This window comes from Pseudophryne corroboree, chromosome 12, assembly GCF_028390025.1.
Source record: "Pseudophryne corroboree isolate aPseCor3 chromosome 12, aPseCor3.hap2, whole genome shotgun sequence".
Lineage (NCBI taxonomy): Eukaryota > Metazoa > Chordata > Amphibia > Anura > Myobatrachidae > Pseudophryne > Pseudophryne corroboree.
In genome coordinates, this window is record NC_086455.1 from 148,937,497 (window position 1) to 149,081,611 (window position 144,115).

Consider the following 144,115-nt stretch of genomic DNA (forward strand, 5'->3'; position numbering starts at 1 on the left):
AAAAACGGCACTTCTGCGCATGCGTATGCGGCGCAATGCGCACGTGCGACGTACTATTACAACGAACGATGTCATTTCTCACAGGGTCTAGTGAAGCTTTTCAGTCGCACTGCTGGCCGCAGAGTGATTGACATGAAGTGGGCGTTTCTGGGTGTCAACTGACCATTTTCAGGGAGTGTTCGAAAAAACACAGGCTTGGCTGGGCGAACGCAGGGCATGTTTGTGATGTCAAAACAGGAACTGAACAGTCTGAAGTCATCGCAAGCGCTGAGTAGGTATTGAGCTACTCTAAAACTGCACAAAAAAACTTTGCCGTCGCTCTGCGATCCTTTCGTTCGCACTTCTGCTAAGCTAAAATACACTCCCAGTGGGAGGCGGCATGGCGTTTGCATGGCTGCTAAAGACTGCTAGCGAGCGATCAACTCGGAATGGCCACCTAAATTACTAATCCTTAAAAAATGCAGATATGCATATTCCATACGGATTCAGAGACTTATGTAAATCTGAAATTTATGTAAATAGAGTATCTGCTGTTTGATGGTCTGCACATGTGTAGCTCTTGTCCTGCAACGTTAGTCACCATGCCCCAAAAGCCGCAGCATGATTGACATGCTATCGGCTTTTGGGGGCAGCAATAGGGAGCATTCCAAAAAATGGGCAATGTTAGCCCCGTTTTCAAGGTGTACCAAAGCCATTTGCTGCATGCTTGGATGCAGCCTCACTGGCCACATCAGAGTGATTTTGACAGACATACCGAATAATCCGAGGGTTACTCAGATATCCAATATTAAGGCAGAGGGCCCAATGCTGTTACTTTGGAAGCAGCTATTGGAACACAGAAGCCTGCAGTGGATGACTTTTTAATTAAGAACAAAGATGAAGCGTTGATGCCATTAGTGTCCACCTCTGAGTCAGCCCCTGTCTTTCCATCCAAATCCTCCCATTGGCCATTGAAAATATTGCATGCTCTTCTTCAGCATCCTATGTATGCGGACCCACCCCAGGCTCCCCAGATCCTGCAAAACCCACAAGGGCTACCAGGGGCATAGCCAGTACTTTGTGGGCCCCATAGCAACATTTTGAAGGGGCCCCTGTCCCACTGCTTCTAGAGAGACACTTCTCTGCAGCAATTGTTAATCTTATGTGGTGATGTGCACCGGACATTTTTCGGGTTTTGTGTTTTGGTTTTGGATTCGGTTCCGCGGCCGTGTTTTGGATTTGGACGCGTTTTGGCAAAACCTCCCTGAAATTTTTTTGTCGGATTCGGGTGTGTTTTGGGTTCGGGTGCTTTTTTTTACAAAAAACCCTCAAAAACAGCTTAAATCATAGAATTTGGGGGTAATTTTGATCCCATAGTATTATTAACCTCAATAACCATAATTTCCACTCATTTCCAGTCTATTCTGAACACCTCACACCTCACAATATTATTTTTTTTCCTAAAATTTGCACCGAGGTCGCTGGATGACTAAGCTAAGCGACCCAAGTGGCCGACACAAAAACCTGGCCCATCTAGGAGTGGCACTGCAGTGTCAGACAGGATGGCAGATTTACAAAATAGTCCCCAAACAGCACATGATGCAAAGAAAAAAAGAGGTGCACCAAGGTCGCTGGATGGCTAAGCTAAGCGACACAAGTGGCCGACACAAACACCTGGCCCATCTAGGAGTGGCACTGCAGTGTCAGCCAGGATGGCAGATTTAAAAAATAGTCCCCAAACTGCACATGATGCAAAGAAAAAAAGAGGTGCACCAAGGTCGCTGGATGGCTAAGCTAAGCGACACAAGTGGCCGACACAAACACCTGGCCCATCTCGGAGTGGCACTGCAGTGTCAGACAGGATGGCAGATTTAAAAAGTAGTCCCCAAACAGCACATGATGCAAAAAAAAAAAAAAAGAGGTGCAATGAGGTAGCGGTGTGACTAAGCTAAGCGACACAAGTGGCCGACACAAACACCTGGCCCATCTAGGAGTGGCACTGCAGTGTCAGACAGGATGGCAGATTTAAAAAATAGTCCCCAAACAGCACATGATGCAAAGAAAAAAAAGAGGTGCAATGAGGTAGCTGTGTGACTAAGCTAAGCGACCCAAGTGGCCGACACAAACACCTGGCCCATCTAGGAGTGGCACTGCAGTGTCAGACAGGATGGCAGATTTAAAAAATAGTCCCCAAACAGCACATGATGCAAAGAAAAAAAAAAGAGGTGCACCAAGGTCGCTGGATGGCTAAGCTAAGCGACACAAGTGGCCGACACAAACACCTGGCCCATCTAGGAGTGGCACTGCAGTTTTCTAGCGAGAGGATGAGTGCTTCCATTCTCATGTGAATCTGAACCACTAGCCATGAACATAGGCCAGGGCCTCAGCCGTTCCTTGCCACTCTGTGTCGTAAATGGCATATTGGCAAGTTTACGCTTCTCATCAGACGCTTTTCATTTTGATTTTTGGGTCATTTTACTGAACTTTTGTAGTATTCTTGACGACACAGAGGTAGAGTAGTGGACTACTGTACCGTACTGCTATATATTATATACTGGTGGTCAGAAAAATTATGCACTGTCCTCCTACTATATATACTGCGCACAAAAACTAAAATGCACCACAGGTATGGATGGATAGTATACTTGACGACACAGAGGTAGGTAGAGCAGTGGCCTACTGTACCGTACTGCTATATATTATATACTGGTGGTCAGAAAAATTATGCACTGTCCTCCTACTATATATACTGCGCACAACAACTAAAATGCACCACAGGTATGGATGGATAGTATACTTGACGACACAGAGGTAGGTAGAGCAGTGGCCTACTGTACCGTACTGCTATATATTATATACTGGTGGTCAGCAAAATTATGCACTGTCCTCCTACTATATATACTGCGCACAACAACTAAAATGCACCACAGGTATGGATGGATAGTATACTTGATGACACAGAGGTAGGTAGAGCAGTGGCCTACTGTACCGTACTGCTATATATTATATACTGGTGGTCAGCAAAATTATGCACTGTCCTCCTACTATATATACTGCGCACAACAACTAAAATGCACCACAGGTATGGATGGATAGTATACTTGATGACACAGAGGTAGGTAGAGCAGTGGCCTACTGTACCGTATTGCTATATATTATATACTGGTGGTCAGCAAAATTATGCACTGTCCTTCTACTATATATACTGCGCACAACAACTAAAATGCACCACAGGTATGGATGGATAGTATACTTGATGACACAGAGGTAGGTAGAGCAGTGGACTACTGTACTGTACTGATATAATACTGGTGGTCACTGGTCAGCAAAACTCTGCACTGTCCTCCTACTATATAATACTAATGGTCCCCAGTCCCCACAATAAAGCACACTGAGCACAGATATTTGCAGCATACTGAGCACAGATATGGAGCCTTTTTCAGGCAGAGAACGTAGATATTTTCAGCACAGTGAGCACAGATATTTGCAAGCACACTGAGCACAGATATTTGCAGCACACTGAGCACAGATATTTGCAGCACACTGAGCACAGATATTTGCAGCACACTGAACACAACTGAGAGAACGCTGCACGTCCTCTCCCTATCATCTTCAATGCACAAGTGAAAATGGCGGCGACGCGCGGCTCCTTATATAGAATACGAATCTCGCAAGAATCCGACAGCGGGATGACGACGTTCGGGCACGCTCGGGTTAACTGAGCAAGGCGGAAGGATCAGAGTCTGCCTCGTACCCGTGTAAAATGGGTGAAGTTCGGGGGGTTCGGATTCCGAGGAACCGAACCCGCTCATCACTAATCTTATGCCCTATAATAGTGCCCTAGTTCATTTTCTGAACCATAGTAAAGCCTTATTTAATGTTATGCCCAATAGTAGTGCCCTAGTTTCTTTTATGAATCGCAGTAGTGCTTAAGTTCACCCTATGTCATGTTTCAGAGCTGCCAGTACACATTATGCCACACAGTACCCCCAATTCACATTATGATATATCGTTTTCAGATTATATAAAATTAAGATGACCTCCAGTTCATTTTATACCACACAACCATGAGCAGGTCCAGGGGCATACCTAGATATATTGCAGACTTCAAGGAAAAGTTTGAAAGGACCCTTACGTACCACCCAATGGCGAAAAATCTTTATAACACATGTAACTGTGACAGGGAAGGTGGCCCCTCTCAGCTCTGGGCCTCAAAGCAGTTGCACTGCCTGCACCTATGATAACTATGTCCTTGAGTGCTACCCGTCTCCAGTATACCCCCACTACTTAGGTGCCCAAGCAACCTACTATACCCACAGTAAGTGGACATCCTGATGGTTCATTCTGCACCAGGTGCAATACAACACCCAGCACACACTGCTTGCTCCAGGCTGTTACTGTACTTGCCAGTGTTACTTCTATGCATTAATACATACATAACGACTGGTTGCTGCTGGTAACCTGTACCTGTTGTGATACCAATTAAACCTAGTACCCTGGTTAAGAATGCCTCTGTGTTGCCTAACAGTCATATTCACATCTTCTGTGCACACTATTGTGGCTGTCATCCCAAAAGCCCAATAGGCTACATTTATCAACACATCCTACACTTATTTTAAGACAAATATTTAGGCAAAATCAACAAGTTTGTGCATTTGTGTGGAATTGTGTGGAATTCGCCCGTGTTTCACAAATTGGTTAAAGTCTTTTTTTAGTAGTAGGGAATATTTTTCCTTTCAAAATATGAAATAATTAATTACTTTGTAGTTTTACTTATTTTAGCATATTACTTTATTTATAGATTTCATATAAGGTACTATCGCTACCTCCTTGCTATGGTGTATGCTATATGGGAAATCAACATGTCGACAGATATTCTACCAAATATCACGCTGGGTTTCAAATTATATGATACTTGCTACAATGAAGTTAGATCATTGATGGGGACATCATGGATTTTATCTGGGAAGAAACAGACAGTGCCAAATTTCAACTGTGACATGGAGGGCATACCGGCTGCTATAGTCGGTGACATGACTTCTAAGGCCTCAATACCAATGGGCAGAAGTCTTGGCCTGTACAGATTTCCACAGGTAAGTCACTACTACAGTAGCTCCTGCTGATTTAAGAGAGCACTAAAGGGGAGATGTATCAAACCTCAGTAATCAATCAGATCGTATTTATTTTGTAGAGTACTACAGTGGATAAATGATAGCTAGAAGTTCATTGTTTTTTGAATTGTAACATCTCCAGTTGTTGTTTTAGAAGGTTTGAAACAAAACTCCCCAAACTCTTCTGGTCAATGATAAATACAAAAAAGTGAAGTGCTTCTAAAGTCAAGTTTTTCAAACACTGCACATAATGGGGGTCATTCCGAGTTGTTCGCTCGTTATTTTTTTCTCGCAACGGAGCGATTAGTCGCTAATGCGCATGCGCAATGTCCGCAGTGCGACTGCGCCAAGTAAATTTGCTATGCAGTTAGGTATTTTACTCCCGGCATTACGAGGTTTTTTCTTCGTTCTGGTGTTCGTAATGTGATTGACAGGAAGTGGGTGTTTCTGGGCGGAAACAGGCCGTTTTATGGGAGTGTTTGAAAAAACGCTACCGTTTCTGGGAAAAACGCGGGAGTGGCTGGAGAAACGGAGGAGTGTCTGGGCGAACGCTCGGTGTGTTTGTGACGTCAAACCAAGAACGACAAGCACTGAACTGATCGCACTGGAAGAGTAAGTCTCGAGCTACTCAGAAACTGCACAGAGAAGTCTTTTCGCAATATTGCGAATCTTTCGTTCGCAATTTTGATAAGCTAAGATTCACTCCCAGTAGGCGGCGGCTTAGCGTGTGCAAAGCTGCTAAAAGCAGCTTGCGAGCGAACAACTCGGAATGACCCCCAATTTTCCTTAATTGTATTATATGTTCCATATTCACTACTAAATTACATACTTGCAGGGATGTCCAGGAGACTTCAAAAATGTGGAGGTTCTTTCAGAGCTATTAAGAGAGCAGGATTTCCTCTCAGATCCTGCATCACCAACCTGGTTTTGCCATGTAAATGATCGATGCTTAAATTATGGGCATTCTCACACAAACTACTGCACCTCCAGCTTCTTGTACCCTATAACCTGTAGTGCACATGGTTTTGCACAACTGCTAACAAATTTGCTGCTGCGATCAACTCTGAATTAAGCCCAATGTGACTGCATACTGGTGTACTTTGTGATGGCCAATGCAAAAAATAGTCACATGCTGAAAAGAATAGTACAACCTTACAGACTATTTTCAATAATTAGTTGGTAATAATATAGAGCAAATTACAGAAAATAGCCTAATCTTAATAGAATATTTCCATATACCTAATTAGTCCAAGTTGATACTAACTGTAATCATGTATTACTAGTGAGTGGTGTTATTCACACCACCATTTGTACAGTATGCTAAAGAATGTGCATGTCATTAACACACTGAAAAAAAAGGCATGCTTACACTACAGAACTGATTTGTTCCTATTGTTTTTGTTTGAACCTATTCTTAAGAATACTGTATCTGGTCTACTTGAGTGTCAAGAATTTTTCTCTAGAAAAATACTATCTGTAGGCGGTAAAAGGGTATGCGCAGGTCATAATGTCTCTCATGAATATGGTATAATGAACTGTAGGTATATTCATGAATTAGATGATGTCAATATAATGCAGACACAATTTTCATTTTATTTGTGTGGTACTGTATGTGCTATTGAAGTTATTGGAGTTGACAAATATTTTGAGGATGTTAAGATATAACTTGAGACTACAGAGTCTTCTTATCCATGCCCAATCAGTAACATTCTCAGGGAATTCATCTCCTATCATTTTGATGGTGTTTCCAGCGATTTCTTCAAAAATATGCACCAGTGGGTTTTTTTTCTGGGAAAAACACAAAATATATTGAATGGTCAGACACTATCTAAAACACAGTCACAGTGTCAGTCTTTGCAGTCTTCTGCACTTTTGCCAGTACCATATTGGTACTACTACAATCATTTAAAATACTTAGCTGACATGCACATGTCCATTTGACACCAACATAAACCTGTTCAGCCACAACTGGCAATGTGAGTAAGATGCATGCAACTCCGAATCCTGTAATTGCTTAAAGTTCTACTTTATTGGGTCAGACTCATGTGCAGTGTGAAAAATTGCAAGATCCATTTACAAAGCAGATGTGCATGCAACTCTGAATAAGACATATGGGGGGTCATTCAGACCTGATCGCTCGCTAGCTATTTTTTGCAGCACTGTGGTCAGATAGTCGCCGCCTATAGGGGAGTGTATATTTGCTTTGCAAGTGTGCGATCGCATGTGCAGCCGAGCACTACAAAAAAGTTTTGTGCAGTCTCTGAGTAGCTCTGAACTTACTCAGCCGCTGTGATCACTTCAGCCTGTTCTGGCCCAGAATTGACGTCAGACACCCGCCCTGCAAACGCTTGGATACACCTGCGTTTTTCCAACCACTCCCTGAAAAAGGGCAGTTGACACCCGCAAATGCCCTCTTCCTGTCAATCTCCTTGCGATCGGCTGTGCAAATGGATTCTTCATTAAATCCATCGCTCAGCAACGATCCGCTTTGTACCCGTATGACGCGCCTGTGCATTGCGGTGCATACGCATGCGCAGTTTGGGCCTGATCGCAGCGCAGCGAAAAAACTTAGCGTGTGATCAGGTCTGAATGACCCCCATGGGGCGGGATGTAATGGCATCCAAGTTCAGCGGCTGTGCGGGATGCCGGCCAAACTCAGACATTATTTTAAAGGGGCGATCACATACAAGGCAAAACCATGCCTTGTAAGTAATTACCCCTTTAAAAAAATGTATGCCTTCAACCGGCATCCCGCATGACCACAGAACTCAGGTGGCATTACATCTCGCCCATGAAATGTATCAAAATCGATCAAAATATCTAAAGAATGGAGATGTGGGCAGGTAGAGAAGATTGGTTGCTATGGGCAATTTCTTCACTTGTTCACTTCTCCACTCTTTATATATTTTAATACATTCACCTTATATTTTTTAATGTGAAATGATAATAGTTTATATTTTCATATGTTGTTTCTTCTTAATAGATAAGTTATGCAGCAGCACATCCAATCCTCAGTGACAAATTACAGTTCCCATCTTTCCTTAGAACCATACCTAATGATGACTATGAAATTGTGGAAATTGCAAATTTAGTGAGTCACTTTAATTGGACTTGGGTGGGGATCATAAGCTCTGATAATGAATTGGGAAGATCAGGTTCTCAATTACTTACCAAGGAAGTTGAAAGGCATGGAGGTTGCATTGCATTCCTTGAAATTCTACCTATATATAGCTCCATGGAGTCGGTTTTACAAATCATAGATGTTATCAAGAAATCAAAAGCCACAGCTATTGTTGTGTATTCCACCATGGAGAACCTTATTCCTCTAATGGAGGAGGCCTCATTTCACAATATTACCGATAAAGTATGGTTTGGCTGCGGCAGCTGGTCCATCTCTTCTGACTTTCCAAGAAGAGACATTTTGACCACTTTAAATGGCAGTCTAGGTCTCTCACCTCCAAGTGGAAAAATTCCTGGTTTTAAAGAATTTCTTTACAGCATCCACCCCTCTAAATATCCAGATGACATCTTAATGAAAACTTTTTGGCAAAATGCTTTTGGTTGTGTTTGGAAAACAGACAATGCTTATAATTATACATTCTCAAACACTTCTGAAGATCAAGTTCATTGGTGTACAGAGAAAGAGAGATTAGACAGTATTGATCCAAATGTATATAATGTGAACACATTTGTATACACATACAAAATTCACAATGCAGTTTTTGCCATTGCTCATGCTTTGCATGAAATGCATTCCTGTTTACCAGGCAAAGGACCCTTTCTCAATGGTACCTGTTCTGATATTTCTAGTTACCAACACTGGCAGGTACAGTATAACATGTAAATGTATGTCCGTTCTGGATGATGTTTTGTGTTGATGATAAAAGATGCCTCCTTGAAATTGAAAGTACTGCTTTTGGTACTGTATGATTAGATGTCAATACAAATTCTCATATAGAAATTTCAATACCAAAAACTTAATACAGTGCCCCTACAATATATACATACAAGTAACCAATCTCCATGGGAAAAATATGCGCATCTAGAATAAAGCAAAGAGAGGAGAAACTTCAATGGTGCAGGACTTCTAATGTTTTAATCAATATAAAACAAACATATCATAGCCAGCTAACTGTTAAGCACAATAGCTTCCATTTAATTATAGCTTGCTCAGTTTCAGTAAGAATTCCATACAGCAACAGCACTTACAGTAGTTCTTGCCATGAGATCAATGCGTTTCATCCTAAGATTTCATCAGGGCAGGTTGAAACATACAGTATGATAATGATTATTGATCAATCCACTAAACTAAATCTAAAGTGGTGCTCACATATTTAAACTAACCATAAAGACAGATTAGGTTTGTGCAGCATTATCCAATCATGTTTCTATTTGCTTCCTTAATAAAATACATGTTATTGTATTGCAGCAAGTTTGTTTTTCTTCAAATAAATAGCCTGCTACTGTACAGATTCCTTACTTCAATGTATCAATTTTAAATTATTTTCTCCTAATCAAAATATTGGAAGATGATAATATTGAAGCACTACTAACTGTCATTGTTCAATACTGATATCTCATTAAAAATACTCTAGCCAATTTTTTTTTTTTTGTCATACTGTATACTGTAACAGGCTGAGTGCCTAATTCAGACCTGATTGCTCCTCTGCGAATTTACAGAGGATTGTGATCGGATAGTTGTCGCCCAGACAGAGTGAAAATCTGACCCATGCACGTCTGCATATGCTGTGCAAAAAGCTTTGCAAATGCTGGTCAGCTGCAAATCCATTTGCAACTCACTCACCACTGATTGATTTTTCCAGTCTGTGCAGTCTGTGCGTAGCCCATGACTTACTCCTACAGTGTGAGAAAAAAAACCAGGCTGAGCGGGCCGGAGCTGACGTCACACACCCTCACTGAAAATGCTTGGGTATGCCTGCGTTATTACTGACACTCCCAGAAAACGTCCAGTTGCCACCCCCAAATGCCCGCATTCTGTCAATTAACTTGCAAATGCCTAGTAATCAATAATGATGCAGATTTCTTTTGCAGTATGGCCGCGCGTGCGCATTACAACCCAAACGCATGTGCAGTCGTTCAATAATCGTCCGACTTGCGATTTTGCACAACAGCGATCAGGTCTGAATTAGGCCCTGATATCTCCATGCACCTCTAATCAAAGGACACTTCAAAAACATGTACAGGTTTAGGGCGGGATGTACTATCCTTCGCCCCCGCGTTAAGTGCCGTTTTCTCTCCATTCACACTCACCGCTCCGCTGCCCGCTGCTTCCCCTTTAACTCTCCCGTCTGCTCTCTTATTTCCCTCTCCCTCCTCTTCACGGCCGCAGCCACGGAGTTCTCCTCTCGCTGGCGGTTGGCGCATGCACAAGGCTGGAAGCTGCAACTGCGGTGCAGGAAGCCTCCAGGATCCATTCAGAAAGGCTATGTGTGCATGCCCAGAAAAAAAAGTGAGTGGTGCGCATGCGCCAACCTTCAGGGAACTAGATTGAAAAAAGAACTCAGCTGCGCAATAAAATTGGAAACATGAACAAAAGCGGACGTATGCTGAGATAAATTATAAAGAAAATTTAATATGACAATAAAAGAAATTTCATACAATAAAACATATAGTCTGGACTTAAACCTTATAAGGAAAATAGTAAAATACCCTGTACTGGATATCAGATAAAACAAGCACTTGTGGTGTGAGCAGTAACAATATGCAACATTTGTATCCAACAAGTAGAAACAGTATCGTATTCTGGATATGAATGAATTGTTAGAATGTGGAGTAATTCATAAGTTTTAGGCTGGTAACTGCAGTCCCATAAATGTATTAATGGAGGTCCTTTATGTAGAAATGCTCCGATGTCAGATAAAGTCAAAATTACCTCTCCCGTGGGCTGGTTTCTAACCGAGCGTCCTCGGTTAGATTATCCTGTGTTGCCCACCACGTAGCTGTCACTGGGAGGGAGAGTGCAAAGCTTGCACTGGGCGGAGTCCTACACGGAGACGCTGCTGGAGGTATGAAGGAGCCGCTATCGAGACTGAGTTGCCAATGCTGTTCGTCAGGCCTCAATGTCAGCTGTGGCGTGCAGAGAATAATATGCCACTGCAGGGGCTGCAAGTCCAATATCGGTCTCTTAGTATAGATGAAAGTGCTTGTCATGCAAAATGCTTGTTAGGCAGAGTGTAAAAGTCCAGTAGGTAAAAAAGAATTGAAGAGTCCTAACCGGTTTCGTCACGCTCCACGTGACTTTCTCAAAGGTCAACCGTCAGGGAGAGCGCTGCGATAGTAGAACTCGGTGGCCGCGGCAGTGAAGTGGAGGGAGAGGGAAATAAGAAAGCAGACAGGGGAGTTAAGGGGAAGCAGCAGGCAGCGGAGCGGTGAGTGTGAACGGAGAGAAAACGGCACTTAACACGGGGGCGAAGGATAGTACATCCCGCCCTTAGTATGGTGTGATTAGCGGGTACCCCTGGGGAAACTCTCAAACTCATTTTTTAGACTCTTTTCCAAAGAGCTTTAGCATATTTGAGAAATCTAAATGTTCTGCTATGATAGCAATTTTATTTTTACCAGATTTACAAGGGGTATATATAAATCCACAAACTCACATGTGATATTTTTAAATGATTTAAAAAAAAATTTGCTTTTTTCAGCTACTTTATTACATAAAAAAAGTAAACTTCCTTAATACTGCAGGGGAAAAAGTATTCTTTGATAAGAATGGAGATATACCCCTTTACATGGATATCCTTAACTGGCAGCTCTATGATAATGGCAGCAATCAATATGTCCATATCGGCAGCTTTGATGCACGTGCCCCAAAAGGGCATGAACTACAGTTGGAAGAAGAAAAGATTGTCTGGAATAGACATAGTCATGTAAGTGTAATGTGGCTCATACTTCATGGGAGATTTGGGGCAATTCCCTGTTCTCCCACAATCTGGGTTGGGCTTGGTGAAATCCAACATGCTAAAAAATCACCAATTTGCCAATTCCGACCAAAAAACAGTCAGGATTGGTGAGTTGGGGAATTTCAACATTCTGGATTTCCGCAATTCCCACAATGGTTGGCTGACATTGATGTAGCATTTTTAATCACCGATCAGCGGTTTGGATTGGCTTATGCCTGGCCCATATTAGGAATTTGCTTATTAGATACACACATAGATTTTAATGGCTATTTTGTAATCAAACTTTGTTACATGGAAAATACAGTAAGGTATGATTCACAAGTATAGTATATGCTTAATAATGAATTCTTTGATAAGAACATGAAAATCTATCATCACATCTTTACTTGAGCAATTAAAATACTGTACAACTGCATCAGCTTTTATTTGAAGCCAGTTGTTTGTGCTCCCAATTATTTCAAACTGTTCTATAGAGTATACTGCGCATGTACACAAAGTATAAGTTAGAGAACATAGTAATCCTTTCATAGCATTAATAATCAGATATTAAAGTACAAAATAAGAAAGAAAACATTGTTTAATCAAACATTTCACAGCCAGAGGCGTAGCTAGGGTTTTCGGAGCCTAGGTCAAGATGGAAAATGGCGCCCCCCCCCAAAAAAAACAAAAAAAACCAAAACACACCAAAAGAAGCATGTGCGCGCGCCTAAGGCGCGTGCGACAAAAAATGGGCATGGCCACACACCAGAAGGGGTGTGGCCACGCACCAGAAGGGGTGTGGCCACTGAAAATAGCCCACAATGCCAGTTACATTGCCCCACAGTGCCAGGTACAATGCCCCACAGTGCCGGATATATGCCCCACAGTGCCAGATACATGCCCCACAGTGCCAGATATATTGCCCCACAGTGCCAGTTACATTGCCCCACAGTGCCAGTTACATTGCCCCACAGTGCCAGATACATTGCCCCACAGTGCCAGTTACATTGCCCCACAGTGCCAGTTACATTGCCCCACAGTGCCAGATACATGCCCCACTGTGCTAGTTACATGCCCCACTGTGCTCTCCCCCCCCCCCGGTCACTCACCGCTTGTGTTGATATGTGAGGGGAGGAGAGGGCAGCGCAGCACAGCACCTCTCCTTCCCCTCACCGCTCCAGGTCTCCGGCGTCTGTGTGGCGTCGGTTCATTAGCCAATCAGAGCTCGCGGACCGGCAGCCAATCAGGAGCCGGTCAGCAAGCTCTGATTGGCTAACGCCACCGGAGACTGGACACACGCAGCACTGCTGGCAGCACTGCTAGTGCTGGCAGCGGCGGTGAGGGGAGGGAGAGACGCTGCTCTCTCCTCCCCTCACATTTCGGTGTGACGGGGGCGAGTGGGGCATGATGCCCTGGCCGCCGGCGGTGCCCCCTCTCCTGGGCCTGCTAAGGCGCCCAGGGCACGTGCCCCACTCACCCTACCCTAGTTACGCCTCTGTTCACAGCACACAGATATAGTAGATATTTGCTCTAGTTCCTCATTAGTTATTCCAAACAGAGGTCTCAGGATATTGAATATAGTTTTCACTTTAAACATTTGTTTAGCTCTATTATAAATGTAATCAAAATTAAGATTACTTAACATTATATTTAAAGATACAATATATTTTTAGAGGATTCATGCTTTACCTCTACCTTCAAACAGTATAACTGTTGAAAGTGTAACTTAATTTTATATATACATCTCTTTGACAATCTTCTACACATTGGGGAGGATGGAGAGTTGGGCTCATACTAGCTTGTGCCTGGTTACAGATGGATAAGGAGGAAGGGTGAGGTAAGAACAATTACAGACCCACATAAGGATGCATGTCTGTCCCAGTACCACCAGCTGTATTGAATTATATCCAACATACTGTACATTCATCAGCTCCCTAGTTGTACTGGTTCTACATTATGTCTCCTTTACTTTTCCTACCCTATATGTTTCATCATGTTGACTTGCTTTCAGCCACCAATCTCAGTGTGCAGCAATCCTTGCCCAAAGGGCTTTAGAAGATCCACAGGTCAAGGGAAAAAGATCTGTTGTTTTGATTGTGTTCCATGCTCTGATGGAGACATCCTCAACCCAAACGGTATGGAACATTTGAATATTTTGTATTCAATTATCTTATTTACTATACATTTATTTCCTACAGTTTGTGTTATCTGTAATCCAAAACTACATTCTGCACTTCTTCATGTGAATTTTGAGTTAAAAAATTAGTAAGATAAAAAAAAGTTTGTATGTAAAGCAAAAAATGACTGTCATTCTTCACTTTGGCAAGCAAACCTAAATCACAAATCTGTTATGCTAAGGTCTCCCTTACAAGCCATCTTTCTGATTTGGGAGGGAGATTTAGCAAAGCTTAGAGAGAGATAAAGGGGGGAAAGTTAAAGTACCAACCGATCAGCTCCTGTAATTTTTCAAACTTAGCGCCCAGGTTGGATTGCAAAACGCAGTCCAACCGCAAAATTTATGAAAAAGATGCAGGCAAAATGGGGGTGGTGATCTCAAAATGGGGGGCGTGGCGTGGAGTGATTGCGGCAGCTGCGTGATGTCACACGCAGCTGCCGTGATCAGGAAGATGGCGGCGGCCTCCTGTGGGCGCAGCTAAATTGTGCCGGCAGGAGGCAACCCTAATTTCTGCTATCAAACAGAAAGTGCAATGCAATTGCAATTTCTGCTTTATAAAGGGGGGGGGGGGGGAGTGGTCAGAATCCTGGGTGGCCTTGTCCTGCGATGGGCAGCCCCCAGCATGTGATCTCATGGAATGCAAATTCTTCTACTTAGCAGAATTTGCAATACAACCTGAATTAGGTCCTTAGCCTGTTAATTGGCAGGAGCTGATTTGTTGGTACTCTATCTATCTCCACTTTAAGCTTTGATCAGTTTTACTCTTGGGAAATGCAAAAATATAGCTGTGCTGTAAGATTCCAGCAATCACTGCTGCCCTACAGGAGTTACCTGCGCAGGTCCAGCTGCTGATCTGGTATCTCAGACTGCTCCTAATGGTCAGTAGAGTCAGACTATTATAATCTCCTCTCTCCCTGCATATGCCGCCTCTGATTCCCACCAGCCACTGACTGTCTCTGACATTGTCCCTGAAGCTCATCAGTGCCCTCTCTATGTCTGAAGGGGATGAAGGGCCATAAAACAGGGGCTCATTAATTTCATTATGTGATGCCCTGTTATGTAATTCAAGTGAGGTACAATAACATTTAAAACAATGGCAGCCAATAGATCACATGATGCGAGTCAATATTGTGACTTGAGTTTTCACTGACATAGTTATGGAATTTTTGTTTTTGTTTTTAATTTTAAATAAATCTTCAAATGCATACACCTTTCATGCTTTATAAAATGTTTATTTTGTATTAAAATATAACTATTTTGGATGTGTCATGTCTCTGTACATTAGCAGTACTGTTTGTTGCTTAATGAGCACTATACAGTATAACCCAAATTAGCGTTTTTTCTAAATATTATTATAAAAACTAATTTGCAACGTAAAAAAATCTAAGAATTGTTTTATACTGTAACTTAACTTATTCTCAATTATTTTCAACTGTGCATTACATTTTGTTTTTAGATTTATTTATTTAGTCACTAATGTATAAAGTGCCTAGAAAAATCTCTTTATTTTTCAAAAGTTGAAATGCAGGGTATTTTGTGGGCATATTTAATTATCATGATAATTAATTCTTGAAGGTAGCCTTTAAATTATTCAGGAACCAGTTGCATTGCCAAGGTTTCATCTTGATTATTGGCTTTTCCAGCAAAATATATTTTTCCCATGTGTGTACATAAATGATCATTTCATTTAAAGAGTTCCATTTTTTTTGTACATTATACTAATAATCATTTTTGTACTTTCCTTAGATAGTGCAGAATGTCTAAGATGTCCAGAAGATCAGTGGCCAAACTCATCAAAAGAGAAATGTGTGCCAAAACCCATTCAGTTTCTTTCTTATGATGAGCTGTTGGGTTCATCCTTGACTTTCATCTCAATCATTTGCTGTGCTCTCACATTGTCTGTACTCTGTTTGTTTATTGTGAAACATAAAACACCCATAGTTAAAGCCAACAACAGAGAACTTAGTTATCTTCTTCTTGTCTCCATTATGTTTTGCTTCATGTGCTCCTTAGTATTCATTGGACAACCAAACATGTTAACCTGCATGTTACGCCAAGTGGTATTTGGAATTATTTTCTCCATTTGTCTGTCAGCAATACTAGCCAAGACTATCACAGTCATAATGGTTTTCAGTGCTCCAAATCCAGATAGTAAAATAAAAAGACTTGTTGGACTACGAATTCCTATATACATTGTTCCTTCATGTACATTGGTCCAGATAGTCTTGTGCCTATTATGGTTGTCTACATCTGCTCCTTTTGAAGAACTCAATATGGTGGCAGAGATTGGAACTATAATTATTGAATGTAATGAAGGGTCTAAAGTATTATTTGCCTGTGTTTTGGGCTACATGGGACTCTTGGCGTCTCTCAGCCTCCTTGTTGCATTTCTAGCCAGGAATCTCCCCGACACTTTCAATGAAGCCAAGTTTATCACTTTCAGCATGTTAGTGTTTGCTAGTGTCTGGATTACATTTATCCCAGCTTATCTAAGCACCAAAGGAAAACACATGGTCGCAGTGGAGATATTTGCCATCATATCTTCCAGTGCTGGGCTACTTGTTTGCATATTCTTTCCCAAATGTTACGTCATTTTATTGCAACCTGAAATGAACAATAAGAGAAATATAACTGGGAGAAAATAATCCAAAACTCATGAGAACTATTTAAATGCCAGATTTCCATAAAGCATGAAAATTAAAATAACAGCAAGTTTATTTAAGAATATGCCTCCGTTGAATACAATAATTAAAGAAAAGTAAAATTATTTTATAATTTCAGTGATTATTTTAATTTATTACATTTCTTTGCAGCCCTGATTTGCTTTTTTTTTTTTTTTTTTTTACTGTATTTCGCAATGCTTGTCTACACTATTCAGTAACTTCTGAATTTAGGTGGTTATTCAGGTTTGTTAGCAAACCAAAAAAGCACACTAATGGATAAAACCATTTTACACTGCAGGTGAGGCAGATGTAACATGTGCAGAGATATTTAGATTTCAGTGGGTTATATGTTTTCTGTGCATGGTAAATACTGGCTGCTTTATTTTATAAACTGCAGTATAGATTTCATATTGAAAGCACTCACCCAAATCTAATTCTCTCTGCACATGTTACATCTGCCCACCTGCAGTGCAATATTGTTTTGCCCGTTTGTGTGCTTTTTTGGTTTGCTAACTAAACTGAATAAGGCCCTTAAGTCCATTATGGAAATGTGAAATTTTGTTTGTGGAATAAATTGTTTTACTATACTGCTTGTTTAGTAATTTGTATTAACTTTTCATATAGATGAGAGCAACAATAAACTGTATCCCACTGTCTACCACCTAATCTATCAAGATCAAACACACACAGACCCCAAACCATGATATATGAAAGGTGGGGCTTAATATTATCTTTACTCAGTGGCAGGCGACACAAATGGCAGGTGACTCTTCAGAGACAGGACCGGAGTGCTCCACTTTATAACTACATGCAGCACTCATTAGTATAGGAGCTTGAACTGCGGCAGATAGTCTCTAGGATCAGTACAGCATCTCCAGGATCCCAGAGCGATGAAAACAGGGGTCAGTTGCATGGGGTATTTCAACCGCACTGGGAGTCACATAGCTCAGTGATGCCCATGCCTCCACTTTTCATTTTGTTTTTATCATTCTACCATTTAGATGATATTGTTCACCATTCTGCAGAAGTTAGTATATCATTCCATAGCCTGCTAATATCTTTGGAAGAGCCACAGTTTTCCAAAATCCCTTTTAATTACAATTGCACAGTTTTAACATCTCTACTGTAACTTAATTAGTCTCACATTACCACTAGCAGTAACAATAATAGTTTTATGGTCATCTAAGATATATGCTTTGCTGAGAAATCATAATAATGCTTACATTTCATAGTTAGTATGTTCTGTGGAAAGCAAGGTCGTAGCTATAAGTCTTGAAAACATGTTATTAGGTAGTTTGTCTTGTGTTTAGACTTCTCTTGAAGGACACAATGGAGGGGGGTAGCTAGAGGGGGTTTCTGGGAAGAGATGCATTTTGTTATACTTTGTGACGTATATCAGTTTTTCATGAATGTAACTTTTTGCTATATAATGTCATGCTGAATAAAGTAGCTTCAGTCTCATTTTGTGGACGTAACTGCATGTGTTATCTGCTTCCTGGGATTCCCAATCGATTGGTAAACAAACGGTATCGTTCAGGCAATTGAAGGGACTTGATAGAAGGAGGTTTATCCCCAACACTATCATTATGTGGTTCATATCAACCATTGACGAAGAGTATTTGGCAAAGTACTGTAACTTCTCTTTGTCAAAGGCAATGTTTGGTAGAAGATGTATGTTAGGGCCCTTGCTAGGAAGGGGAGAGAGTAGAGAAGGTTGGGCTGCTGCAGTGCAGTCAGCAGCCCAGGCTGGTAGATGATCCTATTAGACTCAGCAATTTCAGCCATCCCCCATCAGTGCCTGTAGCTGGGGGAGTGAAGGGAAGCCACAGTATCCCTGAGCCCCCTGAGACTAGGCTGCAGGAAGACTGTTTTTTAGGATCATTCACCTTATTTACACAGCTCGGCTGGCAGGAGTAGACCTGAGGTGGTTGCCGCGGTAAAAGAGGGGCCCAACAGGTGAGCTAAACCATGGCAGCTGCTGCAAGATTAGCTTCCAGCAGCTGCTAGCAGGGACATCTGATACAGTAACATCAGACACAGCCATGCCAAGTAAATCCCAGCCTGACATGGTTGACTCTCATGCAACTGTGCCAGACACATGGTAAACTAGCCTTTACAGTGAGCCCAGTCAGACTAATTAAGGACATCTTTGTGGAATATTTTTGTATATAGTTTAAACAACTTATTTTTACTATAATTTGTGATTTTTGTAATATCATCTTCTACTACAAGTAGACTAAGGGTGGGTACACATCAGGCCAATATCGGCTTGATTTGCCATATCGGATTGACAAATCGTGCATATCATCCTATGTGAACTCCCATGGGTCACATGTAACTTCTTCCATTTGGCAGTGCTGCACTTCCAACTGGACGATATTGCATGTGGCATTATGCATATTAATGAATGACAGAACAGTGATCATTCCGTTACTCAATAAATCTTCCTGGTGTGAACCAGCAATCCGGTATGGTCTGAAGTGAAGGGAAATTGCCCCAACCATCATCCTGATTGCCAGTTGTTCTAATGCTTAGCCAGCCTAAGAGAAGCAGAATGATCTATTCTGTTTTCATTCGATATGCTGTACATGTGCACTTGAGAGACAATTTTGAAAATAATCTGATCTTTCTTTCAAAGTATTTGTGCAACATTTGTATTGAATGCAGTTCAGAAATGGTATTACTCACAACCAGAGTAAATACTGTATATATTTTTACAATTGCATTATAGGGATGTAATATATATTTTATATATACATAAAGACAACAAATTCCAAAGTGCGCTAAAATATTGATGTTAATGAAGTGAGTGGAATATACCCAATTCAGAGATTCTATTCAGTGGTCTTCTTTAATTTGTCAGCATTTTTAGATCACCCGATCTGGGGCCTGTGAACATACCCTCTTAAAAAGGTGTGAGCGCTAAGGTGAATACTCATACAATTGTATGGTGAAAGAAATTTGATAAATCCCATGCGTTTCATCCAAATGGACTTCTTCAGGGGTAGGTATCTAGAAAATAGGTTTCTATTTACTTCATAACTCAAATGAGACTGCCGGATCAATATAAACAATTTTTTTTATATAAAATTGGCTTTATAAGCCTAAATTAAGGCTCCTTCTTGGTGCTGATAATAGGATGTTTACTTACACAACTGAAAAAATAAAACTGTGTAGATCCCAAATGGGATTAGGTATGCCAATGCATTGGCTTCACAGGCCCAGTTTCAATCGCACAAATGGATGGAAAACCTGCCCTCTCTTCTCACATACAACCCCAGTACCCTAATCCGGTTCTTCACAAAAACTTTCAGCAAAGCCAAAACAATATTCCTGGGGTTTTAAAACACACAGGTTACGTGCGATTGAAACTGGGCCTGTGAAGCTAATGCTTTCGCTATTACATAATCCCATTTGGGGTCTACACAGTTTTATTTTTGACTCCTTTAAGTAAACATATTATTATCAGCATCAAGCAGGAGCTAGAAGCGTATACACACTGAACGTTATCGTTCAACGATAACGTTCAGTGACGTCACCATCAGCATTCCTGAACATGCAGCTCAGCCCAACATTGACTGGTTGAGCTGTATGTTGGCTCAATATTGGTGATCGCTGAACGGTGTGCGGGAGCTCGCATCATTCATCAGTCACCAATATTACCCCCATACACATTGGACGATTTCAGCCTAAAAATAAACGATAATGACATTTATGTCATCATTTATTTTTAAGGCTGAAATCACATAGTGTAAGTCACAAGACTAATATACATTATGCTGTACTACATTTTCTATGCAGAGACACATTTACAGCTTGTTTGACACAGTGCTTCTATCAGCATAGTGGGCCTCATTCAGGCTGGATCGCAGTGTGCAATCCAACCGCAAAAAGATGAAAAAGATGCAGGCACTTGCGCAGCACCCGCCCTGCACCTGTATTTTCTGTGGGGGAGGGGGCCACAGAAAATACAATCACCTCTGCCTGTCAATCAGGCAGAGGTGGTCGTGGGGAGGGGGGGGGGGTTGGCAGCAATGCTTCATTCCCAGGGTGGAGATGGAGCATTGAGGGGGCAGTAACGGGGAAATGGTGGCCATGATGGGGCATGATTGTGTCGGCTGTGTGACGTCACATGCAGCCACTGCGATTGGAAACATGGCTAAGCTGCGCCAGCAGGAGGCAACCTTAATCTCTATTAACAAGTAGAAATTGTGATGCAATTGCAATTTCTGCTTTTTGAAGTGGGGGAGGCATGCTGGGAGGCCTTGTCCAGTGATGGGCAGCCCCCAGCATGCTAACAAAAGGATTGCAGATTTTGCAATCCTCTCTGAATTAGGCCCAATGTCAGTAATAAAGCCATATAATATATTTACTATCTATACTTACCATGCAGTTAGGACTTAGGACTAATCTACAGTACAGTATATGCAGTTTACGGGTTTGGATCTGCAGTTTAGGGGGCAGTGAAAGACATGTTTGATGATTTGCGCTTTACGAACTGCAACAAAAATTGGCATTAGAAAGTCTCATCTATACAGTATATTCTTTTATTTGTTGGTGTAAAGTAACCAGACAGATCTACTGCACAGGGTGATTCAAAAGTTGCAGTACACCCTTTTGTTTAAAAAACTGTGCAGGAAATGGGAAAACTGAATACTCCAGTAAGGTATGATGGGCTATCTTTTAGGGTATGTACCGAACATGGGTGCCATCTTGAAATCGACCATCCTGAATCTAAGTTAGTTTTTTTCAAATGGAAAGGTGGTTGTGTAACATGTCAAACAACATCAGAATTTGCTTAAAAGTTTATTGCTGCCAACAGATTTGAAATAGCAGTTATGGTTCAATAGTTAAAACCTGGCAGTGCTATGTGAAATTGGAGGTCTTTCTGGGTGCCGGTTGTTAAAATCTGCAGCTATGACATGGAAACTTTGTTCTCCAGGCATCAAAATGACCTCAATTCTCTTCTCTTTTGTCAAAGCCATCTTCAGTTAACTACAACAAAAAAAGTGTTGTAACTATTGAACCATAACTGCTATTTCAAATCTGTTGGCAGCAGTAAACTTTTCAGCAAATTCTGATGTTTGACATGTTGCAAGACCCCCTTTCCACTTTAAAAAACTAACTTAGATTCAAGATGTCCAATTTCAAGATGGCACCCATGTTTTGTACATACCCTAAAAGGTTCCGGAATGAATGGTCGACCATGTTATGGTCGACAGTCATTAGGTAGACCACTATTGGTTGACATTGGCATGGTCGACATGGGCAAATGGTCTATACATGAAAATGGTCGACACATGAAAGTTTGACACATGAAAAGATCAACATGAGTTTTTTAACTTTTTTTGGTGTTGTTTTCTGTGTAAAGTGACGGGGAACCCCAATTAGTGCACCGCTTCACTCGCCATGCTTCGATCAAGGTGCCTCGCTCCGCTACCACTGCGCTCGGCACAGGTTACCTTTCCCAATCATAGTCCACGTGGATCGCAAAGTATGGAAAAGTTCCACAAAATTTTTTTTTTTTTAAACTCATGCCGACCTTTTCATGTGTCGACCTTTCACACGTTGACCATTTCCATGTGTCGGCCATGTGTCCATGTCAATGTCGACCAATAGTGGTTGACCTAATGACTGTCAACCATATCATGGTTGACCATCCAAACGGATACCACCCTAAAAGATAGCCCACCTCACCCATACCTTACTGGAGTATTCAGTTTTCCCATTTCCTGCACAGTTTTTGAAACAAAAGGGTGTACTATGACTTTTGAATCACCCTGTATAATGTGCTAAAATGTCTGTGACTGACATGCACAGTAAGGGGCAGGTGGTTCCTCCTCCCTCTCCATGTGCCCTCTTCTCCTTCTGCTCTTTCCAATAGATAGACAGTTATGAGTTGCTGCAACTGCACAAAAGTCCAGTACATAGGGTTGTACATGAGGGCCACTCCACCAACACTGACTGAAACACCTGCCAAACAGAAACAGTAATAGACCTAAAATGGTTATGGATCAATGGGTCAACCTGGATGAGGTCGACAGCCAATAGGTCGACCACTATAGATCAACATGGACAAGGTCGAGATGGGAAAAAGGTTGACACAGTGAAAAGGTCAACATGAGACAGGACGACACATGAAAATGTCAACATTTTCTCCGTAACATGACCAATAACCCCAGTTAATGCACTGCGTCCTCACTCACTTCACTCACCAGGTCACTCACCAGGTTATTATTCCCAATTGTAGTCCACGTGGATGGTAACATATGAAAAAGCTACAAATAAAAAAATAAAATTGTACAAAACTCATGTCAACATTTTCATGTGTCGACCTGTCCCATGTCAACCATTTCACTGCATTGACCTCTTTCCCATGATGACCTTGTCCTTGTTAACCAATAGTGGATGATCTTTTGACTGTCAACCTACCATCCGGATAACCCTGAAATACCAGCAGTAGAATCTCCAGCACCTGTCCCAGAGACCACAGGTTCCTATGTCCCTTGTTGAATATTCTATGAAACCTCTGTATGAACAGAATCATCCTAAACTCCACAGTGCATCTCCACCAAAAATACTGCAGTCATATTGAAGTGCATAATGGTAGTACAGTCGCTTACATATTCAACAATATCTACTAGCACAGAGGCTTCAGGTGACTCTCTGGAGGTGCAATGTCCCACCAAGATATCTGGAATCAGTGGTACACTGCAGAAGGGTGTAGTATGGTATGCCGGCGGTCGGGCTCCCGGCGACCAGCATACTGGTGCTGGGAGCCCGACCGCCGGCATACCGACAGTGTGGCGAGTGCAAAGGAGCCCCTTGCGGGCTCGCCGCACTATGCGCGCTACGCTATTTTATTCTCCCTCCAGGGGGGTCGTGGACCCCCACGAGGGAGACTAAGTGTCGGTATGCCAGTTGTCAGGATTACAGCGCCGGTATACTGTGCGCCGGGATCCCAAGAGCCGGCATACTGAAGACCACCCCTGCAGAATGCAGTAGAAGCTGACATGCTATTTTACTTCACAAATGCCAGGATGAGCGGAGATCCATATATGGGCTAATCTGGGGTGGGGGGGGGGGGGGGAGAGAGAGAGAGAGAGAGAGAGAGAGAGAGAGAGAGAGAGAGAGAGAGAGAGAGAGAGAGAGAAAAGAAGGGATAGAAAAAATCAGCAGTGCTGAACAAAGGGAACAGCAAATGATGTTTAGCATAAAACAAATCAGTTTTATCTTATGCATCTAAATTAGAATAACTATCTGATAGATTAATATCATTGACAGTGGATATTGAACACTTTTTATATGCCTATCTTATCCCAACCTTTTTTATTGTACAGCTTTTGTTGTATACAGTAGGATACACGTAATGGTAAAGACATTGATCACTTTTAGCTTACCTGTATATTGTTGTCTCTCTGCTACCCAACTGTATTATTTATACCTGAGGAACAGAGATTTACAGGATGCATTTAAAAATATATTTAATCATTTCTTAGAGGATTGAGCATGATGCATTTAAAGCAGCTGATTGATGTAATATAACACATAGGAGCACTCCCTTTTGCTTTGAAGGCTTGGTAATTACAGATATCAGATGCAGTACCAACTGCTTTGCAATGGCAGTATCCAAAGATTATATTGCACCAGCTGACAATACCCTGTTGTCCTCAGGTGTAATTAGTGTCTCATTCATCTTTACAATCAAAATTAAAACTCTCAAATCAGACATAAAGCTTTAAATCCAGTTTCTGAGTGATATGAATGTCCACAATGGCTACGGTTTAAGTGTATGCATACTTCAAAGCAAAGGATGTAAGGGTTTACTTCTTAAGCATTTCCTATAAATTAATTTTCACTTAAGATAAATATTCATATACATAATATTACATTCCATATTGACATTTAAGAGCCTAGGCGTTTTTGTACTATGCCTTAGAGAGAGATAAAGTGGATGCAGATAAAGTGCCAGCCAATAAGCTCCTAAGTGCAATGTTATACTACTTTTAGACCAATATCGCAGGTCGCAGCCAGGAGCCTGACACGGGTGCTACCCGGCTGCGACCCGCGTCAGCCCCCTTTCCCACTGCAGTCACCAGCCCGGCATATTGCCGGGTTGGTGGCGTTGCCTGTGATGCGACAGGTGCAGCACTTGGAGATCACATGATCTCCAAGCGCTGCCCGCACATACACGGTGAATAGGAAGCCGGGTCGTGTGATCCGGCTCCCGTTTACACTGCACAGTTTGCCGGGTTCAACACGTGTTCAACCCTGCAAACTACCCGTGTTGGAATACCGGATCACTCGGCCTGGATTATTCCAACTCGGCCCTTTTACACCGAGCAGCAACACGGGTTATGCACACTTGTGTGCATTAGCCCGTGTTATATGCTGGCGGTGTTAAAGGGGTATTAAAGACTGTTTTAAAAATGACAGTTATTAGCTGGTTGGTTGGTACGTTAACTCTATCCACTTTATTTGTCTCCAAGGCTTTATCCCCTTAGTAATTTAAGACAATTTAAGTTCAACCATCTTAATATTCTTTGTTTCAGTTCAAAGTTTTTGTTTGTAGTCCAATATTGGATTATTATTATTATTATTATATTTTATTTATAAGGCACCACAAGTGGTTCACAGCATCGTACATACAGCACAGCTTATAACAATACAGGGTACACAGAACTTAACATTACAGTAATGTAGCCCATACACTAGTGAGATATCAGGTACAATCCTCCGATTTCGACCACATCTGTGAGAAAAATCGAAGGATTGTATGCACATTTTAGGTACCATGCAACGCGATGCGTGGGCACGCCTGTTAAATGTTGCGTCTCAAGATATTAAGTGCTGCACTTAATATTTATCGCATCGCAGTGCGATTGCATGTGTTTTTAAAACACATGCGATATATCGCACTGCGATGAGCGATCGGCACCCGCCGGGAGCGGCCAGAGGCTGCTCCCACTCGGCGGTGACGTGCCCATCACGTGATTTCCATGCAATCTATCGCATGGTAATCACTTTGGCAGTTCAGGTGCGATTTCATCGCACTTGAACTGTTGGTGCGATGGCCCGTGATGTCACGTCACAGGGCATCGCACAAGTGTATGTGCACCATTACTGTAAAACTAAAACAGAGCACAGGTAACAGCACCACAATTCTCAGTACACAATGCAGCTAAGATATAAGGAAGCAAAGGAATAATTTGCGAGCTAAGATATAAGGAAGCAAATGAATAATCTGAGATATACAGTAGGGGCAGGAAGCCTTTGTAAGAGATGAACATTTACAAGTGAGAGTAGATGTGGGTATAGGCTGTAGTTGAGTAGTAAAGAGCTGTAATTGAAGTGTGAGAGAAGAGGGCTGTGAGAACAGTTCACACTCAAATGTGATTACCTAATTTTGACCAAGGTCCAATTTTTTAATAAAAGATTTATTTCAACAAAAGTGCAATGCTTGTTCAGAAAAACCTATAATACAACTGGTTACTTAAAAAGTAGATAAACATACAAATACAATTTTATCATGGCATACAGTATAAGGTTCTTGGTTTGTGTGGTGACCCAATAAATGTATTATATCCTATTCCAATCTGACTTTATCTACAATAGGATACCAATAACCATTTGGTAGTTTCATTTGGAACCCTAGTTATGCAAGTCCTTCCATATCTTAGCTATCCTACAGTACAGTATGTACTATAAGCATTTTACAGAATAGTTCATGATATTCATGCTGAACAGCCATGTTTATATAACAATTATTATTTTAATAATGATTGGAAGGGTAATAAATGGAAGGGAGGTATGGAAAAAAATAAAGAGGAAAAGGGGACACAACTTGAACCAAATTAGCTTAAATGTATGAAGAAATGAATATACAGATGTGTCCTGCTACAACTTTGCTCCATACACCATGTAGTGGGTGTTGCTACAATAGTCCCGCCTTGCCATGCCGCTGCCTGGTATGCTAAGGGGGTCATTCATATGCAGCCACAAAAGCGGCCCACAGTGCAGTTTGCGCGGTCATACACATTGTTGCATCCCCGATGGATGCAACCGCAATGTGATTGACAGGAGAGACTGTTGCAGTGGCAGAGTTACAGCATTGTGGGGGAGGTGCCAGGAAAATGGGGGCGCGTTATGACCATTTTTGGGGTGGCTGCATGACGTATCATGCAGCCACCCCCAAAAAAATGGCTGCTAACCACCTGACAGTGCAGCCTGCCACGGGTCAACCTTAGATCCGCTGCATTCGCAGTTATATTGCGGATGCATCCGGATGTGGCCCCACACATGCTGGTGGCCTTGCCCTGTGCAGAGGACCTGGCCAGTGATTAGTGAGCAGGGCACCGTGGAGGACGACCTTGGCTGTCAAAACCTTGGCAAGGACCCCATGCTGGCTGTGAGAGGACAGCGCGGACCGGAGGCAGAGTACAGACCAAAGACCCTGACTGGATCAGAGAGGAGCATTTACTGTGGCTGAAGAGGAGAAGACCTCCGGATTACAGTGTACCCCTGTTCTTGGTGGTGCAACCTGGTACGGTGCTCAGCATCCCGGGTGGCGCCGAAGATCAGGGAGCCAGATTGGAGTTGGCAGAAGAGCCACAACTACAATAGTAGTGAGAACCTGGTACCTGTGCCTAGCCCTTCTGCTGCTCACTATACTCCAGCAAATCCCTTCTGCTGCAGTACTCTGCTCCACTGGTTTGAGCAAGGGGATAGGCTCCCCATTTTAGTGTAAAAACCACAAGGGTTAGGCTTCCCTCAGTGTTACTGCCCCTGCTATATATTCATAATAAGGGGTAGGCTCCCCTTCACTCGGTACCCTGTATAAGTTAAAAATCGGGGGTAGGCTCCCCTCATCTTGGGTGCCACTATATAGGAGGGTGGGCTCCTTTTTCTTTTTAGCTTCCCTGGTAGCAAAGATCATTCCAGGTTTAGTCACCCTGCTTACCCAGACGTGTTAAGTTACAGAGATAGGTTCCCTTGTGCCTCGTCTCTTCCCCTTTAAGTTATTATTTTATTTATTAGCAGTTTCTCATATAGCGCAGCATATTCTGTTGCGCTTTACAATTAGAACAACAATTAAAGAACAAAACTGGGCAAAGACATACAGACAGAGGTAGAAAGGCTCTACTCGCAAGCTTACAATCTATAGGGAAATAGGCATTGATACACAAGGATAGATGCTAATACACAAGGATAGATGCTACCTGTTGCATAATGGTCCACCAGATTGCTGGGTTCTTAATGGGTTGTATGATATGATCACCCAGCAATGTTGGAAGACAAATTGTGAGGTTATGTGGACTGTACAGAGATGATGTAACTGGATTGGGAAGCATTGAAGGTTATGTGGGTGGGTCTGGAATTTGATAGGCTTGTCTGAAGAGGTGAGTTTTCAGGGAAAGTTTAAAGGTTTGGAGACTAGAGGAGAGTCTTATTGTGCATGGGAGGGCATTACACAGAGTGGGTGAAGCCCGGGTAAAGTCCTGTAATTTTGAGTGGGAACAGGTAATACATGTGGATGAGAGACGCAGATCTTGTGCAGAGCGGAGAGGTCTGGTAGGGAGATATTTTGAGATGAGTGAGGAGATGTATGATGGTACAGTTTGGTTAATAGCCTTGTATGTAAGTAAAAGTATTTTATATTTAACACGGTAGAATACCGGTAACCAATGGAGGGACTGACAAAGCAGATCAGCAGACAAAGAACGTCTAGCGAGGAAGATTAGCCTCGAAGCTGCATTCTGAATGGATTGTAGTGTTGAGAGCATATGTTTGGGAAGACCAGTAAGGAGACTATTACAATAATCAATGCGGGAGATGATGAGTGCATGGATTAGAGTTTTTGCAGTGTCCTGTGTAAGATAAGGGCGTATTTTGGATATGTTTTTAAGGTGCATTTAACATGATTTAGAGACAGATTGAATGTGTGGAACAAAGGACCAGGGACGTGCAGTCAGGGGAGGCAGGGGAGGCAGTGCCTCCCCTGTCATTCATGATTACAATAATACACAGAAGATACTTATGACACAGATTCTGTGTCATAAATGTCTTCTTTATATTATTCTGATCATTTTATGACATTAAATTGGTTTGGGAGGCACTGATAGCAAGTGCCTCCCGTTTACAATGGTAACGGGGATAGAGTGGGTGGGTGGAGCCAAACACTGGGCTGTAAAAGCCCATTGAAAAAACCTGTGGAAGCGGCACATGTACATGTGCCTCGTTGACAGGGATCGGACAGCGGATCCAGGCTGTATCCGCTGGTCCAATCACTTATACGAGGCTCCCTCCCCCCTGACTGACTCTTGATGTTGAAGTGAACCTTCATGAAAGGAGCCGCCCGTACCCGGTGCTTTCCGTTGCCCTGTAGCTGGCTGCGGCAGGGAGGCTGGAGAGACAAGTGCGGCAGGAGCTAATCAGCGGCTGCAGCAGACCCGGAGGTAAGCCTGGAGCTTTCAGTGCATTGCTGGCAGCGCTGGGGAGGCCAAAGAGACAAGTGTGGCAGCAGATAACTAGCGGCGGACTCGGAGGCGGTGGTAAGGCCGGAGCTTGGAGCCAGCAATGCACTCCCAGCAACGGCCTTACCACCGCCTCCGGGTCCGCCGCCGCTGATTATCTGCTGCCACACTTGTCTCTCCGGCCTCCCTGGCGCTGCCAGCTACAGGGTAACCAGCGGCGTGTGGTGCTCTCCTTCTCCTTCTCCCAAGGAAGCAGCCTCAGTAGCTCCGGCGCCTGCTTCACTCTCCCGCTGGCTGCACTGCACACAGGACACGGTGAGAGGGGCTGGGGGGCAAAGTTGCAGTATTGTGGGGGCATTACTAGTGACTGGCACTACAGGGGGCGTCAAGTGTATCTGGCACTAATAGGGGAATTGTGCGTAACTGGCACTACACTACATGGGGAATTATGCGTAACTGACACTACAGTACAAGGGGAATTATGCGTAACTGACACTGCACTACAAGGGATAATTATGCGTAACTGACACTGCACTACAAGGGGAATTATGCATAACTGACACTGCACTACAAGGGGAATTATGCGTAACTGACACTGCACTACAAGGGGTAATTATGCGTAACTGACACTGCACTACAAGGGGAATTATGCGTAACTAACACTGCACTACAAGGGGTAATTATGCGTAACTAACACTGCACTACAAGGGGAATTATGCGTAACTGACACTGCACTACAAGGGGAATTATGCGTAACTGACACTGCACTACAAGGGGTAATTATGCGTAACTAACACTGCACTACAAGGGAAATTATGCGTAACTGACACTGCACTACAAGGGGTAATTATGCGTAACTGACACTGCACTATAGGGGTAATTATGCGTAACTGACACTGCACTACAAGGGGAATTATGCGTAACTGACACTGCACTACACAGGGAATTATGCGTAACTGACACTGCACTACAAGGGGAATAATGCGTAACTGGCACTACAAGGGGAATTATGCGTAACTGACACTACAAGGGAAATTATGAGTAACTGACACTACAGGGGTAATTATGCATAACTGGCACTACAAGGGTAATTATGCGTAACTGACACTACAAGGAGAATTATGCGTAACTGACACTACAAAGGGAATTATGCGTAACTGGCATTACAAGGGAAATTATGCGTAACTGGCACTACAAGGGGAATTATGCGTAACTGGCACTACAGGGGGCATTATGTGGTACTGGCAATACAGGAAGCACTACATGTAACTGGCACTGCAGTAGGTATTAAGTGTAACTGGCACTACAGGAGGCATTAAGTGTAGCGTACTACTGGAGGCATTAAGTGTAATTTGCTCTATAAGAGACATTAAGTGTAACTGGCACTACAGGAGGCATTATGTGTAATTGGCACTATACTGCGGCATTACATGTAACTTGCACTATATTTGGGGCATTACATGTATCTGGCACTATACTGGGATATTATGTCTAACTGGCATTATAATAAGGACATTACGTGTATCTAGCACTATACTGGGGCATTACGTGTATCTGGCACTGTACTGGGTCATTATGTGTAACTGGCACTATACTGGGGGCATTACATTTATCTGGCACTATACTGGGGCATTAGTTGTAAGGAGCACTACTATGGGCATTATGTGTAAGGATGCCAATTGTGTGTGTGTGTGGGGGGGTGATAATACGGTATATATATTTGTAATTTGATAACACAAGATATAGTTGCAAGGCCACGTCCACTTTCCTAAGCGCGAGTGCACATTGGGGAAAGGAAAGGGCACTTCAAAAGATCTCGCTCAGGTTACTAGTAGGCATGGAGCCAGCTCTGGCTGCTGTCTGGATACTTTGGGGTCTGTCCTGTAATCACAGTATATACACAATATACAGTACCAGCCCACCCCCCCATGTACTCTAATGTATCTGCTGTTCAGAAAAAGTGAGCTGAGGTTTGTATTCTTTTGCTGCTGGGGATGTACTGGAGAAGCCGGTGCCTCCCCAGCCGTTGACCTCACCGCACGTCACTGCAAAGGACAGGTCAGAGCCAAGGAGCCCTACATTCCCCGATAGTGTGATGTGTATTATTTAATGCTAAATGTGACAATGCAAATGTATGTTGCTCCATGCTAATGTGGTTAGGCTGATGTGACTCTCATGCTGATAGGTTATTGATGGAGATGTGCTCCTAAATGTTAAAATGTGTTAATGAAAATGTATGTTATTCAGTGTTAATGTGGATATGCTAAAGGAAATCTTATGATACACATACAGTAAGTTGCTAGTAAAAGTGTACGCCTAAATGCTAACATGTGATGTTGAAATGTATGCTATTCCATGTTAATGTGGTTATGCGAATGCAGATCTCCTGATGTTGATTGATTATTGCGAGACTTTTGACTAATTGCCTTATGCTAGGGTGTTATGTCACAGTGGATTGAAGTTACTGCCAGGGTGATGCAGTGGTGTGCTTATAGGGGGTCATTCCGAGTTGATCGAAAGCTGCATTTGGTCGCAGCGCAGCGATCAGGCTAAAAAATGGCACTTCTGCGCATGCATATGCGGCACAATGCACACGCGCGACGTACAGGCACAAAGATCGATGTCATTTTGCACAGGGTCTAGCAAAGCATTTCAGTCGCACTGGTGGCCGCAGAGTGATTGACATGAAGTGGGCGTTTCTGGGTGGCAACTGACTGTTTTCAGGGAGTGTTCGGAAAAACGCAGGCGTGCCAGAAAAAACGCAGGCATGGCTGGGCGAACGCTGGGCGGGTTTGTGATGTCAAAACAGGAACTGAAAAGTCTGAAGTGATCGCAAGCGCTGAGTAGGTTTTGAGCTACTTTGAAACTGCACAAAAAAAAAAAACTTTGAAGCCGCTGTGCGATACATTCGTTTGCACTTCTGCTAAGCTAAAATACACTCCCAGTAGGCGGCGGCATAGTGTTTGCACGGCTGCTAAAAACTGCTAGCGAGCGATCAACTCGGAATGACCACCATAGACACTTGATGGTATAGGGAGTACTGCTCCTGATTCATTATTTCTCCTGTCTGCTACCCTACTGCTACTGCTGTTTATCTGTGACTGGGTTTAAAAAGCAAAAGCCAACCTGTCACTATTTCACCTGTCTGCTACCCTACTGCTACTGCTGGTTATCTCCGACTAAGTTTATAAAGCAAAATCCAGCCTGTATCACTATTTCAGTTGTCTGCTACCCTACTGCTACTGCTGGTTATCTGTGACTGGGTTTATAAAGAAAAAGCCAACCTGTATCACTATTTCACCTGTCTGCTACTGCTGGTTATCTGTGACTGCGTTTATAAAGCCAAAGCCAGCCTGAGTCACTATTTCACCTGTCTGCTACTGCTGGTTATCTGTGACTTGGTTTAGAAAGCCAAAGCCAGCCTGTGTCACTATTTCACCTGTCTGCTACCCTACTGCTACTGCTGGTTATCTGTGACTGGGTTTATAAAGCAAAAGCCAGCCTGTATCACTATTTCACCTGTCTGCTACTGCTGGTCATCTGTGACTTGGTTTATAAAGCCAAAGCCAGCCTGTATCACTATTTCACCTGTCTGCTACCCTACTGCTACTTCTGGTTATCTGTGACTGGGTTTATAAAGCCAAAGCCAGCCTGTATCCAGGGCCGTAACTAGGGGGGTGGGGGGTGGCTAAGGGGGCATGCGCCCCAGTTGCAGGATTTGAGGGGGCGCAAAGGAGTTACAGAGGAGCAGGGTTTTTGTTTTTGTTTTTTACCGGCAGTGCAGTGCTGATCCAGTGAGACAGCAGAAAGCTCCTGGGGCAATTTCTCTGACCCACCTGTCTGCCCGCAGCTGGCTCTGACGCTGTGCAGGTGAACTCCAGTACCTGGGATCTCTCCTATGTCGGCTACTGTCTTAAACTCTCTTCTTTGCCATGCAGTGCTGCGACTAGCATACGGTGCATCCAGGGCCGGTTCTATGATTTCTGGCGCCCCGGGCAAAATATGGGGGCGTGGCTTCGATTGGGGGCGTGGTCAGCGCGCTGAAAGAAAAAATAAAAATAAATAAAAAGTATACTTAGCATCCCCGTTCCTGATCCAGACCCCCTCCGCCGGCGGCGCCGCTCTTCTCCTCTCCTCCTCTCTTCTGTTCTCTTCGATCTATGGGAGAGACGTTATTACGTCTCTCCCATAGAACAGCATAGACACTAGAGGTCAATTATGACCCCTAGTGTCTGTGCCACTATGCTGTGCGGTGCGCGATGACGTCATCGCGCATCGCACAGCAAAGATCCTCTAGACGAAGGGAAACTAGACCGTAGCGTCTAGTTTCCCTTCATGGAGAGGACCTTTGCTGTGCGGTGCGCGATGACGTCATCGCGCACCGCACAACTAAGGTCCTCTCCATGAAGGGAAACTAGACGCTACGCGTCTGGTTCCCTTCAAAGCGGGGGGGCACAGCAGGGCACTACGGGGGGCACAGTGGCGGATCTTGCCCTGGTGCGGCGCCCTCCGGATGGCGCCGGCGCCCTCCGGATGGCGCCGGCGCCCTCCGGAAGGCGGCGCCCCGGGCAAAAGTACCGCTTGCCCGTGGCAAGAACCGCCACTGGGTGCATCGTACAAGCTATAGAAGCGCACTGTGCTCCCAGTCAGCAGTATCAACCTCCGCTTTGCCTCCCAGATGGAGGGATTTGGTGTAGCTTAGAGGGGGGTGTAGTGCAGTGTTGTAGTGTACCATATAGGGCATGTAGTGTAGTCATGTATTGCAGTATATAGGGGCATGTAGTGCACTGATGTGGTGTCGCATATAAGGGGACGTAGTGTAGTGATGTAGTGTAGCATATAGGGGATGTAGTGCAGTGATGTAGTTCAGCGTGTAGGGGATGTGGTATAGTGATGTAGTGCAGTGGATAGGGGAATGTAGTGCGGTGATGAAGTGTTATGATATAATGCAATGTATGGGGACACACAGAGGAGCATGTAGTTGAACACGCTGGTGGGGCATGTGATGCATAGGGGATTTGAGGCACATAGGGTAATATTGTCCAATAGTATCTCAATCTGATTATTTTAGTATGACAGGGAAGGGGGGGGGGGGGCAAATTACTGCCTTGCCCCGGGTGATGAAAATCCTAGTTTCGGCCCTGCTGTATCACTATTTCACCTGTCTGCTACTGCTGGTTATCTGTGACGGGTTATAAAGCCAAAGCCAGCCTGTATCATTGTTTCACCTGTCTGCTGCTGCTGATTATCTGTGACTGATGGGTCTATTTATTAAGAAAATTAAAACTTAATTGCTACTTATCACTATAGATCACATCGCTTTGATGCAATATATATCTGTAATATGTAGCAATTCATGTATACTCACCTTTCTGACGATGCACTGCAGAATCCATGGGTCCAGTGATGAGGTCTTCTCTGGCGGTCCCCCTCTCTGATGCGGAGTCAGCTCGCAGGTCCCTCTGCACATGCGCCACCTGTTGACTCCCTGGCAGGCCACAGCTGCTGCTGGGAGGTCGGGGGCGGAGCCAGAAGACGAGCAGAGAGCAGGTAAGCCTTGAGCATCCCTGCCATCTCCGCACTGCATTTCAGGTTACGCCATCCTGAGATAGCGAACCTGAACTCCATGGACGAGCGGAAGGCAGAGCTTTCCGCTCTTTCATGAATTGCACTCACCATACAAAAGTATGGTGATGCGATTAAGGCACAGAGCGGGGGTGGTGCTGAAGAAGTCAGGGACTTCTCCATGGTAACCCGCTCTGTGAATTGCACTAGGAGGAGAAAATCCCTGTTTAATGCTAGATGAATAGACCCCTGAGTTTATAAAGCCAAATCCAGCCTGTGCACCTGTTTCAGTTTTACACCTGTCTGCTACCTACTGGAATTGCTACCGCTGGTAATCTGTGACTGTGTTACAAAGCCAAGGCCAGCCTGTGCACCTGGGGGGTCATTCCGAGTTGTTCGCTCGGTAAAAATCTTCGCATCGCAGCGATTTTCCCCTTAATGCGCATGCGCAATGTCCGCACTGCGACTGCGCCAAGTAAATTTGCTATGCACTTAGGAATTTTACTCACGGCATTTTCATCGTTCTGGCAATCGTAATGTGATTGACAGGAAATGGGTGTTACTGGGCGGAAACAGGCCGTTTTATGGGCGTGTGGGGAAAAAACGCTACCGTTTCCGGAAAAAACGCAGGAGTGGCTGGAGAAACGGAGGAGTGTCTGGGCGATCGCTGGGTGTGTTTGTGACGTCAAACCAGGAAAGAAACTGACTGAACTGATCGCAGATGCCGAGTAAGTCTGAAGCTACTCAGAAACTGCTACGAGGTGTGTAATCGCAATATTGCGAATACATCGTTCGCAATTTTAAGATGCTAAGATTCACTCCCAGTAGGCGGCGGCTTAGCATGAGCAAATCTGCTAAAATTCACTTGCGAGCGAACAACTCGGAATGACCCCCCTGATTCCGCTGATTTCCCTGGTATTGGGTTTTAGTATTCTACCATTATTGCTTACGGCAATTACATAGTTACTCTGGTGCTGTATCTTTTACAAAACTGTCCCTCATCTTAAACTGTCATGTATGGCTCTGTTGTACTCTTGAATTTTTTAGCCTTAACAAAATTCACTGAAAACAATAAAATTGAGATGGATTGCTTCAACGCATGGTTCTGTGTTTTCTAAAAAGGGGAAGTTAAATCGCTTGCCTTTCTGTCACGGTGTGCTTGCTGTAGTGATGCATCGAAAGAAAATCGGCATCTGCGAGAGTTCAAGCCCATCTCTGTACCTGGATATTACAACTGCAAAATGTTTCCGCTGTACTGTACCATATGCCATCTTGAAAGGAGTGTAAATGGTTAGGACATACATAATGATAATATTATTATTATTAATTATTATTATTATCATCTTTTTTTTATATGGCGCCACATGGTATTACTTAGTGAATATATATATACATAATTAAAATGTCATTTTTTCCCAAAATCCTATTAAATTAGGGGCCTCTAACCTATCAATAAAAATAATAAAATGAGGCAAGGGAGTTGGCTGTTAATGTTGTGCCTAGGGGCACCCACACCCCTAAGTCCAACCCTGGATCACAGTATTTTGTTTCCTACTGTATTATCATAATATTCTTTTATTTTTGTAGTGGTAGAAGAAAATGTGAAGCTGAATAGGGTCTTATTAAGATCTTCTTTAATTAAATACCAAAAATATTGGATAATGAGTCTGAGACTGTCTCCTGTGTAAATAGATACAATTTTCCCCTGTGTAAATATTTTCTTTGAACACATTATAATGAATGGGTATATAAGGTTATGTTATATTATAGTATATGACTCACACTGCCAAAGCTGAATCTGCAACAGAATCTGATTTTCTCATTGTTACTGAGGTATAAATAACAGATCCTGCACCTTAAAATAAAAACAATTTAACTATGGTTTTCTTACAGGACATTATGGACAAGGATATTTTTTTATTTGTACCAAATTACAAGAATAAACAATGCATTTGATTACAGAGTACATGCAATACTATACTATGTGAATGCACAGGACATATTTTCCTTAAGGATATACTTTTACACACAATCACTTCATTACTAATGTATAATGTAAGTAATTTCTTACTATGTGGACTGCTTGCTTGTGTTTGATGGGAAAGGCATTATTGTAAGATTTTCTGCTCCATAGAAATACAATATAATGTATTTGATTTTTACAGGCAGATGAATTAACATTTTGTTTTTTACTAAGATAATGTAAAACAGGGTGTTTTCACACCCTTTTCACATTATTTTAGTATAACCTGAATGTATAGCAATTGCTGCAAAAAACTGCTACAAACCCTTTAGTTTTCATTTTTTTTAGTAACCAGATTTCATTTCCCATACTTATACAGGTTGAGTATCCCTTATCCAAAATGCTTGGGACCAGAGGTATTTTGGATATCGGATTTTTCCGTATTTCGGAATAATTGCATACCATAATGAGATATCATGGTGATGGGACCTAAATATAAGCACAGAATGCATTTATGTTACATATACACCTTATATACACAGCCTGAAGGTCATTTAATACAATATTTTTTATAACTTTGTGTATTAAACAAAGTTTGTGTACATTGAGCCATCAAAAAACAAAGGTTTCACTATCTCACTCTCACTCAAAAAAGTCCGTATTTCGGAATATTCCATATTTCGGAATATTTGAATATGGGATACTCAACCTGTAATGGGAAATGTGATCTAGCGGTGAGCCCTGTGATAATAACGCTATCCTGAGATAGTGTAATCACAGGGCTCACTTTCTATGCAGGGACCCAGCCAGTGTGATCAGCTATGTGTGTCCAATTGACGCACAAGCTGATCTCTGTGAAAAAAAATCATACTTCCCAGACCCAGTTGCCGGTGATCTGTGCTTTGGTGAGAACAGCCGGTCATTGTGTCCTCCTGCACCGCTACATGCTCCCGGTGCAGTAAAGTGATGCTATGATGCGGCAGTTCACTTTACAGCACTGAGGATCAGAACAGTAAGAGATCCAAAGACCGGTAGCCCTCCGTTCATCGTTTCCTGGTCTGACGACTATGACCAGTGGTAGGGGAGTGTCGCGGTGTGGGAAGGTAGTCACGACAGGGGGGTAGACGCGGTGGCAGTGGTGGGGATGTTGGCAGAGGACCATGCACCACACATAGTCTGGGAATTTTTCACGAAAATACACCCTGATATGTCTGCGGAGTGGCATCGAAGGTACAGCTCTGTCCCTGCATGCAATTATTGATACATCTATGCAATGTAATAAATAATCTCATTGTAAATTGGGACGATTTTAATCACAACACATCCGCTTCCTCAGATGCAATGGTGATTATTCGGCCCATTAGATACTTATAGTTTATGTGTTTTTATAGCTAAAATACAGACTTTCAGCCAACATAAACAAGACACAGCTTTAACAACAGCTGAACTCCTTTAAAATAAATACTGAAGAAATCATAGGAAAAGTTGGTTTTTAAAGAAATCCATGTATGGGACTAACTAGTGCAAATTTATAAGCTAGTCATATACAATTTGAAAGTTATTTTTTCCAAATACAGTTCTGATTCGCAATAAGTTTTGAAGCAATCCAGAAGACAAAAAATGTATGTCAAATAGTCTGCTCTTTAGACATTTTTAAACATGTTTCTGTAACATATTTTCCACAATCTTATTATACAGTTCACAAGAAATAAAATGTAAAAAGGGAGCACAAATAGTACATAAATTAAATTTTATTTATTTATTGTATAATATTAAGAATATATAAAATGGATAATAACACTGATTTTCACCACCACAATGAATATAAAAACATATATTCTTAATATTATACAATAAATAGTTTTGTATTTTATATACTTATATATTTGCGCTACCTCTTTATATTTTATTGATTGTGAACAAATAGAGTATTGCAGAGTACTTTTTTTTGGAGTTGCATTTTAAAATCGAGTGTGACTTGACAGAAAAAAAACTTAACTCTTTACTAGAGTGCCTGATCTAATAATTATATTGTTAAGATAATTCTTAATTGTATACAGTTGTTACGTTAATGTGATTTACACATGAGGAATATGGTACACTACTTTCTAAAATTTTAAAACAGAGTAGGGGGAACAAGACCATAGAATAATTATATTATTTATTATGCTTTTCAGAATTTAGTCAGCCGATGAAGCGTACAGTAGGTTTGTATAAGCCCTACTGTACATCTCAGATTCTGCAAGAAATGTATCTATATGGGTTTAAATCTTTTACATTTATTTGCTTTGAAATTGTATATAACTATTTGAAAATAACTAATTTCATGCCTTAACATCAAATACCGTTTAAATACAATCTTTAGATATTTATAAAAAAAAAAATCTTTTTTTTATATATTAAATAAAATATTTTCAGATTTTAATCCATAATTAAAACATAATTGGATAAGCTTATATTAAGATGTAGTAAACCTAACTGATCAATACTACTTCACTATGAAATGTTTTTTACCCAGTAATAGTGACCATTATTATAAGTTAAGCAAATTATATTATTTTGCGTAATGCTATATAGTTGCTTTAAGCATTGTGTAGCAGATACAGTATAATGCAGAGCTGAGTATTTCCACAGTACGGAAATAAGCAACTTAATAAAATGTCAGTCCTTTACTTTTTTGAATTTGTGCATTTTTTTCTGTGGTCCTGTTAGGATAATAACATCTGTATGTAAGGATCTAACACAGTAATTCCAAGATTTGTCTGGAATTTAAAGTATGTTACTTAATAGAATGTACTCTGCATTAAAAGGTACATACAGCAACAAGTATTTAATATTTCTTCTTTACATACTAATTTTGAAACCTCACCATTTTTTCCCAGGTATCTTTTGTCTGAAAAATGTTGGAAACAAACAAAACTGTAGTGAAATATTTTATTCTGATGGCTTTTACTGATTTACAACAGTTTCAGAATTTACTTGTCTTTGTCTTTCTACTGACCTACATTACATGTATCATGGGGAACGGTGCTATCATTGTTCTTGTTAGAGTAAACACTTTTCTTCATTCTGCAATGTATTTCTTTATTTGTGTATTCTCTGTTTTAGAAATTATGTTTGTCTCGGTCACTGTCCCAAAACTTTTAGCCAATCTGATTGCAGGAAATGATATTATTTATTTCAATGAATGCATTACGCAAATGTACATCTTTGTTTCCTTGGGTGTAACTGAATGCTATCTTCTTGCAGTAATGGTCTTTGACCGATATCTGGCTATTAATAATCCTTTACACTACTCAGCTATAATGACACCTGTGTTTTGTACGGAGTTGGCTCTTTTACCATGGTTCATAGGGTTTTCTATTAATTTAATCCCAGTAATCATCACAGCACAGCTGGAATTCTGTGGTCCTAATGTGATTGACCACTTCTTCTGTGACTTTGCACCACTGCAGAGCTTGGCATGTTCTGATCCTTTCATTAGCAATGTATCCACAAGCGCAGCTGCAGTGTTCAATATTGTTGTGCCTTTTATTACAATTATAGGATTCTACATCCAAATAATATTGTCAGTTTCAAAGATAAAAAGTCAGGATGGGAAACAGAAAGCATTTTCCACATGTTCATCTCATCTCATTATTGCCGGTCTATTCTATGGCACAGCCGCCATTGTGTATGTAAAACCAAAGGGAAGCCATTATGACAAATATCTTTCTTTTATGTACACAGCATTCACCCCTATGATTAACCCTTTTATTTATACCTTTAGAAACAGGGATGTTAAGAAGGTTTTAAGAATTTCAATAAACCACCTTATAAAGCCAGTTTAATTGTAATATATGTTAAACATATACTAGATCAATTTTTCAAATTTCTTTACACAGTACTTTGGGGTCTGTTTAGTAAGCCTTGGATGGAGATAAAGTGGACAAAGATAAAGTACCAGCCAACCAGCTGCTGTCATTTTTCAAACACAGCCTGTGACATGGCAGTTAGGAACTGATTGGCTGGTACTTTATCTATCTCCACTTTATCACTTTCCGAGGCTTAGTACATCTTTGCGAGTTGTGCAGCACGGAAATAGTACTTTTATGTTGCTGCCACTTCCAGGCTCCAGACACCTGGAACCACATTTCTATTCAGGCTCCTAATACCGGCACCTGTACTACTTGATGCTGTGTGTGCATAGACACACACTGCTGCCACACCTCCTGGTTGGTATTGACTAAATCCCCACTGGTCACTGACCATTTACCAGGCCCCTGCTTTGGTAGCTGGAAGAGAGCAGAGCTTAGAGATGCTGGTGTCACTCAAGGACAAGCGTAGAACAGTACTGTGTTTGTCGAACTCCTGGTAGTCACAAGATGATGTCACTTGTCTTGATGCAAGATGTTTATTGCTCACAGTCCTAAAAAAGACCCTTCCCCTTTTACAAAGGGGATACAGCACACAAGACATGACAGCAGTTCCACACATCAAAATGTCAAAGAGTATGTATACCTAACCCAAAGCTCACAGGCTTTTTTATTCTCATCCAACACACAATACAGCCCTGTAGTCTTTACCCAATAAACTTAAGTGCATGCCTTGTGCACATGTAACATTGTTTCCTATGGACAGTGGGGAGTGGTCACTCCACTGTGCCTCTACCCACTCAGGGTGTTAGTCACGCCTTGGTGCCATCATGTCTAGAGTGAGGAAAAAAGTTCCATCCAAAAATACTTCAAGGAATCTACTCAGGGACCAATCCTGCACCTTTAGCTTGAATCCAAGCTTCGAAGATAGGCAGCTGGGGTCTCCAGTCAGAGTCTCCTGCTCACTGATGGAAGCTCTTTGCAGCTCCATGAAAACACTCAGCTGGCTGCCTTGTCTAGCTGTTACTTTGCTGTTCTATGCTACTTTATGGGGGAGGCTATGTAGGAAGGCATTCCGTTTACCTGGGAGAATGGCTGGGAGACCCTGCAGCACACAGAGCTCTGGATTCCCCCAGGGATACAAGTCAGTGCACTTTCATTTTAAATTACATCCATTTAAATAATTTGCAGGCACACAGTTTAAACATAAATACATTTAACATACATATCCTGTGCCTGGTAAAAAAGAAAAATACAACAAAGGTAATGAAGCTGTGCGCTCGGTGAGTGGTGGTGTATATGATTGTCAGCAGCGACTTGGAGAGGGAATGCCTGTGCCTGGTGCCCTGCTCTAAGCTTTTACACATACCCACAGGGGCTCTCCCTTAGTGCAGTGCAGAACACCAGGGGTTAAACACACTAGTTCTCCTCCCACAGTGCTTGGGATCCTGGGAGCTGGGTTTCCCTGTCCACAGCATGCCTCCAGACAGATCGGCAGTCCTGTAGTGCTCGGGCAGGCATCCTCTGGGCATACAGCCCTCCAATGCCTCCATTAGAGCAGGGTGCTCTCTTACATGTCCCAGTGTCTGCTCAGAGCTGGCTTTCCCAGTCCCCCACAGTCGATCCTGTGCACTCCAGGTACTCAGCGCACATACAGTATATGCAGTTCCACATTGCAGTGCCAGAAAGCTGGGAGGTAAGATCCCCAGCAGTCCGCACACCCAGCAGTGGCAGCCCCGTTACCTAACCGCAGCCTCCGGTGGTGATCAAGGGCAGCAGCACATCACACAACCCAGCATCACCACACTCAGAGAGTGAGGTCCTGGACCCACAGTTGCAGCTCTGTGCACCCTCATGGCCACTCTTCCCTGCAGTGGCTACCAACCCCCCAGTGTAGCACACCGTGGGTTTTCCCAGCACATCCCGCAACTGCCGGAGAGGGTCCGGTGCTGTGGCACATTAAAAATACATTTTAATATGGCACCTAACGCCTATTGTTATATTTAAAAATGGCACCACAGCACGGGGGTTAACCCCTTCAGTACCACTGCTGCCAATTTCCATGTGGGACGGGTGTCTCCGACCACATCCATGTTTTCCAGATTGAGACATGTTACATGTTTACATTTAACCATTTTAACATAATAACTATCGATTATCTGGTGTGAGTGTTTGCTTAGTGATTTCTGATATTCTGAATACAGATGTGTCCTCATACATCTTTGCACCGAACAGCCTCTCTTGGCACGCCATGTCCCATGACACTCTGCTAGCATCTGGTGTCATTTTTACCTGTTTTTCTTACAAATGCCAGTGTACTGATTAATTTGATATCCAAAACTTGTATATCTGTGTGCGACTGAGTCTCTGAATCAGTATACATAGTGCTACAATATAGCAATGGTGGCTTTTTTCCATGCCAAGTTCTTCATATGCAGACCCAGTCACACACAAATATACAAGTGTCGCATAGCACAATAAATCAGCAAAGTCTCCTGGTGCATTTTAGTCATATTATGTTGTGACTAAGATGCATTTTTGGGAAATAAGATGCCCATACCAGCAGAATTGCACGAGACCTGTAGCTCACTCGCATCTCCCTCTGCATGGTGTATTGAGTAAATGTAATAGATCCAAGTTGCTGGAGGTGCAGGACTTCGGGTGAGAATGCCTACATTTTTAAAGTGACAATAATTTACAAAGCTTTAAAAGTATGGGCATTCCCACCCAAAGTCCAGCAACTCAGACCCTATTACATTTCCCCATAGATGTAGATTACATTTTTTGCCCCTATTAATTTAGGTCTGCCACAATAACACTAGAAAAACGCAACTTTTGCTTTATATATATTTTGTAAAAGGTATACAAAGTTACATATTTAGATATAGTTAGAAAAATATAGGGGTCTATTCAATTGTAGTCGGAAAGACGGCAATTTCCGACTTTTTTAGGTTGAATCATGATTCAAACTATTCAATGGTCCTGCCATTTTTCTGACTTGTCTGCAATTCCGACTTGTCTGAAACCACGTGGATCGGTGGATTAGCTGCAATTCCATGTGTTTTGTCGGATTTGTGGCCAAATGCGTTCGGTTTTAGTCCTATTTTCGACAATGTCAATATGACTAAAAAAGTTGGATTATCATTGTCGAAAATGGGCAAAACCAGTCGGAATTGCCCGCATATTGAATACTGCATTGTCGGATCCGACATGCATTGAATAGACCCCATAAAGGGAATATAAAACATGTTTGAACATTTAAAACAAATCTTCACTCTTGCTTTACTTATTCTGTATTTATTATTTCTAAACAAATCAGTGCAGATGGCATAGCCACATAGAATACATTAGTTGAATGTATTGCAGGCAAACAATTCCGGTATAGCGTGGCATTTGCGGGTGCGTGCATATGCACAAGTCAGTATGCACAAAAGTGCTGTGCGAGTGCAGACAGAGGATACAGGATACTCCTGCTGCCATACACAGAGAGGAATGGTTAGTGACACTCTATGGAAATGGGTAGCGAGATGATACAGTATGTCCCCGCTATCCGTAGTTATTAGTTGGTTTCCACAGTGGCAATCGCGGGTGCACGCAGACCCGCAAGTAACATCAATTCAAAGGTTTGTGGGCGGTGACGCCACCCATGCTGACACTTGTTGGTGCCATGGCATGCTGCATCTTTAAACAAAAATGTACAAGGACACATCTGTAGGTCTAGTAATGAGCAAATATGTTGTGTTTTTTATAGTATCTTGTTTGAACTAGAGATTGGTAACACATTTTATAGTAGATGGAAAGGTCGATACAATTAACTGGAGATCTTTGTTTTTTATGTATACAGTCTTTGGGATCAGTACGTATTACCGCCGGACGGAATCCCGGCGGTCGGAATACCAACACCGGGATCCCGACCGGCACAATCCCGACAGGGAGGCAAGCGCAACGCAGCTCGTTGCGGGCTTGCTGCGCTCGCCATGCAGCAGGCACGGTGCCTCGCTGCGCTCGGCACACTAATTTATCCTCCCTCTATTAGTGTCGTGGACACCCACAGATGGAGAATATGTCGGGATTGTGCTGGTCAGGATCCCGGTGGCAGTATACCGACCACCGGGATTCCGTCTGGCGGGATCTTGACCGCATACCCAGTAGTTTGCATGATACGAACATTAAAGCATTATTGGCTGAATTATTATTTCCTCTGTATGTTTTTGTAATTATTAAATTAGGGGATTTATTGTGTCTTATTGTGACAGACCAAAACAAGTAGAAGTCACAACACTCACACTGCAGTAGGTAAACAAACTCACCTTTTTTCCCTTCTCGTTATATTTATTGTTTTCTGTAAGTTAGTTTTTCTGCAATTGACTCAAATAAATGTATAAATAGTTATAATAAAGGAAAGAATCAAACATTGAAGATATATTTGTCTTAGTCTGGAAAGTAATGTAAACAGTCATTCCCCCAGTCGCTTCATAACTCAGTTTAAATCTACAGATGTGTCCTCACACAACTAGACAGACCATATGAAAGGAGCCATCAGTTTCCTTTTGACTCTTCTAGCCCTGGGCAACTTTTTGCATCTTTTCACCTTGAAATGCATCCTTGTCGCAATGAGGTATGACTAGGATGCACCAGGAGACTTTGACGATTATTAACTTGATTAGCAACCCGTGTGTATTGTGGGGATATAGGCAGGGGCTAATACTGTATTTGTGGTGTTACAATCTTTATAGCATTTAATGTACTTTTTATTCCTTCTGTTCCCATGTCTCTCTGGCTTGTGTCACTATTATCCCATGTGTGTGTATATCCATTAGCCTATATATTCTGAACTATAATCTTACCCAGGTAAATACAGGTGTGCTGTGACCTGTCACATAGTGCTGTCATGTTATGTTATTGTAGGAGAATGCCAGTCTGTGTATGAGGTTACAAGTATCATGGATAATCCTGTGATCCTTATATGGTCACACAGGAAATACATTTGAGGACCAGGTAATGTCTCTTTGAAGCTTCTCCTCCACAGGGGACAATCAGGAACTAAACCAATTTCCCCGTCATTGTTCCTTCTGTTTACTGTCCTCTGCTACATCCTGGTCTCTGACAGACAACTCGAAGCCTGACCCAGCATGTGGTCAGCAGGAGAAGGCCAGCAGTGGGAGGGAGTAGGGAAATACCTGAGGTGGGGTCCCACCAATCAGGAACCTGCGTCTCCTCCCCAGGTGAGCACGGCATGATGGGCATTTGGAAGGTTTTAAAATAGGTTGCGCAGGTCAGCTCTGCATGTTAGTTGCAGAACTCTGGCTAAGAGGTGATTCTCTGCCAGGGAACCTTGTGGAAGGCATCACCAGTGCTGTGTGGACTTATATGTACTTACTACTGCATGGACTAATCTGCCATCACTGCTGTGTGGACTCAGTGATAGTTCTGTTGTATGGACCTGTTTATATGGAACTTCTGCATGGAATTGCTGTAGACCTAAATCCTTTACTGGGACTTACTATCTGGACTGCTACCTGTATACTGTTTCTGGGCTATATTTACTTCTGTTTCCTGTGAATTATCTATTCCTGTGTGCTCTGAGAAATAAACCATCACTTTGGGTTCATCGGCTCTGTGTCTGAGTGATTAGAAGAACCCCGTATCCTCACATGTATCTTTCTGCGACTGAGTCTGTATACGTAGTACAGTTGAACTTGGTAATGGAAAAAAGCCACAGCTCTTGCATTGTAGCACTTCCTATACAAATTCAGACATAAAAGTAGTGGAAAACACCCTAAATCTTTGAGAGCTATTAATATTTTTGTATGAGTTAAATAAGTATTTATTACATAAACAAAATCAAATTCATAAATTAAAATAAAACTGAAAAGATGCACACACTAAATATACAGATTATTTATATAAATACGAGTGCACTAAACCCTTATCTTTCATGTATCAGGTTGTATTCAACAACTTCTTCAGGAAAGTATTGATCATGCAGAGGTCTCAGTAACTCATTTAGCAAAAATGATACAATTGCAATGAAGGGTATTCATTTAGCTAATATGATACAGTTGCAATGTAGGGTTAATTAGTCTAGATCAGGGGACTCAACTCCAGTCCTCAAGTACCACCAACAGGTAATGCTTTGTGGATTTATTTTACCATTCATAAATTATTTAATCTATTTTGCTGGTTCAGTAATTGGTATTTTTTGGATACCATTGGAGGAGCACCATACATTGAACTGGGGTTGAACCCACTTTTTTCGGAACTCCACTTTTACCAGATTGTCCAATTATCTGATTGTCCTATTTAGTATTCTAATTCAATAGAGACCAGGTTATTATTATACGCATAATGAACCAAAGGTCTTTTTAACCGGCTCAAAGTGTCAGTTTATTATTCTCATCTACAATTGATGATCAAATCTTTGTTCATTTGAAGATGTACCCCTGATGAAGTCTCAGCAAGAGACAAAATGCGTTGGCTTTTTCTTACAATTGTGATCTCTGATCTTCATAACAGGAAGCGGGGAGAAGGAATTCCATCAAAGGAACGGAACACTGTTCATCATTTGTATATGATTTTATGTCAAATGGACTTTTACTAAATATGCTAAAATTTAACTTTTTATCTTTTGTCTAATTGAGAACAAAGGAGCAAGATTTTGCAGGCTTTAGGTGACCAACAAACTTTGGACCAAGTATTTTATTTTTTAAGACACTGATTGACTATTGTTGTGTATTTTTTTGAGTTTAGTTCTTGCTAAAAGGCAATGTAGTGAGAGTCAAAGGAGAAAGAAATGCTCTGCGCACCAAAAATCACTTTGAATTGATTGATTGATTAATTAAGTGCAGTCTAGCAAGGAGAATGATTGACTCAATGAAACTTGACCTTTTTTATAGTGAAAAATATTTTATAAAACAGTTAATGACACAAAACAAAGTAAATAAGACAAACAATACATATATATATATATATAGCAGTATAAAAACCGGAGGTATTTCACCTCTTGCAAGTGTAAATAGAAACAGTGTATCTAACTTTTATAAACGTGCTGTTTAAACAGCATACACTGTATCTAAAATGCAGATCGGATATCTTAAGTGAAAGAGGCTCTATACAAAGAGCAACAATCGATTCTAACACTGGCGTCCCAGTGTGGAATCAAATAAAATGTCCACAGATGGCTCCACAATAAAATTATTAGAAGCAAAGCAAGTAATAATAGTTACCCTCGTGCTGATTCCTGAGATGTAATGCAGAGTCCTGTATGCATTTGCACGGGGAGAATGTAAAGATTGGTAGTTGCTGCCACAATGGTAATTAAAAGACAGACTTGTTGGAATATTTATTCTCCGTAATAATAGCCGTCAGTTGACCGTCAGATTATGACATGTAGGGAGTTTCCCAGCAAGGGACCTGATCCGTATGGCTATCGGTAACAGCATGGAACGGCAAAACCGCTGATGGCTGGCGCCGCACTGGTCTCACAGCGGAGATCCGTCTATATCCAGCTTGTCGCAGCGGGATTCTGATGTAGAAGTGCCGTTAGCAGCTGGACTCCCTTTAACCTCACTGCGGAGGTATAATTACTGTAGGTCACTTGGCTTAGATGTGGACGGAACCGGAATAGCAGGACCGAGATGGTAGGAGCCCGTCTGTGGAGTAACTGATATCCACTGCACTCGTAGAAAGGGGCGTCAACGCGTTTCGTCTCCTAGCAACGGAGACTTCCTCAAGACGATGTAGTGAGAGTAGCAGCCAGGTACCAACCCTGTTTTTAAAGAAGTTTCTTACTCTTGTGGAAGAGGGGTATTGCCTGTTATCTTGATAGATGTACACATATGTCAGGGACCCATATTATGAAGTCACCTGGTCGCAGTGCATAGGCCCACATATTTAAGCAAATGTGGGCTAAGAACTTCCCTTATAATCCATGTTAATTGTGAGGGTTTATCTAAATTTTTCTTATTATCAGTGTTCTTAGTACTAGGAGTGTGCTACAGCTTTTCTCTTCCTCCAGCATAGTATTAGGAGCCTATGCATGATAGCACCTCTTAATATCTTTAGTAATAGGGTGTGCAGTCCAGACCCCCTTTTTTTCCTGTACTGTATATTTGTATATATACTGTATACTGGTTGGCAAGGCTCCTTTCTCTGGTATTGGCACCGCTCTCATTTACCCTCAAGTGTTTCAATAAGCAAGGTTCCTGCATTTCAGATCACACATTAATAAGGGCACTATTGGAAGTATAAGCATGCACAGAACATTTTATTAGGGGCGCACCGCCGGAGAGGCGTGTCTAGCACTGCCCATTGGGCATGTCTAGCATGGTGGTCTTCAGTATGCCAGCTGTCGGAATCCCGGCGCACAGTATACCGGCGCCGGGATCCCGACAGCCGGCATACCGACAGTTATTCTCCCTCGTGGGGGTCCACGACCCCCCTGGAGGGAGAATAAAATAGCGTGGCAAGCGCAGCGAGCCCGCAAGGGGCTCATTTGCGCTCGCCACACTGTCGGTAAGCCGGCGGTCGGGCTCCCGGCGCCGGTATACTGGTCGCCAGGAGCCCGACCGCCGGCAATCCGTAGTGAACCCGTCTAGCACAGCTTATTGGCACTCAAAGCAATATAAAATACATAACACAAAAGGCCTGGCCACTGAAAATAGGGGAGTGTCAAAAGGACACGATACCTGTTTCTCATTACACTAGGAGCATTCCTTTCACTTCCATATGCCCCTTACCTATGGTGGTTTCTCTCTATGGGGAACCTCTGAAGAAATGTCCTTCCTGGACAGACGGCATCGTCAGTCGGTGATCACTATTCATGTAGGAGATCATATGGTCTGGCAGATGCCCGTTTGTGTAGAAATATAACCAAGATCATCATCATGCAACAGAGATTCAACCAGACTTGTATCACCTACTGCCTTCTGCATTTCTCAGTCACACCATCATCTCCTGCCTGCGTCTCTCTGCCACACCATCTCCTCCCTTCCCTGCATTGTCTCTCAGCCACACCATTATCCTCTCCCTGTGTCGTCTCTCTTCCACACCATCATCTTCTGCCTGCGTTTCCCTGCCATGCATCTCTCACAATCCACCTCACTTTGTGTCTTTCAGTCTCCCTCCTTTACTCCATGCCTCTCTGCCTCCAACCCTTCATTCTGTGTTTTTCAGCTTCCCACCCTTTACTCTGTCTCTCAGCCTGCCCCCATTCAATCTGTATCTTTCAGCCTCCCACCCTTCACTCTGTCTCTCAGCCTTTACACCTTCATTCTGTCCCTCTCAGCCTCCACCTCCCATAGTTGTAGTGCCCTTTATACAATGCCCACACAGTAGTTGTACCCCTTACACAGTGCCCACTATAGTTGTTCCCCCTACACAGTGCCCACACAGTAGTAGTTCCCCTTACACAATGCCCACACATTAGCAGTGCTCTTTACACAATGCTCATAGTAGGATTGCCCCTTACACAATGCCCACACAGTAGTCATGCCCCTTACACAATGTCTTGCTAAGATGAGGACCAGTATATAACCTGCATATGGATTACAAGACTTGAGAGTGTTACAGCCTTTCACTGATAGAACACAGGGAGGTGCGGCAGTCCAATAAATCTGCTGGACCATACTGTCCATTTGATTTATTGGAGTGCCAAACCTCCAGTGTATTTTTTTCAAAGTATATTTAAGTGGCTGTGCCAGACCCTTGTGTTATTTATATATATATATATTATATATAAATAAAAATCAACGGATGGCACTCGCGCTGGACGTTCAATAATCAGTACAAACACAGTCCTTTGAGATCAACATTTTGGGTTTATTTCAACCCGTCAGCACTCAGGAAACTACTGAATGCTTGGCTTACACACACACACACACACACACACACACACACACATACATACATATATATATATATATATATATATATATATATATATATATACACATACACACACACACAAACACGAGGAACCACTGCACTCACCATTCCCAGGGGTTGGGGTGCTGTGGGCTGTGACCACCGAACTCAAATACAGGTTGAGTATCCCTTATCCAAAATGCTTGGGACCAGAGGTATTTTGGATATCGGATTTTTCCGTATTTTGGAATAATTGCATACTATAATGAGATACCATGGTGATGGGACCTAAATCTAAGCACAGAATGCATTTATGTCTCATATACACCTTATACACACAGCCTGAAGGTCATTTTAGCCAATATTTTTTATAACTTTGTGCATTAAACAAAGTGTGTCTACATTCACACAATTCATTTATGTGTCATATACACCTTATACACACAGCCTGAAGGTCATTTAATACAATATTTTTAATAACTTTGTGTATTAAACAAAGTTTGTGTACATTGAGCCATCAAAAAACAGAGGTTTCACTATCTCACTCTCACTCAAAAAAGTCCGTATTTCGGAATATTCTGTATTTCGGAATATTTGGATATGGGATACTCAACCTGTATACCAAACAGAAAACCCAGCACTCTCCTAAGCAGCTGTATTCACCTTAATGCTTTAATGTTACATCTAAATAAACAATGGGGTTTTGGTTTATGAATTGTACAATGCATGTAAGCTTGCGGCCCACTCCACGGGACCCCATTTCACCGCAAGTCCTACTCTATCACAAACTTTCACATAGATTTTATAGAAACCTGGCAACTGCTGTCTCAGAGGAAAATGGGCTTTTCTGGTTTAGAGCTTACCTGCCACACTTATGGCTTTTAAAAAGGTAAGACAGTCACCAACACAAATAACACAACTACACAAGTGTGCTTACCTGGTTTACAGCTCACCTGCCAACAGACTACTGGCTTTCAAAGTGAGACAGTCACCAACACACCTACATAGCAGCTGACCCAGGTTAAAGGTAAATGAGCTTAGGGGTGCATGAGAGAGAGATATGGTCACAAATGGGCCAATTAAAAATTAACCAAGTTATACAAACAAACACGAGGAACCACTGCACTCACCATTCCCAGGGGTTGGGGTGCGGTGGGCTGTGACCACCGAACTCAAATATACCAAACAGAAAACCCAGCACTCTCCTAAGCAGCTTCAATCACCTTAATGCTTTAATGTTACATCTAAATAAACAATGGGGTTTTGGTTTATGAATTGTACAATGCATGTAAGCTTGCGGCCCACTCAACGGGACCCCATTTCACTGCAAGTCCTACTCTATCACAAACTTTCACATAGATTTTATAGAAACCTGGCAACTGCTGTCTCATAGAGGAAAATGTGCTTTTCTGGTTTAGAGCTTACCTGCCACACTTATGGCTTTTAAAAGGTAAGACAGTCACCAACACAAATAACACAACTACACAAGTGTGCTTACCTGGTTTACAGCTCACCTGCCAACAGACCACTACAAAAATACGGAGGGTGAGAGGATGGACCTTTGGCTTCCGGTTTTAAGAGGATGAGGACGCATGCGTAAACTAGAGAAAAACTACAAATAAAAAACTACAAACAAACGGAGGTTGAGAGGACGGACCTCTGACTTCCGGCTACAAGAGGACGAACACGCATGCGCAAACGAAAGAAAAACTACAAAGAAAAACTACAAACAAACGGAAGGCGAGAGGACGGACTTCCGGCTTCCGGTTTTAAAATGACGAGGGTGCCGGTAAAAACTACATTTCCCAGGATGCCCGGTGGTGGTGGATCGAGACTATATGTCTTTCCGGGTTCGGATATACAGGGAATTAAACAATAGTAACTTTCTGCACTTAGAGTATTTGACTGTCCGAGATATCATGAAGAGAAATTAGATCGCTCTTTGAGAGGATTTTGCATAGACAAGGAGGAATGAGATTTGAACGGAACTACATCACCCACAATCCCTTGCGCTATCGCAAAAGGGTTAAAGAAGAGACTCGGGAGGACAAATTTCCCTTTCTAGGTTTTTAAAAATGTTATAAAAACAGGAATAGATTCTTAGTTCGAGAGTGGGGATTATGAATCTATCATGTAATCAGTGGTGTTATTGAAATTAGAATGTAAATTATTTTAATGAGGTCACTTCCGGTGGATTGACTTCCGGTCAGTGGATGATTGGCTACAGGCATCATAAATAGCTCTCTCCTCACACAGGAGGTCATGTCTTGAAAAAGGTCCAAGAGACTGAAACGCGTTGACAGACCACTGTGTGAGTAGCCATTTTTCCAACGGAATTTTTTTATTGAATTTATTGAATTTTTTATTGATTTATATATTTTATGGATTTACACTCATCTTGATGTGAATAATTTATATCAGATGGTTCATATGGACTTTTTTCAAAAGAAACTTTTCCAGATGAATTTTCATAGATTTTCTTATATGTATTTTTAATAATTTTTTTGGATCATTTGCTTGATGTTTGGGACTCATATTTTGTATGAGGAAGTAAGATCTGCTTTTTTGAATCCCTTTCATTGTGGACCTTTTCTGGGGAGTTAAGCAACTTCACACAGAATTGCTAGACAGGTCTTTTCCTACTTATATACAAGTTGTGGAACAAGGACCTGATAAAGATACCTTGATGGGATTCAATCTGCATATCCATGTGTGAGTTGGGGTACGCCCATGAGATATATTTCCCTTATACAAAGATACCGTTATAGGAGTTTCACCTATACTATTTGTGTGAGTGAGGGGTACGCAAACCTTACTAACAATCTGGTGAAGGACCCACGTGTTGGTAGTATGCATGTAACCATAAGAACATTTCACACGGTGGGTTAAAGGAAGGTGTAATCAAGGCACGGAAATGATCCACAATTACAACTTTTGATATGTAATAAATGGTAAAGAAATTATTACACATTGGATATTTCTCCTTTTTAATATGAATGAGGCCATAATACATTGAGGATACATTTTTATGAATTATCGTGAGAGGACATTTGAAAGAAACCTTGATAGGAGTCCAGATTTTCATTTCCGTGTGAGTTGGGGTACGACACCCAGGATTATCTTGATATAGGATTATTAAAGATACCTTGATGTGTATAATTTACTTCATATCAGCGTGAGTGGGGGTACGCCAAATAAACCATTGTACCATTTGAGTTAGGAGAGTATCTTACTTCCCCACTTCCTTATGCGCCAAAGGAAGCCATTGACTCTATTTCTGTTTTATATAAGTATACGTACGGCTGTCTGACGTGCCTACTTGGATGCGGTCACTCATATAATCCTCCACCATTCTTTTAATGGTGACAGAATCATATGCAGTGACAGTAGACGACATGTCAGTAATCGTTGGCAGGTCCTTCAGACCGGACCAGATGTCAGCACTCGCTCCTGACTGCCCTGCATCACCGCCAGCGGGTGGGCTCGGAATTCTTAGCCTTTTCCTCGCAGCCCCAGTTGCGGGAGAATGTGAAGGAGGAGTTGTTGACGGGTCACGTTCCGCTTGACTTGACAAGTGTCTCACCAGCAGGTCTTTGCACCTCTGCAGACTTGTGTCTGCCGGAAAGAGAGATACAACGTAGGCTTTAAACCTAGGATCGAGCACGGTGGCCAAAATGTAGTGCTCGGATTTCAACAGATTGACCACCCGTGAATCCTGGTTAAGCGAATTAAGGGCTCCATCCACAAGTCCCACATGCCTAGCGGAATCGCTCCATTTTAGCTCCTCCTTCAATCTCTCCAGCTTCTTCTGCAAAAGCCTGATGAGAGGAATGACCTGACTCAGGCTGGCAGTGTCTGAACTGACTTCACGTGTGGCAAGTTCAAAGGGTTGCAGAACCTTGCACAACGTTGAAATCATTCTCCACTGCGCTTGAGTCAGGTGCATTCCCCCTCCTTTGCCTATATCGTAGGCAGATGTATAGGCTTGAATGGCCTTTTGCTGCTCCTCCATCCTCTGAAGCATATAGAGGGTTGAATTCCACCTCGTTACCACCTCTTGCTTCAGATGATGGCGGGGCAGGTTCAGGAGTATTTGCTGGTGCTCCAGTCTTCGGCACGTGGTGGCTGAATGCCGAAAGTGGCCCGCAATTCTTCGGGCCACCGACAGCATCTCTTTCACACCCCTGTCGTTTTTTAAATAATTCTGCACCACCAAATTCAATGTATGTGCAAAACATGGGACGTGCTGGAATTTGCCCAGATGTAATGCACGCACAATATTGCTGGCGTTGTCCGATGTCACAAATCCCTAGGAGAGTCCAATTGGGGTAAGCCATTCTGCGATGATGTTCCTTAGTTTCCGTAAGAGGTTGTCAGCTGTGTGCCTCTTATGGAAAGCGGTGATACAAAAGCGTAGCCTGCCTAGGAACGAGTTGGCGTTTGCGAGATGCTGCTACTGGTGCTGCCGCTGCTGTTCTTGCTGCGGGAGGCTATACATCTACCCAGTGGGCTGTCACAGTCATATAGTCCTGAGTCTGCCCTGCTCCACATCTCCGTGGTTAAGTGGACATTGGGTACAACTGCATTTTTTAGGACACTGGTGACTCTTTTTCTGAGGTCTGTGTACATTCTCAGTATCGCCTGCCTAGAGAAATGGAACCTAAATGGTATTTGGTACTGGGGACACAGTACCTCAATCAATTCTCTAATTCCCTGTTAATTAACGGTGAATACTGGACACACGTTTAACACCACCGCAGCTGCCAAGACCCAAGTTATCCGCTTTGCAGCAGGATGACTGCTGTGATATTTCATCTTCCTCGCAAAGGACTTTTGGACAGTCACTTGCTTACTGGAAGTAGTACAAGTGGTCTTCCGACTTCCCCTCTGGGATGACGATCGACTCCCAGCAGCAACAACAGCAGCGCCAGCAGCAGTAGGCGTTACACTCAAGGACGCATCAGAGGAATCCCAGGCAGGAGAATACTCGTCAGACTTGACAGTGACATGGCTTGCAGGACTAATGGCTTTCCTGTCTAAGGAGGAAATTGACACTGATGGAGTTGGTGGTGTGGTTTTCAAAAGCTTGGTTACAAGAGGAAAGGATTTAGTTGTCAGTGGACTGCTTCTGCTGTCACCCAAAGTTTTTGATCTTGTCAATGACTGCTGATGAATACGCTCCAGGTGACGCATAAGGGAGGATGTTCCTAGGTGGTTAGCGTCCTTACCCCTACTTATTACAGCTTGACAAAGGCAACACATAGCTTGACACATGTTGTCCGCATTTCTGTTAAAATAATTCCACACCGAAGAGGAGATTTTTTTTGTAATTTGACCAGGCATATCAATGGCCATATTCGTCCAATGGAAAACAGGTGTCTCCCCAGGTGCCTGACTTAAACAAACCACCTCACCATCAGAATCCTCCTTGTCAATTTCCTCCTCAGCGCCAGCAACACCCATATCCTCATCCTGGTGTACTACAACAGTGACATCTTCAATTTGACTATTAGGAACTGGACTGCAGGTGCTCCTTCCAGCACTTGCAGGGGGCGTGCAAATGGTGGAAGGAGCCACCTCTCCCCGTCCAGTGTTGGGAAGGTCAGGCATCGCAACCGACACAATTGGACTCTCCTTGGGAATTTGCGATTTAGAAGAACGTACAGTTCTTTGCTGTGCTTTTGCCAGCTTAAGTCTTTTCATTTTTCTAGCGGGAGGATGAGCGCTTTCATCCTCATGTGAATCTGAACCACTAGCCATGAACATAGGCCAGGGCCTCAGCCGTTCCTTGCCACTTCGTGTCTTAAATGGCATATTGGCAAGTCACTTCTCATCAGACGCTTTTAATTTTGATTTTTGGGTCATTTTACTTTAGTTTTTTGGAATTTACATGCTCTCTACTATAACATTGGGCATCGGCCTTGGCAGACAACGTTGATGGCATTTCATCGTCTCGGCCATGACTAGTGGCAGTAGCTTCAGCACGAGGTGGAAGTGGATCTTGATCTTTCCCTATTTTACCCTCCACATTTTTGTTCTCCATTTTTTAATGTGTGGAATTATATGCAAGTAATATATCAATAGCAATGCCCTACTGTACCGTACTGCTATATATATATATATATATATATATATATATACACACACACTGGTGGTCAGCAAAATTCTGCACTGCACTCCTACTATATACTGTGCACAATATACAGCACAGATATGGATAGTATACTTGATGACACAGAGGTAGAGCAATGGACTACTGTACCATATATATATATATATATATATATACATACATACATACATACATATACAAACAGAAATCAGTCCTTTGCGCTTAAAATCCTTGGAGTCCAGATTGTTGTCCAACTGCGCTTCAATCCCCTCCGTGCCACCGGAGCAAGGTAGAAACTGGTGAATAAATTGGAGAGCGCAAATGAGTAATAAAAAGTATACGATTTTACTTGAAATAACTGCTTACATACATATCAGTTTAAAACAAATGGCATGTGTGGAATACTGCAACACAGCCACTGCATCCGCAATGAAGACTTCTCACAGAGCCCGCTCTGGTCACGGTCACTGACGTCACCACGTCCACGTCCAAGCCACGCCCTACGCGTTTCGTCCAATCAGGGACTTCGTCAGGGGTGTGGTTTGCATTCTCAATCACAGTCTCTTATATACCCATATTGGGCGGTTCTTTCCCATCTTTCTCCCATTATTTAATTAGTACTAACAAGCAAATATAAGTATATATATATATATATACACACACACAAAAAAAATATTCACAAAAGAGGATTCTTATGGGAATAACCATTTAGACGTTGTAGTTATGGAATCGATCTTAACAAAATACAAAGTAGCAGGTTTTTAACTTTTTATAAAGCAACTATAATTACAATTTCAGACAACTAGCCCATATTAATCCTGACTTGTCACAGGTTTAAAGTGCATAGATTGAATAAGTAAAGCATATAACAATTTAGATGGTAGAGCTGCTCATGCAGTGTTAACCCCCCCAATGCTGTGCTATGTGCACGGGAACCGGGACCTCGCCACAGCCGTTCTCGTGCAAAGCGCTATCAATTGAAGAGTCCACAGTGCAGAAGCAATCTTCAACAGGAATACAATTTTTTTAAAAAGACAATTATGTCCTTTACAATAAATACCATTTGAATATTTCAGTACAGGGAATGTTCTAAAGTACATATATAGTTTAAACAGAGTTCAGATTTCTATTAAACCTTATTCATAGACGGCTTGTCTGTATTATCACAACACATCACAAATTGGGAAAGACATATATTATATATAAATATATACACAACATATAAAATCTCAAGTGGTGATCTAATTCTGCGGTGTCCGACCTCACAACTGCTGCGCTAATGTGTACGAGCCGGGACCTAACCACTGCCGCTCACACACAAAGCGCTGCCGTTAAAGAAGTCAGCAACGCACAAGTGATCACCTCTGTGATTATAGTTTGTTAACCACTTCCTTATCATATAAACATATATATAACCAGGATAAATATATAGACAGAACAAAGATATAATTTATATATTCCAAATACCCGTGATAGGACCTACACGTCAGAAATGGACAACCCATTATCAATCATGCACATCCATCACGGATAATTATTGAATTCATTATGCAAAAAAGGAACAATGTCACATCCTTCATTCAATCCAAAGGGTGAAAAAGTATTCAAGGTATAGATCCAGAAGGTTTCTCGCTGCGATAGTCGTTTTAGTATATCTCCCTTTCTATCATCCACTTGAATTTTTTCTATAGCCTTGAATGAAAATCCCTTTAATTTAGATTCACATCATTCTTTAAAATGGCGTGGAACGCTATGATTTTCCACTTTATTTAATATATTACGTGTATGTTCTAAAATACGTAATTTCAATATGCGTTTTGTTTTTCCTACATAGCGTTTTCCACATTTACACTCCAGTAAGTATATCACAAAAGTGCTGAGACAACTCAATTTCCCTTTTATTTTCCAGGATTTACTATTTGATGAGTTAAAGAATTGTTTATTGTCTTTATTTGCATATTGACAAACTTTACATTTAGTGCAAGCAAAAAATCCTTCCAGCTTCTTTATTTTATCCTCGGCTCTTATACTTTTTAAATTACTTGGTGCTAGTTTATTCCTTAATGAGCATGATCTCTTATATACTACCTGTGGTTGTGGAGGTATGATGTCACACAAAAGTGGGTCAAGGCATAATATACCCCAGTGTTTTTGTAGTATCCCCTTTATGCTAGCTCCCCTTGTATTAAATCTAGTTATAAATGGGATATCAAACTTTCCATTATTACTTTTTTCTTTTTCTTTGTAAACTACCAATTCTGTTCTATCTCTATCCCTTGCTTTTATATAACTTTCTTCAATAACATTATCTGGATATTTCTTGCTATTAAACAGTTTTTTATAGATGGTAGCTTGTTCTTCAAAGGTAGTCAAATCCGAGCAATTACGCCTCAAGCGAATAAATTGTGAATACGGTATGTTATTCAGCCATTTTTTATAATGGCAACTCTGATAATGTACATAACTGTTCCTATCAGTTTCTTTAATATATGTGTAAGTTCTTATACTATCTCCTGTATTACATCCAGTACTGTCCAAGGTTAAGTCAAGAAAATTAATTTTATCTTTCTGGATATTTGAAGTAAAGCGGAGATTAAAGCAATTCCCATTCAAATAAGACATGAAGTTTTCAAACATAAGTTCATTACCTGACCAGATTATTAGTATATCATCTATAAATCTTTTATATAGATGTATATACGAAAGAAATGGATTATTATCTTTTTCTACAGTTTCCTCCTCCCATTTACCTAGATAAAGATTAGCTAGACTCGGAGCATATGAAGTCCCCATCGCTACTCCGCAGTCCTGGTTAAAATAATTATCCTGGAATTTAAAATTATTATTATTTAGGATGTATTGAACACATTCCAATAAAAACTCTTTCTTTTGCATAGTAATATTCTCATCCAGATCAAGGAACATTTGGACTGCTTCTAAACCCCCATCATGGGGTATACTAGTATATAATGCTTCAACATCGATTGTTACCCAAAAGAAACTTTTATCCCATTTAAGATTGCTAATATCATTCAGAATTTGGGTAGAGTCTTTTACATACGATTTTAAATGGGTTACATAATCTTTAATGTGTGCATCAATAAACTCAGATATACGGGAACTTGGACTCACCAGGATTCAGAAAACAAGAACAACGTTTTTTTCACAGGGAACCATCATGGAGGGAAAGGAGAGAAATGAGAAACAGGGATATGGAACCAAGTCCAGGAACCAGTGTGAAAAGAAAAAAAGGAGGATGTAAAAGAGGCAAAGGAGGAGGAAAGAGGAACAAAAATAAGACGACAGAACTCCCATTAAAACTAGAGGTTTTTAATTTATCTAGTTATAAACTGAATGACACGGAAATTCAATTGTTATCAAAAGGTTTGTCATTTGCACCTAGTTCAGGACAAAATGGATTTGAACTTTTTATTGATACTAACAAATTTATTAGAAACCTAACGTTGAAACGACATGTTTCTAAAACTAATGCAGCATCGTTAGATGTTAAAGCAAATCCTAATCCTTTTAAAAAGAAATCTACATATTACCCGGTAGAATCTCGGGGAAATTATATTGATACATTCTTTAATTTAGTAAAAAAAGATATGGAGACATTATGTAAAGAAAAAACTAAATATAAAGATAATTTGACTGGAGTAGAAAGACAGGCTCTAAAAACCCTGGAAAGTAACCCTGAACTGGTCATTAAGATGGCCGATAAAGGGGGAGGCATAGTGGTATTAGATAAGAAAGATTACTTGGAGGAATGTTACCGTTTATTGGGCGATAGCAATACGTATACAAAATTAAATGAGGACCCAACAGATCGTATAATAGAGGAAATTAGGATACTTCTACAAAGGGGTATAACTAATCAGGCTATTTCCCAAGATGAATTTGTTTTTTTGTTTATTCCAAATCATATTATACCTATTTTTTATAGCCTTCCTAAGGTACATAAATGTTTGAAAAAACCTCTGGGACGCCCTATAATAGCAGGAATAGGGTCTGCAAGTTCCCGTATATCTGAGTTTATTGATGCACACATTAAAGATTATGTAACCCATTTAAAATCGTATGTAAAAGACTCTACCCAAATTCTGAATGATATTAGCAATCTTAAATGGGATAAAAGTTTCTTTTGGGTAACAATCGATGTTGAAGCATTATATACTAGTATACCCCATGATGGGGGTTTAGAAGCAGTCCAAATGTTCCTTGATCTGGATGAGAATATTACTATGCAAAAGAAAGAGTTTTTATTGGAATGTGTTCAATACATCCTAAATAATAATTATTTTAAATTCCAGGATAATTATTTTAACCAGGACTGCGGAGTAGCGATGGGGACTTCATATGCTCCGAGTCTAGCTAATCTTTATCTAGGTAAATGGGAGGAGGAAACTGTAGAAAAAGATAATAATCCATTTCTTTCGTATATACATCTATATAAAAGATTTATAGATGATATACTAATAATCTGGTCAGGTAATGAACTTATGTTTGAAAACTTCATGTCTTATTTGAATGGGAATTGCTTTAATCTCCGCTTTACTTCAAATATCCAGAAAGATAAAATTAATTTTCTTGACTTAACCTTGGACAGTACTGGATGTAATACAGGAGATAGTATAAGAACTTACACATATATTAAAGAAACTGATAGGAACAGTTATGTACATTATCAGAGTTGCCATTATAAAAAATGGCTGAATAACATACCGTATTCACAATTTATTCGCTTGAGGCGTAATTGCTCGGATTTGACTACCTTTGAAGAACAAGCTACCATCTATAAAAAACTGTTTAATAGCAAGAAATATCCAGATAATGTTATTGAAGAAAGTTATATAAAAGCAAGGGATAGAGATAGAACAGAATTGGTAGTTTACAAAGAAAAAGAAAAAAGTAATAATGGAAAGTTTGATATCCCATTTATAACTAGATTTAATACAAGGGGAGCTAGCATAAAGGGGATACTACAAAAACACTGGGGTATATTATGCCTTGACCCACTTTTGTGTGACATCATACCTCCACAACCACAGGTAGTATATAAGAGATCATGCTCATTAAGGAATAAACTAGCACCAAGTAAATTTAAAAAGTATAAGAGCCGAGGATAAAATAAAGAAGCTGGAAGGATTTTTTGCTTGCACTAAATGTAAAGTTTGTCAATATGCAAATAAAGACAATAAACAATTCTTTAACTCATCAAATAGTAAATCCTGGAAAATAAAAGGGAAATTGAGTTGTCTCAGCACTTTTGTGATATACTTACTGGAGTGTAAATGTGGAAAACGCTATGTAGGAAAAACAAAACGCATATTGAAATTACGTATTTTAGAACATACACGTAATATATTAAATAAAGTGGAAAATCATAGCGTTCCACGCCATTTTAAAGAATGTTGTGAATCTAAATTAAAGGGATTTTCATTCAAGGCTATAGAAAAAAATTCAAGTGGATGATAGAAAGGGAGATATACTAAAACGACTATCGCAGCGAGAAACCTTCTGGATCTATACCTTGAATACTTTTTCACCCTTTGGATTGAATGAAGGATGTGACATTGTTCCTTTTTTGCATAATGAATTCAATAATTATCCGTGATGGATGTGCATGATTGATAATGGGTTGTCCATTTCTGACGTGTAGGTCCTATCACGGGTATTTGGAATATATAAATTATATCTTTGTTCTGTCTATATATTTATCCTGGTTATATATATGTTTATATGATAAGGAAGTGGTTAATAAACTATAATCACAGAGGTGATCACTTGTGCGTTGCTGACTTCTTTAACGGCAGCGCTTTGTGTGTGAGCGGCAGTGGTTAGGTCCCGGCTCGTACACATTAGCGCAGCAGTTGTGAGGTCGGACACCGCAGAATTAGATCACCACTTGAGATTTTATATGTTGTGTATATATTTATATATAATATATGTCTTTCCCAATTTGTGATGTGTTGTGATAATACAGACAAGCCGTCTATGAATAAGGTTTAATAGAAATCTGAACTCTGTTTAAACTATATATGTACTTTAGAACATTCCCTGTACTGAAATATTCAAATGGTATTTATTGTAAAGGACATAATTGTCTTTTTAAAAAAATCGTATTCCTGTTGAAGATTGCTTCTGCACTGTGGACTCTTCAATTGATAGCGCTTTGCACGAGAACGGCTGTGGCGAGGTCCCGGTTCCCGTGCACATAGCGCAGCATTGGGGGGGTTAACACTGCATGAGCAGCTCTACCATCTAAATTGTTATATGCTTTACTTATTCAATCTATGCACTTTAAACCTGTGACAAGTCAGGATTAATATGGGCTAGTTGTCTGAAATTGTAATTATAGTTGCTTTATAAAAAGTTAAAAACCTGCTACTTTGTATTTTGTTAAGATCGATTCCATAACTACAACGTCTAAATGGTTATTCCCATAAGAATCCTCTCTTGTAAATATTTCTTTTGTGTATATATATATATATATACTTATATTTGCTTGTTAGTACTAATTAAATAATGGGAGAAAGATGGGAAAGAACCGCCCAATATGGGTATATAAGAGACTGTGATTGAGAATGCAAACCACACCCCTGACGAAGTCCCTGATTGGACGAAACGCGTAGGGCGTGGCTTGGACGTGGACGTGGTGACGTCAGTGACCGTGACCAGAGCGGGCTCTGTGAGAAGTCTTCATTGCGGATGCAGTGGCTGTGTTGCAGTATTCCACACATGCCGTTTGTTTTAAAGTGAAATGTATGTAAGCAGTTATTTCAAGTAAAATCGTATACTTTTTATTACTCCTCATTTGCGCTCTCCAATATATATATATATATATATATATATATATATATATACACACATACACACACACACACATACACACACACACACATACACTGGTGGTCAGCAAAATTCTGCACTGTCCTCCTACTATGTACTGCGCACAACTACAATGCAGCACAGATATGGAGCGTTTTCAGGCAAAGAACGTAGATATTTGCAGCACACTGAGCACAGATATTTGCAGCACACTGAGCACAGAAACTGAGAGAACGCAGCAACGTCCTCTCGCTATCATCTCCAATGCACGAGTGAAAATGGCGGTGATGCGCGGCTCTTTATATTCAATACGAATCTCACGAGAATACGACAGCGGGATGATGACGTTCGGGCGCGTTCTTGTTAACCGAGCAAGGCAGGAAGATCTGAGGCTGCCTCGGAACCGTGTAAAATAGGTGAAGTTCGGGGGGGTTCGGATCTCGAGGAACCGAACCCGCTCATCTCTAATTTATATATATATATATATATATATATATATATATATATAGATAGATAGATAGATAGGAGAGAGAGAGAGAGAGAGAGAGAGAGAGAGAGAGAGAGAGAGAGAGAGAGAGAGAGAGTGGTTGTGCAATCAGTGTCCTCTCTTCTTTTCCAATTAAAGTCCTTTGTTTAAATGATGTGAATGCAGGCACCTCTTTAACAGTGTTACAAACAACTGTTATTCCAAATGCATTTGAACTACAAGAAAATGAGGGCACACTCGATGAGATATAGTATCAAACATGTTTTACTAAAAAGTAACAAGCTCACATACATCATAGTTTAAAACCACAAGAAAGTGGATGGTTCACCAGTGCCTCCGGATAGCAGCTAGCAGCACATTCCACATGGCTATGGCGCTGGTGTTTCTTCCTCAGCATCTCAGCTCATGGACCTGGTGTTAGACAGCTGTGTGTCAATCACGTCCTCCAAGGCCATTCCCAATGCGTTTCCTCACTATTGGACTTCGTCAGGGGGGGTAGTCTATGTCTCTCAGACTACATATTTATAGCACTTGCTCTAATTAGTTCAATTACCTCAACAGCACATTACGATACATACAGTGTGCTTAATACAGTACAGAATAACATATCAGACATATTTATAACAAAACTTATACATTGCTATATATATATATATATATATATATATATATATATATATATATATATATATATATATATATATATATATATATATATATAGCTAGCAATGTTACCATATTTTACAAAATGTTTAGACACCTAAAGGGGAATTTTTTACATATTATATATATTCCCATATTTAAGAATTATTTATGTTTTAAAATTCAATGTTTATTTGCTGAATATCAATTAAAAAAAAAAATCATTATAAAATATCTATGAAATTCAATATCAGTGTCCCGCATTGAGGTGTCTGCACAAAAGAAATAAACACATATTCACACATATATGTAAAACGGGAAATTTGAGATGAACTAAGGTCATATTTATTGGACCTACATATACATAGAAAAAGGGGGAGGAGAGTCCTCTGACCGAAGCTACATTTACAAGGTAGGTGTCCCCCTGTGATGCTCACAAAGCTGCCGTAAACCATGAGAGCACCCCGAACAGAAACCCTAACTCCCTCAATGCTGACTCGGAGGCCGACTATAGTAATACACACTGTCTTCCCTCCTCGTATATTGTTAATGGAGATGGGACTTAAGTGTACTGTTCCCTCTTACACCGGAATTATTACATTAGAACCCTAATGGAGATTAAAGTGGAGAGATAATGAAACAACTACAGAAGAGACCGGTTAATGCTATTATTAGCGGGATTGTCTACTTAATCCATATAAAAGACATTATAAGATGCCTGACAACTCTATATAAAAAATAAAAAAAGCTTTAACCCTGTAAAAATGGTGTAATATCATATGTTTAATTTAAACCAAATGGTGACAATGTATTTAATCTATAAATCCAAAATGTCTCTCTTCTACTTAATTGTCTCAAAATATCTCCACCCCTCTCATTCAAAACTACATGTTCCAAAGCTTTAAATGTAAATTTCTCCAGAGAGGAGTTACAACAATTAGCAAAATGTCTAGGGACACTATGGGTAGTTAATCTATTTATAATATTTCTTGTGTGTTCCAATATTCTAAGCTTTAATTGACGTTTAGTCTTTCCTATGTATCTTGCTCCGCAACCACATTCCAACATATAGATCACACACGTCGTATGACAATTATTAGCCCCTTAATATCCCACGATTCCGTATTGTTTGCATTCCAAATCTTTTTTCTATCCCTACTGGTATACTTTCAGACTTTACATTTACTACAGGAAAAAAAGCCATTAATATTACCCAACCAAGATTTTTCATTAGTTGTCTTTAGTTTAGTTGGTGGCAATCTATTCTTCAAGGTAGTAGCATGTTTAAATACTAATTGCGGTGTTTCAGGAAATTTTTTATTTAAAATAGGGTCTAGTTTTAACACATCCCAATGCTTACACATGATATCTCTTATTTCTTTATTTTTTTAATTAAATCCAGTAATAAAATGGAACAAAGCTGTTATCATTTGGTACCCTTTCTTTATAACGTAACATTAGTTCTTTCCATTCCTCTAACCTTTTCTCTACACTTTGTAACCAATTTCTCAGGATATTTCTTTTCAAGAATTATTTTTACTATACATTAATGACTATTCATTAAATTTGGAGATATGTACACAGTTACGTCTAATTCTAATAAATTGCGAAAGCAGTATGTTATTAACCCACTTTTTTAAGTGGCAATTATCATAGTGGATATAGTTATTACTGTCCACTTTCTTAATGTGTGTATAAGTTTCGATCTTTGACCCATATACCTATTTACTTGTATCTAATACAAGTTAAGATATTCTATTTTTTCAGTTTGAAAATTTGACGTAAACTTCAAGTTATATGCATTGCAATTAAGACCCTCCAGAAAGTGTTCAAAACTTTCCCTACTACATTGCCACACTATTAACACATCATCTATATAGCGTTTATATAGTTTTATATTGTCTTGAAAAATATTATTAGTTTCAATAATTTCCTCCTCCCATTTCCCTAGATAGAGGTTTGAGAAACTTGGCGCATAAGGCTTCCCCATCGCTGTCCCACATTGTTGAATATAAAACTGGTCATTAAATAGAAAGTAATTATTCTTTAAGACAAATATAATACAATCCAAAATAAAACTTCCTTTGATATTCACTTAGGGCTTCATCTTTGTCAAGGTAGTATTTAACAGCTTCCACACCTTTTTGGTGGGGGATGCTGGTGTTCAGTGACTCTACATCTATTGTACACCAGCTATACCCCACATTCCATTCAAAACTGTCTAAACATTTTAAAATAGCGGTTGAATCTTTAACATACGAATTAAGATCGATTACATATTTTTTAATATAAATGTCAACAAATTCAAACAGTCTGGCAGTGGCGGATTCCATCCCAGATATTATAGGACACCCAGGGGGGATTTTTTTGCCTCTTATGAATCTTTGGCAAATGATAAAACAAAGATATTCGTGGGTGTGGATTATAAATATATATATATATATATATATATATATATATATTCCTCCCGATTAATACAACTTCTTTCTATTCCATTATCTAAGAGTACTTTCAACTCATCTACTATTCTTCCGCTGGGATCAGCGTGAAGCTTAGCATATGTAGCTAAATCACTCAATCTCAGGGATTCCTCCATATAATCCTTTTTATTTACAATACCAATACCCCCACCTTTGTCAGCCATCTTTATTATAACTTCATGATTATCCCCCAAGGTTTTGATAGCATTCCTTTCCCCTTTGTCTAAATTATCTTTTCTCTTTGAATTATCTTTTTTTTGTTAAATCTGTTTATTTTGTTTTTGTCATATAACATTGTACATAATACAAACGCAATCAGGTAGTGATCGCAAGAGAAGAACCGAATAGAAATACGTACACATCAATACCAATAGGTTGAAAGCTACTAAAGTAGGGAACCATAGGCATAAGTGGTAGACCAATAAACAGTATTATATACCAGGGGCTTAAAACCAACATCAGAATATAGAGATACCAAGTTTTTAAGTGAATGACCAGGAACTATAAGGGCGATACAACCAAAAACATATGCCAAGGTATCACAGTAATAGCAGCATAAAATGGTGTGTACAAACAATGAGACAATCTTTTACAAGTAAACAGTGTAGAACATGAAATAACACTAACAGTATCACATCATTAGAAGAAAAGAAGAAGAAAGAAGAAGAAAGGAGAGAAAAAGACAAGGGAAAAAGAAAAGAAAAAAAAAGTAGGGGAAAGGGATGTAGGAACACACATGAGGAGAGATGGGGAGGGAGGTTGAGGATGCCATATATCATGAGATTGTAATTAGTACTTCAATATAAATTCAGAGAGTGTAGTTAATGCAAAATAATTGTCACAACTGAGGGCTGGTGCTGACTAGGGGGAAGCCTCAGTTGTAGGGGCTGAGGTATATGTGTACCTGGGAGGCAGTACAGGGTTCTTGGACATGCAGGGAACCTTTAGAACAAATGCCCGAAGGCGTGACCAAGACAACTTTGTAAAAAGTATAAAGAGTTTATTAAACACAGTTCGGAGGAATACTGATGAGAGAAAACCGATGGTGACTTGAGATCAATGGCGGAACACCGATGGTGGAACACCGATGGTGACTGGAGATCGATGGCGGAACACAGATGGTGACTGGAGATCGATGACGGAACACCGATGGTTACTTGGGATCGATGGCGGAACACAGATGGTGACTAGGGATCAATGGCGGAACACCGATGGTGACTAGAGATCGATAACTGAACACCGATGGTGACTGGAGATCGATGACTGAACACCGATGGTTACTTGGGATCGATGGCGGAACACCGATGGTTACTGGCAGGGCAGAGCACCGCTGGAAGCTGGAAGCCGGTGTCGGATAACTGCCAGTCACAGGGTGCAATGATGAGACACTGCAGAGTCAGGCTGTACTGCAGAGAAAGTCCATGGGAGGACTGCACACTGGAATCACTGAAGACAATTGAAGCACTGACATCTTTCCACTCCAGGAACAGGATATTTATACCTGCTGGGAAGCAGGGATAGGCTGGCTGATTAAGCAGAGTCTAGAGTGCAGCTGCTGGATAACTAGGCTGAGACCAGAGTGCAGCTGATAAGCTGAAATGTAACATGTGACAAGGAAAACATGGCTGCGCCCATGTTAGCTTTTGGAGGGAAAGATTGTTTGTAACTTGAATGTGAGCTTAACCATGAAGCTGCCAGAATCACAGTAAAGAGATATGAGACAATGAGATGCAGCGTGCTGCACACAGACAGTGCAGATGGAATCCAGGCTTGGAACGCTGGGACAGTCTCAGGAGGCATTTGGAAGGTAAATACTGATAAGGAATTACCTGGATCGTGACAATAATATAGGAATGCAAGGGGGAGGAGTATCACAACGCAGAGTCTTCCAAAAGTTTGCTATGAAGGAACCATTCAGTATGCTCAAGGACTTTAAAAATTTGAGTCTGTGTGGACTGATCCTGCAAATCAATATAGAGACCCCACTTTTTATAAAAAGACTTGACACCGGTTTCTATATTAACCTGGGCTGATTTTCTGTTATAATATAATATTTGTAAAAGTTTGCCATGAACCTCCACCAGAGTGGGTGAGGATGATGAAAGCCAGGGAGACAAAAACATTTTTTTGGAGACCCGTACTAGGACAGTGAGAAATGGTAGGAACTGTCGTTTCCCAGTACCCAGTTCCCATTCTGAAAATTTCGCACAAATAGCAAGATAAGGGAGTCGCCATCCCTCGTACATGGAGTAATTGGTTAATATATGCCACCATTTTATGACAGAATCGCCGGATCAAACCACACTCCCAAAACATATGATAAAAGGAAGCTATGCTTATATGACATTTAGGGCATTCCCCAGATTTTGCGGGGTTAAATGTAGCATGTTGTATGGGAGAGATATAGGTGTATATTTAATTAGGGTCGAATACTGCCGTCTGTCGAAAAGACGGCAGTTTTCGACTTTTTAAGGTCGAATAGTGATTCGACCTATTCAAGCCCTGCAGTTTTTATTCGACAAGACGTGGAATTCGACTTGTCGCATAGTACGTGAATCGGCGGAATAGCTGCCGATTCACGTACTTTGGAGTGAAACGGGGCCAAATTCGACAGGATTTGGCCCCGTTTCCAACCATCTCAGTCCGACATAAAAAAATGTCGGACTGAGATGTGGGACCCAGAGGAGGAGAGTGGGGGGGAGCCGCGGGGAGATGGGGGACAGCCGCGGACATACAGGGGAGAGCAGTACTACAGCACAGCGCTGCAGCAGGATGTCTCACAGCCGCGCATGGCAGCGTCTACCCGGCTCCAGCAAGTGAGGTCACGCTTGCTGGAGCTGGGTGGACACTGCCGTGAGGTCTGACGGCTATGAGACATCCTTCTGCAGCACTACTGTAGTGCTGCTCTCCTCCATCTGCCCGCGGCTGTCCCCACTAGTCTCCCCGTGCCTCCCCTCCCACCTCTCCTCCACTGGGTACCTCAGCTCTCCTCCACTGGGTACCTCATCTCAATTTGACTTTTTTTTTTTTTCAGTGAGAAGTCTATCCCATCTGTCATCTGTCGATGCAGATGTCAAAATGGAATAAATCTGTCCAATATGTGTTGAACTTGGGCCAGATTTAGGAGTGTTAAGTGACACCAGTAATGGGTTAGGGGAAATGGAAGGTTCTTGCGATATAGTGCGCAAGCGAGAGACTGTATCTAGATAATGTCGTGTCTGCAAATACATGAAAAAATGGGAATATGGGAGGTCAAATTTCTCTCGTAAAATTGAGAATGGGAGTATTGAGACCCCTGGTCAAACACTTTGGAAGAATTAGACAGGGCCTTCTCTTTCCAGAGGTGGTAATTAGGATTCATGAGAGATGGAGGGATAGCCGGGTTACCCCATAATAGGATACATGCTGAAACCATGGGTTTGCATTTAAATTTCTTGTGTAAGGATCGCCATGTATAGTAAATATCATGAAAAAGGTGGGTCGGAATCGAGGAGGGTTTGGATAATAAGAGCGCTCCCGGAGAAAAGGGTGCGAAGAGGGACTCATCCAGAGTCGAGTCAGTAAAGAGCTCCCGGTCATACAACCAATCAGCAGCACATGCTGACCAATTAGCAGTGATCGGCAGCATGGCAATCAGTAGGGGAGAGTGCAAGGAGGCAGAGGGACCTTACAGTCCCTCCGACAGCTGCAGCAGGGGGGAAGTTTCCCTTCCCTGCCGCTGCTAACACTGTTTATCTGACTGGTCGTATCCTGTGTGACCATCTAAAAATAAGACACTTCCAGGCATGGTCACAACTGATGCGACCATGCCAGGCAAGTGGTTAAGGCAAAGAAGAAGAAAAAAAAAGACAATATTTTAGATGCTGTAATCATGATTTTAATTTATTATTTTGGATCAAATTCTTCATTTTGATATGCAGAAGGTACCCTATAAAAGTGTGGAGACTGAGAGTTTATTTATATTTATTTAATATAAATTTAGTTAATTTGTAATTATTATGAATAGAATTTATCCAGAAAGTATTCACAGCTCTTCACTTTTTCCACATTTTGTTATGTTACAGTCTTATTTCAATCTGGAATAAATTTATTTTTCCCCTCACAATTCTACACACAATACCCCATAATAAAAACATGAAAAAGTTTTTTCTAGATTTTTGCAAATCTATTAAAAATAAAAAACTAAAAGAAATCACATGTATATAAGTATTCACAGCCTTTGATCAATAGTTTGTTGATGCACCTTTGGCAGCAATTACAGCCTCAAGTCTTTTTGAATGGGATGCCACAAGCTTGGCACACCTATCTTTGGGCATCCTCTCAAGCTCTATCAGGTTGGAAAGCATCGATGCACAGCCATTTTCAGATCTCTCCAGAGATGTTCAATCGGATTCAAGTCTAGGCTCTGGCTGGGCCACTCAAGGACATTCACAGAGTTGTCCAGAAGCCACTCCTTGAACGGTCATTCCAGTCTGAGGTCAAGAGCGCTCGGGAGCAGGTTTTCTTCCAGGATGTCTCTGTACATTGCTGCATGCATCTTTTCCCTAGTTCCAGCCACTGAAAAACATCCCCACAGCATGATGCTGCCACCATCATGCTTCGCTGTAGGGATGGTATTGGCCTGGTGATGAGCGATGCCTGGTTTCCTCCAAACATGACGCCTGGAATTAATGCCAAAGAGTTCAATCTTTGTCTACTCAGACCAGAGAATTTTGTTTATAATGGTCTGAGTGTCCTTCAGGTGCATTTTGGTAAACTCCAGGTGGGCTGCCATGTGCTTTTTTACTAAGGAGTAGCTTCCGTCTGGCCACTCTACCATACAGCCCTGATAGGTTTATTGCTGCAGAGATGGTGTCCTTCTGGAATGTTCTCCTCTCTCCACAGAGGAATGCTATAGTTCTGACAGAGTGACCATCGGGTTCTTGGTCACCTCTCTGACTAGAGCCCTTCTCCCCTGATTGCTCAGTCTAGATGGTTTGGCCAGCTCCAGGAATAGTCCTGATGGTTCCAAACTTTTTCCATTTACGGATGATGGAGGTCACTGTGCTCATTGGGACCTTCAAATAGTGGTAATTGCTCAATTATTCCTGGAGATAATTATATATCAGGAACTATAATAGGGGGGGTCACAAACAAACAGCAGACAGAGAGGAGGGTGCTTCCCCCCTGGTATCTCCCCAGCACACTAAAAATTACCTGTGACAATACCTGAACCTATCTGGTAATAGAATTTCAGAGAAATTGGTCACATGTGTTTGCAAAGACATGTTTAGCTGCTGGCCGCGTCAAGGCTTCTCTGATATCAGCAGTCCTAACACTACATAATGGCACTTACCACATAGGGCCATGTGATTTGTCTACAGTAAGGCCTTACGATAAAAGCTCATACTAAAACACATCCAGACAGAGGGCTAACTTACCTGCTAGATGCTGTAAGAAAAATATCAATTAAATCAAATGAAGCTGCTCAGACCAGTTTGTTCATTTAGACCCTGGGGGCTAAGTGTGTCCAATAAAAAGATTCACTTAACCTCCCGCTGCAACAACATCTTAGACGTATAACCACCGCTGGTAAGTGGGGGAATATGGTCAACAATTTTGTGTCTAATAGAGGTTAGTGAGTGTCCAGCCAGAGAAAAGTGTCTTGCCACCGGCTTGTCACTATTACCAGAAAGCACCGCCTCCTGTATAACATATCTATGCTTGCCCATCCTTACTTTAAATAGGCACTCTGTTTTGCCTATGCACAGTAGTATTTACTACAGTGGCAAACCAGAGCATAAATCACAAACTTAGAAGTGCATGATAATCTGTGTTTTATCTTAAAGATTTTACCAGAACAGGGATTTTTAATTATGTCACCAGTAAGCATGTGACACACCCCGTACATTTGAAACATCCATTTTTCGGTGGCCCAAGAAAAGTGGTTCTTGTCTTTTTTCCCCAAATGCGGCGATATCGTTATGAACAACATAATCACGTATATTTCTGCCTCTTGAGTAGCAGCACATAATACATTTCTGCTACATACTAGGAAGATCAGTGTCTATGATGGGCCAGTTAGATCAAACTGCTTTCCTGGCCTTATTACTTGCTACATTGTAGCGGTATATAATTTGAGGCTTTTTGTTTTTAGCTTTTATTATTTTAATTTTACACTGGAGCAGACCCCCTGGATGGGTGGACAAATCACCCCTTTCATATACAGCAAGCAGAGAGAGCACCCCTTTTTCAGATACAGCAGACAAAGAGAGCACCCCTTTCAGATACAGCAGAAAGAAGGAGCACCCCTTTTTCAGATAGAGCAGACAGAGAGAGTCCCTTTCAGATACAGCAGACAACGCAGTGACAGTACTGGAGATCGACACATACGTCCAGTACACTCTCCACAGCCGGAGTGAAGATTTCGCCGATGCACAGGACTTATATTGAATTCAAAACATGCGAGAATCTGACAGCAGGAAGATGACATTCAGCCTCGTTGAACACCGGCGATTACAGTGTCGCACAAATTAATCAGAAATATATATAATAATTACACACTGCAGTTGACTACACTGACAGCATTGCACAATGCGTTTATGAGTAGGAAATAATATACTGCAGTCAGACTAGTAGTGTCACAGTACTTGTGAAAATAAATAAAAAAAATTGAATAGTATACTGGGGTACAGCACAAACAAATATTATATATATTATAATTTTAGGCTTTTTGTTTTTAGCTGTTATTATTTTAATTGTGCACTGGGGTGGAGCCCCTGGATGGACAGACAGATCTCCCAAATGTCTACGATCTTAAATTTGTTTGGGTATGAAATCCTGGTGGTCGGGGTACTGGTGCTCAGAATCATGACAGCCGAATATCAAAGCTCAGAATGTGGAGGATCCTCATGAGTATACAGCAGACAGAGAATCCCTTTCAAATACATAATAGAAATATGTTTTTGGCTTTGGATCCCACACAGATATGGTATCCGTTCACATGGTCGACCATGTTATGGTCGACAGTCAGTAGGTCGACCACTATTGGTCGACATTGACATGGTCGACATGGAAACATGGTCGACACATGAAAATAGTCGACACGTGAAAGATCGACATATGAAAAGGTCGACATGAGTTTAACTTTTTTTTCTTTTGGGGAACTTTTCCATACTTTACGATCCACATGGACTACGATTGGAACGGTAAAGTGTGCCGAGTGAAGCGGTAGCGGAGCGAAGGCACCATGCGAGGGGACGCGGTGCACTAATTGGGGTTCCCAGTCACTTTACGCAAAAAAACGACACCAAAAAAAGTTAAAAAGCTCATGTCGACCTTTTCATATGTCGACCTTTCATGTGTAGACCATTTTCATGTGTCGACCATGTGTCCATGTCAATGTCGACAAATAGTGGTCGACCTAATGACTGTCAACCATAACATGGTCGACCATTCATACCGGAACCCACAGATATACAGCAGTAGTGTACAGCAGTACTGGTAGTCATCACTGAGTGACGCACCAATAGAAATGTATTTTTTGCTCTGGATCACACACAGAGGATATATAGCAGTAGTGTACGGCAGTATACAGCCCCTCCATTCCAAGGAGGGGGGGTGGCTAGACCAGAGAGCCGGAGGCTGCGCTGCATACAGCCTACTCAGCCCTCTGTGTGACAGGACCAGCCCAACAGCACATCGGCCCTTCTGGCATTTGCCAGATGGGCTGTCCGGCCCTCATGGAAGATAACTGTCACAACTGAGGGCCTGAGCTGACGGGAGGCAGCCTCAGTTGTAGGGGCTGAGATGTACCGGAACCTGGGAGGTTGTATCAGACCCCTGGACATGTAAGTAACATAAATAATAACTGCCCGAAGGCGTGACCACGACAACTTGGATAAAAGTCAATGATGTTTATTATGACAACTCCGCAACACAGCAGCAGTAAAAGAAAACGTAAAAGTCAGCAAAGAATAAATACAGTTCCTGGGTACTACAGGATGGCAGGAGCCACAGGGCACTGGTAGTGTGAGATAGTTCTTATGATCTTCTAGATGGAAAGTCCTTACCAGGCCCGACTGTAGCAATGGAGATAACCCAGGATTGTGCCAGCTGGTGTTCCAGGAAAAGCTGGGTTGCTGAAGATAAAACAGCTGCTGTGGATACTGGCTGGAACCAGACTGTTGTTAGCACGGAGTGGATACTGGCTGGAACCAGTTAAATAATAAATGAACTTGGGAGCGATGAAATATGAACTGAAATGTAGAACTTGAGAGCAGAGAAATAATAATACCGGTGGAGAGTGGTAAAGTAGAAAGGACACCGGCCCTTTAAGGGAAGCTGTACTCTGCTGGAAGCTGAGCTGGAAGCAGGTAATGTTGTAGCTGGAAACAGATGAATCCACAATGGATTGGAGAGTCAGGCTACACCGCAGGTGGAATGCTGGTGCGGGTCTCTATGGTGGAAGTCTTGAGACAGGAGCTGGAACCTGGAAGACAATCACAGGAGAGAGACAAACAGGAACTAGGTTTGACAACCAAAGCACTGACGCCTTCCTTGCTCAGGCACAGTGTATTTATACCTGCAGCAAGGAAGGGATTGGCTAGGCAATTATGCAGATTATCAATACTGAGAACAGATTGGTGGAAATGATCAGCTGACAGAATCCAAGATGGCTGCGCCCATGCAGACACTTGGAGGGAAGTTTGGTTTGTAATCCATGTGGTAATGAAAACAGTAATGGCGGCGCCGGCCACCGGAGACAGGAGGCGCCAGGCTGACAGATGCACATCCAACCACGCGGACACAGTGGAGGCCGCGGCTGACGTAATCGCCACTCAGACACTCTGCATGCAGAAGTTCAGGGACGGCGGCGGAGGCCGCGGGAGATGCCATGCCAGGTGTAATATGGCGTTTACTGTGACAGCGTCCCAGAGTGACAGGAGAGGATACAGGAATGTACACATCAGGATAACAGATGGGATCCGGTCCTGGAGCGCTGAGCCAGCCTTAGGAGGCATCTGATGGGTAAGAAATGGCGTCCAGATACCCGGCTCGTGACAGCACCCCCCCCTTTAGGAGTGGCCCCAGGACACTTCTTTGGCTTTTGAGGAAACTTGGAATGGAATCTCCGGACCAAGGCAGGAGCATGGACATCAGAAGCATTGGTCCATGAACGTTCCTCAGGACCATAACCCTTCCAGTCAATAAGATATTGTAGTGGACAGTAACGGTGACGTGAGTCCAGGATCTTGGCCACTTCATACTCAACGCCTCGTTGAGTTTGGACTTTCGGAGTTGGAGGAAGTGAGGAATGAAACCGATTCAAGATCAGCGGTTTCAACAGGGAAACATGGAATGTCCTGGGTATTTTTAAGAAGGGAGGCAACTGGAGTCTGTAAGCAACAGGATTGATGACTTGTTCAATCTTGAAAGGACCGATATAGCGAGGTGCAAACTTCATACTGGGAACTCTTAACCTCAAATTCTTCGTGGATAACCATACCCGATCACCCACCTTGAGAGCAGGAACTGCTCGACGCTTCTTATCCGCAAACTTCTTGTACCTGAACGATGCCTTGAGCAGAGCTGATCGTACGCTCTTCCAGATATTGGCAAACTGATGCAAGGTGATATCCACTGCGGGAACAGAAGTTGCTGGAAGCGGTTGGAACTCAGGGACTTTAGGGTGGAATCCAAAGTTAGTGAAGAATGGTGTTGAAGCAGATGAAGAATGATACTGGTTGTTATGACAGAACTCGGCCCAGGGAAGTAATTGAACCCAGTCATCTTGAGAGGAGGACACATAGATGCGGAGGAAGGCCTCCAAGTCCTGATTCACCCTCTCGGTTTGACCATTGGTCTGAGGATGGTAAGCCGTGGAAAACTTTAGCTTGACTTGGAGGACTTGACATAAACTTCGCCAGAATTTGGCTGTGAATTGAACTCCTCGATCAGAGATAATTTCTTCAGGAAGACCGTGGAGTCGGAAGATCTCTTGTATGAATACTTGAGCCAACTTGGAAGCTGACGGAAGACCGGTGAGAGGAATGAAGTGTGCCATCTTGGTGAACCGGTCAACTACCACCCAGATGGTATTTAACTTGTTGCACATGGGTAAGTCTGTAATGAAATCCATCGACAAGTGGGTCCATGGTCGACGGGGAACGGATAGTGGAACCAGTTGCCCCGCAGGCGACTGGCGGGATACTTTATGTTGGGCACACTTTGGGCAAGATGCAATAAACTCCAAGACGTCCTTTTTCAGAGTTGGCCACCAATAGGACCTAGAGATAAACTCCAGGGTTTTTTGGATACCTGTATGTCCGGCAAAACGGGAAGCATGGGCCCAATGCATGAGCTTCTTCCTTAACATCGGCTTCACAAAACTTTTCCCTGATGGGGGCGTAGAGTCCATCCCTACCGTGGAGAATGCCAACGGATTTATAATAGGATGCTTGTCTGAAGACTCTGACTCATTTTCTTGCTCCCATGAGCGGGAAAGGGCATCGGCCTTGCGATTCTGAGAGCCCGGACAGAACTGGAGTTTAAAGTCGAACCTGGAAAAGAAAAGTGCCCATCTGGCCTGACGAGGGTTGAGACATTGTGCGCCCTTCAGGTATAAAAGGTTCTTGTGGTCTGTAAGTATGGTGATTGAATGAGAAGCTCCCTCCAACAGATACCTCCACTCTTCTAGAGCGAGCTTGATGGCTAGCAACTCCTGGTCGCCAATGGCATAGTTGCGCTCAGCTGGGGAGAACTTCCGGGAGAAGAAACTGCAAGGGTGTAAATGGCCATCTTTAGCCCTCTGAGATAACACCGCTCCTACTCCAACGGAGGAGGCATCCACCTCTAAGATGAAAGGAGAGTCGATGTCAGGCTGTTTCAGAACAGGCGCAGAGATGAACCTTTGTTTTAAAAGATGAAATGCTTGCATGGCTTCTTCAGACCACTTGGACGGGTTAGCACCCTTCTTAGTGAAAGCAGTAATAGGCGCCACAATGGTGGAAAAGTCTCGTATAAACTTTCTGTAATAGTTGGCGAACCCTAAGAACCTCTGGACCCCTTTGAGGGTTAAGGGTACCGGCCAATTTTGGATTGCTTGTAGTTTCTCAGGATCCATCTCTAGTCCGGAACCGGACACAATGTACCCTAGAAACGGAATGGACTTGACTTCAAAGACGCATTTTTCTAATTTGCAATAGAGATGATTGACACGGAGACGGGACAGAACCTCTTTAACCCAAAAACGATGTTCCTCTAAATCGTTGGCAAAAATGAGGATATCGTCTAGATAGACCACGACATGACGGTATAGAATGTCTCTGAAGATCTCATTGACAAAATGCTGGAAGACAGCTGGAGCATTGCTCAATCCGAAGGGCATGACGAGGTACTCATAATGTCCGTCACGGGTGTTAAAGGCGGTCTTCCACTCGTCACCCTCACGGATCCGGATGAGATTGTATGCACCTCGCAAGTCCAGCTTTGTAAAGATGGTAGCTCCGCTAACTCTGTCAAAGAGCTCAGTAATCAGGGGTAAAGGATAACGGTTCTTGATGGTAATGTCGTTCAAACCTCTGTAGTCGATGCACGGCCGCAGACCACCATCTTTCTTTTTTACAAAAAAGAAGCCTGCGCCGGCTGGAGAAGAAGAAGGTCGAATGAACCCCTTTGCTAGGTTCTCTTTAATATATTCCTCCATAGAATGCGTCTCAGGCAGAGACAACGGATAAGTTCGGCCTCGAGGTGGAACCTTCCCTGGAACGAGATCAATCGGACAGTCCCATTCTCTATGAGGAGGAAGGATATCAGCAGAAGCTTTACTGAACACATCCGTGAAATCTTGATATGGAGGAGGTGGAACATCAGACGACCTGGGGGAGGAAGAACAGACAGGCAATACTTTAAACAAACATGTCTCAGCACAGGAGGAACCCCATGCCAGGATTTGCGTAGTCGTCCAATCAATTGTAGGATTGTGAAGACGGAGCCATGGAAGGCCCAGGACCACAGGATGTGTGGCTCTTGGAATCACTAAAAAAGAAATAAGTTCGGAATGAAGAACTCCCACTCTCAGACGAACTGGTAGAGTCCTTAAAGAAATAACTGCATCAAAAATTTTGCTGCCATCCACGGCAGTTAAAGAAATGGACGAAGGAAGTCTCTCGGTGGGTAGGGACCACCGTTTAACATAGGCTTCGGTAAAAAAGTTCCCAGCTGCTCCGGAATCAAGGAGGGCAATGACGTTCCAATAACGTTGAGCAACTTGAAGCGAGACTGGGAGATTACAATCTTGAGAAGATGGAGAGGAGATCATTACTCCTAGCCGGCCCTCTCCTTGGCGAGCTAGGATTTGGAGTTTCCCGGACGTTTGGGACAGGCATTAATGGTGTGAGACGGAGCTGCACAATAGAGACAGAGAAACTCGGAGAGACGTCTTCGGCGCTCAGCAGGAGTTAAACGGGAACGGCCAAGTTGCATGGGCTCATCTTTAGATGGTGACAGTTGACGAGGAGGAGGAGCAGAAGATTTTGGAGCAGATGATCTTCCACGCTCAGTTGCTCTCTCTCTGAAACGTAAATCAACTTTCATGCAGAGTGAGATTAGCTCATCTAACTTAGAAGGTAAGTCTCTGGTAGCTAACTCATCTTTAATACGCTCAGATAAGCCATGCCAGAATGCAGCATACAGGGCCTCGTCGTACCATGCCAGTTCGGACGCCAGGATCTGGAACTGTATCAGATATTGTCCTACAGTACGTGACCCCTGGCGTAAACGGAGAATCTCGGATGAAGCTGAGGTTACCCGGCCTGGCTCGTCGAAGATGCGCCTGAATGTTGACACGAAGGCAGTGTAGGAAGATAGCAGGGTGTCGGACCTCTCCCATAACGGTGATGCCCAATCAAGGGCTGAGCCACTGAGAAGAGAAATAATGTAGGCAATTTTTGTACGGTCACTGGGAAAATTGCCAGGTTGTAGCTCAAACTGAATCTCACACTGGTTGAGAAATCCCCTGCAGAATCTTGGAGATCCGTCAAATTTTGCTGGCGTTGGAAGATGAAGACGTGGAGCAGAAATGGGTAAGGTGGGTGGGGTTATAGCTGGAGTCACTGTGGTTGACGCACCAGACGCGCCTGATCCACGGAGAGTTGTCTGAATCCCATCCAGCCGAGTAGAGAGATCCTGGAGACAGCGGATGATGTGGCCCTGTGCAGCCTCCTGATGTTCTAGTCGGGCTGCCAGTTCTTGCATCGGCCTGGCCGCTTGATCCTGGTCTCCGGCTGGATTCATTAGGTCAGTGCTTACTGTCACAACTGAGGGCCTGAGCTGACGGGAGGCAGCCTCAGTTGTAGGGGCTGAGATGTACCGGAACCTGGGAGGTTGTATCAGACCCCTGGACATGTAAGTAACATAAATAATAACTGCCCGAAGGCGTGACCACGACAACTTGGATAAAAGTCAATGATGTTTATTATGACAACTCCGCAACACAGCAGCAGTAAAAGAAAACGTAAAAGTCAGCAAAGAATAAATACAGTTCCTGGGTACTACAGGATGGCAGGAGCCACAGGGCACTGGTAGTGTGAGATAGTTCTTATGATCTTCTAGATGGAAAGTCCTTACCAGGCCCGACTGTAGCAATGGAGATAACCCAGGATTGTGCCAGCTGGTGTTCCAGGAAAAGCTGGGTTGCTGAAGATAAAACAGCTGCTGTGGATACTGGCTGGAACCAGACTGTTGTTAGCACGGAGTGGATACTGGCTGGAACCAGTTAAATAATAAATGAACTTGGGAGCGATGAAATATGAACTGAAATGTAGAACTTGAGAGCGGAGAAATAATAATACCGGTGGAGAGTGGTAAAGTGTAGAAAGGACACCGGCCCTTTAAGGGAAGCTGTACTCTGCTGGAAGCTGAGCTGGAAGCAGGTAATGTTGTAGCTGGAAACAGATGAATCCACAATGGATTGGAGAGTCAGGCTACACCGCAGGTGGAATGCTGGTGCGGGTCTCTATGGTGGAAGTCTTGAGACAGGAGCTGGAACCTGGAAGACAATCACAGGAGAGAGACAAACAGGAACTAGGTTTGACAACCAAAGCACTGACGCCTTCCTTGCTCAGGCACAGTGTATTTATACCTGCAGCAAGGAAGGGATTGGCTAGGCAATTATGCAGATTATCAATACTGAGAACAGATTGGTGGAAATGATCAGCTGACAGAATCCAAGATGGCTGCGCCCATGCAGACACTTGGAGGGAAGTTTGGTTTGTAATCCATGTGGTAATGAAAACAGTAATGGCGGCGCCGGCCACCGGAGACAGGAGGCGCCAGGCTGACAGATGCACATCCAACCACGCGGACACAGTGGAGGCCGCGGCTGACGTAATCGCCACTCAGACACTCTGCATGCAGAAGTTCAGGGACGGCGGCGGAGGCCGCGGGAGATGCCATGCCAGGTGTAATATGGCGTTTACTGTGACAGCGTCCCAGAGTGACAGGAGAGGATACAGGAATGTACACATCAGGATAACAGATGGGATCCGGTCCTGGAGCGCTGAGCCAGCCTTAGGAGGCATCTGATGGGTAAGAAATGGCGTCCAGATACCCGGCTCGTGACAATAACTCAGCAAAAAACATGGCTCAAAGTCCATGAAGCCATACTCACCAGGGAATCAGCAGGGAAACAATGGTTCATTCATTTGGCATTGACACCACAGAGCATTCATCTTGCCTCAACACTTGTGGAAATTTGAAAATCATTGTTCCAGTACTCCCAAGTGGTAGTCTTATTGTAAAGCGAGTAGACTCCTATTTCAAAACAATGGTACTTCTTACTGTTGCCTGCTAATGACTTGTGAAGAGCATACAATATACAGTTTCAACTACAGAAAGTACAAATGTACATACATAACATTGAAAAACTTATAGTATATTATAGCTTGGGTTAGAGTGAGCCCTAATTTGACATGACAAAATGTCTACGATCTTAAATTTGTTTGGGTATGAAATCCTGGTGGTCGGGGTACTGGTGCTCAGAATCATGACAGCCGAATATCAAAGCTCAGAATGTGGAGGATCCTCATGAGTATTTTTACATTACCCCTACGCCTATCCCAACCCTACCGCAACCTAACCCTAACTGTCCCCTCCCACTGCCTAACCCTAATGGTCCAATCTCACAGCCTAACCCTTATCCATCCCCTTAGCACTGAACCGTATCCCCAATACTCACCATATACATTTACTTGTTACATCAATACATTTTACTTTTTATATTAATCAATGTTTTTCAATTTGCTTTCAAATATTGTGTCTGATTTAAAGCAATGTACTTCAGTACTCACATAATTACCAGCTATTCTTGAAACAGAACAAAGTTATGTTAGGATAGTTTTCTTTTTATTTTTTTTATTAAATAGCAAATTAAATGGATAATGAGAACTATTTAAAGTATCAATGGGAAAATTTCTCCCCTGTGTAAAATCTGCTTTTAGCACACATTATAATGAAGGGGTATATAAGGCTATTCTTACGTGGCTCTAATGTTGCGGATACTGCAACAACATATTTTATTGCTCAATCAATTTTCAGTTCTTTCTTCTGAGGAATAAACAACAGAATCTGCACCTCAAATTCATTTTCCTTCTACAATATTTTCGACAAATATATTTTTACATTGGCAATAAATTGCAATTCTAAACAAGTTAAATAAATATGTAATACTATGACGTGTATGTTCAAATCAATTCAGTTTCTCCTTAAGGTAAACTTTTACATATGATTAAAGTTAATATTAAGTAAAAAGAATACTAATACAGTAAGCAATATTGATGGAAGTAGTCATTCTTTTTTTTTTTTTTTAGGGATGAGAAACAAATACTCTAGGTTTGTGTTTCCTGCTCCATAGAAAGCAATGTACTATATTTGGTTACTAGACACCAATAGCCGAAGCGGTAAATTTACTAAAGGTTGATTATTATAACTTTTCATCTATTTTAAATCTATATAAGTCAATGTTAGGGGCTAACTCACACATTTACAAACATTTAAATATCAATAAAAAAAAATCCACCTGCATTTTAGCCCTTGAAACACAATATTTTAGATTTAGATACATTTAGATCAATTTAAAACAGGAATAATTACCCCAAACTGGTGTTATAGCTAAACACAAACAGCTGCCATAAATAATATTCTTTTCAGACATGCAACTAAATCCCAGGTTTATGCATGCGAACTCGTATATAAACCCAGGATTTCTGCATGTGTGAAAGGACACAACCCAGGAGGGTCACGGAGCTAAGACCCGAGAATTTGCCGGCTGCTAGACCTGCCAAATTCCCGGGCCACACGTCTGAAAGGGGTATCAGACACAGCTGTAAAGCAAAAAGAATGGAAAAGACGTGAAAATTGTTTGTATAAAAACATAACATCATTTTCCCATATAAAATATTTTACATGCATGGGGAAAATTGCCTCAAACAATATTGCAATGTAATATAAATGAGAAATATTATCAGTCATGCTCAGAGATGATGAGGTTAAATAATGCCACATGTTCATATAATTCCATATGTAAATGGTAATTTGTAAGGCACCACAGAGATATTTTGTGCAGCCGCATGGGTACACTTCAGGTAGTTTCTGACAATTTAATTCAGTAGAAAGATAAATATTAGTAACCTTTAGTGGCGTACTGCTGAATTCTTACCGGTAACATTGGTCCACTTCATGCTTGCCCACCTGACCCTCTCCATGAGGGAGAAAATGCTCTGTTCCTGGACTCTCCTGGTAATGTATGATTGCCATCACCTGTGGTGAGCTATTTAATTGATAAGAAAGGTGTTTCACCACAGGTGTGATGGTATATCATATATTACCAGGAAAGTCCAGGAACAGTGCATTTTCTCCCTCATGGAGGGGGTCAGGTAGGCAAGTATGGTCCACTTGTACATGTCAGAAATAACACTTTCCTCGGCTCTTATGTAGCTATATGCCTCAGACCATAGTCACAGTGCCCAGCGAATGATGCCTTTGCATGTGGTGCAATAATGCTGTTCTGTTGCCCTTGGTGATTCTTCCCAGTAGCAACTGGTCTGGTTCCCTGCATACAGTATGCTGTGCCTGGAAATCAGACTCTGTTCAACTTGATGCTTGTCCTGCAGCTATCCCCAGCTGTAGATGAAGGAGTGACTCAAATTGCAGTGCTGTGTACAGCTGCTGTTCAGGTTTGAATGGGAATGTTTGGCTTAGTCTGCAATCCGTAGAACAGAGGCTGTAGCTGCTTAAGTAATAGTATCATGTTAGAAAGTGAGTAAGGAACCCACTACGAGAGGAGAAATGATCCCTGAAATGCTCACAGCTCACCGACAGCATTCATCTTATCAGAACTATGCAGCAATCATACTGCCATCAGAACCTTCATTCAGGTGCATGAGACTATTGCTTAAGAAGCTGCAGTACAGCCTCTGTTCTACGGCTTTCAGACTAATCCAATCATTAAAACCTGAACAGCAGCTGTCCTATAGTACATACAGCACGGCAATTCGAGTGATTCCTGCATCTACAGCTCGGGATAGCTGCAGGACAAGCAGAGTCTTATTTCCAGGCACAGCATATGCAGGTAACCAGACTAGTTGGCTCCTTCTCATCAACAGGTAAACTAGAGTGACCATATAATCCCTTTTACCTGGGACGCTCATGGATTACACAGGTTCTGTGGCTGGCTGACTTCAAGCCTACATTTCAGCTGGTTTTAATCAGCCACAGAACCTGTGTAATTCATGAGCGTTCCAGGTAAAAGGGATAATATGGCCACTCTAGTACACCGTCCTATTCACATCACTATTGCAGAGTATTTCAACTGCTTTTACTGAAGGAGAAGCAGCAGCAATGGTTGGAGAAGGAAAATGCAGCCATAGGCTGGAGAGTACTTTGAACAGAAACACCAGATCTATGTAAATAAAAAAAGAACTTGGCTGAAGGGGAGACTCTGGGGGTCATTCCGGGTTGATCGCTAGCTGCATTTGTTCGCAGTGCAGCGATCAGGCTTAAAAACTGCAGTTCTGCGCATGCGTATGTGGCGCAATGTACCTGCACAACGAATAATGTAGTTTTGCACAGGGTCTAGCGAAGCATTTCAGTCGCACTGGCAGCCGCAGAGTGATTGACATGAAGTGGGCATTTCTGGGTGGCAACTGACCGTTTTCAGGGAGTGTGCGGAAAAATGCAAGCGTGGCTGGGCGAACGCTGGGCGGGTTTGTGACGTCAAATCCAGAACTGAACAGTCTGAAGTCATCGCAAGTACTGAGTAGGTTTTGAGCTACTCTGAAACTGCACAAAATTTTTTTGTAGCAGCTCTGCGATACAACCGTTCGCACTTCTGCTAAGCTAAAATACGCTCCCAGTGGGAGGCCGCATAGCGTTTGCACGGCTGCTAAAAACTGCTAGCGAGCGATCAACTTGGAATGACCCCCTCTATTCGGAGCCTAAAGAGCATGAGTCTTCAACCTGTGACCCTCCAGCTGCTGTGGAACTATATCTTCCAGCATGCCCTGATTCAGTTTTCACATGCCTCAATAGCAAAACTATTGCATGGCATACTGGGATGTGTAGTTCCACAGCAGCTGGAGGTCCATAGGTTGAAGACCCATGCTAAAGAGGATAAAGAACTGAGAGGAGAGTCTGGGAAGAGATACATGCTCATACATGCAAGATAAGTACCTGTGTTACAACCGTTTGCGTGTGATATTTGCTGATAGACTGAGATTTCTGGCTACAGTTAGATAGGGAATTGGTGGGGAGACCTGAAGATTGCTTTAAATGTTTTCTGACAATATGTGTTTTTTTCTGTTCCACCCCACTGTCTGCTAACCCTGTAATGTGTACCTCCACTGATTGCATACCCTGCCAGTGTGACCTACACAGTGCACCCCAGTTGGTGGCCTTGCATGTTTTTTCTGCAGGCAGGATGCTCTTCATGTAGATCTTTCCATACAGGGTATATCATACCTCTACTACTAGTACTACTACACAAGTGTCAGTGTTACCATATATGCACTGGGCCCTTGTATGGCCCACCTCCCACAGTGTAACCTTGGTAGTGCACCCAACATGGCTGCCTCACCTGGTACCCTTGTGGATGGTATGAAAAATATATGGATCTGGTGAGTTTGCTGGGATCCTACTCTTAGTGTTAGGATGCTACAATATCCTAATTTTGTGTCCTCTCTTCTAGGGGTAGACTATTCCAACCAGGGTAATCCTATGCAGTGTACCCAAGATGGCTGCCTCACCTGGTACCTTGTGAGGGTGGATTGCACTACCCTTTGAAGTTGTTACCCAAAATGCCTACACCAATCCTGCATTATGCTTACTGTGTGCTCAAGGTTTTCTTTTTATGTCTGTGTGGCTTGTCTATTGCTGTATTACTTAAATCTTCTGTATTATTCTGTGTTTTTTTTATGTCTGTAAAGCACCTTGAGTCCTGTTGGAGAAATAGTGCTAAATAATACTAATAATTTATTATTATTATTATTATTACTACTGTGAAGCAGCACCACGGGCACCAAAGCAGCATTACTACACCACATGCAGAGGCATCATCAGCCACGTACTGTGACTATGGTCAGAGGCATATAGCCGCTACTTGCGATTCATACTGAATTTGCCTCTATATACAGTATTTGATGTGAAATAAGTAACAAGCATCCCCAAGCGCAGTAATCATCTATTAGTTATACCCAGAAAAACTAAAATAAGAATTCTCAATATGTATAGTTTGGAGCAGAGAAGGGAAAGGGGGGACATGTTAGAAACTTTCAAATGTATCAAGGGTTTTAACAAAGTCCAGGAGGGAAACATTATTCAAATGATGAGAAGTATTAGAACACGGGGACATGCACTGAAACTGGAGGGACGTAGATTCAGTGGCGTCACAAGGCGGCGTCACAGCTACGATCAACTCGGAATGACCCCCTCAATCTTAAATTAGTAACAAATAGAAACCAGCTTTGCGCTTCCTCTTTTAGCTTCAGCAGCAGGTCGTCCGCATGTGAAGCACACCCCTTAGGCTTCAAAGTTAGACAGAAACAAGAAAAGTGTGCTGACCACTCGCGCTGAAATGAGTTCAGACAATCCCTTTTTCCACAAAAAAATTCCACAATAAAATATTCCACAACAGACTGTAGATGTATTATTCTTCTGCTGGAAAGGATGTGTGTATTCTCAATATAGCAGTGTTCTTGTCTCTCCTTATCAGAAAGACACTGACATTAACAGTCTGTTGTGGAATTTTTTTGTGGAAAAAGGGATTGTTTGAACTCTTTTCAGCGCGAGTGGTCAGCACACTTTTCAAGAGATTCAATCTGTCTCCTCCCCTCTGGATAAGAACAATGGGGGTCATTCCGAGTTGTTCGCTCGCTAGCAGATTTTAGCAGCATTGCACACGCTAGGCCGCCGCCCTCTGGGAGTGTATCTTATCTTAGCAGAATAGCGAATGAAAGATTCGCAGAATTGAGAATAGAAAATTCTTAGCAATTTCTGAGTAGCTCCAGACCTACTCACAGATTGCGATCAGCTCAGGCCGTTTCGTTCCTGGTTTGACGTCACACACACGCCCAGCGTTCGTCCAGCCACTCCCCCCATTTCTCCAGACACTCCCGCATTTTTTTCCCTGACACGCCTGCGATTTTCCGCACACTCCCAGAAAACGGCCAGTTTCCGCCCAGAAACACCCACTTCCTGTCAATCACACTCCGATCACTACAACGATTAAATTTCTTCGTTGGGACGTGAGTAAATTTACTTAATTTTGTGCTAAAATACTTACCGCATGCGCACTGCGAACCATGTGCATGCGCATTTTTGCCTTAATCGCTCCGTTGCGAAAATCGGCAACGAGCGAACAACTCGGAATGACCCCCAATATGTTCCAATCTAGCAAATTTATGTTTGCAGGGATTGCTGGCTTGACACTGTTTAAAGTACCTCGTCACACTATGATTCTCCACTGCATTTTTAATGTTTCTGCAACACTCCAGGATTCTAGTTTTTAAACCAGATAAGCACATTTTCTCCTATGAGATAGTAGTTGCCACGTCTCCAAAAAATGTATGTGAAAAATGATGTGATAGAGTAGGACTTGCAGTGAAATGGGGTCCCGTGAAGTGGGCTGTAAGCTTAAATGCATTGTACAATTCATGAACTAAAACCCCATTGTTAATCCAGTTGTATATTAAAGCATTAAGGTGAATTAAACTACTAAGGAGAGTGCAGGGTACTCTGTATATGTATATTTGAGCAGGTGGTCACAGCCCACTGCACCCCAACCTAGGGGTGGGAAGTACGTAAGTGCACCCCTCTCCTTGGAATGGCGAGTGCCTTGGATTCCCCTGTGTGTGTGTGTGTGTGTGTGTGTGTGTGTGTGTGTGTGTGTGTGTGTGTGCATATATATATATATATATATATATATATATATGTTTCTTTATTGGCTACTACTGCCTATGTGACATAATACAGGTTGTGCACTAACATCATGTTTACAGGTCCATCAGTACTAATTTAGTACACCTCGCACTATGTTTCCCTTCCTGTGTTCTTGCACTATAACAGATTTCAACACATTGCTTTATCAGGTTAAGCTCGAATAACCACATAATGCATGGATGCTCCATATTTTAACACACTTCACTTGTTTGTTTTCTTGACAGCCCCGGCCAGCGCGATCTGATGCGACGGCTGCTACCATGGCAACCCGACGCACGGACGCGTGACGTCATCCGTAGCGGACCCCGGAAGTCCAGGGAGCGCAGCGGAGACGGAGTGGCCGGAGGCGTCCGTCCTCACTACCTTTGGCGGGTATCTCACGGCATATAAGGTAAGCTCTTTTCACTCATCACATACACCTTGAAAAAGGGGCTACGGGCCCCGAAACGTCTGTCACATGTTGTATTTTGTGATGTCTTAAATACACATTTTACTGTTTGGAAGTCCTGGAGTGCCACCGATTTCTTTCAACGTGTATATATATATATATATATATATATATATATATAGAGGTAAGGCACTCCTAAAGCTCAATGCAAATAATGCCGGTGCCTCCGTGAAACCGAAGTAATACAGTAGAGCAAAAACGTGGCACTCACGGCAATTCGAAGAACTCACACAGTCAACAGAAGTTGATGTAACGTTTCAGTGGACACCCCACTGTCAGACTTTTATTAACAATGCAATAAAAACATACCTTTATAGAACTACCCACGTGTGCTCTCCCAAACCATCCGGACGCCAAGCATCCGGTCATAACCCCGGAAGTGATGTAATAGTGCCGTCAGCGCACTGAGACAGAAAGAAGCCCGTCACCATGGAAACCAAATAGTTACAATGGAGATACATCATAAATCATGTCATTTAAAAATGTTACAACAGTATCACATAGGTCTACAAGTGGCAACATTAGGCAGAAACTAATAGCAGCACTGCAATATATAGAGTTGTATAATAAAGAACCGATTCATTTTACACAGCCTGAAAACAACACAACCCGCATTGCAAATGAACCTGTTGTTATCACATTGAACACAAACTTTAACTGCACAGCGACAGATAGATTCTACTGCAGATAAATCTTTGCAGGATGTTAAAGGAAACATGCGTAAGAAAATTGTTCATTTAAACCCTTTGGGTGAATCCCCTCCAATCTCGCTATCCACCTTGCTTCAACTTGTAATAGTTTTAAAGCACGGTCTCCTCCTCTGATGTTATTAGGGACCTGATCAATCATTCTATAACGAATACTACTGATGGGATGTTTAAAAGTCATGAAATGCTTAGCTACCGGCTGATCACTCTTACCTGTTTCTAATGCGATTCTAATCGCAGACCTATGACATGTCATTCTTTCTTTAAACTTACGTTCAGATTTACCAATATAACTTAGCCCACATGGGCACAATATGAAGGGAACAGACATGGAGCAGGGAGCACAGAGTGATGGTGGTGGTGCAGAATGGGAAGTGCAGAGCAGCAGAATGGAGAGTGATGTAACTAAGATGGGGCGAGCAGGGCATGTTCCCTGGGCACTGTGGCAGGCCCAGCAGAGGAAGGCACCAATGGCCGGAGCATCATACCCACATGGCCTATCTGCCAACTTTGGGCTGCACCCACACAACACTTCCCACCCACAATTGTGCCCCCGAGCAAGGGCTGGGGAGACTTGACTGCAGATCCCACTTTGTTATGGCTGCTAATGGTGGCACAACCATGATGCCAACATTACATCATAGTCCCTGAGCCTCAGCCTGCTTTGGTCTTCTGTCGCCCTTTGCCTGGCCTCACTGTCTGCCGGTTCCTAGCTCCAAGAAGGTGATGGTAGCTGTCAGGACACAGAGAAACATAAAATGAAGGGACACACACTAAGAAACATAGAATGAAGGGGGGGGGGGGGGGGGTGCAGAGAAACATAGAATGAAGTAAGGGAACACAAAGACATAGAAGTGGGTTGAAACGAGACATAGAAAAATGGAAGTGACACAGAAAGACCTAGAATGAAGTGGTAGACACAGATCTAAGTGAGGAATGAGGATGGTGAGAGACAAAGGTGGAAGATGATGGTGTGGCTGAGAGACAGTCAGGAGATGATGATGTGGCTGAGACATGATCCCTGGGGAGATAATGGTATGATGAGTGATGCTAGGTGGAGATGGTGTGGCTGAGAAATGTAGGGGGAGATGATGGTGTGGCTGAGAGATGCAAGGGGCAGAACGTGACAGGGGGCATGAGTCTAGTTGAACCGCTGTTGAATGATGATGATCTTGGTAATATTCCTACACAAACAGGCATCTTATAAATCATGTGTTATCCTATATGAATAGTGTAGATGCCCTCTTCCCAGGGAGGATACATTACTTCAGATGTTCCCTATTGTGAGAAAACACCATATAGGTAAGGTGCATATAAAATGGAAAGGAATGTTCCCAGAGTGACAAGAAATTGGTGGTGTGTCATGTTGACACACCTCATTTTTAGTGGCCATGCCCCTGCTGTTGTGTGGAAATGCCCATTTTTCGACACGCACAAATAGTTTGGGGGAGGGCGCCATTCTTCATCTTGCCCTGCATACCAAAGACTGTAGTTATGATCTGGGTGTGGGGCAGAACAGGGAGGGCAGAACAGAAAGCGCAGAGTGGGCAAAGGGTCAGCAGAATGGGGCAATATGGGGAGCACAGATTGGGGTTGGGGCACAGGATAGGGACAACAGAGAGGGAGGGTGAGCTGAGAAGGTGGGGCGCAGGATGGGGAGAGCAGAGCAGGGGGATGAGAGAAAGAAGAGCAGAGGGTGGTAACATGCAAAGGCCACACAGGTGGGTACTTACCAGGCTGAATATTGAGACTTTGAGCCCTAGAGCTGCCAAAGGCTGCTGGGGGGGGGGGGGCAGAACAGGGAGTGGATAGCTGGTGTGGTGGGCAGAACAGGGAGCATAGAGTGGGAACATAAAGCAGATTGGGAGCACATAGTGGTGAAGAATGGTGGTGGTGGTCAGAGTGGTCAGACGGGACACAGGACAGTGAGTGCAGAGCAGCGGTGGGTGGCAGAACATGAGGCATAAGCAGGAGAGCATAGTGGGGGATAGGTAAACAGGGAAGAGCAAGAGAGTAGATGTGACAGAACAGTAAGCAGAAACAGCAGGAGAGGGGCTGGGAACATAAAGACAAACACAGAGTGGGTGAGCAAAATGTGAAGAGAAAAGTGGGAACATAAATCGCAGGGTGAGAACAGGGCGTGCAGAGAGTAACGAGGGTGGTAGAATGGAGAGCACAGAGAGGGGGTGGGGTGCTGAATGTGGAGCAGAGTGTTGTGATGGGCGCACAAGATGGGGAGAGCAGAGTGGTAAAAAACAGAAGAGCAGTAACAGGGAGAGCAGAGCAAAGGTGGAGGCAGAACACCGAGAGCAGAGCGGGCACAAGGAGTGGGAGTGGGGCACTGAATGGGGAGTACAGAGAAGGGGTGGTGTGCTGAACATGGAGCTTAGAGCAGATTGGGCAAGCTGGACAGTGAGAGCAGAGCAGGGTAGGGGGGCGCAGGATGGGGAAAGCAGAGTGCAACAGGGAGTGTGGGAAAAGTGAGCACAAAGTGAGGATGGGGCAGAATGGGAGAACAGAGTGTGAACAGGGAGTGCAGAATGAGGTGGGGAGATGCAGAACATAGAGCGCAGAGTGGGGGCAGAACAAAGCACAGAGCAGGTTAGGGGTGCAGGATGGGGAAAGCTGAGCAGGCGGGGGTGAAAGCAGAGCGAGTAGGACAGATAGACACAGGTGGAATGCCTGTACAGCCTGGATCTTATGCACAGAATGGGGAGTGCATTGCGGGGGGTATAGGACAGAACAGAAATCATGGAGCAGGGGTGCGGCTCACAAGATGGGTGAGCAGAACATGCAATGGGGGCACAGGACACTGAAACAGGAGCGCAGAGTGGGAACTGTAAGCATAGAGAGGAAACAGGGAGAAGAGTGGATCATCGGAGGTAGAATGGGAAGGAATCACGGGGAGCACAGTTCGGTGTTGGGGGCAGTATGGGATTGCAAAAGCAGAGTGCAAAGTTGTGCCCACTGGAATGGGAGAGCAGAGTGGGCGGGTGGGTGCAGAGCAGGAACATTGAGCACAGAGTGAGGGTTGGGCACAGAATGGGAGATCAGGGTGAGAACAGAGAGCACAGAGTAGGGTGAGAGCAGAGTGGGGAGTTCAGAGCATGGTTGGGAACAGAACAGGGATCACAAAGTCACTGGGGAGTGGCAGAATGGGAGAGCAGAAGGGGGGGCGCAGGACTAGGAGAGTAGGGCATGAGGGGAGAGAGCAATATGGGGGGAGAGCAGAGTAGAAGAACAGACAGGGGGAGCGGAACTGACATGGCTGCTTAGTGATTTGCTGAGCCCCGGAGCTGCCTGCGGCTGTTCTCTGCCGGTGCCTGGTGCTGCTGTGCGCACTTTTCTTGCCCTGAGGACATGCTGCTGTGGGTGGAGAGCCTGTATAGCCTGGAACTGCCCTGGGCTGTTTTTTGCCAGTGCCGGGAGCATTGAGTGTGGTGGGAGACACAGAACGGGGAGCTCAGAGCAGGTGGTGGTCACATGGTGGTGAAAGCAGTGCAGGGGGGAAGGGAGAGACTGGTGAGAGAGAGAGCAGGAGGGGAGGTAGGTAGGGGGACAGGGAAATGCTAGACAGGAGGGTACTCACCTGGCTGTTCAGTGAGACATTGAACCCTGGAGCTACCCGGGGCTCTTCTGTGCTGGTGCCTGGTGCTGCTGTGCATTGTGTGGATGTTGGCCCTGAGTACATGCTGCTGTGTGTGGGTGGAGCGCGTGTACATCCTGGATATTCCCGGGGTTGTTCTATGCCGGTTTCTGGACCGCTGAGAGGGGGTGGCACAGAGCAGGGAGCACAGAACGAGGGTGCACAGAAGAGGGAGAGCACAGCAGGTGAGGAGGTGCAGAACAATAACAGCTGAGTTCGGGGGGGGGGGAGCAGAGCAGGAAGAAAGTAGAGGGGGGGAGCAGGACAGCTACCCAAAATATCTGTTGAAGTGGTGGAAAGTAAGGAGGGAAAGGGAGCAGCAGTCACTCCGAGCAGCAGTCTGTCCTGTCCTCTGCAGTCTTGGTTACCAATGCAACAAACCACTTTTCAATACCCCGCACCACATGACATTCTGAAATGGGTTCGGCTTTGTTAATTTGCTAACAGCTGCTGCCAGGCTCCACATGGACCCCAAAAAACTCCTTAATTGCAATGCTGTCAGGGCTAATAATGTTAGCTGTAAAACACCCCCGCTGCCCTTCAGTATGACTTGAATTTGCTAATTCTTTTTCTCCCAGTAGGCCATGTTTGTACACTGTAGGGAAGCCACTCTATGCCCCCTGCAGGCGGCCAAGTACTGAGCATGTGCAATGAATTGAAATTTCATATCTTTAAAATGGGACATATTTTACTAAATGTAAAAAAAACAACTGCACCTTTCACAAACACCTTAACCAAAAAAGGCCTTAAAGAAGATCTATCTAACAAAACAAACCCCTAGTCTTAACTCGTCCTCTACCCTGAGTTATGCCTACCCAAAAATCCTTCATAAACTAATGCAGAAAAGTGGCAGTTTTGACCAGATGGAGCCCGATGTACCAAGGGCCCGATTTAGACCTGATTGCTGTTGTGTAAAATCGCATAGCAACCGATTATCGAATGACTGCGCATGCATATGCACCGCAATGAGCAGGCGTGACGTCAGCTCCGTCCCCAATCAGCCTGTTTGTATCGCACTGTAGTAGTAAGTCCTGGGCTACGCACAGACTGGAAAAATAATTCGATATTGAGTGAGTTGCAAACGGATTTGGAGATGTCCACTGTCTGGTGAAGTTTTCGCACGGCATACACATGTGTTCGCATGGGGCAGGTTTTCACTCTTTATGGGCAGCAGCTATCTGATCGCAGACCTCTGCAAAAATGCACAGCCGCGATCAGGTCTGAATTAGGCCCTAAGCCTTGAAAAGTGATATATTTCACAATGCTAAAGTACCAGCCAATCAGCTCCTAACTGCCATGTCACAGGCTGGGTTTTAAAAATGACAGGAGCTTGTTGGTTGGTACTTTATCACCATGCAATTTATCACTTTTCAAGGCTTAGTAAATCTGGTCAAAAAAGTCGAAGAAACATTCTGTATTTTCAACTTTCGTTTGTTCCCAATTACTCGTTTTTTATTTTTGTGCCTTGAAATTTGGCATTCAGCACCTCGCAAATGGTTCTAAGCATCCATGCCAAATTTCAGCCTAGTACTTCCAATAACTTTTGAGGTATAGCACCTCAAACACCATGACCTCCACTTAGATAATTCCGTTTATTTGATTCAAACTTAATATATAAATCACAGGTGCACTCACTAGATTTTGTTCTTGTTAAGTACTCAATAAAGAACATACAATGCTTAAAATCTAATGAATGCTCCCTGAATTCATTATTATATGCTGGCAAGTGGTTTTCTACTGTATATTTTGGGACGCACTTCAGTACCTGGCCTAACCTAAATTTACTAAACATTTACAGTATTGCTACAAAAATAAAACTGCATTTAAAAAACTTACACTATGCTGTAGTATATTCACTTATTATACTTAACTATGAAATTAATACTTTATCGTTGCTGAAGAAAAGTTAATCTACTTAGTCAAAGTTACCATTTTAATTAATAAAGTAAAATTACATCTCCTGTAGTAGTGATAAGTGTTGTTTTACACATACTTTATAATATAGAAATGTTTATTTAAACAAATGGTAATGAGATACGTAATAAAGTTGACAATTCCAATTGGCATAATGCAGTACAGGTTGAGTATCCCTTATCCAAAATGCTCGGGACCAGGGGTATTTTGGATATGGGATTTTTCCGTATTTTGGAATAATTGCATACCATAATGAGATATCATGGTGATGGGGCCTAAATCTAAGCACAGAATGCATTTACGTTTCATATACACCTTATACACACAGCCTGAAGGTCATTTTAGCCAATATTTTTTATAACTTTGTGCATTAAACAAAGTGTGTGTACATTCACACAATTCATTTATGTTTCATATACACCTTATACACACAGCCTGAAGGTCATTTAATACAATATTTTTAATAACTTTGTGTATTAAACAAAGTTTGTGTACATTGAGCCATCAGAAAACAAAGGTTTCACTATCTCACTCTCACTCAAAAAAGTCCGTATTTCGGAATATTCCGTATTTCGGAATATTTGGATATGGGATACTCAACCTGTATAAATATCACTAAAATAATGCAGTATAATTACCTTTTAGCTTTACTGGACATTTGTCAATTGCATTTTAAAAATTTTGTACTGTAGCTATAGTACAGTATATCAAATTAGTCTTATTGCTTTAAATTGTACTAAAATAATTAATATTAAACATTGATGTTTACTATGGAATACACAGTATGCTAAATAATAATAATAATAATAATAATAATAATAATAATAATAATGTATTTTCTATGACAGCGCTACTAGTAAATTTTCATGTTTTTTTACAAACATAAAATTCTGCTTCCTGAATTTAACTTAACGTACATAATACAACTTTTTTGCGTTTAGTTACATAATAAAGCCATAATCAATAACAATGATTTAATATTATTATTTAGAAACTAATTTTGGAAACTATCCTGTGGTCTCTTTTTTTCAACAAAATAATGAAATCAAACAAAACTGTGGTAAAAGATTTTATTTTATTGGCATTTGCTGATTTGCACCAAATTAAGAGTCTACTTATATTTGTTTTTCTACTGACCTATATTACATGTATCATAGGGAATTTTGCTATCATTATTCTTGTAAGACTAGAACCTTCTCTTCATACTGTCATGTATTTTTTTATTCGTACTTTTTCTATTTTAGAAATTATGTTTGTGACTGTCAGTGTACCAAAACTTTTAGCCAATCTGATTGCAGCTGATAACGTTATTTCTTTCAATGCATGCTTTACTCAAATGTATGTCTTCATCTCCTTGGGTGTAACTGAATGTTATCTTCTGATAGTAATGGCTTTTGACCGATACCTTGCTATTAACAATCCTTTGCGCTACCCAGCTATAATGACACCTATTTTTTCCATGAACTTGGCTCTTTTACCATGGATCATAGGATTTGTTATGACTTTAATCCCTGTCATCATCACAGCACGTTTAGAATTTTGTGGTTCTAATATGATTGATCACTTCTTCTGTGACTTGGCTCCTGTGCAAAGTTTGGCTTGTTCCGATCCCTTAATTAGCATTATAGCTACAAGCACTGCAACGGTCTTCAATGCTGTTGTGTCTTGTAGTACAATCACAGGATGCTATGTCCATATAATTATGACCGTATCAAATATCAAGAGTAAGGAAGGAAGACAGAAAGCATTTTCCACATGTTCATCTCATCTCATTGTTACTGGTCTATTTTATGGATCAGCCCTCATTGTGTATGCCAAGCCTATGGGAAGTTTTTATAACAAGTATCTCTCATTTACATATACAGTATTCACACCTATGAGTAACCCTTTTATTTATGCCTTTAGGAATAGGGATGTAAGGAAGGCTTTAAAGAATTCCAGAAATTATCTAAGAAAACCAAGGTCATTGTAATACATTTTAAACATTTCTTAAATTGAATTGATTCATTTTTCAAGAAAATTTTATTATTTTCGGTATTTTTATTCAGTTTACATGTACGATATTTAAAGTACTGTAGTACAAAACATTGTGAAACATGTAGTGAATAGTATTTTTTTTTTTTTTTTTAACAAATGTGTATTGAGAATACCTCAATTAAATTTTAGGTATGTTCTTTGTCCTGCTATATATAAACTGTCTCATTTATGTAAGGATTCCACTACTGGCTTCTATGCCTAAAATTAAAATCTGTTCATTATACAATTGAGTACTCTGAGTAACTGTATAGTGCAACAGAATATTCCGGCACTATGTTAGTAAATACTAGAAAAATAAATAAATAGCACTGAATATAGAGTGACCCTGAAGGGGGAAGGGGGGAGATTCAATTGTGGGAGATGGATGCGAATTGCCGTCGACGTGGCTTTTAAATGTTGGCAGTGGCACTGCGTCTATCCGCCAAATCACATATTCACACAAAAGTGCTCACTTCCCTTCACTTGCAGCTTTGTGCAAGTTTGTGCTGGTGCCAATCACTATGCAAATATGGGGCCTATGCAATTGATCTGACAAGTCGGAAAACTGCATTTTCTGACTTTTATAGGTCAAATTTGGATTCAACCTATTCAAGTCTGTTGCCATTTTTCAGAATAATCCGCAGATCCACGTATTTTGTCGAATTTGCAGCATTTTCTAGAGGTTTTTGGCCCGTTTTCGACAATGCCGATTCGACTTTAAAAAAGTCAGATCTGCATTGTTGAAAACCGGCTAAACCTGTCAAAAATGCCTGCAAATTGAATACTGAAGTGTTGGATCCTCTCCGTCGGAGAGGATCCAACACTAATTGAATACTGCCCTAAGTCTTCAATTCTTCCTACATTTCCCACAACATGCCCTCAAAAAACATAGGCTACTGTACATGAAAATGCCCTGTTACATCTCATTACATCCATTCGACCACAACTAGAGATGTGACTGACATACAGTATGTACAATATGAATTTAAATCTGCAATACTGTAGCTGCTCTCAGGTGCTTACAATCAGCCATAGGGCTGGCAATGACCCATCCATAAAAGCTGTTTTTTGTTAAGCTTTTTTAGCTGAAATTTTAATGGCATATAGCATTAAAAAAAAAATTTTTTTATCTCTACGATAAACTGCGATACACACTCTTCTTATCATCCAGTATTGGTAGATGGGAGCCTAGACATGATAATTGAATCATAATACTGCAAGCCAGTAAAACATAATAAATTAACAAAATATAAATATAAAAGAAAAATAACCAAAGCTTATAATTATGGTGATTTAATTATTAAACAAAGGAGCTAAACAGGCAGACAGGACTGCCAAAATTGTAGTGCCTGGGCCAACAAAATTGGAAGCCTACCCCCCCCCCCCCCCCCCCTCTGGCAATGCTGCACTTCTTTGTGGGTAGGTCTAGCACGTGAGAAACACCCACTGAGAGGTCAGCATTTTTAAAGTGCAGATACTGCCTACTTGCTTTTTGGACACAAATTTTTCAACTGTGGCAAAGATACTGCCTACTTGATTTTTGGACACAAATACATATTCTAACAGCACCTACATATTGTCTAATTCATTTTTGGACACAAAAAAAAAACATTTTTTTTGTAACAATGCCCAGAAACTGACTATCTTTCTTTGTGGACACAGATAGTCAACCCCACTTGCTGGCTGGACACAGATGGCAGCACTGCCCAAATACTGCCACATTTGCTGGCTGGACTGCTAGCCAACCCAGATACTCCCCCACTTGCTGGCCACACAGATGGCCAGTAATACACAACATACTGTACAGACACTGAAATGCAGGGAATGGATGCAGCCAGTCCAATATTCTGACAGTTCACCCAATTTTCCTGCTGGCAACAATGCATCCGTACGTTAGCACTGGGGGAGAAATCTGCTCTGTCCTCCAGTCTGATGTTGCCGACTGTGCTATCTGTGTGGCCACCTGCCACTACAAGCAATATCACGAGTGCCTGATATTTAATCAGGCTAATAACTGTAGGTATCGGGGGTAGGTTCGCCACTGAGGGGGATGCTACTAGATAAATAGAAGTCCCAATTCATCAGTGACTTTTAGGGTGTAGTGAAAATGGCTGACTTTAGAAAAAATGCTTGGGTATGGAAAATGTTCTACCCTGTGATAGTAATTCATTAACCAAGGTTCATCATCCTAGGTACAGCTTCAGCTACAGTACCATAATTGCCTCATAGTTTTGAAATTTGGTCTGGATAGGCAATCTTGCAATACATGTATTGTGGGACCTGCAGGTTCTGCTATGCCACACATCTTGTCTCTCACATAGCATAGAAAGCATTTCCGTACACTAAAACATTTCACATTTCACAAGTGAAGATTCAAATTCTGGTAATATTGGCCAGCAGCTCTTAGTTATTTTCTGAATATATTTTCAGAAAATATCCAGGAGCCATCGCAAGGAGATGGCTGCAGTTCAGGTCTCACCCCCACTGAACCCAACCAACCAATCAACCATAGTTCAAGAGATAACGTTTGTGCATGTAGTACATGTACATGTGTTGTGTCAACTATACATGAAGAAAGAGATGGTAAGTTTTTTGTAGCATCTTTGTAATTAGATGTTTTTGCAAATTTTGGCAATTCCTCCATTGATTAGAGTATTTCTGATCATGCTATGATAACCAGCTTCACAGTCCTCTCAATGGCCCATGTGTGGCATGGAAACTACCATATACCCCATGATGCAAATACGACTGGGTCTGTAACTGACCAAATCCGTTCTACCTCAGACATTTCTCTGAGGAGTGGAGGTGGAGTCACTTTAGTTGTTTCCCAGTCAATTACCTCAATATAGTCTTTGGTTTTGAAATTTAGTGTGCGAATTTGGAACTGTCTCACACTTTGTGCATCTTCCTGGACTCTAGCACAGCCCAACGTTTGATAGCTGACTGTTCATCGAACAGCATACTGACCAGTAATTTTCTGGATGCAAAAAGTAAGTATTAGTCTGGATGATCTCATCAACTTTTTGTCCTGCAGAATTAGGTAAGTATCATGAGTATTGTATAGATTTCCAGGTATGCAGTGTTGGGCTCTGGCATGAAGGACCCACCGGGGAATGCAGTGGGAGGGGCCCATGTTTAGGGGTCTGGCCAGTTTCCAGAGGGGGAGTGGCCAGTCAACACAATGGTTTCTTTAACCATCAGATAGTACATGGGCTGGCCCCTTGATCTCTCTCTCTCTCTCTCTCCTCCCTCTCTCTCTCTCTCTCTCTCTCTCTCTGCCAGACCCTCCAACATGACCCGCCCCACTAGGTACAAAATGCTCTGTTTCTGGACTTCCCTCTTAATTTATGATTTCCATCACCTGTGTTGAACTAGTTAAATGATAAGAAAGCTGTTTCTTCACAGGTGATGGCAATAATAAATTAAGAGGGAAGTCCAGAAACAGAGCATTTTGTACCTAGTGGGGCGGGTCATGTTGGAGGGTATGATATGCTGCTAGTGCATACATGATAATACACTGTCGAAGTAAAAAATATTACATACTTACAATATACAAACTCCAAACAGATGGATCTCTGTGCGTGCGCATACACGCATCGTGCATAGCGATATATGGTACTGTATCTAGTAGAGTGCCTATGCCGGCTACAGTATGTGGAGAGGACAACACGTACACTGAAGACACGTACCTCTGAACACATACAGTACACAATTAAAAGAAGGGCATTGAAACACTATTTGTCACACCACTATTATGAATGCCATAATCAAAACACGAGATCTTACATTTATGGGTATACAGCAATTAAAGAAGATTTGCAGGGGAGGAGAGTTTAGTAAACACATCAACAAAGAAGAATTGAGATGGATTTTTACATTGAAGACAATCAAACCACAAGGAATGAGCATTGACAATGAGGTGAAAGCAGTTATTTTGTGTTAATAGTCATACTGTATGTTACCATCACTGGAACATCCAGGCACTAAAAATTATCCCAAGTATTTGCAGGTATAGATGTAGCCACGCTCATTGTGGCTACATTAGGCTGACCATAATATCCCTTTAAACTGGGACACTCATAAATTACACATGTTCTGAGGCTGAATAAAACCAGGTGACATACAGACTTGAAGTCAGCCAGCCACAGAACCTGTGTAATTCATTAATGTCCCAGTTTAAAGGGATATTATGATCAGCGTAGCTACATTAGGCTTTAATGCGGCTCATCTGCCACAATGCATGCACATTTTTCCATGTGATATATGGTCATATGTGTATTATTAATAAATACCTTTTTAATACAATAATGCTGTTTAATGATGTTTAGCCTAATTGAGCAGAGCTTCTAGGCAAACTTAGTTTACGTCTGTTTTTTAAATCCTTTGAAGAGATTTTTCAGTTATCTCTTAATTAGAAGCATCAGCTCAAAGTAGGTTCTAAAAAATTTGGCAATTAAATTAGGTACCAAGTGTTTTCTGTGAATCAAGTCATGGACTGGGCTGGAAAATAACAGCAGCTTACTAGCAGGAACACAGAGATCCAAACTAGGGATTCAGATCTGTCAGGACAGGGGAATAGGCTGGTAACTTCTGTGCAAGGCAAGAACATTATAACTGTCAGTAAAGCTGAGTCCTCCCTACTTCACACCATAAACAGGGGCCAATCAGATTGATCCAGCAGGGACATGCCCCCCTGAGTGAATCATGCTGCAGACATATGGCTTCATGGACCTGAGTAGACCAGGTAGGCCACTGCAGAGTCTCAGCTACCTAGCAATGTCTGGGATAGAGGCAGTAGTCTGAGCCATTGTGTATAGTGTGGTGGCTCATAACAGTAAGGCAATAGAATGCCAGCAAGTTGGAACAAGAAAATCATACTGAGTTCATGTAAAACAGACAGAATACCTTACCAAAGTCCGACTGAGTCCAGGTATCCAAAGTAAGAAGAAAACAACAACTCCACCAAAAGAAATGGCAGAATATTGAAGGCATCAAATAGTGATATAGAGGCCCTAACAGGACCTGCAATTAGCCATCATCCATTGGACCCCACCGTGCTCTAGTCCATTTGGACTCCAGGGCTTGCAGAGACTCTCAATGTGGCATTAGAAAGGTTCCATAATTTAGTAATTCAGTAGTGTTCAGGGGAAGAAAATACACCTATGGACCACTGTATGATATAAACAATTTGGTTGGAAAGCCCCACTGATAAAGGATATCCATCTTTCTCAAAGCACATGTGACCTGTTGGAATTACCTATGTTTAGCCAATACAGCAGAAGAAAAGGTCCTCAAACACCTTTAAATCACCAAATACCTATATTGAAGTCTCAAATGGATGTGTAGGTTTGGGTATAGCTTTATTGACACAAAAGTAATGCAGCCACATGAAAGTATCTCAGGAGACCCCAACCAGGGCTACTTAGCCTTAGGGAGGTGGTGAATGTGATCAACAAGGAAATTAATGTTTGAAATGGTAGGCAGGAGCTTCATGATGTTGTCAGTAACAAATTCCTTTAGGGTAGTATACTTTAGGTGATCAACTTCAGGTTGCCTCATATCTTATGCTATTTTGACATGATCTGTCCTCCATGTCACCAACTGTATCCCTCCACGCAGTAACCTCAGCCTGTCCTTGCTTATGTAAAGTAATTCAATCATAGTATGAGCCAACTCCTTTCTCCATTTTCGTCTCCAAATGATCCATGTGGCCACCAAGGTCATTAACCATTTGTTAGCAAGACTGAAGCGCACCATGAAATACCATAGTAGTATCTGCATGAGAAATGCAGGAAGCTATTTCAAACACCCAACCCCGATAAGCTCCTCATCATTCATTGGAACTCTTGTTGATATGGTGGTGGAGGTAGACATTTAGGGCCCTGCAGATTGGGCCCCAGTTGAAGCTTTATGCCTTCATCATGAGAGACTGGAAGAACCCTGCATGGGCAACGTCTCTTTAAAGAACCTCACAGGTGCTACTGAGAAGATGGTTTATATTTTTTAGGAGCCATCAGTGAAACTTGTTTAAGACAGGATATAAAGCACCAGTCACCCCTGATACGTAACTTAATGGCAATAAATCCATGGGCTGAAGTTAACGCCAAAACATACAGAAACAATAGGAGTAAGTTAGTTAATCGCCATACAGCATGGCTAAGATGCTCCACTACAAATAGAAATTGGAAGGATTCCACATTATTTTTTTCCTGCAAAAAATAAAATAAAAAATGTATGCAGTAGCAGATTAGAATAGCATATTTAAAGAAAAATCACAAGGCATGGCTAATTTGCAGATTAGATTGCATGGATAATTTTTCCTTATGGCAAAATTGGGGAAAGGTGTATGTGGACATATCTGTGCAGTAGGCAGTATAGCTTTACTCACCCAGACCAAGACTGGAAAAAGACACAGGATACAGCTACACAGCAGGGGTGGTCTTCAGGTTGCTGGTGGCCGGGCTCCCGACGACCACCATACCGGCATTGGAATCCCAACCGCCGGCATACCGACAACTTTCTCCCTCCTGGGGGTCCATGAGCCCCCTGGAGGGAGAATAGATAGCGTGGCGAGCGCAGCCAGCCCACAAGGGGCTCATTTGCACTCGCTCAGCTGTCGGTATGCTGGCAGTTAGGATTCCGGCGCCGGTATGCTGGTCGCCGGGAGCCCGACCTCCGGCAACACATACTACACCCCACCCAGCAGAGTACCAGTAACAACACACGGAGTCACAGCATCTCCACATGCAGGTGTTGTATGAGGCTCTGAAAAACTTGCTGCCCATAGGTGTAGCAAAGACAGGCAAGCAAAGCAACTTTATTGGGCATAATGAGCAGCAGATGGTAAAACCATGGCCCCTATCTAGTAGGAGCTGCATCTGGTTCATATATCTAGCTGTGCAGTCTGACCTTCCAAGATGGGAGCCCTCTATGGGTCCTGTGGCTGCGCCAGCCCCAAGACCCCTGTATGCAGGAGTCCTGGACCTCCTCAGACAAGGCAGCAAGGAGAGAAAGCATCCTCTTAATATCCGTGGTTGCCAACAACTCAATTGTGGCACCCCTTTGTTACACCTGTTGGACAGAAATAGAATCAAGGGTTTAGCTGCAGCAGTAGGCCTCAATCACAGATCCTTGCAAAAGCACCAGGGGACAAAACAGGACAAGTCACACAGGAAACAAAGGATCTGCTGGCACTGGGTGGTTGATAAGAAGTGGGGAAGCCCTCTATAATGGCCCAAATGAAGTTTAGATGCTAGAGCTGCACTGCCTCACTTCCGCTCAGTACAGTAATTAGGCAATAACTTATCATTATTATTAAGATGTGCAACAAAGGAACATGCAATGTCCTACCCTCCCACCCAAATAATAAATAAGTCATCTATGTGGTGGCCATAGAATACAAGGTTCATGGAGGGGCATGGCTTAGCTTGGCATGGAGTAGCAGCTGCAAGCTGCAACTCCTCATTAACATCCTGCTAATTTATCCTGCACCCTGATGCATTTTTGCTGGAAAACACTTCACAGAGGTGTTCCAGTGTGCTGCATTCTTTGGAGTGTGAGCCATGTTTCTAGCTGCAGACAAACCTTAGATTTGAGGCGATACGTATTGTGGCCTACATACTGGGCGCCAGGGGCGGATCCAGAACAAAATGACAGGGGGGGGCACCACGATAGGGAAAGGCAAGCGGGCGGGCATGGGGGGGGGGGGGGGGTTGGTCTTTGGATGTGTAGCTGCAGGATTTACAATGTACGGTGACTTCCGCAAGGCACCCTCTGCTACATCAACCCCAAAGCAACACCCTGTATTTTTTGCATGAAGCATACAGAAATTATCAGGCAAGGCCATCACCCGGTCTTATAGGCCCTACACACTGGGCGATATCAAAGATATGAACAATCTCGTTCATTAATGAACGAGACACCGTTCATATCTTTGAGTGTGGAGGCACCAGTGATGAACGACGTGCGGCTCCGCGCTCGTTCATCGCTGGTGCCCCGTTAGCTGTGCATGCAGGCCAATATGGACGATCTCGTCCATATTTGCTTGCACTTCTATGGAGCCGTGTGACGGGGGAAGTGAAGAAACTTCACTCCCCCCGTCACTGCTCCCCCGCCGTTGGGTCGCCCGTCGGCCGTATCTGCTGTCGGGCAGCTCGGCGGCGGATCGATAAATGTGTAGGGCCCTTTATTGTAGAGGGGCCAACACCACGCCTAGGGTGAGCACAATCATATGTCCCAACCTGTTGTGGAACTACAAATCACAGCCAGAAGTTTGCAATGTCCATGCTGGGATAAGTAGTTCCACAGACTGGGATAACCCTCAAACAAAATTGTGACTGTCTCTCACCTTAAACTCGCGGCTGTGCTGGGGAGTATACTCCAGGGTCCAGAGGGAATGCAGGATCGTGGCCCAGTGCTCTGTCACCTCCTTGCGGTCCTGGCCGTGATGTTAGTGAAGCAGGTGTTGCCGTGGCCGGACCTGCCGAGCACCCTGGAGCTAGGAGGGGGGAGCTGCAGAGAGGCCGGCTGGCTGTGGGCCGGGGAGCACTTGGGTGAAGGCAGCCCGAACAGCTTCTTCCCCGCTGCTTCTCGTCGGGGCAGCGATGGAGACACCAGCTACGCTAAGCTCCACCTTCTGCTCCGGAGGCACCGCACAGAGATACAGCTGGGCGGTGAAAGGTATTAACCTGGGCTGGCGGCTTTATTGGGCTGGCGGCTTTATTGGGCAGGCGGGCGGTGAGCGGCCAGCGGAGGGTGGTAGTGAGCGGCTGCCAGCAGGCATCAGAGTGACGCTGATTTCAGCAGCGCCCTCACAGGTCCGGCGCTCAATGCGGCTGCGTAGTCGTATGCGTCGGGCCGGGCCTGGTAACGCGCTGCTAGTGTAGCCCTGCTGAGCCTCCTGCCGGCATGTACACCATAGCGTTCCTTGCAGCTAGTGATCCTAAATGACAGGGGGGGCACGTGCCTGGGTGCCCCCCCCCCCTGGATCCGCCAGTGCTGGGCGCTGCGGCCATCCTCGCTACTGTGCTGTGTGCCGACTCACTTCCGGCTGTGACTCTCCCTTCCTCTGACTGCTCCTGCTGCCGGGCTGCTTCTCCGGGGACTGCTGATGCTAGGTGACTGTGGTGGGAGTCCCCTACATCGCTGGGATTGCCCGCTTGTTCACCCCGGCCACATCTACCCGCTGCGGACCCGCCATTTCTTCTACCCACTGAGACTGTCTCTGTGTGCAGACACGGAGCTGGATGCGGTGCGGCTTCTGAACTGTGACTTAACCTGCATGCCTGTGTCACCTCTACTAACCTATACTGAGGACTACTGAGCACTAAACCCCTGCATTCTGTCTAACCTTGGGGGCTGTTTATTGTGGGGAAGTTTCCCGCCGCAGAGATGCCATTTCTGCACATGGATCCCTTGGAAGCCACAAATATGGGTAATGAGATACCTCTCCCTTATGCTCCCACAGTGAGTGCTTTTTCAGTTATTATTGCTTTCTGCAGGGGCGGAAGTCCCGGAGGCAGCGGAGTCGGCTGCCGCCGGGCTCCTAACCTGAAGAGGGCGCCTCGCAGCGCCCACTGACTTTACACAGATTGACATGCGGACGAGCGTCCGCATGTCAATCTGCGGTCTCCCTCCCTGCTGTGTTGGAGGGACACGGAGCGCATAGAGCGTCTCTCCTGTGTCCCTCCCTGGCTCTCTCCCCCGGCGGTCTAATACAGGAAGTGCCGTTCGTGAGCTCTGATTGGCTCACGAACCGGCACTTCCTGTATTAGACCAGCCGGGGGAGAGAGCCAGGGAGGGACACAGGAGAGACGCTCTATGCGCTCCGTGTCCCTCCAACACAAGGGGGGGGGGCAGGCACTGGGGGCATATACCTGGCACTGGGGGGCATATACCTGGCACTGGGGGGAAGACCTGGCACTGGGGGGCATATACCTGGCACTGGGGGGCATATACATGGCACTGTGGGGGAAGACCTGGCACTGGGGGGCATATACCTGGCACTGGGGGGCATATACCTGGCACTGGGGGTGAAGACCTGGCACTGGGGGGCATACACCTGGCACTGGGGGGCATATACCTGGCACTGTGGGGGAAGACCTGGCACTGGGGGGCATATACCTGGCACTGGGGGGCATATACCTGGCACTGGGGCGGGGGGCATATGTGGCACTTGGGAGAGGGATATATTTGGCACTGGGGGCATATACCTGGCACTGTGGGGGAAGATCTGGCACTGGGGGCATATACCTGGCCCTGTGGGGGAATATCTGGCACTGGGGGCATATACCTGGCACTGGGTGCATATACCTGGCCCTGTGGGGGAATATCTGGCACTGGGGGCATATACCTGGCACTGTGGGGGGAAGATCTGGCACTGGGGGCATATACCTGGCCCTGTGGGGGAATATCTGGCACTGGGGGCATACACCTGGCACTGTGGGGGAAGATCTGGCACTGGGGGCATATACCTGGCCCTGTGGGGGGAATATCTGGCACTGGGGGCATATGCCTGGCACTGTGGAGGAATATCAGGCACTGGGGGCATATAGCTGGCACTGTGGGGGAGTAGGCACTGAGGGGGCATATGTGGCACTGTGGTGGAATATTTGGCACTGGGGGGAGCAGGCACTGAGGGGGCATATGTGGCACTGGAGGGGGGGTATATTTGGCACTGGGGGCATGTACCTGGCACTGGAGGCATATACCTGACACTGTGGGGGAATATCTGGCACTGGGGGCATATGTGGCACTGGAAGCACGGCCCTAGCAACAAGCACTACCCCCTAGCAACGAGCATGACACCCAGTGCATGAACCCCCTGGCAACGAGCATGACACCCTGAGCATGAAATCCCCTGGCACCGTGCATGGAACCGCTGGCAACGAGCATGACACCCAGTGCATGAAACCCCTGGCAACAAGCATGACACCCTGAGCATGAAAACCCCTGGCACCGTGCATGGAACCAAGAGCATGAAACCCCTGGCAACGAGCAGGTAATTTAAAAGTAATTAGAAGCCTTACTGTAGAACTTAATGTGTAATGGGCATTACGGTGTGTGGCATAATGTATCACGGACATTGCGGTGTGTGTCATAATGTGTCGGGCATTACGGTGTATGGTATACTATATCGCGGGCATTGTGATATGTGGTATAATGTCTCAGGCTCATTGTGGTGTGTGTTACACTGTGTCAAAGACATTGTATGTGCTATAATGTATCAAGGGCATTGCAGTGTGTAGCATAATGTATAATGGGCATTGTGATTCCTGTCATAATGTGTCACAGGCATTACGGTGTGTGGTATAATGTATCAGGGGCATTGCAGTGTGTAGCATAATGTATAACGGGCATTGCGATTCCTGTCATAATGTGTCGGGGGCATTACGGTGTGTGGCATAATGTGTCTGGGGCATTATGGTGTGTGCATATTGTGTCATGTGCATTATTGTGTGTGGCATAATATCTAAGGGCCACTGCAGTATGTGGCATAATGTATACTGGGCATTACTATAAGGAGGAAAAATTACAAATAATGTAAGGGGCATGAATCAGGATTATTTTTCTTTCCCGTCTGGGCGTGCAGGTTGGAAAACTGGGGTATAACGCAGTCTTTTCCTGCAATGTCACGCCCCTTTATGGTAAGCCACGCCCATCCCAACGAAGCCACACACCCTATACTGCCAATTATGGAGGGGGGGGGGGGGAAATAATTTTTTGGCTTGGGGGAGAAAAATTTCTAGTTACGTCACTGAACTGACTCATTCCTGTAAGCCGCCACTACAGCGCAAACCCCAGGAGAGTACGCTGGTGCGCGCCTGCTGTGGGAGGTAGGAGAGGAGCTGCTGCTACCGTTGCCCCGCTGCTGTGGGGAAGGGGGGGACGGTATGGATGGACACACATGCGAGGCGGTGTTTAAGAGCTGGTACCACGCTTGCCTTGGATTCCACTTCCTAATTGCGCTCTGCCTCCGGTAATTGGGGAGGAGAGAAGAGCCTTCTTTCACTACACAAGGTATCCATCTATGCTCCCTTTCTCCCTGTATAAGTGCACTGCCAGTATACTGTATGTATGTTTGTATATATAGATAGAGGTAGGGGTCTGGCACAGCCACATAATAGACTAATACATTGGGTGCCCTCACAGCAAAGTAGTTTAGCAAAATAGAGGTGTTGCGGCACTCCAATGATTTGCACACTGACACCAATTGAAGTAGTGCAACGTTTCAATGCCCGTTTAATAAATCTGCATTTTTGTCATATATACAATGACCCCCATTCTGCCTCATCCCGCCTCATATATACAATGACCCCTCATTCTGCCTATATATATATAGCCTGCAGGATCAATATTGGTGTGGTGTGTGTGTATGTGTATATATATATATATATATATAAAATTTTATTTTTTTGCCTCTATATAGGGGGGCACCTGTATTTATATTGCCTCCGGGCGTCTAGGACGAACTTACGCCACTGGCTTTCTGATGAACACAGAGACTTCACATATTGCCAGCAACTGGAATTGTCATATCTTCAGTGCACCATACATCTGTCACTGCCTGTTTGAGCCTAGACCTTTCTCCTCTACATTTCTGCTGTGCTATGCCAGGAGCTGTGTCAGCGATATATTATTAATAGACAGTGTATTATCTACTCAGCGTTATTGCGACTCCTCCTGCCGCCTGTTCATATCGTCTAGATGGACTTTTTTTTTCATTATTACTAATTCTGGGGTCTAATACAGTATGCCGGTGCTCTGGATCCCGGCGCCCAGCTTACCAGCACCGGGATTCCGACCGCCAGTATACCAGCAGCGGGGTGAGCACAAAAGAGCCCGTTGTGGGTTCGCTGTGCTCGCCACGTTGCGGGCATGGTGGCACGCTACGCACACCACGCTATTTATTCTCTCTCCAGGGGTGTTGTGGACACACCAAGAGGGAATATAGTTGTCGGTATTCCAGCTGTCGGGATTCCGTCGCTGGTATGCTGAGCGCCGGGATCCCAACAGCCAGCATATCAAGTGCCACTAATTCTGGACTTTCCTTTTATTCAGTGTCCTGATATCCTGTGTGTTGATCTGCCTACCTCTCCATTTGGGATTGCTCCTGATACCCTGACACTGTGATTTGTGCTCTATACTCTAGTCTAGCTTCATCATGGTAAAAATATAGTTTTACTTTTCAATATACACTCAACGTTACTTGAGTGTATCTGAATAGTTCATCAGGCGCACAAGAACAAATACATCTACCTGTATAAACACGAAAAAAAGGGGATTTTTTTCTTTTGTCAATACATGTAATAAATAGCTTCCAATCGCAGCTCCTATAAGACAACTGGATGTCAAGATAAGATAAATATATATATCTCTGGTAAACTAGAAGCAAAGATAAGGAGCGCTGGTTTAAAATTCAATTAGTAGATTTAATATCAGTTTATACACACATATAGCATAATAAAAACTCAATTGAGTATCTATATAAGCTGACACTTCAATACGCTCATAAAAGTGCACATAACTCTATTTAAAAGTTCAAGGGCAGATTCCAATTGTAATCTACAACAACAGATATCAGATGGTTATTGCCGGCCAAAGCTTAATAAGCAATCCAGGATTCCTCTTAACTGCCTTTAGGCTGTAATTATGTCCTCCAGGTGCGCTCGTAATTAGTGAACATAGAGTGGTTTCATGATAAATCAGATTAGAGCTCTATATCAGTTCAAGTATCCGTTTAGTGTAACAACACAGACAATGCAGAAGATAGAATTACCAGACCAGGCTGTCACGGAAATTACTCCACCAAATTGCTAGTATTTTTCAAGCTGGCACTGCATGGATACTTAACGGTGTTGGACCCAGCGGTCAAAGGTGTCCCGGGAGGACTCGCCGGATCTAGCGGTCACGGCGCTCGGTCCTCACAGCTGGTGGACGCGGTAAAAGCTTGCACACAGAGGAAGCAGCTGGAATAGAACCGGACTGGCTGTAGCATACACGGTGCACAGTGAAGCGTCCTCTACGCGTTTCTCCGCTCTAATGGTAAGCGGTTTCCTCAGGAGATTAGTACAGGTGTCCACAATAGGTATGCTTTTAAAGTCCATTCAGCCAATAGGAAAGTCTCATTCATTTGGAATACACCTGTATCTAATTGATGCACCAGCTTATTCATTCAGAGAAAGTGAACCTCTCTATCTTTATAAGAGAATCTTTATCAATCTTTAAAACATGATTAAGGGAGATTACATGTATCTAAAGTTACTGATAAGATCGGACAAGTGCAGGTGGATGTCTCCCTTCTACGGCAAGATTTACTGAAAAGTTGTGAGAGAGTGGGCGAGACTGATCACCGAATATTGGCACGTGAGGATACTACATCACCATTGCAGACCAAGGTGGCGGACTTGTCGACTCAGATGGTTACTATGCAAGCTAAACTGTCTGATATTGAATGGAGACTGAGACGTAATAATGTTAGATATGTTGGGCTTCCCGAAAGGGCGGAGAGCTCCTCTCCAGAGAGTTTCCTCGAAATCTGGCTCATTCAGATGTTTGATATAGCAGCGTTTACCCCTCAGTTTGCTAAAGAACGTGCTCACAGGCTTCTGCCCCGTCCACCACCGCTGGGTGCTCCTGCCAGGATTTTATTGCACGCTTTTTGCATTATAAGGGCCGCAATGCTGTTCTTCAGCTAACCCAAACAAAGTGCCCCCTGCAGTTTGATGGGCACAATATTTCAGTTTTTCGGGATTTTGCTTTGGAGGTGCAGATTAAGAGGAAGCTTCGGGATCGGAACGTGCAATATTCTATGCTCTTTCCAGCTAGACTGCGAGTGGTATTAAACAATACCATCCTTTTCTTCACCTCTAAAGGATGCTGAGGACTGGCTTTAGGTGCCGAGGAGTTATGGGCACTGGCCCTGGTGGTTGGTTATCTTCTGATATACTTTGCTAGAATTTACTCCCTTTTTCTTTATCTATCTATATATATATATATATATATATATATATATATTATATATGCAATATTCGACCTCTGTGCATGTTTCTATTTTTTTTATAGCATCAGGGAATTATAACCTGTTGTTATTAGTGAGGAGATCCTGCCGAATATAGTGTAGGAGTTTCTGTATTCCCCTATCCCTAGAATGGATTCTCTTAGAGACTGTTTAATTCTTTAGTTCTGCTGTTTGGTTAGGGGCTCTAGGTATACCTTAGGTCCTTGTAGTAATACAGGGTGGGTGCGGGCAGGGACTGTTTGTTTTTTTCCATGCCATCAATTTTTTATGTGTGTGTTTTTCTACGATTTGCAATGTATGCAGGATTTTGCTCTGATGTCCCTGAAGAGAGCTGGCCTTAGAGATAATTCCTTCTGCCCTAAGTGTCAGGCTGACAAAACTGGGTTTTGGCATATGATATGGGAATGCCCTATAGTTTGTAGATTTTGGAAAGATGTACGGAGGGATATACTGCTTACCACTCCTACACTTCCTGCTATTACTCCAAAACTATGCCTCTTCGGCATGGATTTCGAAGAGATACATTCAATTACAATGTATAGACATGTCCTTTGTCTCACTACCTTGGCTAAGGTAGTTGTAGCTAGGGTTTGGTTTTCTGCTGATTCCCCCATTATACATAAGTGGAGGGCACTGGTCAATGAGGTGGCCCAACATGAACGTAATATGTTCAAAATTCGGGGCCCTGTTTCTAAATTTTCTGAGAAGTAGGATGGATGGTATAACTCTAGATTGGGCAGAAATGAGGAGGTCCTGTCAGACAACTGTCAAAGTCAGAAAAATATCACGCTACACACTGCCATATTTGCACCTCATGCGAGTGCCTGTTGCACGTTCATGAGCCCTGCCGTGCGTACGCATACTCGCTGTTGCGTGCACCCACGGGCGCACAGTGTGTGCATTTACGGTAAAGTTTGTGTGCGTCTGGCGGGCGACTCGTTCGTAACATATTTTAACTATATAATGTATTTTGTAGATTATGGTCCCTTTGATAGAATCTGAAAGTTTAGTTAAGGTAGCATGTTCATAGACAGAGAGATCCCTCTTTGTTTGATACAAAGGGTCAGACAAGGGTTATACAGTGGTGTTTAGTATCAATCGGAAGAGTATTTAATTAGCAATATTCCGGTGTTGGTTTGAAGCAGATTAATCTCTCGTGCGAATAGTTATGGACATAAGAAGTTTATGTACTTTTACTATTATTTGCACTTACTTATCCATGCGGCGGGAAACCTAGTTTCCCACCCACCTGAGCAGTTGGAAATAGTCACAGCCCACCTGTATGAATCAACCTATGACCTTTTGTTATAATGCGAAGACGAATTCCTGTGTCCAATGAACAATGAGATTGTAGGGACCATTGAATTGTATTGTGTGTGGGGCATAAATAGACAAGCCGATCATATCCAGCACTCACTCTTCAACGGTTCTCATTGCTGATAATCGGGAGCTGGATATCCAGAGGCGCATGCGATTGTTTCCCTTGTGCGTAAGTTTTCTCCGCAATCATATTGTCTTTATTGGTATTGTGGGCCATATCTCTCTCTCTCTCTCTCTCTCTCTTCTCCTCTTTCTCTAATTTTCCCTTAAACGTACTTGTATTGTATTGTATTTCCTGTGTAGTTATCTGGTTAGTTAGTCTATGTTATATTGGTAGTGTATGACTTGTATTGTATTATTCTTTTGCAAGTATAACATTCATATAAGGCGTTAGACCCTAAGCCCGGTATTTGTGTATTTCTTATAGTGTTAAGTATTCTCAGAGCGTCTGAGACGCTTGAACAGCTTTAAGTTAATAAGGTTACATTGTGTTGCATCTACACCCCACCATTACACTAAGGTTTTTCTGTATAATACATTGTTCATGGTTTACATGTAAAGGTTTAACGTTGTGAGCGTCCGCGCCGCTGGTGATCTCCTCGTGGTCCCGAGCGTCCGCTACGCTATAGCGAACCATAACGTTAGTCGGCAGCCAATAGCGGGCCTGCCTGTGATCTCTTGGCCGTGAGCGAACGTAACGCGTGAGCGTCTCGACTACGGCTAAGCGATTGTTACGCAACGTGCGTACCCTAACGGTACTCCAGACGTCAATAGCGTACAGTGTTCTTAGGCCTCTTAAAGGGTTTTAAGTAAGATAAATATTTAGCTTTATCAATTGGCGGCTCGTCCGTCCTTCACATATCTATACTAGGTAATTTCAGCAGACATTATCCATCAGCAAAGGGCGGGAGATCATATTCCTTGTAGTGCTGTCTGGATAAGCGTCTGCTTCGCTTAGTAAAGGGTGCTGAGGGAATCCGGAACAGGAGGTTTAATATCTCCAGTCCTCCTAGTTTGAAGCCCCACCAATATCATGTGGATAGATCCCTAATATGTTTTTAAAATTTCCAATCCCCGAAAGCCGGGAAATTGGGAAGTGTCATGGAGTAACCAAACCATGACCTTTTCATATAGAGCAGATAGAATGCCGACAGATACAGAGCTTATACGCCACATAGCCAGTAGAGAAAAATCTTTCCGATATAGGTATACCCTAGGAAGTAGGATTACGAGAGTTGGAGAGGTATCACCAGGATACTGTGCACATATCGTACAAACTGATACGTGTACCAGACAGATGGGAGAATTAGGGTTAGGAGATTTCACATGGAAGATGTGTAATATGGTTATGTCCTACTCCCCATATGTTCTCCCCGATGATGCATATTTCATATGCGGGAGGAAGGCGTATAAGTGGCTTGCCCCAAACTCTGAAGGATTGTGTTATATTGGAAAAGTACTGCCTGAAGTAATGACTGTATCACATGCCAAAATGAAAGATATACACCGTGGTGCCCAAGCTCCTTATACTCACACCCACTACGAGCACGTAGTTAAAAGGCAACTGACAGAAAGGACAGAGCATTTGGCCTCTGACATGATCCATGAATCCACCGGGATTCAGGTCCTACTTGCGTTAGATTTCACTTGCACCGCTAGAGGAGTGCTGAACTATAGATATATCTCTGCGCTTGCAAATTTGTTAGACAATATCACAGAAATGTATGATGACACGTTTAGGTATACTGGAAGAGAACTTCAAGCTTATAAAATAGAACTGGTTCAGCATAGAATGGTTCTTAATTATCTCACAGCAGTAACAGGTGGATATTGTGTCACACTGGCAACGCAGTATGGCGTGAAATGCTGCACATATATAACGAATAGTACCGAGGATCCGGTCGAGGTCATAGACCAAAAGATGGACGATATTCTCCAATTAAAGTGGGAATTTCGCAGGAGACACAATCTCACCCTTGCTGCTGTGGGTAATGAGCTGACTGGTTGGGTGTCATGGTTGAACCCGCGAAATTGGTTCTCTGGTTTAGGAGAATGGGCTCAAGGAGTCATAATGGATGTAGGGAAGTTTCTCCTATGTATCTTAGGTGTTGTCATAACGATTGGCTTGATATTTAGATGCGGTCAGGCTTTAATGAAGTGCAAACGTAGTACCAGGGTAATGAGTCTAAGGAGTGAGGAAATTGTAATTCCAATGGATTTGATTTATGACCCAACTGTAGAAACAATGATGTGATGAAAATGCGATTATACGGTCCGTTTCTTTCACCTGTTTTTCCGGTTTTTCCAAGGTAAAAAGACCCACTTTTGACGAGGAATTTGATGACCCTGTATACAGACAACTGATGGATTAAAGAAGAAGTTTTGACAACCTTATACACAGATATTTGATGAACTATGCCATAGACCCCCAGTTTCCCTAGAAATTTTAAAATTACGCTAGCCCAACACTTTTGTAAGTCTATGGACATTGACAAAGCTTTTTGCCCACACCTTTTGGCAAAAGCCCAAAGAAGACTGCATTCAACAGACACCGAACAAGACTTCAACCGACAAATGTTCATTAACCTGACATAGAATACCACTGCATTTACCATAATTGTGTCTTATCTTCATCTCTACAACCTTCAGGTAATTACACACATAGTCGATAGGGAATACCCGCACAGATATCAGCAATCACATATTCCCCCATTCATGTATCATCAACTAAAATGTGCTCCCCCATTTTGTTACAACCACAGCCGAAAAGAGCTCGGTAAAGTTTGACAGCCCATCCACAGACCCGTACCACGGGATAAGAAGGAATTCGAATGTATACTTCGCAATACCTCGAAGCTTGATTTAAAAAATGTACGGCACGATGATACATGACCCCCCCCAAACATGGATTCATACACACATGCTTCTGCTATCTCAATAGGTCATACCCTTTTCCTACCTTCTCCTCTCCTCCCCTACCCAATCATAGAAATGTATTTACACTTGACATATATTTTTCTCTTTTTGAAATGTTTTAGGAAGTGGCAGTTATTGTTGACTGCCAAAGGGTGGACTGTCAAAGTCAGAAAAATATCATGCTACACACTGCCATATTTGCACCTCATGCGAGTGCCTGTTGCACGTTCATGAGCCCTGCCGTGCGTGCGCATACTCGCTGTTGCGTGCACCCGCGGGCGCACAGTGTGTGCATTTACGGTAAAGTTTGTGTGCGTCTGGCGGGCGACTCGTTCGTAACATATTTTAACTATATAATGTATTTTGTAGATTATGGTCCCTTTGATAGAATCTGAAAGTTTAGTTAAGGTAGCATGTTCATAGACAGAGAGATCCCTCTTTGTTTGATACAAAGGGTCAGACAAGGGTTATACAGTGGTGTTTAGTATCCATCGGAAGAGTATTTAATTAGCAATATTCCGGTGTTGGTTTGAAGCAGATTAATCGCTTGTGCGAATAGTTATGGACATAAGAAGTTTATGTACTTTCACTATTATTTGCACTTACTTATCCATGCGGCGGGAAACCTAGTTTCCCACCCACCTGAGCAGTTGGAAATAGTCACAGCCCACCTGTATGAATCAACCTATGACCTTTTGTTATAATGCAAAGACGAATTCCTGTGTCCAATGAACAATGAGATTGTAGGGACCATTGAATTGTATTGTGTGTGGGGCATAAATAGACAAGCCGATCATATCCAGCACTCACTCTTCAACGGTTCTCATTGCTGATAATCGGGAGCTGGATATCCAGAGGCGCATGCGATTGTTTCCCTTGTGCGTAAGTTTTCTCCGCAATCATATTGTCTTTATTGGTATTGTGGGCCATATCTCTCTCTCTCTCTCTCTCTCTCTCTCCTCCTCTTTCTCTAATTTTCCCTTAAACGTACTTGTATTGTATTGTATTTCCTGTGTAGTTATCTGGTTAGTTAGTCTATGTTATATTGGTAGTGTATGACTTGTATTGTATTATTCTTTTGCAAGTATAACATTCATATAAGGCGTTAGACCCTAAGCCCGGTATTTGTGTATTTCTTATAGTGTTAAGTATTCTCAGAGCGTCGGAGACGCTTGAACAGCTTTAAGTTAATAAGGTTACATTGTGTTGCATCTACACCCCACCATTACACTAAGGTTTTTCTGTATAATACATTGTTCATGGTTTACATGTAAAGGTTTAACGTTGTGAGCGTCCGCGCCGCTGGTGATCTCCTCGTGGTCCCGAGCGTCCGCTACGCTATAGCGAACCATAACGTTAGTCGGCAGCCAATAGCGGGCCTGCCTGTGATCTCTTGGCCGTGAGCGAACGTAACGCGTGAGCGTCTCGACTACGGCTAAGCGATTGTTACGCAACGTGCGTACCCTAACGGTACTCCAGACGTCAATAGCGTACAGTGTTCTTAGGCCTCTTAAAGGGTTTTAAGTAAGATAAATATTTAGCTTTATCACATCATATCTGCATAGTGTGCCACCATATGACTTTTGCGATACTGCTCCAATGTGGACTGTTAATATCATGTTATTATTTGTTTTTAAGGACACTGTATAATTTTTTGTAGATACTGCCGGTAGACCTGCTATACATGATACGGAAGAAAGACACTCAGGAGATCTTCTGTTTATTTTGACTTTTTGTTGTTGATGCCAATTCTTTTATTTTTCTTGTTGACCGTGTCGTTTTGTGCATACATACACTTCTAACAAAGTTAGTTATATGTTATGGTCTATCTCTATAAAATATTGAATAGTGCACCATAATACAGGTTGAGTATCCCTTATCCAAAATGCTTGGGACCAGAAGTATTTTGGATATCGGATTTTGCAGTTTTTTGGAATAATTGCATACCATAATGAGATATCATGGTGAAGGGACCTAAATCTAAGCACAGAATGCATTTATGTTTCATATACACCTTATACACACAGCCTAATGGTAATTTTAGCCAATATTTTTAATAACTTTGTGCATTATACAAAGTGTGTGTACATTCACACAATTCATTTATGTTTCATATACATCATATACGTACAGCCTGAAGGTCATGTAATACAATATTTTTAATAACTTTGTGTGTTAAACAAAGTTTGTGTATATTGAGCCATCAGAAAACAAAGGTTTCACTATCTCACTCTCACTCAAAATATTCCATATTTCAGAATATTCCGTATTTTGGAATATTTGGATATGGAATACTCAACCTGTACTACCTTCCTTTCCTTTGAAAATCAGTTATTTAATTGGTAGTTGGAAGCACACTCCCATTGTGATTATTACTAACGAGAATGTTGTTGATTGGCTGATTTCGTCAATACAAACCTGTGCTGTAGACAATCTTTTTTCACTCCTTTACAGCATGTCAGTCTCTACAGTGGCTCATTTTTCCCTAAAATTCCAGAGTTTTACCTACAGTACAGTATAAAATCCAATCATCTTATTCCTACATTTCCTCTGAACTGATTTCCTCTTCCCATTCCTTCCTCTAAAATTTTGATTGTGCTGATACCCACCAATGGCATGCACTCTACCTATCAGAGGCTCCAAATCTATACAAAACATTAAGCAGACACTAAAAGCCAATATCTTTATCAAAGTCTTCCAGATCACCTCCTAAACCACCTCACCCTACAGACTCATCCTCCATGTCATCAATGTACAGTAGGTATACCCAAACCATAGATTGTAATCTCTTCCTTCATGTATTATTAATTTCCTTTACTTTGACTATGAACCTTTGACTGTTAATCTGACTGTGGCACCTTACAATGTGGATTGCAGGTCCCGTGACCGCTAATTTTGCAGATAAATGTATTTACAAAAATGTGTAGCTATTGCCTTCCATGTGTATGTTGTTTTACTTCCTACTATGTTCTGCTTTATTTGTACTGTCATTTGTAATCACTTTATGGCCTGTAATATCTGCACTGTATCTATATCTGTATCTCTATATACACTTTTTTATGGCAGTGTGCATTCTTTGCAACACGTCATATAAATAAATAATAATAATTTATTATCATTATTATTATCTTTTTTACTGTAGTTAACTACACCCTATGTCTGTCCCTACACCTTCCTACCGCTATGTCTGACTTTGCCCTGTTTTGTTCTATAACTGTTGTTCTAATTGTAAAGCGCAACGGAATATGCTGCGCTATATAAGAAACTGCTAATAATAATAATAATAAAAAATAAATACACCCTGCCATTACTTGCTCTTACTGTATCTCACTCCTCTTTAGTCAAGCTTCCAAACCAGTGGCACACTAATTTTCCTCTCTTGTTACTCCACATCTACCAACCCCCTTTGCCATTCAATCCACTAGCAACTTGTCATATTCCTCAATCTCCTGCCTTATTTATATACACCCACATAGCGTACACACACACACACACACACACGCACACGCACACACTTTACTGAGCCAATAACTATGGCGTCTACTCCTCACTGATCACCTCTTGCCATTAAGAGGAGTGGGTTCAGTTCTCAGAGAACCAAACCCACCTGAACAGCTCGATTCTCCTTGCCTGCCCCGGATCACCTAGCGAGCCAAAATCTCAGAATCCCGCTGTCAAATCCTGAGATTTTTGCTCAGATGTCAGTCTCCATAATTGGCTATGGAAGATGACTGATTAGCTAAGAGAGCCGTCTGTAACGGCTCTCCATCAATCAGCGTGTCCCCATAGGCTACAATGGGGCAAAATGGATGCCCCCACTGTGCTAATAGTGCAGCCGCCCACACTGCTGACACTGACACCCACACTGCTGACCCTTCCACACTGCCAGGACCCCCACACTGCCGGAGCCCCTGCACTGAGGACACTGCCTGCACTCCTGCACTGAGGTCACATCCGGCACCCCCGCACTCCCGACACCTCTGGCACCCCCCTCCCCACAGAGGTCACCACTGACACCCCCGCACTGCTGACACAGCCAGAACCCCTGCACATAGGACACCACTGGGACACCCACACTGCTGACACTGCCAGCACCCCTGCAGTGAGGACACCGTCAGCACCCCTGCACTGAGGACACCACTGGGGCACCCGCACTGTCGACAATGCTGGCACCCCTGCAGTGAGGACACCATTGGCAACCCTACACTAAGGACACAGCCATCACCCTTGCATTGCTGACAATTCCTGAACCCCTCCCCACTGCCAACAGTGCTGACATACCCACATTGAGGACACTGCTGGCACCTTCACACTGCTGGCACCCCTACAATGAGGACACTGCCAACACCCCCACATTGCCGACACCACCAACACCCCCACACTGAGGACTCCAACTTCACCCACCACTGCTGACACCGCTGGCATACCAACATTGAGGACACCGCAGAAACCATCACACTGCCAACACCGCTGGCACCTCTGCATTGAGGACACCCCCCACACTATGCATAGCCCCAAACTGAGGACAACACAGACACTCCCAGGCACACTAAGTGCACTATTGTTGTATCTGACCTGCACTGTATATCGTACTGTGGCCCTCATTCCGAGTCGTTCGCTCGGTATTTTTCATCGCATCGCAGTGAAATTCCGCTTAGTGCGCATGCGCAATATTCGCATTGCGACTGCGCCAAGTATCTTTGCTATGAAGATAGTATTTTTACTCACGGCTTTTTCCTCGCTCCGGCGATCGTAATGTGATTGACAGGAAATGGGTGTTACTGGGCGGAAACACGGCGTTTTATGGGCGTGTGGCTGAAAACGCTACCGTTTCCGGAAAAAACGCAGGAGTGGCCGGAGAAACGGGGGAGTGGTTGGGCGAACGCTGGGTGTGTTTGTGACGTCAAACCAGGAACGACAAGCACTGAACTGATCGCACAGGCAGAGTAAGTGTGGAGCTACTCTAAAACTGCTAAGTAGTTTGTAATCGCAATATTGCGATTACATCGTTCGCAATTTTAAGATGCTAAGATACACTCCCAGTAGGCGGCGGCTTAGCGTGTGTAACTCTGCTAAATTCGCCTTGCGACCGATCAACTCGGAATGAGGGCCTGTATCTGATGTGCACTGTATATGACCTTTCACTATAGCCAACCCACACTGTATGCTACCTGCACTGTATCCGACCGACACTGTGAACTGCAATGTATCCACTGTATAAGACTCGCACACTCTGACCTGCACTGTATGCAACCCGAACTGTATCCGGCCTGCACTGAATCTCACTCTGTTTCTGATCTTGCACCGTGGCCATCGTGCGAACAGCACTGTAAACTGCACTATATTCAACCCGCACTCTGACCTGCACTGTATTCAACCCACACTGTATCCGACCCGCACTGTATGTGACTAGCAATGAATTCCACCTACACTGTATCTGAGCTGCCCTGTATTCACCTGGACCATATTTGACCCACACTGTAACCTGCATTGTATCCGACCTGCATTGTATCTGACCCTCTCTGTATCCAAACTGCACTGTAACTGACACTGGGGGTCATTCCAAGTTGATTGCTAGCTGCCGTTGTTCGCTGCATAGCGATCAGTGAAAATAATGGCTAATCTGCACATGCGTATGCACCGCAATGCGTACGCGCGTCGTATGGGTACAAAGTCCTTTGTGGTTTTGCACTGGTTCTAGCAAGGATTCCAAATGCACAGCCGATTGCAAGGAGATTGACAGGAAGTGGGCGTTTCTGGGTGGCAACTGACCGTTTTCAGGGAGTGTTGGTAAAACGCAGGCGTGGCAGAAAAAACGCAGGCGTGGCTGGGCGTTCGCTGGGTGGGTGTGTGACTTCAATAGCCATCCCTCTGTTGTTAGAATCAACGTACACGAAGAGTAAGTACAGGGCTGGTCTTGTTTTGCACATAAAGATTTTGCAGGCGCTCTGCTGCACAAGCGTTCGCACTTCTGCAAAGTGAAAATACACTCCCCAGTGGGCGGCGACAATGCGTTTGCACGGCTGCTAAAAACTGCTAGCGAGCGATCAACTCGGAATGACCCCCACTGTGTCTGACCTGCACTGTATGTGAACAGTGCTGTATCTGACAAGCACTGTAACCTGGTTAATATGTAACTGTGTGTCCCAAAGTATTCTGCACCAGTGACGTGCAGTGAGGTCATTGACTGGGGAGGCACTAAGATATATAATAACCCCATCAGCACCTCCTGTGTATCACTGAAGTAAGCCAGCACCTCCGGTGCATCACTGACCTGTACATAACCACGCCAGCACCCCCTGTGCATCTCAGACATCTACATAACAACGCCAGCGTCCTCTGTGCATCACTGCCAGTGGTGCAAGTAGAAAAATGTCTTACAGGTACAAAAAATGGGTGTGTCCAAATACCACATGGGGCGCGGCCAAGGAAAAATAAGAATTTACTCACCGGTAATTCTATTTCTCGTAGTCCGTAGTGGATGCTGGGGACTCCGTAAGGACCATGGGGAATAGTGGGCTCCGCAGGAGACTGGGCACTCTAAAGAAAGATTTAGTACTATCTGGTGTGCACTGGCTCCTCCCTCTATGCCCCTCCTCCAGACCTCAGTTAAGGAAACTGTGCCCGGAAGAGCTGACATTACAAGGAAAGGATTTTGGAACCCAGGGTAAGACTCATACCAGCCACACCAATCACACTGTACAACTTGTGATAAACTTACCCAGTTAACAGTATGAACAAACAACAGAGCATCAACCAATGGATGCCAACATAACATAACCCTTTATTAAGCAATAACTATATACACGTATTGCAGAAAGTCCGCACTTGGGACGGGCGCCCAGCATCCACTACGGACTACGAGAAATAGAATTACCGGTGAGTAAATTCTTATTTTCTCTAACGTCCTAGTGGATGCTGGGGACTCCGTAAGGACCATGGGGATTATACCAAAGCTCCCAAACGGGCGGGAGAGTGCGGATGACTCTGCAGCACCGAATGGGCAAACACCAGGTCCTCCTCAGCCAGGGTGTCAAACTTGTAGAACTTTGCAAATGTGTTTGAACCCGACCAAGTAGCAGCTCGGCAAAGCTGTAATGCCGAGACCCCTCGGGCAGCCGCCCAAGAAGAGCCCACCTTCCTTGTGGAATGGGCCTTTACTGATTTTGGATGCGGCAATCCAGCCGCAGAATGAGCCTGCTGAATCGTGTTACAGATCCAGCGAGAAATGGTTTGCTTTGAAGCAGGAGCACCCAGCTTTTTGGAGGCATACAGGATAAACAGCGAGTCAGTCTTCCTGACTCCAGCCGTCCTGGCAACATAGATCTTTAAAGCCCTGACTACATCAAGCAACTTGGAATCCTCCAAGTCACGAGTAGCCGCAGGCACCACAATGGGTTGGTTCAGATGAAAAGATGACACCACCTTTGGCAGAAACTGCGGACGAGTTCGCAATTCTGCCCTGTCCATATGGAAAACCAGATAGGGGCTTTTACATGACAAAGCCGCCAATTCTGACACACGCCTAGCTGAGGCTAGGGCCAACAGCATGACCACTTTCCACGTGAGATACTTTAGCTCCACCGTCTTAAGTGGCTCAAACCAGTGGGATTTCAGGAAAGCCAATACCACGTTAAGATCCCAAGGTGCCACTGGTGGCACAAAAGGAGGCTGAATATGCAGCACTCCCTTAACAAACGTCTGAACCTCAGGCAGTGAAGCCAGTTCCTTTTGAAAGAAAATGGATAGGGCCGAAATCTGGACCTTTATGGATTCTAATTTTAGGCCCATAGTCACACCTGACTGTAGGAAGTGCAGGAATCGACCCAGTTGGAATTCCTCTGTAGGGGCCTTCCTGGCCTCACACCAAGCAACATATTTTCGCCATATACGGTGATAATGTTTTGCTGTCACGTCCTTCCTAGCCTTTATCAGCGTAGGAATAACTGCTTCCGGAATGCCCTTTTCTGCTAGGATCCGGTGTTCAACCGCCATGCCGACAAACGCAGCCGCGGTAAGTCTTGGAACAGACAGGGCCCTTGTTGTAACAGGTCCTGTCTGAGAGGCAGAGGCCACGGGTTCTCTGTGAGCACTTCTTGCAATTCCGGGTACCAAGTCCTTCTTGGCCAATCCGGAACAATGAGTATTGTTCTCACTCCTCTTTTTCTTACAATTCTCAGCACCTTTGGTATGAGAGGAAGAGGAGGAAACACATAGACCGACTGGAACACCCACGGTGTTACTAGTGCGTCCACAGCTATCGCCTGAGGGTCCCTTGACCAGGCGCAATATCTTTTTAGCTTTTTGTTGAGATGGAACGCCATCATGTCCACCTGTGGCAGTTCCCATCGATTTGCAATCTGCGTGAAGACTTCTTGATGAAGTCCCCACTCTCCCGTGTGGAGGTCGTGTCTGCTGAGGAAGTCTGCTTCCCAGTTGTCCACTCCCGGAATGAACACTGCTGACAGTGCTAGTACGTGATTCTCCACCCACCGAAGAATCCTGATGGCTTCTGTCATTGCCACCCTGCTTCTTGTGCCGCCCTGGCGGTTTACATGGGCCACTGCCGTGATGTTGTCTGACTGAATCAGCACTGGTTGGTTTCAAAGCAGATGCTCCGCTTGACTCAGGGCGTTGTATATGGCCCTTAGTTCCAGGATATTGATGTGCAGACAAGTCTCCTGACTTGACCACAGCCCTTGGAAGTTTCTTCCTTGAGTGACTGCCCCCCACCCTCGGAGGCTTGCATCCATGGTCACCAGGACCCTGTCCTGTATGCCGAATCTGCGGCCCTCGAGGAGGTGAGCACCTTGTAGCCACCACAGAAGAGACACCCTGGCCCTGGGGGACAGGGTGATCATCCGATGCATCTGAAGATGCGATCTGGACCACTTGTCCAGCAGATCCCACTGAAAGATCCTCGCATGGAACCTGCCGAAGGGAATGGCTTCGTATGACGCCACCATCTTTCCCAGGACTCGCGTGCAGCGATGCACCGACGCCTGTTTTGGCTTTAGGAGGTCTCTGACCAGAGTCACGAGCTCCTGAGCCTTCTCCTCCGGGAGAAACACCTTCTTCTGGTCTGTGTCCAGAATCATGCCCAGGAAGGGCAGACGCGTCGCAGGAATCAGCTGCGACTTTGGAATGTTCAGAATCCAGCAGTGCTGACGCAACACTTCCTGAGAGTGTGCTACGCTGATCAGCAACTGCTCCCTGGACCTCGCCTTTATGAGGAGATCGTCCAAGTATGGGATAATTGTAACCCCTTGCTTCCGAAGGAGCACCATCATTTCCGCCATCACTTTGGTAAAAACTCTCGGTGCCGTGGACAGGCCAAACTGCAACGTCTGGAATTGGTAATGACAGTCCCGTACCACAAACCTGAGGTACTCCTGATGAGGCGGATAAATGGGGATGTGCAAGTAAGCATCCTTGATGTCCAGAGACACCATAAAATCCCCTTCCTCCAGGCTTGCAATGACCGCTCTGAGCGATTCCATTTTGAACTTGAATTTCTTCAGATAAATGTTCAGGGATTTTAAATTTAAAATGGGTCTGACCGAACCATCCGGTTTCGGTACCACAAACATAGTGGAATAGTAGCCCCTTCCCCTTTGAAGGGGGGGGACCTCTACCACCACCTGCTGGAGAAAAAGTTTGTGAATTGCCTCCAACACTATCTCCCTTTCCATGGGGGAAGTTGGTAAGGCCGATTTTAGGTAACGGTGAGGGGGCATCACCGCGAATTCCAGCCTGTATCCCTGAGACACAATTTGTATAGCCCAAGGATCCACCTGTGAGCGAACCCACTGGTGGCTGAAAAGTCGGAGACGCGCCCCCACGGCTCCTGGCTCCGCCTGTGGAGCCCCAGCGTCATGCGGTGGATTTAGTGGAAGCCGGGGAAGACTTTTGTTCCTGGGAACTAACTGCATGGTGCAGCTTTTTTCCTCTACCCCGGCCTCTGGCAAGAAAGGACGCACCTCTGAACTTCTTGCTCCTCTGAGAACGAAAGGACTGCATTTGGTAATACGGTGCTTTCTTAGGTTGTGGAGGGACATAAGGCAAGAAATTTGACTTCTCAGCCGTAGCTGTGGAAACTAGGTCCGAGAGACAGTCCCTAAACAATTCCTCACCCTTATAAGGTAAAACCTCCATGTGTTTTTTAGAGTCGGTATCCCCTGTCCATTGCCGAGTCCATAAGACCCTTCTGGCAGAAATGGACATTGCGTTAACTCTAGAGCCCAGCAGGCAAATGTCCCTCTGGGCATCCCGCATATATAGGACTGCGTCCTTGATATGTGCCAGGGTCAGTAGAACAGTGTCCCTGTCCAGGGTATCTAACTCCTCAGACAGAGAATCCGTCCATGCAGCTACCGCACTACACATCCAGGCCGAAGCAATTGCTGGCCTCAGCAGTGTGCCAGAATGTGTATAAACAGACTTCAGGATAGCTTCCTGCTTTCTATCCACAGGATATTTTAGGGCGGCCGTATCCGGAGACGACAGGGCCACCTTCTTAGACAAGCGTGTCAACGCCTTGTCTACCCTAGGGGAGGATTCCCAGCGTAACCTGTCCGTTGGCGGGAAAGGATACGCCATAAGTAATCTCTTGGAAACTATCACCTTCCTGTCAGGGGAATCCCACGCTTTTTCACATAATTCATTTAATTCATGTGAAGGAGGAAAAGTCACTTCATGCTTTTTCTCCCCATACATATAAATCCTCTTATCAGGGACAGGATTTTCCTCAGAAATGTGTAATACATCCTTCATAGCTACAATCATGTAGCGGATGGCTTTAGTCATTTTAGGCTGCAACTTTGCCTCATCATCGACACTGGAGTCAGATTCCGTGTCGACATCTGTGTCAACTATCTGGGATAGCGTGCGCTTTTGAGACCCCGACGGCCTCTGCGCTGTAGGATCAGGCATGGGTTGAGACCCTGACTGTCCCCCGGTTACAGTTTTATCCAATCTGTTATGCAAGGAGTTTACATTATCATTTAACACCTTCCACATATTCATCCAATCAGGTGTCGGCACCGTCGGCGGCGACACCACACTCAGCTGCACTTGTTCTGCCTCCACGTATCCTTCCTCATCAAACATGTCGACACAGGCGTACTGACACACAGCACACACACAGGGAATGCTCTGACTGAGGACAGGACCCCACAAAGGCTTTTGGGGAGACAGAGAGAGAGTATGCCAGCACACACCCCAGCGCTATATAACCCAGTGATTACACTGTACCTTAGTGTTTACCCTGTAGCTGCTGTTAATATATATATATTGCGCCTAAATTTATGTGCCCCCCCTCTCTTTTTTACCCTTTAATGCACCTGTATACTGCAGGGGAGAGCCTGGGGAGCGTCCTTCCAGCGGAGCTGTGAAGAGAAAATGGCGCTGGTGTGCTGAGGAAGAAGGCCCCGCCCCCTCAGCGGCGGGCTTCTGTCCCGCTTTAATGTGTAAAAAATGGCGGGGGCTCGGGCATATATACAGTCCCAGACTGTATATATGTCTCTTTTTGACAAAAAGGTACTTAATTGCTGCCCAGGGCGCCCCCCCTGCTCCCTGCACCCTACAGTGACCGGAGTGTGCGGTGTGCTGTGGGAGCAATGGCGCACAGCTGCAGTGCTGTGCGCTACCTTAAGTGAAGACAAGAGTCTTCAGCCGCCGATTTCGATGTCTTCATGCTTCTGCTGCTTCTGTTCTTCTGGCTCTGCGAGGGGGACGGCGGCGCGGCTCCGGGAACGGACGATCAAGGTTAGGTACCTGTGTTCGATCCCTCTGGAGCTAATGGTGTCCAGTAGCCTAAGAAGCGCTACCTAGCTGCCATGAGTAGGTTTGCTTCTCTCCCCTCAGTCCCTCGTAGCAGAGTCTGTTGCCAGCAGAAGCTCTCCGAAAACAAAAAACCTAACGAAATACTTTCTTTTTTAGCAAGCTCAGGAGAGCCCACTAGGAGCACCCAGCTCGGCCGGGCACAGATTCTAACTGAGGTCTGGAGGAGGGGCATAGAGGGAGGAGCCAGTGCACACCAGATAGTACTAAATCTTTCTTTAGAGTGCCCAGTCTCCTGCGGAGCCCACTATTCCCCATGGCCCTTATGGAGTCCCCAGCATCCACTAGGACGTTAGAGAAATAATGGCATGATACACATATGGGGAAGGGGCAGATACACATATGACCACAATAGTGCCAGATACACGTTGCCCCACAGTGCCAGATATACATTGCCCCACAGTGCCAGATGTACATTGCCCCACAGTGCCATATGTACATTGCCCCACAGTGCCAGATACATAAATGCCCCCACTGTGTCAGATATACATTGCCCCACAGTGCCAAATACATAAATGCCCCCCAGTGCCAGATATGCCCCCAGTGACAGATACACATGCCCCCCAGTGCCAGATATGCCCCTAGTGCCAGATATGCCCTCAGTGCAGATACACATGTCCCTGCAGTGCCAGGTATACATGTCCCCAGTGCCAGGTATACATGCCCCCCCAGTGCCAGATATGCCTCCAGTGCCAGATATGCTCCCAGTGCCAGATATACATGCCCCCCCAGTGCCAGATATGCCCCCATGTGCCAGGTATACATGCCCCCCAGTGCCAGATATGCTTCCAGTGCCAGATATGCTCCCAGTGCCAGGTATACATGCCCCCCAGTGCCAGATATGCCCCCATGTGCCAGGTATACATGCCCCCCCAGTGGCAGATATGCCTCCAGTGCCAGATATGCTCCCAATGCCAGGTATACATGCCCCCCCAGTGCCAGGTATGCTCCCAGTGCCGGGTATACATGCCCCCAGTGCCAGGTATACATGCCCCCCAGTGCCAGATATGCCCCCAGTGCCAGGTATACATGCCCCCCCCCGAGTGCCAGATATGCTCCCAGTGCCAGGTATATATGCCCCCAGTGCCAGGTATACATGAAGCCGCCGCAATGCTAATCCAGGGTGACTGACCTGCAAGTCCGGCCCAGGCCAGTTGAGGTGGAAGGGAATGTCATCACTGAGAGCAGGCAGGGCTCTCCTGCCGTAGCACACCCCGTACGTACAGAACAGCGAGGACCGGGAGGGAAGCGCGCACAGCCGCCAGCTCTCCCCTGTGCATCCCAACCGCCGGGGCCCGCTGGCTCCGAGGCTGAAGCTGCTGTAGTGACAGCTCTACAGTAGCTGGTCCCGGGACCCGCCTCCGCTTCACCGCGCCGCGTGATTGGACCAGCGGATCCAGCATTGGATCCGCTGTCCAATCAAATCTGCCTCACTGACAGGGGCGGGTTTCCCCTGTCAACGAGGCACTTGCAGTAGTGCCGCTTTCCCCTTTGGTTTTAATGGGCTTTTTCAGCCCAGCGCTTTGCCCCGCCCCCCACACTTTAACCTGTCCCTATTGTAAATGGGAGGCACTGCTCTCAGTGCCTCCCAAACTACTTTTAATCACTGAAATAGATATGATAATATAAAGAAATTACTTATGACACAGAATATGTGTCATAAGTATTTTCTTTATATTATTTTAATCAGTAAAGACAGGGGAGGCACTGCCTCCCCTGCCTCCCCTGACTGCACGTCCCTGTTCTGCACTTTACTATGCAGGTACGGAATGCTGTTTTTATTGTGCTTGGGGAGATTTTGGGTAGCTGCTTGACAAAAAGGCTGATTGTTTGGGGCTATACATGGGCACATGGTGCCAGATAGCAGTGACCCAGGGCCCCCAGGACATAGGTACAGACTGGGCACTGAGAATAGGCATGTGCTTGGGGCTTGAGCACTTGTGTAGGGGGCATCAATATCTGCTGTTGCTATTTTACACAAGGCTTCATTTTGTTTTTCTTTGCTGTTTGGTAACTACTTTAGAGCAATGATATTCTAAACACGATTCCCAGGAAATATCTCTGTTGGATTGTTTTTTATTGATAGTACTTGCGAGTTGGTTCGATTGGTTATTTCTAATACATTACTAATTTGTAAAACAATTTTAAACAGAAATAACTGCCGTCTGTTTGTGCTGCTGCTCTGTTGCTTAGCTAGGCTTTGGTCTATGTTGGTGAGGTGGTCAAAATGTATTGGAAATTAGTGAAAATTAATGTTATTGAGGTTAATAATACTTTAGGAACAAAAAAAAGGTAAAAATTCTGTAATTTTAGCTGTTTTTATGATTTTTCTAAAAAAAAATACAGATTCAAACCAAAACCTGCAAGGGCGGTTTTTGGCAAAACCAATCCAGATCCAAAACACGGAGGAAGATACAGAACCAAAACCCCAAGATTTGGCCCGGCGCACACCCCCTGCTTGCAATGCATTGTTTGACATTTACTCATGTACCGCTCTCAAACTTGAAAATGACCTTCTATGCTCAATCAGACCTTAATGCAGCCTCTCATCATTTAAATGTGTCTTTGTACTTAACTCTTTAGTCTCTGCACTCCCCATCTCTGCTAACACGTCCCTCTGTTCATTCACTGATAGCCCTTGTAAATATATTTGCTTTTGTGAATTCTCTCTCCTTTTTGCGGTCTCTATATAATTATGCAATTTGCAGGTTGCATTATGTAAAGCCTTATTTTCAAGTGCTTATTTTATTAGGATAATGCCTGTAACCGTGATTTTGCTGTTTTATAAAAATGGGTTTATACCAAAGCTATAACTGCAAGGTGATTATGCCCAAATAAGCTTAGCAAGGGAGAAAAAAATATCAGCAGCAAATGCGTAAAAAAACAACAACACATATTTCTGCAAATAAGGTATTTGTAATATAATACAGGTTAAGTATCCCTTATCCAAAATGCTTGGGACCAGAAGTATTTTGGATATCGGATTTTTCCGTATTTTGGAATAATTGCATACCATAATGAGATATCATGGCGATGGGACCTAAGTCTAAGCACAGAATGCATTTATGTAACATATACGCCTTATACACTCGGCTTGAAGGTCATTTTAGCTAATATTTTTAATAACTTTGTACATTAAACAAAGTATGTGTACATTCACACAATTCATGTATGTTTCATATACACCTTATATACACACAGCCTGAAGGTCATTTAATACAATATTTTTAATAACTTTGTGTATTAAACAAAGTTTGTGTACAATGAGCCATCAGAAAACAAATGTTTCATTATCTCACTCTCACTCAAAAAAGTCCGTATTTCGGAATATTCCGTATTTCTGAATATTTGGATATGGGATACTCAACCTGTACATAACTATTTAAAGTTAAGGCATGTTAACGTAAATCTGTACCATTATTTTGATCAGTTTGGATTATGTGATTATTTATTTCTATGTTGTAAGCATAAAATGTATCAGATCCATTGTAGCTATTAAAATTGCTGAAGCAACTTACACTGTAGTGTGTGATTTAGTGAACGTAATTTATTTTGAATCCCGCAGTACTCTCATAATATTTTAAATAATTTACAGCAGCAAAAGAAAATGTACAGCCAATAAGAGAATTCCTAAGACATAACTCATAATTAAGTACTTAAATTAATGTATAATGAGAGCTATTTTAGGTATCAATAGAAACCATTCTCCCCTGTGTAATATCTATCATTTGCGCACATTATAATAGGGGCTATATAAGGTTGTTACATTGCATGGCTCTATCACTGCAAAAAAATTCAACTTTTTATATAAATCCTTTACCAATCCTCTCTTTTGAGATATACATAACAGAAACTGTACCTCAAAGGTATAGTATAGTCACTTCAATTTTCTTCTAGGCTGATATAGACAAAATATTTTTCTATTTGCAATATATGACAAATATAAATAATTTGGTTATTTATTTAATACTATGCACAAAACAAATACAGATTGTCCTTAAGGTACAGTATATGTTTGCATTTAAATACTTTACAATTAATGTTAAGAACATAATAACTAGAAATGTAGTTTTGTGGTTTGCTTTTAGTTAGCAACTTGTAGCAGACAGAAAAAATAATTTGTCTGGATGAGCAGCAAGCAGGTTTATGTTTTCTGCTAAGTAGAAACCAATAAAATGTATTTGATTTATTTGATTATTGGTCACCAACAGCCTTAGAGTTGTTATAACTAAAACACAGACTTCTTACAGTTGGCTTACATAATACACAGCTGGAGAAAGGAAAATACTTCAATAATCTTTGTATAAAAATATAAAAACTTGAGATGAATGCCCTTAAAAGCAGCATACAGTATTATGAAAGGAAGAGTGGTTTAAAAAACAACAACACGTATATTGGGGTTTAGGCAGTTGTTTTGCTGCTATGTGTTTAAGTTGCTACAGTTTGAAAGTTATTAATTTCCACATTAAGGGCTCATTCATAAATGTATTCTTGCATAAAAACGTATGACAACTAATATGCACTTTAGGGACCTAGGACTTAATTCAGACCTGATCGCAGTTGTGCGAAATCAAGAGGCGGCCAATTATCGAACGATTGTGCATGTGTACGGATCGTAATATGCAGGTGTGAGTTCAAACTGTGAAAAAATCAAGCAACTTTTTTGATCGCTAGGCGAACGCAGGCTGACAGGAAGCAGATGTTTGGGGGTGGTAATTGCCCATTTTCTGGGAGTGTCTGGAAAAACGCATGCATTCCCAAGCGTTTTTAGGGAGCGTGTGTGACGTCAGCTCCGGCCCGATCAGCTTGTTTCTTTCGCACTGTAGGAGAAAGTCTTGGGCTACACACAGACTGCACAGACTGGAAAAATCATTAGATGGTGAGTGAGTTTCGAACGGATTTGCAGCTGACTGACGTTTGCAAAGCTTTTCGCATGGCGTACGCAGACTTGCACGGGGAGGATTTTCACTCTGTCTGGACGGCGACTGTCCAATTGCAAACCTCTGCAGGAGCAATCAGGTCTGAATTAGGCCCTTAGAAATGTGTCTTTTATACATTTTTTTTTACAAGCTTTATATATATATATATATATATATATATATATATATGTAGAATTTCGGCGGCACTCAGGAGAATAAACCACACAGACGCAGCCACTTAAAGCAAGCCAACGTTTCAATGCTGTCGCATTTTCGTCAGGGCATTAACAAAATATAAAAACACTCACCATTATATGTGCTCCCCTCACCATCAAAGTCCGCGCCACTGGCTCCACTTCCGGTAGGCTGACGCTTTCCAATGACGTCACCCAGTGCGCCCATCACCATGGAGACAGTTGATACACTGATAGAATACGATACAATATGCAGCACAGTCATGCAATCCTGCACAGCTTTTCTACTTTACAAAATGCATATATATTACTTATTAAATACACAGAGACAATATAGAACATGCTCAGAAAGTTTAAAGAAAGCTATTGAAACCTGATTGTTCATTTAACCCCCGAGGATTTAAAGCGTCCAATAGAAATATCCACCTAGCTTCACGTTGTAACAGCATCTTTGATCTATTTTTTATATATATATATATATATATATATATATATATATATATATATATATTAGTTATTCTGTTAATGTGCATTAACACATGAGAAATAGGGAAATAGGGTACATTGCTTTCTAAAATGTAATAACTGAGTGTTGAAACATTTATAAAGTTTGGGTTTGTTTTTTTTAAGGAGTTTTTTACACTTTATTACAAATATACACACTCAATTTAAGTTTCTGCAAGAATTTTCTATTTGAAGATGTGTACACATTTGTTTGCATCTAATTTAAAATGGATGTAATTACACCATGTGCCTTATCTACACACCATACAGAATTCTACTTATATAGCGACAGAAACATGAATACACTGTATTTGAAATGTTTCCACAATTGTGTTCTATACCTACTATACTGTAACTGTTTTACTTAACCATAAAATTCTTCTCTTGTGTTCTTAGTAAATATAGTTATTTCCCCAGTATGAGTAACCAGTATAACAAGAACAGTAAAATACAAAATGTCCCATAATAATGCTTTACAATTTTTATAACCATTGTGTAACACATAATATTGATAGAATTGTGTATACAGTATATACACTATGATAATAATAAGGAAAATATGTATCAAAGCCTGGGGAGGAAAAAAGAACCAAACCAATCATATCATAACTCTCATTTTTTTGTCAAACATAGCCTGTAAAATGACAGCGAGAAGCTGATTGGCTGGTATTGTATCTCTCTCCACTTTATCTCTCTCCAAGCTTTGATATATTTCCCCCTAAGTATCATAATAAAATCAAAATACACCACTTATAAAATTGACAGATTTTCTTTCTTTCTTTTGTGCTATGATTTATTATTGTGAGTTCCTAAGTTATACCCCTTTTCCACCTAAGATGCGGGTCGCATCCGGGAGCCTGACACGGGTGCTACCCGGCTGCGACCCACATCCTCCCCTTTCCCATCAGCAGTCACCATCCCGGCGTATTGCCGGGTTGGTAACGCTACTGGTGACGCGGCAGGGGTGGCGCTGGGAGAACACATTATCTCCCAGCGCCACCCTTCCATACAGTGTAAACAGGAGCCGCGTCGCATCGACACAACTTCCATTTACACTACACCGTACCAGGATCATTTCCGTGTCCTACCCAGGTAGCTACCCAGGTAGGATTCCCGGGTCACTTGATCCGGGTTTTTCCTGAGGGAGCCGTTTCCACTAGCAAAAAACACGGGTAAATGCACGCCCCCTTGCATTTACCCGTGTTTTTTGAGCTAGTGGACAAGGGGTATTAGTTACAAGCATTGTGTTTAATTATTCTCCTGACTAACCTCTTATATATTACAGGTTGAGTATCCCTTATCCAAAATGCTTGGGACCAGAGGTATTTTGGATATCGGATTTTTCCGTATTTTGGAATAATTGCATACCATAATGAGATATCATGGTGATGGGACCTACATCTAAGCACAAAATACATTTATGTATCATATTCACCTTATACACACAGCCTGAAGGTAATTTTAGCCAATATGTTTTATAACTTTGTACATTAAACAAAGTGTGTGTACATTCACACAATTCATTTCTGTTTCATATACACCTTATACACACAGCCTGAAGGTCATTTAATACAATATTTTTTATAACTTTGTGTATTAAACAAAGTTTGTGTACATTGAGTCATCAAAACACAAAGGTTTTACTATCTCACTCTCACTCAAAAAAGTCCGTATTTCGGAATATTCCGTATTTCGGAATATTTGGATATGGGATACTCAACCTGTATTACATCATTACTCACATCATAGTCATGATAGTCATAATCATAGTGATTGTGTTTGACAAAGAAAATAAATTTGTTGGAGTAACAGATGTATAATTGCCATTTAATTTTATTGTATATTTGTCAATTGCCTTCTTAACAATATTGCACCTTATTTTAAATGAGTACAGTAAAAAGAGGGTCTGACCTTGGTCTGACCCAGGTTGGAACTGTATCTGGAAACCTGGGTTTTTGGTGTAAAAGGGGTATTATTATTTAAAGCAGTAAGATTTTTTTTTTTGTTTAAAAAGTAGTAAGGCTTGTTGAGTTACTATAAAATTATTACACATTGGTGGCAGAAATTAGCACATAAACTATTCATTACGATTTCGTGTAGTTCACTTTCTTGAAATTTCAATAGAAATTTTTTTAGAAGGACCAAAAAAAAAAATGTCTAAAAAGAAGGTATAATTTGTGTTGTTACTGCATATAAAATCCCTGATATTGGACTGTGGTGAGTTCAAACATCAAGTAATGGCATCAATACTATAGCAGCATAGGGGTCAATTGCAAATTATATTATTTAATATGAATGTCATCATATACATCATATACTGTTTGTTAATGAAGAGGAGGAGGATGACTATGATAACCATCATCATCAGCAGCACCACCACCACCACCACCACATGGTATTATATGAAAGTGTTAGTAGTACAATTCCATGTCCTTTACAAAAATAATAATTGGCTTGTGGAATATAAGGTAATATATACAACTGATTAGCATTTAGTTAAATAGTAAAGGCATACAAACTGACAAATATTGAATGTTTATTCTTTACAAACTTTTTGAAACTGACCTTTTTTTCTTCTAAGTACAGTACCTTTTAGTAAAAAATGTTGGAAACTAACAAAACCACAGTAAAATATTTTATTTTGTTGGCTTTTGCTGATTTGAACCAATTCCAGAATATTCTTGTCTTTGTTTTTCTATTGACCTACATTACATGTATCATGGGGAATGTTGCTATCATTGTTCTTGTTAGAGTAGATCCTTCTCTTCATACCGTAATGTATTTTTTTATTAGTGTATTCGCTATTTTAGAAATTGTACTTGTGACTGTCAGTGTCCCAAAACTGTTAGCCAATCTGATTTCAGCTAATAATGTTATTTCTTTCACTGACTGCTTTACTCAAATGTACATTTTCCTTTCCTTGGGTGCAACTGAATGCTATCTTCTTGTAGTAATGGTCTTTGACCGACACCTAGCTATTAACAATCCCTTACACTACCAAGCTATAATGACACCTACGTTTTGTATTAAGTTGGCACTTTTACCATGGATCATAGGATTTGCTATTATTTTTGTCCCAGTTATCATCACAGTGCATTTGGACTTCTGTGGTCCTAATGAGATTGACCACTTCATCTGTGACTTGGCTCCGCTGCAGAATTTAGCATGTTCTGATCCCTTTATTAGCAACATATCTACAAGTGCAGTTGCTCTACTAAATGGTGCTCTGACCTTTATTACAATCATAGGATTCTACATCCGTATAATAATGATGGTTTCAAAGATCAAGAGTGAGAAAGGAAAACAGAAGGCATTTTCTACATGTACATCTCACCTCATCATAGCCACTCTATTTTATGGAACAGGCACCATTGTGTATGTAAAACCAAAAGGAAGCCATTATGACAAATATATTGCTTTTATGTACACAGCATTCACACCTATGATTAACCCTTTTATTTATACCTTTAGAAATAGGGATGTAAAAAAGGCTTTAAAGAATTCAATAAACCATCTAATAAATATAGTTTCAATGTAACACACATACACACACATACAGTATATATATATATATATATATATATATATATATAAAACACATACTGTAAATTACATAGACTATATCTCTATATACTGCAGATTATTTTTAGTGATTACAGTAACTTGTCCCATAAAATTCTGTCATTTTTAGTTTTGGTATATGTATTCGGTTGACTTATACACTTTGTAAACAAGAACAAAACATTTTACAACATGGTCATTGTATCTCGATAAATATTATTATATTTAACTTTGCTAACTTGTATTGAGATTATCTCACAATTTCTATCAAAGTATTAAAAAAAAGATATAGTATGCAAAAAAAAGTATATGAAACTTTTTGAGTAAAAAATAGCAACCTCTGGTACACTTCATATCAATTATTTTCAATTTGGCTTCTCATAGCTAAGATGTAATATTTCCTGGTATATTCCTTAGAAGTCTTATCTGAGATCATGTAAATATTTACATGGTCTCAGATAAACCTTGCATATGCTTGGTCCCTTTGGGGGAGATGTACTAAGCAGTAAAAAAAAAGTGAAGAAGTAAGCAAGTGGAGTAGTTGCCCATAGCAACCAATCAGCATTGACGTAACATTTATCATTTGCTTACTAGCAAATTATACAGAGCAGCTGTCACTGAAATATTAACTTTTCAATCTCTTGAATTGCATTTAGTTATCAATGACAGAGAAAGAATTTGGGTTTTTTAAATTGACTTTCTATATACTTTACGTCTACATTCAGGGTCAGACTAATGGTCCACACCCACCTTTAGGGGTCAAGTTCAAGACTATTAACTTGAATTATACATCATGACTCTATTAGAAGGTTAGTTACCTCGTGGAGCAGGACCACTGACAAACATGGGTGCTTGGTCCATTTCTATATAAACTACTATACAACAAGATTCTCCCTCCTGCCAATCAAAGTGAGTGTTCAAAAGCAACATCCTCTTGTCTCCTCTTACTTGTTGGCTACTTGCTTCAACATAATAAATACAGTTCCTGCCAGTGACTGGAATTGCATTGCAGTACTGAATTTATTCACTAACCTATAAGTATCTCATTTGAGGGCATGATTTATAGTGGCACCTTTACTAGACCTAATACAATTCTCATTGAATTTTAGACACTAGCTGGTCAGTACTGTGTTCCCCTATAACATGTACACTATAGTGCTTTAATGTAGTATACTGTATATAGACGGTATCACGATCATGTGCTCAGGGCCGGCGCCACCATTAGGCAGCTTTAGGCAGCTGCCTATGGGCGCCGGCCACTGGAGGGCGGCACTGCACGCTGCAGAGAAATGCGTCTTTTCTCTTATTCCCTTATGTGTGCTCCTCGTCTTTCTTATGAGACTTGGAGCCGCCCAGCAATTACCAGCCGGCGCTGACAGAGTGAGTCAGTGTGTACCATCAGCTGCTCTATGTGTAAGCTGGCTCTCGTTATATAAAGCACTCCCTCTGCAATCCTCCCCGAGCAGCCCCCCCCCGCGATAGCACAAGGCATTTCCCGCCCCACACCACAACAGCATCTCCCCCGCCCCCCCAAATCGCATCCCGCATTTTATCTCCCTCCAACCTACCGTTCATAACCACTGTCGCCGCCAACCCCCCCCGAGCAAATTGGGCAGCTTTCCATTCATCCTCCCCCCCCCCTCCTCATGACCACATCCTGCATATTCTCTCCCTCTACCCTTCATGACCACCGCCCGAACAACACCCCCTCCCCGCTGAACACACTGACCAGCTGTCAAGTTAAACTTTGTGCAGCCAGCTGGACTAGCTGGGCACATGGAAGGAGGCTGGATCCCTGCGTTAGGAGGAGGAGACAGTGAGTGAAGCATATGTAAAGACAGGCTGTATTCATTCTATTTTTTTGTTTGTGACCAACTAAATTTGAGTTTTAGGTTGTAGTTATAAATATATATATATAATGTGACTGGCATTCCTCTAAACTGAAAAGTAATGCCTGGGTGCCTTCCCTTGGGTTACCAGCCAGCCCCCATACACATATTCCATTACAGCAGGCGGCACTCCACGGACTTTTTATGAAAGAAAAAATAGCCAATGCAGCTAATTCATGTCATCAACGTTTCACGTGTTTAATCCTACACCTGATGAAAGGTGTAGGATTAAACACCTGAAACGTTGAAGACATGAATTAGCTGAATTGGCTGGTTTTTCTTTCATAAAAAATCCGTGGAGTGACGCCTGGCGTAATGGTGTGTGTATATATATATATATATATATATATATATGTATGTATGTATGTATGTATGTATGTATGTATGTCAGGAGACCGATGCCGTGATACTGACCGCCGGAATGCCAACAACTATTCTCCCTCTGAGGGGAGAATAAAAAATGTGGTGCGCAAAGCGCTCCAACGTGCCCGCAGTGTGGTGAGCAAAGCTGCAGGCATTTTGCCGTCCGGCATCCCGCTGCCAGGATTCTGTTCGGCGGGATGCCAGCTGCCGTCATCCCTATATATATATATATATATAAAATGATCAACTCCTGCACTATATGTCTATATACCTGCAACGCTGCTTGTTCCCCTCCTCTGGCGGGACCAGTGACTAGTACTACTAATCAAGCTACTGGCACATGCTTGTTGTATTCAATGCTTGCAGGCTTATACTCTATAGGTAGCATTGATATACGAGGATACGTGCTACCTATTAATACCAGTGGATTGGGTATGGGATGCTAGTGGTCAGACTGTTTGAAATCCCGACTGGGGCAGTGGAGGTAAGTATACCTAATCCTAACCCTCCCTCCCCGCAGCCTAACCCAAACCCTCCCCTTCCCACAGCCTAACATTAACCTCCCAAGTATACTTATGTTCGGAATTCCGGCTGTAGGGATTCTGGCGTTGGCATTCTGACAGGTCTTGGGATTCGAGCGATGGTATCCCAATTACATCCCTTACCAGTTATTTATATAGCGCACACCTATTCCGCAGAACTTTACAGAGCATATTTGGCCATTCACATCAGTCCCTGCCCCAGTGGAGCTTACACTCTATATTCCCTATCATATGTACACACACATTCACACTATTGTTAATTTTTGTTGGGAGCCAATTAACCTACCAGTATATTTTTGGTTTGTGGGAGGAAACCAGAGTACCCGGAGGAAACCCACACAAGCACGGGAAGAATATACAAACTCCACACAGTTAGAGCCATGCTGGGAATCAAACCCATGACTGCAGCGCTGTGAGGCAGTAATGCTAACCATTACTCTGTCTGTGCTATTGCATAAAGGTCCGTGCAGATAGCAAATGTTCCTAATGGGCTGTATGATATGATCACCCAGCACTGTTGGCCAGGGGTCAGGAGGATGTAAAAGTGAGGAAACACAAAATATGTAAGGTTATGTGTGGACTGTACAGAGTGTATGTGTCAAGGTTATGTGGGTGGGTCCGTAACGTTTAAGACCTTGCATACACACTTTCACCTGAAGGATTGGGAAGTGGTTGTGGGGGGGAGGGGGCTGAAGTTTTGCCTAGGGTGCCAAAAAACCTTGCACTGGCCCTGCATGTGCTTAATAATTATATATGTGTGTTTTATACTGTAAGCTTTATTTGTATTTACTTTTTATATATTTACTAGCTGTTCTACCCGTTCATCGCACAGGAGTTTCTGATTTTCACGGTTGTAAATATAAATGAGTATTAAATATTTGGTGAATCTATAGAGATATAAATTTAGATGTCTTAATGTTAGTAAATATTAATCCATGGTTCTTGGTGTTACCCAAGGAGCACCCATAGCAGATACAGTAAAAAGTGACAGGATCATTCTTGTAGTTTGATTTTATTTAAATTCTACACACTGGAGGTGCAATCAAAATTTTGATCCAATTGTCCGTTTGGGCATTCTCGTTCACGCAACACAAACCATGCATCAGTAATGACATCATTATGTCAACCCCCTTTTCATCCCCTTAGGAGAGGTATATTAAAATTCTAATTACATACTGTAGTTTTGCTAAATCCCACCTTAAGAATACCTATTTTAAATTTCAGCTATTTAACATATCCTTAAGTAAGAGAATTAGTGCTAAGTCAGTCAGTGAGTGAGGGCTTTCACACATATATATATATATATATATATATATATATAAATATATATATAAATAAATATATATATATATATATATATATATATATATATCAACCTCCTCAAGCCGGCACTCCAAGGATTGCTTTCAAATACCTGGCCAGGGTGCTCTCTCAGGGCCTGCAACCCCTAACATACATCCAACAAAGAATAGAGGCACTCCCGGACTGCAGAATTAGTGAATCAAATGCGGTGATTTAATCAACGTTTCGGGGTACTGCCCCCCGTCATCAGGACACACACACATCAATATCTGTGAAACAAATCGTGTTTAAATAGACACACTTACAGGTCTCCAGATCGTTCAGCTGCCTCCCAGCGTGCGCTCCCGGCGTCTGCGTCCCGCTTCCGGTTCCGGATGTGACGACCCACCCGGAAGTGACGTTCGCCGGGTCACTACACTGAGGGCTGCCTGGGTTACCATGGTGACGCTGCTGTAATCGCAGTCACACCTTGGGCCCTGTACATAAATACAAAACATGCAACAACAATAATAAAACCACAGCCTATGCACAATGATAGTGTATCATATACTCGTATTACTATTATATAAATTGTGTACACATGCTAAAACAAAATGATCATCGATCTTATTATATATTCATATTGCCAAGGCTCTATATCGCCCTCTAGTGTCCGTGAATAAAATGTTCAATATGAATGTCCTATATATAAAAAATCTAAATATTCTTGCACTAAATACCAGTGTTGAATTGCAGTGAAATATGTCAAAATCATGAGATGTAGATAACACTACTAACTTAGTGATTTACTTGATTTCTCAATCTCAGTGAAATTATCCATATCTAAAAAAAACACCTAAAAGTAATGTGACAGACTTTTTCTTATGTGCATTGTGATAAAACCTAGATATACAATGATTAATATGGCCATGCCTGTCTAGCTGTTATGGCTGTTATATCTGCCAATAATCCTACAGGAACCAGGTACCCAATCTTAGGACTGATATCCTTTCCCTATTGTATTAGTTGCTGCTATTATCTCTGTGCCTGATTGTTACCGCACTCGTTGCCTGTTGACAATATATTCTTGCAACCGTTTATGAGCAACCAATCTGAATTTATAAAGAATTTATAAAAAACAGCTGAAATTGAGGGCTTCATTAAGTCCATGTGGACTAACCGTATTGAGACGGTATATCCATTTGCATTCCAATTGTAGCAACTGCTTGTCTCGTTCTCCCCCTCTTAAACTTGTGGGTACCTGATCTATTATACGATATCTTAAAGTTGCCATGGAATGCTTTGCCCTTAAAAAGTGTCGGGCCACTGCCTGATCACTTTTGCCCTCATTGAGGGCTGCTCTTATGGCTCCCCTATGTTGGGCCATCCTCTCTTTAAATTGTCTTTTGGTTTTCCCAACATAGTGGAGTCCACACGGGCAGGAAAGTAAATACACAACGTATTTTGAAGTGCACGTCAGCGGGTATTTGATCTGGAATGTTTTACCCGTGTGTGGATGCGAAAACTTACTGCCCGCAATCATATAGCTGCAGGTCACGCACCCTGTACATTTATAACACCCTCCTGGTCTGGTTAAAAAGTGTGTTATGGGGGGTTCAAGACCTGTGATGTCTGTTTTTACCAGAAGATCCCTTAAATTGGGACCTCTGGTGTAACTGGGCATAAGTTTGGTGTTTTTCAAAATGGTCAACTGAGGATCCTTGGTGATGATGGGCCATAAAGATTTGGCCACTTTGGTGGTGTGTTTGCTTTTGGTGTCATATTGATTGACCCATGTCAAACTCTCCTTTTTCTTCTTAGTGACATCTATTACCTTCTCCTGTAATAGAACAGATCTGTCTATACTGATCGCCTTTCATCTAGCTCCTAACAGATCCTGTAGGGGATACCCCCTCTCCAAGAATTTATTGACCATTACATCAAGTTGTTTCTCTCTCTCCTCCATGTTGTTGTTAATTCTACATACTCTGATGAATTGCGAGTATGGTAACCCTCTAATGGTGGCTTTGGGATGAAAGCTGTTATATTTCAATATCGTGTTCCGATCCGTGGGTTTGGAAAATAATTTAGTATCCAACCTCTGATCCACGCATAAAATATTGACATCTAAAAAGTTAACTTCCTCTTTACTCATGGTGAGAGATCATTTGGCTGGACAAGGTGATTCATTATGCGCCCTGATCAATTCATTCAAGGACTCTTCCGTCCCTGTCCATAATACCAAAATATCATCGATATATCGATAATAATGTAAGATCTGTTGGCTAATGTTGACCTTTGAAAAAAATAATGCCTGTTCTACCATGTACATATACGCATTCGCGTAGACTGGAGCTGCACAAGATCCCATGGCACACCCTGCTGTTTGAATATAAAATCTACCGTCATAAATAAAATAATTATGCATCAGTATGAATTTTAACAAGGCTATCATGAACTGTACA

General features: G+C 42.8%; 4 protein-coding genes and 1 long non-coding RNA gene across 5 annotated transcripts; 4 read left to right on the plus strand and 1 right to left on the minus strand.

The window, feature by feature from the left end:
- The first annotated feature begins 4,802 nt into the window (after positions 1-4,802).
- Positions 4,803-16,810, plus strand: LOC134981035 (extracellular calcium-sensing receptor-like). The gene is made up of 5 exons (XM_063948164.1): positions 4,803-5,072; positions 8,074-8,916; positions 11,753-11,977; positions 14,001-14,124; positions 15,912-16,810. Exons 1-5 carry the CDS (start codon positions 4,815-4,817, stop codon positions 16,808-16,810), a joined length of 2,349 nt encoding a protein of 782 aa, XP_063804234.1. The 5' UTR covers positions 4,803-4,814.
- On the minus strand, positions 14,998-83,866 carry LOC134981036 (uncharacterized). The gene is made up of 3 exons (XR_010190505.1): positions 83,796-83,866; positions 24,229-24,272; positions 14,998-16,769 (listed from the first exon to the last, which is right to left on the minus strand). It is a non-coding gene; the product is annotated as an uncharacterized LOC134981036 (long non-coding RNA).
- On the plus strand, positions 39,730-40,659 carry LOC134980760 (olfactory receptor 11H4-like). The gene has a single exon (XM_063947719.1). It carries the CDS (start codon positions 39,730-39,732, stop codon positions 40,657-40,659), a length of 930 nt encoding a protein of 309 aa, XP_063803789.1.
- A 12,458-nt stretch (positions 83,867-96,324) lies between the features above and the next one.
- LOC134980761 (olfactory receptor 11H4-like) lies at positions 96,325-97,257 on the plus strand. The gene has a single exon (XM_063947720.1). The coding sequence runs from the start codon at positions 96,325-96,327 to the stop codon at positions 97,255-97,257; it is 933 nt and encodes a 310-aa protein (XP_063803790.1).
- Positions 97,258-136,616: 39,359 nt separating this feature from the next.
- LOC134980762 (olfactory receptor 6N1-like) lies at positions 136,617-137,552 on the plus strand. The gene has a single exon (XM_063947721.1). It carries the CDS (start codon positions 136,617-136,619, stop codon positions 137,550-137,552), a length of 936 nt encoding a protein of 311 aa, XP_063803791.1.
- Positions 137,553-144,115: the final 6,563 nt, after the last annotated feature.

Coding starts and splice junctions, on each gene's coding strand:
- LOC134980760 (XM_063947719.1), top strand. CDS start 39,730: ATGTTGGAAACAAACAAAACTGTAGTGAAATATTTTATTCTGATGGCT.
- LOC134980762 (XM_063947721.1), top strand. CDS start 136,617: ATGTTGGAAACTAACAAAACCACAGTAAAATATTTTATTTTGTTGGCT.
- LOC134981035 (XM_063948164.1), top strand. CDS start 4,815: ATGGTGTATGCTATATGGGAAATCAACATGTCGACAGATATTCTACCA. Junction 5,073..8,073: donor GCCTGTACAGATTTCCACAG/GTAAGTCACTAC, acceptor TCTTCTTAATAG/ATAAGTTATGCAGCAGCACA. Junction 14,125..15,911: donor AGACATCCTCAACCCAAACG/GTATGGAACATT, acceptor TACTTTCCTTAG/ATAGTGCAGAATGTCTAAGA.
- LOC134980761 (XM_063947720.1), top strand. CDS start 96,325: ATGAAATCAAACAAAACTGTGGTAAAAGATTTTATTTTATTGGCATTT.